Source organism: Astatotilapia calliptera, chromosome 11 (assembly GCF_900246225.1).
Source record: "Astatotilapia calliptera chromosome 11, fAstCal1.2, whole genome shotgun sequence".
NCBI lineage: Eukaryota > Metazoa > Chordata > Actinopteri > Cichliformes > Cichlidae > Astatotilapia > Astatotilapia calliptera.
In genome coordinates this window covers 17,904,816-18,008,399 of record NC_039312.1, presented here as the reverse complement: position 1 = coordinate 18,008,399, position 103,584 = coordinate 17,904,816, and the positions used below count along the sequence as shown (strand labels likewise).

The 103,584-nt window shown below is 39.3% G+C and overlaps 5 protein-coding genes across 12 annotated transcripts; 2 read left to right on the top strand and 3 right to left on the bottom strand.

Moving 5' to 3' along the window:
* Positions 1–3,859: 3,859 nt before the first annotated feature.
* On the bottom strand, positions 3,860–5,856 carry hoxa13b (homeobox A13b). Its single transcript, XM_026184879.1, has 2 exons — positions 5,191–5,856; positions 3,860–4,959 (listed from the first exon to the last, which is right to left on the bottom strand). The coding sequence occupies exons 1-2, from the start codon at positions 5,822–5,824 to the stop codon at positions 4,721–4,723; spliced, it is 873 nt and encodes a 290-aa protein (XP_026040664.1). The 5' UTR covers positions 5,825–5,856; the 3' UTR covers positions 3,860–4,720.
* A 3,260-nt stretch (positions 5,857–9,116) lies between these two features.
* On the bottom strand, positions 9,117–16,865 carry hibadhb (3-hydroxyisobutyrate dehydrogenase b). The gene is made up of 8 exons (XM_026185563.1): positions 16,738–16,865; positions 15,694–15,854; positions 15,462–15,571; positions 15,244–15,365; positions 10,463–10,596; positions 10,260–10,336; positions 10,019–10,175; positions 9,117–9,727 (listed from the first exon to the last, which is right to left on the bottom strand). The coding sequence occupies exons 1-8, from the start codon at positions 16,805–16,807 to the stop codon at positions 9,569–9,571; spliced, it is 990 nt and encodes a 329-aa protein (XP_026041348.1). The 5' UTR covers positions 16,808–16,865; the 3' UTR covers positions 9,117–9,568.
* A 767-nt stretch (positions 16,866–17,632) lies between these two features.
* tax1bp1b (Tax1 (human T-cell leukemia virus type I) binding protein 1b) lies at positions 17,633–35,325 on the top strand. Its single transcript, XM_026185979.1, has 18 exons — positions 17,633–17,743; positions 22,757–22,952; positions 26,396–26,498; positions 26,921–27,111; positions 27,284–27,442; positions 28,214–28,362; positions 28,496–28,586; positions 29,080–29,265; positions 29,461–29,712; positions 30,361–30,531; positions 31,123–31,195; positions 31,426–31,544; positions 31,827–31,952; positions 32,505–32,591; positions 33,399–33,597; positions 33,690–33,841; positions 33,952–34,037; positions 34,278–35,325. The coding sequence occupies exons 2-18, from the start codon at positions 22,776–22,778 to the stop codon at positions 34,474–34,476; spliced, it is 2,520 nt and encodes an 839-aa protein (XP_026041764.1). The 5' UTR covers positions 17,633–17,743; positions 22,757–22,775; the 3' UTR covers positions 34,477–35,325.
* Positions 35,326–35,354: 29 nt separating this feature from the next.
* Positions 35,355–54,176, bottom strand: jazf1b (JAZF zinc finger 1b). The gene is made up of 5 exons (XM_026185989.1): positions 53,956–54,176; positions 41,509–41,581; positions 40,663–40,859; positions 39,072–39,241; positions 35,355–37,896 (listed from the first exon to the last, which is right to left on the bottom strand). The coding sequence occupies exons 1-5, from the start codon at positions 54,068–54,070 to the stop codon at positions 37,720–37,722; spliced, it is 732 nt and encodes a 243-aa protein (XP_026041774.1). The 5' UTR covers positions 54,071–54,176; the 3' UTR covers positions 35,355–37,719.
* On the top strand, positions 54,158–101,448 carry creb5b (cAMP responsive element binding protein 5b). Of its 8 annotated transcripts, XM_026185985.1 has the most exons (12): positions 54,158–54,214; positions 55,674–55,778; positions 65,648–65,725; positions 66,049–66,142; positions 67,966–68,087; positions 69,426–69,583; positions 84,180–84,306; positions 85,580–85,690; positions 97,266–97,595; positions 98,846–99,073; positions 99,287–99,395; positions 100,315–101,448. In XM_026185985.1, the coding sequence occupies exons 3-12, from the start codon at positions 65,672–65,674 to the stop codon at positions 100,467–100,469; spliced, it is 1,488 nt and encodes a 495-aa protein (XP_026041770.1). In that variant the 5' UTR covers positions 54,158–54,214; positions 55,674–55,778; positions 65,648–65,671; the 3' UTR covers positions 100,470–101,448. The 8 variants fall into 8 exon arrangements, with proteins under 8 accessions (XP_026041770.1, XP_026041769.1, XP_026041768.1 ...); XM_026185984.1 differs by lacking the exons at positions 54,158–54,214; positions 55,674–55,778 and adding an exon at positions 60,402–60,486; XM_026185983.1 differs by lacking the exons at positions 54,158–54,214; positions 55,674–55,778 and adding an exon at positions 60,482–60,538 and having other exon boundaries at positions 98,867–99,073.
* Positions 101,449–103,584: the final 2,136 nt, after the last annotated feature.

Genomic DNA, 103,584 nt, shown 5'->3' with positions numbered 1-103,584 from the left:
CATGCATGCTTGTCTGCGAGAGTAGATTTCTAGGTGTTTCCCATATAAAGAAAATACATATAGGAAGATGGACACTTTATTTTTTCTATAATGACAATTTCATTACAGAAATTACAGAAAATGTTCATTTAGACAACTAAAACGATGTATTATGTCAGCATAACGAGTGGGTTGTAAATTTTAATTAAAATATTTAATGATTGATTGATTTTACGTTGCTCAGATAATCATAAGAAAGCGAAAGTTGGCTCAGATGCAAAGTGTAAAAGGATTTTTTTTAAGGAATGCAGATATTCAATGTAACAAAAACCGAAAATGTATTAAAAACACACATTTAGACTGGCAGCTAGGACGATGATGGGTGCTTTTAAAAAGAAAACGTTTCCTCGATTGCCGAGAACTTTCGGTCGACATATGTTTTGTTTAACTCCTGGACTTTTCCTGCTCCCTAATTAGATTTCAAAAGAGGGAATTATCTAAAGTGTAAGTAAAGTAACATTTTACCTGCATATTATGGTTGATTCATGACGCATTTGTGATTATATTACAGGTATTTTAACAGTAGATGGATAATGACATTTTGTGTGTATCTCAAGCAACATGTCAGAAATTAAAATATTATGTACCGAGCATTGCAAGTTTAAAAACAAATCCAAAAAAGTGTTTCGATTTATTTTTTTCGGAGTGGGTCTCTTTTGTTTACACGTGAAACGCAGCACTCACCTTCAAAGACAAATGTTCAAGTGGAAACAAACAACGAAATTGTTTTATTTTCCAGCACTTCTTAATATGTACGAGGATTAAATGAATACAGCATACAGACTGCTCACTTTGCAACAGCTCTGCGTCTATGAGCCTGGACCATGCACGATGACTCGGGAGGAAAAAATGGGAATGATTTGGAGGACAGAAAGATTTTCAAGATAGCCAAATATTACTAGAAACGTGTATCTCTGTCTTCTTTAAGTAGTTAAAACTATATCGGTAACCCCTAAGGAGTTGTCATGCGCTCGTTTTAAAGTAGGCTAATTCATAATGTGGCTTTGACCAGCAAAGAGTTCGTACGATATTTATTTCAGTTTAATGAAAATCTGAATGTTTGCTGTAATGAAATTTAAAAATGGACAGAAAACTGGACTCTGGGTGCATCTGTCGGAGCAAATAAAATAGAATATAGGTTGTTTGTTTTTTGGTTTTTAAAAAAAGTCTAATTAAATGCCTTAATAAAACTTTCTGGATTCGAAAATTCAGCCTCGTGTTCATCTTTTAGTTTAGCAAATGAAGACAGCAGTTGGGCTAAAATCAATCCCACGTGGATGATTAGATAAGTGTGGATTTCAGCCCCTATTATCCTGACAGACAAATGCATGCGAGCAGTGGATTTGATCCAGTGTTGAGTGTGTTTAGGCATGACTCCGTATCTCTGATCAAGAAAAGCAAAAATATCCAAAGCTGGAAAAAGGCAGCTCCTTTCGAACATTCATGTTTGCTCGTGGGTGCCAGGAATCTGCCTTCAGCTGCAACAAATAAAGATCTTTGCTCTTGTCTGAAGTTCATTGCACAACCTTCAACGCCAACATCCAGCTATGTAAATACACAAGAACATAGAAGAGTGCTAACGTCCAGCATTAAACCCAGAGTCATTTTGTGCAGCATGATGAGTTAAGCTTCACTTTTCGTCTTTTCCCCCGTCTTCTTATTTTTAGCCAGTTAGGCTGTAGGCCACACATTCGTTAGGCTATCTTGTAAATGTTCTTGGCTCCAGTTTCCTCCTTGTCAAGCGCTATAATTTACATTTAAAGATAAAGTTTAAAGATTCAAATCAAACTAAACAGCAGGCCTGTTTTCACTCTTTTACTGATTAATCCAGCAGCAACCTTCAGGTCTGCACAATACAGGACGTTTTGGAGTGAGGTGCATTTACCTGTGTGGCTGTTAGGGGGAGCAATGGCACAACCCAACAAGAAGAAGCCTCGCACTTGTAGACAATTCACACATGGGGAAGATTTTGAATCCATCTCATGGTGGGAGAATATTTAAAACAACCTCATTTATTGCAAAGAAGCCAGCCAGCAAAATGCGTAAAATGCAATTTCTAGATTTCGAAATAATGAGCGGTGTTAGAAAGTATCCTGACGAAACTCTGAAATAGACAATAAAGTCAGTGTTGTTTGTTACCCTGGACGGCACAATGTGACTGAGAAGAGAGGGTGACACTCACCAGAGGGTGCTGCCTGGTTAGCGTTAAAAATGCTCCTTTTTATGGCACAGGTCCATCCTTCAAATATAACCGGACAGAAAAAAAGAGCAACCGGCCTCACAGGCCTTCAGCACGGTTAAGTTAATAGCATGACTTATATTACTTCAGTCACGCAGTCTTATTTTACACAACACTTTTTTTTTATTCCTCCAGTTATTAGATGAGTTTTTTAACCTGCAATTTGCTGCTGCAGAATTTTAATTGATCTCGTTTGGAAATGAGATATTTTGAGGTAATTGTGATATTGGATTACTGAGGCCCAATACTTTGAGCGAGAGGTGAAGAGAGGTTAACGAACTGATTGGTTACGCGCTCTTACTTTATGAATTCGACATAGAAACATTTCTGGGTTGCAGTCAGCGTGTGTGTAATGCTGCCGATTATTAAATCTGATGATGATTAATAAATAAGCAGCCTATTAAAACAGTTTCAGGCCATTTTTTTTTTTTCAAAGACGGGATTTCTCATTATTGTTTAATGACGACTCAACAAATGTATTTTTTACTTCAAAAAACAAACAAAAAAAATCTTATTAAAATATAATTTGAAGTAAAAAGGGTTGATTGGATTGTTTCTTTTATAACATAGATAAAAAGAATTTTTTTTAAAATAATATAGAAAATATGCCCAGGAATATTATTTGGCGATATGAAGAATTGAATGAAAAATGTATTTAAAATGTATTTAAACTCAAAGTTTAAATACATTATATATATATATATATATATATATATATATATATATATATATATATATATATATATATATATATATATATATATATATATATATATATATATATATATGTAGGTATTCATACCAAGCTCTTTCGTTGGATGTTTTAATAACAATGGGAATACGAAGTGTGTGTGTGTGTGTGTGTGTGTGTGTGTGTGTGTGTGTGTGTGTGTGTGTGTGTGTGTGTGTGTGTGTGTGTGTGTGTGTGTGATTATAATTATTAACATCCCTATTTCACTTTGCCACGACTTCATATTTGTCAGATGTGTCTTTAAAAATGTACTTACATAATACTACGATATTTGAACGATATGCTAAAGCTATTGATTAAATGCTATTGCTAATGAGATAAACAATTGTGTTGAACTCTTACCTTAGCTGATCAATCAGGCACACGACACACTTTAATAATAGACTTGTTTGTCAGGTTTAAAACAACGAGGATTCTGCCTTTTTCTCATTCTTACTCTCTCTCTCTCTCTCTCTCTCTCTCTCTCTCTCTCTCACACACACACACACACACACACACACACACACACACACACACTTACTCATTACTTGTGTGAAGACAGACATGAAGACAAATGTCTGCAGTCGATGAGCAGACGCGCTGCGCTGTGCTGACGGAACATCGCCACTAGATGGCGACATAAAATCTTTTAATGGTAAAGGCTCCAGTCCAACGACAAGACTCTCCATAAAGGCCTGTTGGCCTACATACAGGAAATATACTGCACTGATTGTTGAAAATGATATTCTACCAGGAGAAGGATTTTGGAAAGCCATCTTCTTCTTCTTTTTTTATTCCAACCGGACAGAAATAAAAACGAGCAATCAAAGACACAATTACACTCTCAAACATTTATTATTAAAATAAAAAAAGTTGTCTATTGCTGTCAAAATGGGAGGATAGATGTCACAGTCATAGTATTTACATGTTTAAATATGCCTATATTTTCTTGAAAGCCAGGAAATTAATGTAGGTTATCAGCTCGTTGGCAGGAGAATTCCTTTGAACAAAAGAAGAAAAACTTTGAAAAAAAGAGAGAATTGCGGATAAACTGGAGGCCAGTACTGAAGTACACAAGCCAGTCTCGAGTTTGACATTTACCTAACTACTGGTTGATACTAAAGGATAAAGTTTATTTCAATAAGTTCAGTAAGTAGATGGTTTTTTAACCTTGTTTTTTTTCGAGCCGCCAAGAACGTGTGTGAAGAATTGAATCCTGTAATTAATATGTGAATTTGACCGTGATCACCTGAGCCTGGCCTGTTTATATGCAGTGACATTTTTATTTAGCATTACACTGTCTATAAATGTTTTCACTGTTAGTGATTCAGCTTTGATTTCAGTGTTGTATTAAGTAGAAGAAAGGCCCGTGAGCGGACAGCGTGTATCTTCTTCTTCTCTTCTTTTAGTTTTTTTTCAAAGCAGAATGTCTTTGGTTAATAATATTAAAGCATCCCACGCACAATTGCCTTGGTCAACGTGTTCCAAAATCATTTCCGATCTTCTGTCAACAGGCCGTATAGGCTGGTTCCAATTAAAACAGGAGAAGGAAATGTGCAGGACAAAACAGAGCCTATGGCGACAACAAAAGCGTTCATAAAGTAATAAATTATAGCACAGGTATTTTTTTCTTTTTTCTTTTCTTTCTTTTTGTTTTGCTTTCTTTTTTCGGATTAAAGGGCATCTATGTCCACCTTTCACCATCCTCGGAGCTAACTGGAGCTCTTGAATTTATTGACGATTTTTTTCTCCTTTACGCGCCTGTTTTGAAACCAGATTGTCACTTGTCTCTCTGTCAGGTTTGTCTGCGCAGATATCCTTCTCCTTTTGTCTTTGGTGATGAATTTATTGGTGGCATATTCTCTTTCCAGTTCCTTGAGCTGCACCTTGGTGTATGGCACACGCTTCTTTCTCCCACGACGCACAGAGTTGTCTCCACCAGAGATAGTTTCTGGGAAATAAAGCACATCAGTTCGTTAATTTGCTGGATTGATGAAAAAAAATGCATCAACAAATATATTTTTAAAAAGTCCAAACGCAAAATGAAGTGGGGAAAAAAACAACCTGATATATATAAGCCCTGCAAGCACGTGTTTTTGCAAGTTTAATTACACACGCCGGCAAAGACTGCATATTTCTGTATGAATAAATAAAAAAAAAGAAGAAAAAAAAACTTAAATACCTTGTAAAGTGGATTTCCACAGAGGATTTGACTGTGGTTGCTCCTTGGTGCAGTAAACTTGACCACTCCAACCGTTGGTGATGGCCCATGGCTGGTAAGGCTCCATGGGCAACAGAGACTCGTGTCTTGGCTCAGATGGGGCGCTCAGCGCAGGTACGACAGGGACGTCCAAGTAGCTGGGTTGGTAAGGGCCAGAGGAATACCCCTGATAAAAAGCAAATTCTTTCGCTCTAGAAGAGAACTCCTCACCAGAGACCGATGAGTCTATGTACTTATCGCCATAACCAGAAGGCTGTGCGCACGCTTTAACACTGCCGTGTGACATCCTACAAGGGTAATAACTGCTGCCAAAATATCCATAGGGCAAAGATGCATTGGGCGAGCTCTGAGTCGCAGAACAGGGGCTGCACTGTTTGCCAGGTTCCCCCATGCCAGACACTGGCACCTCACTCGCAGTGTAGGTGGTGCTGGGCGCCAGTGAGGTTGGATGCGCTAACAGATTCCTGCACTGATTTGCAGCAAAATTGCCTCCGGTAAATCCTTCCATGTTCTTGCTTCTTTCATCCAAACCGTTCTCGTACAGAAACATCACCGGGTCAATCCAGTGCGAGTGGAGGAGTAATGAGGCGGTCATAGCATTCCCTACATTGAGACGACCAACTCTTTTTCAAAATCCCCTCGACTGAGCCCAAACAGGGACTCGGGCAGAGTAACGATACCAACACGCCTGAGTACGTAAAGATCGTAAGGTTATTGGCCAGGGCCAAGCACGTGATATGCAAAGGAGACGATAAACGTCTTGACACGAGATAATGCAGATCAGGCTCTGAGTTTGAGAAGACACCGCACGTCAGTGCATCCAGTATTTGCCAACAAGACCCGCAGGCATTTATTTTCTATCGGAAACGATTTTTGGAGTCTCACACCGAATGAACCTCGTGTGGAGGCAGTCATATTTTATTACTGTGTAACGCACTGTTTGAAATAAGCAGTAAGTGATTATTGATTTTTTTTCTCTCCCCTGCGAAGTTGTATGCACACGCGCCCGTACAATGAAACATGTTTTAACTTGACTGATAAAGAAAATAATACTTCCACACTCCCAGTGTTTGGTGGGGTTTAAACCAGTTTTGCAAACATTACATGTTTTGAATGCGCTTTAAGTAAAACGTGCAGATTTTTACTAAATCTAGGATGACAGACTCCCCCCCCCCCCCCCCCCCACACACACACACACATACACAAACAACAAAGCTGTAAGCACATCTCTTAAGGATATATTTTAATGCATTTTATGAAATAAATCAAAAATCAAACCGTTCTCACGTTTAGCAAACACAAATTTGGGGTCCACAAAATACAACAAACATTGCGCATTTGGTTGCACTCTACCTCATGCGAGTGAGACGCAGCCGGAGGGCCAAGGTCAAGTTGAAGTTGCAGTGTTGCCAAAATGACACTTAAAGCACAAAGACAAAGAAGCGCTAAATTCCGCGGACTGCTTGGGCGGCACCGGTTTCCACGAGGAGTAACTTGAATTTGCACCATTCCCTTCCTATGATAAGACTTTGCAATTAAGTAAGAATAAAATCTCTAATAATAAGAAGAATAATGAAGGACTTTCTGGGAAATATGCTAAACCTATATCTTTGTAGGGTCACGTGGGTTACTATTTTCCTGAGTCAGAGCTTTTAAAAAACTCGGAGAAGTAGGGCAGATATTACCATAAACAGATGCTATATTCTCATCGGTCTGCAGTGCAACCAGCAACAAATCCAATGTTTACATTTTAGCCCGTGTGGAAGTCTGTGCAAGTGAGTCTGCCACTGAAAAGGTGAATACGGACGGGAGGGAATTTACATACTATTTTCATTTAAAATTTATGTGGTTATTTTAAGTTTGAAACCACAAACGCAGAGGAATGTATACCCAACTAAATTTGAGCACCTTTTAAAAAAATATATGTTTATATATATATGTGTGTGTTTTTAATAGCGTTTTCCCACCTTTTGAGGCCGTAAATCTTTATGGCCCAAGTTCATAGCTAATAGGCAAGAGTGAGTAGTAGTCTAGGCTGGATTTCAGGGGAAAAAAACTCATAATACTTATTGTTTTTATCGCTTTTTGTTTTTTTTATTGCATTGTCACGATAAACTACCCTGAATCTGCTTTTTGTTAAACATTATGCTACTTCGCATTTTTTTTCCCATCTAAAAAAAACTCCGCATTTCAAAAGCGGCTGAGCTACAATAAATGAGAGCTGGCTCGAAAGGAATCTGAGCCAAGTTGTTCACACATTAAAAAGCGGATGCCTTTCTAAAATGAATATAACAGCTAGTAGAAATCAGTTTTTGAGCAGTTTACTCAACTGAAAGTCGATCACGGACTGAAAATTAGGGAAAATCAGTAAAGATGATTTCAGTGTGTTCATACACACAGACACACACGCAAGATTCAGCATTAAACTACTTTGCGTAATTTTGTCTGAAAATTCAGTGATTAACAGGAAACTGTGATTGCAGATTCTAAATACTGGACTAATTATCACAAACACAACAGAAAGAAGACAAAGAACCTAGAAATGTATAAATTAAATATAGAAGAAGACTCTGAAGTTAGGCGGATAACACAGACAGATTTACTGATGCTTATAATTCTGTTTGTATAGGGCTTGTTTTTCACTTCCTAATATAGCTATATATATATATATATATAAATATAAACATAAAAAACAATATAGATAGATAAACATATTAATTGTTAATTTTATTACATTTTTAAATTAAAAACAGAAAAGATAAGCCACCATTTATTACATTTGGAACTTAAAAAATACCGAGGATGTGTTTTTTTTTTTAACACGATCAACATTAGAATATATCAACTTTTTGCAAACAATGAAAGAAGTTTTAGGCAGAGCCTGAAAGAACCTCGTTTGGCTGACACGATCCATGATCAAATACACATATTATTTATTTATTTTGAGAGAGAGAGAGAGAGAGAGAGAGAGAGAGAGAGAGAGAGAAGAAACCAAACCCACGGCTGGATGTATAATTTATTTTAAAAAATAAAGATGCCATAACTTGAGCTTCGGCGTGTCATGCGCGCTGATGTTTGTGTGTTACTGTCTGCGGAGACCAAAGTGCTGCTCTGTTTGCAGTACCTATCAAGTAGATGACAACACAGCTCTTAGCCTACAGTGCTTAATGGACTTTTTATGGGTTTGTCTTGTGATCGCATGACCTATGGCACCTTGTCCTCTCAGTGGTTCTTGGCAAACTAGATCAGAAACATGCCGTCCTCCTGTCTGGCGTAAGTGGGGATATAAGAGAGGGGTAGATTCCCAAACTAATGAGGCGGACAACCTGGTGCAGCAGTTTACCACGGCTTTGTTTCTTAGCCTGACGAGTCAAAGCGCAAAAAATATGAAAATCTTAGAGAGCGGGGAAGAATAAGTTGTTCTACAAGTTTTGCCCCTGCATGTGTTTCTCTATCACGCCGCATCCCATCACTGCATCCCCTCTGCAGCAAAGTTTCCCGTGGCAGCTGTTTGTTCAGCATTTTACCGTGACTTCTAATTCAGAAGACACACGATACGAAGTAACATTTGGGAGCTATTTAACTTACTAGTGCTCTGAAGCATGGGGTGAAAATTACGCAGTGCGAGACCAAATAGGAGCTGCACAATGTATTTAAATCTTAAATTGCCATCTCTTTCGCGAGAATTAGCATCCTTCTTTCCGAGTGTGTGAATTTTGACTGCATTTAATTGCGAGTTTGCGGACTGCGCACATTGGGTTATTTGAGGTGCTTCCTGGGGACAACGTATTGCCATTGTACAAGGTCACACTGAAAGCGCAAGAGTAAAAAAAAAAAGTATTAAAACTGAAGTCAATTTGAAGCTAAAATCCAAATAAATAAATCCGTTAAAGACGCCAACATTGTTCTTTATTTTGTTTTTTTAAACAGGATACCACATGACACCCAAGCATCAACTCCCCTATGAACAAAAAACAAAACAGCAACATAAAGAAACCATTGCAAACAATAGATAAATACGCAGAGAACAAACTGCATTTGTAGTTGTTCAACCCTAAGAAGAATTTCTGCTAAAAGTTTAGATACATAGATGATAATTCAACATCTTGTAAATAAAAAATGAAATGAGTGTTTTTACTATAAAAAGGCTAGATCACACAGGATACATGATTTCCTGACAGGAATGAAGTTCTCATTTGATTTGTCACACTTTGGAGCTCTGAGACCTTCAAGAAAGAAAAAAAAAAAAGCCCTTGTGGTGAAATGCACCCTAACTACGCTATGTTAGTCCTGTGCAGAGCTGGGCATGGAAAGGCTGTGGACGGCGTGGAGGCTGACATTACTGGCCCTCCTCCTCACGCAAAAATTGGAACACTGAGGAGAAATCTTTATTGCCGTAACCACGTGCGCACATCATACGATACACCTGATGGGCTAAGGAGCCGAGAGGGACAGGCGTCTTTGTGTTGGTTGCTGTGTTCTGAGCGAGGCCCAAGTCCTGAAAGATAAAAAAAAAGCCCCACATACATTAGAAACACAATCAAAGCGGAAAATGTCATTCTGAAACCACAAGTTAGAAGACCACAGTGTTGTATTAATGAGTTGCTGTCATTAAAGTAAGGCACAGAAATAAATACACCATAAACAAATACTTTATGAATGACAAAACACTTATTTAAAAATAATGGTGCTGCTGGCAATAAGCCGTCGACATCACTGAGAGGAAATGTTATGACTATAAAATAAAATTCCTCCCTCATATGTGTGACCGTGAGGTTTACAAACTAACCTTAGCCATTAGCTGAGTGCCAAAGCCTCCCTGGTAGTTATTCCCAGAGGGGACTCCTTCCATGACTCCTGGTACAGGGTTGTAGGTGTCACTAGACCAACACCGGCCTGAACTCATGTTCAGGATTTGGGCCAAAAGTTTGGGATCAAGACCAAGTCTGGGATTTGAAACCAATGTTAGAATTTAACCACATGATGTTATTTGTCATCCATTTTCTGTAATGCTAAGTAAGCGTTTTCACCTGATTCCCAAGTTCATTGTCTCAGAAGTCCCGATCATTCCAATAGCTAAAAGCATGTTGTTGCAAATTTTAGCAGCCTACAACAAAATGGTAATTCGTTAGGTGACATCTACATTTCTCATTTTGTGAAATGGTTACGAATGAACCTGTGGACACATGATCAGTGTTTCTCAGAATCACAAAGGCCAGACAACGGCTCACACCTGTCCAGTTCCAACTTGACCGCAATAGATCACATTAGCTCCCATGCAGCTCAGGAGTTCTTTAGCAGCAGTAAATTCCTCCTCTGCTCCTCCAACCATGAAAGTCAGTTTACCCGAGCTGGCGGCACCCACACCTGGGAAAGGGAAACCATGGTTACATACAACATCTGGTATACAGTGCTACATTTTTTTAAAAGTGTCATTTGTTTGATAAAAATTTAAAAAGAAGGCAAATTATCTAAGTAGTAACTAATTTTAAAAATATACTATCCATAACCACGCAGCCTTATTAGCAGCTACCGTTCTATGCTTTACACATTCAGCATAGTGTAGAAGAACAGATTTCATTAGTACATCCAGGGCTAGTGGAATATTTTTAGTTTAATATGACATTTATAAAAAACAAAAAAAGAGAAAAGATCTTGTTGCATTTTTTTTATTAGTGTTCTGCACTCCCAGTTTCCTGCCTTCTTTAAAATAAAGGTGCTGTGATTCAAATGCAAACAAAAGAGACCCACTACGAAGAAAAAAGTAAATAAAAGGTGATATTCTGTCAACTCAAATCTTGTAGGTCATGGAAATGACAAAAATGAGACTGTATGCGAGGTTAAACACACAAAAAATAAAATAAACGTATAAAAATATAGATATAAAATATAATTAAAATCCCTCCAAAAAAGACTTGAATGAAAAATTAAGATGATCGACAACAAATGGAAGAGCTAAAAGCAAATAAGTTGTAGATAAATGTATTTTCTCCCACTGTTGGTCAGGATTTGCCCTAATATAAAACCAGCTGTTGCTGGATTCTTTTGTGCATTAAGCATGCATTCAGGTTCATATGGGGTTAAAACCTTGGCAAATATAATAACCAGGTGCAAGCCACTGGGTGCCAAGAAATTAACCAACAGTGTCTTATAATTAATCTTAAAGTTTACAGGAACCCAGCAGAGGAGAAGGGCCAGGATGGGCGGAATATGTGACTCCCTAATCCTTCTGCGCAGTCTGCCTGAAGCCTTTTGTATTAATGGGAATCTAGAAAGACACTGTGCTGGGAGTTACAACAGGCAAGCTGAGAAGCACGAAAAGCATGGGTAATGCCTTTGAAACTCATCCTGAAACAAGGTACATTTAAAAAAAAAAAAAAAAAAAAACAACCTGTGTGTTATGTTGTAAACCAAAAGCTTTAACAACTACGCTGGCATATCAATGTAGTGCCTCTGTGTTGTTCAAAGGAACAGCATGGACACTTGGCCGAGGCATTTAACAATATAACAAGTAGCTGTGATGAAAGAGATAACCACGACTTCTGATTAACTTCATAGACACGCAGGAAGCAGTTAACAACATTCACAGCTGTGTCATCTGCACAACACTGAAAACTGCCTGGATTACAGTAAAGTATAGACGGAAAATTTATTTGATATTGAAGAGTAGTGACATAACGGGGACAAGTATATGGATTTTATTTTTTTTTTATTTTTTTTTTAAACTGCTGGTAATATTGGATATAATTGATCATTTAAATATTACCAAAATGTACTCAAAGGCACATCTAAAAAGATGAAAATCTGAGCAAATCTATCTTATAAATTGAAACTAGACACAAATGTATTTATTTTATAAGAACATTCAGAGAGTCTAGATTTAGGTTAAAACTGCTTCTTTCGAATAAGATGTGGGATTTGTTGACATCATTTAGGTTTTGGGAGCGTGTGTGTGTTGCATTCGGAATGTGTGTGTAATCCATTTCTTACACCCTGTGTGTTGTACACTAACTAACTAGCCAACAGTTTGCAAGGCTGGGATGATGATCAATTCCAAAGCTAATGTTTTTTGCCAAATGTAATTCAGACTTGTCTAGAGGAATTCTGCCATCCAATTCCATGTCATAGACATTCAAAATGAAGCCTTCCTTGTGATATGAACAGTTTTGGACATTGATTTTCCTTTTCAGCATCCCTCTCTTATTTCTGACTGTGGCCTTTGGTACAGTAAAGATTTCAGTCTGGTTTCTCAATTGGTCCTAACATTTATTCACCCAAAGAAACAACTTTTAAAACACATGTTGACTCAATTATGTTCTCTCCGTGTGTGCTTTTAAGTTTAAGCTTACACCACACTGCCACTGTACTCCTTTTGATTTCTGCCTGACAGAAAGAGAGATGTTCACTTCATTTCGGGGCTAAAGCCTGGTGACTGACGTGCTGTCAGAGCATGACATACGGTTCAGATTGCATTACTTAAACTGCCGCCACCACACAAAGAAGTTTGAGCCAGAAAGCAGGACAACTTTAATCCATGTGCACTACAATGGGGTGGACGCATATAAATCATTAGTAATCTTTAGAGCCAGTCCATAAAAAAAAAAAAAAAAGGACCAACTTCAACTCAAAGAAAGTGGCTGTCTTGACAGCGATTAGGTCAAGTTCAAAGAAGCTGTGCTTCTTTGTGGATCTCAAGAAAGCCAGAGGATGAGCACACACACACACACACACACACACACACACACACACACACACACACACACACACACACACACACACACACACACACACACACACACACACACACACACACACACACACACACACACACACACACAGCTATAAAGCATCTTTGAAGGCAAAGCCATTTCTCCTCCTTTAGCACGATGGTGGTATTTCTTATTAACAAACACTAAAACAAATCAGCACGAGTGACACTGAACTTGCTGTGATAGAAAGACGTATTTGGATGTCTTTATCTATTCAAAGTTAATCTGGATGTATTGGTAAAGACAGTGTTCATTAGAGTTGCCATTTTAATCATCTAAAATTCAAATTTTCAAAAGCTAATCACATTTTGTGGTGCTACAGGTTTGACATACATAAATCTCACAGAGTTAACGTGGATCCATTTCCATGTTTAGATTCTTGTGCTATGCTAAAGTTACTTAGCAAGAAGCCAGCAATTCCACAAATACCATAAAGCTGAACCAAAATGCTTCTATCCAGGGAAACAAAAATCTATTCAAATCACTTAAAAAATTTTTTTATTCATCTTGGTGTAGATTCTCAGTTTATGAAAAAAGCTATTTATATTGTCTCTTTAGGACCACCCAACTTTTAAACCAGCTTTGTACTGATTAACTGCCCCTTGCAAACAGAAGGTTTGAACAGAAGGGGTGGGGGTGGGGGAATGAATCCCCTGTCACTGACATAGAAACTGAATACTGGAGTAGTCAGAAGTCTCAGCTTTTGGCTTGGAGGAGTTACTTGCATATCCAGTGCTGTGCTCGACAACTTCCTGACTTTTTTGTTTTTGTTTTTTTACATTGATCTGAAACATGTCAGTGTGGCAAACAAAATTTAATATTAGACAAAGATAAGCTTAGTAACTACAAAATGCAGTTTTTAAAATTATTCATTTATTAAGGGGAAAGAATGGTTTTAAGTCCAGACTTTGTTAGGTCACATCACAACCTTCCTCTTTATTTTTTTGAGCCATTAAGAGGTGGACTTGGTGGACTGTTGTGTTTTGGATCAACGTCCTGCAGCACAATCCAAGTACATTTGAGCTTAAGGCCACAAACTAAAGGCCAACCATTCTTCTTCGGGATTTTCTGGTAGAGAGCAGACTTTAACATTCCATCAATTATGGCAAACCGTTCAGGTCCTGAAGCAGCAAAGGAGCTCCACACCATCATACTACCACCACCATGTTTGACTGGCATGATGTTATTTTTATGAAATGTGTTAGTTTTACTCCAGATGTAATGGGACACAAACCCTCCAGAAAGGTTAGTTTTTGTTTTATCAATCCACAGAATAATTTCCCCAAAAGTCTTGATGATCATCAAGATATTTTTTGGCAAATGTGAGATGAGCCTTTGTGTTCTTCTTGGTCAGCAGTGTTTTCCCCTTGGTACTCGCCGATGAATGATATTTTTGTTCAGTCTCTTTCTTATCGTTGAATCATGAACTCTGACTTCTCCAGTTCTTTAGATAATGTTCTGGGTTCTTTTAGTGACCTCCTGGATGACCTCCTGGAGTCATTTTGGTAGGCCGGCCACTCCTGGCAAGGTTCCCTACTGTTCCACGATGTTTCCATTTGTGGATAACGGCTCACACCATGTTTCACTGGAGTCCCAAAGCATTACAATTGGCTTTGTAACCCTTTGCAGACTTATTGATGTCATTAACTCTGTTTCTCAGCTGTCCTTGAGTTTTTTTAGATCATACCACTGGTAAGTTTAAATAGCTTTGTTCCCCCTTAATAAAGAAATCATTATTTAAAAAATACAAATAACTGCATTTTGTATTTAATTATTTTAATCCAGTTATCTTTATCTAATATTTAAGTTTGTTTGATGATCTGCAGCATGAAACCACTATGGAAAAAAAAAAAAAGAACAACCAGGAAGGGCAAATACCTTTTCATAGCATTTGACCTTGTCCATGGTTGTTAACCATCTACCATTGTTAGCCTACATGAAAGAAAAGCTGCAATGCATCAGTCTCTCATTGCTATCAGAAGAATGTCCTCAGGAGTATTAAGATATAAGGACAGGTTATTAATACCCTTAAATTACTTTGTCCTACACAGTAATTTAATGGGAAGCCAGCAATTTCACAAATACTATAAAGCTGAACCAAAATACGGTACATCTATCCAGGGAAACAAAAATCTATTCAAATCAAATAAAAATTGTTTATCAAATAATCAAACTACTTAACTGTAATATGTTTGAAAAACACAGGTGAAAATAATAAAACTAATAAATAAAATATTAAACTTACCTCCTGATACAGGTGCGTCCATAAAAACGGCCCCCATCTTCTCAGCATCAGCAGCCATTTCTTTTGACACAGCTGGGTCAATAGTGCTGGAGTCAATGAGTAGGGAGCCTTTCTTTACCTTTCTGTTGATAAAGGTTCAATAAGTTTAGATAAATCTGAGATAAGAGATAAGGGAGCATGACATGCAGCACATATTCAAAGAGAAGCAAAAATAGTACTTAAGAATGCCATTGGGTCCAGTGTAAACGTCGATGACATTGGGACTAGAGGGGAGCATTGTTATAATACGATCAGCCTTCTCTGCTACCTCAGCCGGATTATCCACAATCTGAGGAATAAAGACCCCAAAAACAAACAGGCACATACACAAAACAAAAAAAAAGTGTTACAAGATGTACAATCATTTTATTTTTTTAACACAAAGATGCGCGAACATTCAGCTTAGACTACCTGAGCACCCAGCTCTTGCACTTCCTTGCAGGACTCTGGGAACACATCGGTAGCAATGACTGGGTATCCATGCTTCAGCAAGTTCTTCGCCATTGGGTTTCCCATATTTCCCAGACCAACAAACCCCACCTGTGTCTTTGAGGCCATAGACCTTGTGGATACTGGAAAACAACCACCAAATTGAAGATTATAAGACACATTGTCCCCGTTATTTATGCGGAGAAGTAATTTAATTTTAATAATTACCTGAATTTCAAATTACAGAATTAATTAATTTTATTTAAATATATATTTAGATTGAAATCTTCCCTAAAACACAAAATATATTCAGTCCATAGTGCATTTGTCCTGCAGTATCAAAGTACCACCATTTTTAATGTTTACTTAATTAAAGGGCATCATTCGTAACACAAACTTATTTCAATGTTAAAAGTTACGTGTTGAATAAATACCATTGTTGTGCCTTGGTATTAACATTAAAAACAGATACAACACATGCCTGTCTGGGGGAATTTTAATCACTGCGTTTTGTTTATTCATATTCTGAATAATATCTATGCTATCCAAAAGACAGCATTTTTTTTCAAATATTTACATTTCTCCCCCCTCATCAGTTTCTCTAAACAACTGTAAGATGTTATAAAGATGCAGACCATGTCTATGTCTACAGTGTGTAGTGGTAATATTGCATAATGTGCCTTGGATAAAAAGGCAAGACACGGTAAGACGTGAGACCAAACGATGACAATTTTTGTCCTGGACCGTTTTGAAATAATGAGTAGTGTGTAGCTCTGGTAGACAACTCGCCGTCAAGGAGGGTGTAATCTTTAACAAAAAAATATCCTTAAGCAGTTAATCGTCAACAGAATGCCCTGCAGCAGCTAAACTCAGTCCAGCGAAATTTCTACTCAAACTTCTCTCTCTACATTTCAAGAAAAAATGCCGTTTTCACACCACGAAGATCCTTCAAAGAATAACTTTGGGTTGCAAAGTACGCGAGGCGCCCTACGCAGTGCGCACACGGTCTCAGTTTACTGTACTTACCAAACACAAAGTCAACATGCTTGCAACACCTTCCTACTAGATACCGAGACCCCCTCAACACAGCAGCCATACTTCTTTCCTCTTGACCTTACGTGTGACGTAATAGTACGTGCAATGATGACGGCTGAGCCCTCCAATCAATTTAGAGATCTGCACAGTACCGCCTACCGGTTTCTGCCACTGAGCTACAGGGGAGGGTCAAGACTAAAAAAAAAAAACGTCCATTCTCTTCCGCTTATGCTTAAAACATAAATAAATAATAAATAAAAATAACAGAATGCCCAACAGTTCACATCACATACTATATTACATCTTGTATTTTATTTATTCTATTTCTTATAAATTAAATTCTATTCACGGTGCCTGTGGGAAGTAACCTATGTATTCTGATTGAAAAGAAACTAACATTCTATATACACACATATACTCTCTCTTTATGAATATATATCTAGAAGTGTGCCCGATTACGCACATGTGTTTTCTTAAATAATTTCCCCCAGGGATCAATAAAGTATTCTGATTCTGATTCTGATTCTGATTTCTTGCAGATGACCAAAGCCACAGCTCCACGGTGTTGGAAGAATTATTCAGGTCCTGTAAATAATTATGCCAGTAAATAACTAATATTAGTATTTTTTTGTTGAAGAAAAATTGCCATTTTACTCCTAAATATTTTATTATATAACTACATTGCTGGTGCTGTTTTTAAAATACATAGTAATCATTTGTTTGATACTTTGTTTTGATCTTGGGAGAAACATAAACGAATCCCACTAAAGTAAGGTGTGTCATGTGAATCTACACATTGCTACAACGTTATCATCGATGTATTCTTTGTAACAAAGTTATTAATTATAATGTCACAATTTCTCCTCTTAGTGGCCCTTTACGGAAATGACGTAATGTTATTATTCCAGGAAGGGGGCACGGGGAAAGCACTGAACTGCGTCAACAATTGTTTCTGTGATACGTTGGGATTTCAGCTGCTGCCCAACATGACAACTAGGTATGTTCATGGTTTATTTGATAATTTAGATGAAGTATACGACTCTTGGTATTTCAATCTGATCTGCGTTTGTTTTTAGAGGTTTTCTCGCGACACATCGTCGCGAGCTGTTTACGTTAGCTTTAACCTTGTCCCCAATAGCACTGCTCTCTCCGCTGTTTTGTCGTGTTTAATCTAACGCCATGTATTAAGAGAGTTAAAATGGATATTCTACCGAGTGGTTAGCGTTTTTTTAGTTTAGTTCCATTGTTTTGTGGTTATTAGTCTCCTAAGAAGTATGTTGCTAGCATTAGCCAGTTAGCTGTATAGCTAACTTAGCCAGATGTGGTCAATGTTTTCAAGTTAGGCCTCGCCACGGATTCAGCCATTTCCATTTGCGATTTTTTTTTAATTTGATGTTATACTTAGGGTTGATAACTTTTTCGATTGATGTGGATTATGGCTGTGTTGGCTGAATTTCCGATCATCGACTGGGGAAATGTTTTGAGTCAAAGGCCTAATTACGTCGAAGAAAAATATTTTGGCTAAGGCCCAAATGGAAAATCCCTCCCCCTTCTTACTCACGTGGCCGGGTTTTTTATGTTGTTTAACTTGGTGGTAGTAGGCCAATAAGCTTTGTTTTTCTCTAGTTTTTCTTATGAGTTGGCACTGTGTCACCTCGCGTGCTAGGATATATCGTCATTAAGAGGCACAATTTAAAATTCAGTGGTAACCCCTCGCGTATTAAAAGAGTAGATCGCGTATGAATTGAAAGAATGTATTCAGTATCTAAAATGTGGCTAAGTATAAATTACAACGGAGCCATGCTTCATCCAGGCTTATAAAGTAGATTCCCTGTTACTTTACACTTACAAGAAGAATACCCGATCTCCCGGATTGTTTGCAATAAAAAACCCAACAAGTGTTTTTGTTTGTTTGTTTGTATTAGATCGTTTATTACAAACTGTATTAATTTGAAAAATTACTTTCGTGTGCAGGTAAAGTGATCAGAGGTATATACAAAGTACAAATTAAAAGACTGCTGGGTAATGTGTTTTCTAGCTTTGGAGAGCTTTCTTTGCTTTGCTTTCAAGAAAATAAATGTTTAACTAAATCTCAAGGATACTATCATATTCTAATAGGCTTTTGTATGCCTGTCTTTGTTATCAGAGTAACTTTGTTTCAGCTTTCAATATTTACTCTACTGTGTCAGGGCTTTTTCTTGAGATTAACATCCTGAGATCAACTGAAATGTATAATCAGCTCAGGACACACTCCAAGGGCTTTAAAGCTGACCCTAAACCGTGTGTATAGTTATGGGTTGGTTTCTAGGGGTGCAACGATACACAAAATTCACGGTTCGGTTCGATACTTTGGTGTCACGGTTCGATATTTTTTCGATACAAAAAAAATGTTCATGCCTTTTTAATTTGTCATTTATTAAAATTATAAATATATATTTTAACTCAAAAGTACAGTTTTTAAATTTAATGTTGCTGAAACAACAAAGTAATAAAAATAAATAAATATGTCTGATTGAGGAATCACTCATCTTTGGAAAAGAGAGTTTATTACAGAGAAATGGCTCTTTCCAAAATAAAAGCTATACTATACGCTTCTTCTGGGGCATACTCTCAGCAGCATATTAAACATATCAGGTCCCCATAAGGAGAATCATGTGCTAACGGCTGTCTAAATGACTCTGGTAAAGTTTGTAGCATGCGTGCTTGTTGTTTTTGTCTGCTTCCACTTGTCTTTGTACTAGGATGCTGTCGGAGTAAATGTGCAGTCATATTCGTTGTGTTCCCACTAGTGCTGTCAGCGTTAATCTCGTTGAAATGACGTTAAAGCCACAACACGGCAAATCTCTGTTAACGAGCTACCGCGGATCGCCCTGTGCGTGGGGCTGGACGGCCAACACATTAATGAGCTAACTGCGGTAACACACTAGTTCCCACTAATGTAATTGAGCATTGCGTGGCACATCCAACATACTGTTTTACTTTAGTCCATTACGCGCTTACCTTCAGGGTCATACGTCACATGAAAACCAAAATAGTTCCAAACGCCAGATCTGAATTAGGGTGGGGGGTAGAGCTGGGCGATAGAACAAAAACGATATGTATCGCGATATAACTTTTTCTCGATAGAAAAATTAAACTATCGCGATAGACCTCGCCGCTCTTGTCCTCTTAAAAAAAAAAAAAAAAAAAGAACAGCCAATCCAAATTAAGTAGCGCAGAGCCGAACCAATCACAGCCGCAGCGTCACGTCACGTGACTTGTTACGTACAGCACAAGTGCCAAGCCGCACATGTGTATTTGTTTGGAAAGCAGCCAGCCACCGTACTGCCCGGGTAATGGAGGAAATGAGTGTGCCGACTAGAGAAATCAACTGAGCGTGACCGAAGGTTACCGAAGAGAAAACAGATGATGGTTCCAATGCCGGAGAGATTGTCGAACGGAAGAGCCATAGAAGTTCCGTAGTGTGAAGGTATTTCGGCTATTTCAAGTCTGACAAAAAACAGAGTAGCGTGCACTGTAAATTGTGCCGAAAGCAAGTCTGGAAATACAATAAACTGGTGCATGCGCTACGTCCACACGTACCCGGGTATTTTTGAAAACGCAGATTTTTCTATGCGTTTGCACCTTTTGTCCACACGTAAACGGCGTTTTTGGTCACTGAAAACGAAGATTTTTAAAAACTCAGTTTTTGCATTTACGTGTGGACTAGAAAAACGGAGAAAACGCAGCGTCAAAGGTGTGCGCATTTTTTGACGTCACACTGTGCGCCACGTTATTGTTTCGGTGAAATGAATTTCTACAATACTGTTACTGTCAATTCTACTCTCTGCAGTGTTTAAATGCTTACATATACACACAGTTACTGTCCCTCCACACATACGACTCGGTTCTGCTTCTATGCCCCAGCTTTGTTTACTTTTTCCCACCGAGGCTTCTAGACTTCTGATTGGCCAACATTTCTGCACGGTTAGGAATCTAGCGCCACCTGCTGCTTTGGCATGTTCATAGCAGCGTTTTCCTTCATTTCTCCCTTTATGTGTGGACGGGATTATTTTTTAAAACGAAAACGGAAAATCTCCGTTTTCAAAAATACCCGTGTACGTGTGGACGTAGCCTCGGTCTCTGACTGGAAGCGCTAATTCGTCATTCGGCTTTTGTCAGACTAAAGTAACTGTTAAAACTGTTTGAAAAGCTAAGCTATACAACAAGGAGAGATTGAGAATTTCCTTTTAGTTCTCAGTTTATTTGATATTGACAAAAGTTAGTCAGTTTTGTCTGTTCTTCTGTAAAACAAACTAAGATTTATTTTTAGAATTAATATTTTGTTTCTAAGGGGAATTGACAATTTAGTCTGTTTTGTTTGTTCTATTTTGAAACTTAAACGCTTTAGCGGCTGCCTTTTGTGTAGTTTGCAATATTTGCCTTTATTTATCTGAAAAAGTCTCATGTTCCTTAAGTACATCTACCCTGTTGAACTTATTATGGGAAATAAATATTTAAATGAAAACAAGCTGCTGATTATTTCACATTTTACTTGTGAGCAACGGCACATTTAAATCTTACAAATATAGTTATTTGGCTTATATCGTGATAGTTGGGGGCAGGGATAGCTCAGTAGGTAGAGTGGTGGCCCCATGATCGGAAGGTCGGGGGTTCAACTCTACTGAACGGCTACTCTGAGGTACCCCTGAGCAAGGTACCGTCCCTAAACACTGCTCCCCGGGCGTTGCACTGGTGGCTGCCCACTGCTTCACTGGGTGAATGGGTTAAATGCAGAGGAACTATTTCCCTATGGGGACTAACACGCACACTTTACACTGATTACTTTACACTGATAGATATCGTTATCGCCTGAAATGAAAAAAACATATCGTGATATGAAAAAATCTTATATCGTCCAGCTCTAGTGGGGGGTTCAATTTGCCATGTTGTAAGGAGAGCTTAACTTCTGTCTCGCTAGCTTGCCCTGCACTCAGTGAATCTGCATTCGACTACTCCGCCTAGGCTGCACTGTCGAGCGCAGATCCACTGAGCGCTCAACACAGACAGCATCGTCAGAAGAAAAGTTGATAAAATAAATTTAAAATTTTGTATTGTTTGATACATATGCGTACCGAACCAAAAGCACTGTATGAACGGTTCAATATCGATACGAGTATCATTGCACCCCTAGTGGTTTCCTGTTGTAATTCTTTTTAATTTTTTTCCTGACATGTTCTGGAACTAAAATGTCACGACTTGAATAAAATTTGGTTGTCATGAACCGTGGCTGAGTTTACTGCTGGCAAATTACAAGCTTGCCAGCCATTTAAATCAAATTCTTAATGACAGTGTTGAAGTTATTCTTTTTTTTTGACTTAACACTTTCACAAGGACTTCCCAATGCTTTGATTTCATGGAGGTTTGAAAATAGGAATCCATACCGCTTACCAAAATGAAATGGGACTTGAAGTTCAAGATAGATTTGTCCATCCACTTGCTAACATATCTTAAGGGCTCATTGAGAAATGTCTGCAGATAATAAGGATTGTATTTGCTGTGTCAAACTAACTCTAGCTTGCCTGAAAGCTAAACTGGTTAAAAACCACCATTTACGTTGGAATACTTTTTATATTAATGTAAACTAAACAGTTCATTGAATAAATATTTAGGGGTAGTAGTGTCTGAGGAGGTAGAACAGGTCATCTACTAATCAGGGGTTTAGTTGGTCGATGTCTGACTGCTGTAGTCTGCAAGTATTTGGACAAAACCCCGGGTTATTCCTAATATGTTTAATGGAGTGTGAATGTGTGTGAATATTAGACAGTATGCTCAAGTAGAGTGGAAAAGCGCTATATAAAAAAAACAGTCTATTTATCATAAATTACATTCTATGGCCAAAATTTAGGAATCGAATGATTAAACCTTCATTGAAGTTGACTAGTTTGTCTTTTCACTACTCCAGTCATTTGTTGTACTTGTTTCTGTGGGCATTTCATATATATTTGATTGCTTTTGTCTTCCTTTGTAGCCACTGCTGAGTGGATTTTATGGCACTGCTCCTGGATAGGACATTGTTAAGCAACAACATGGACACGTCAAATTTTGCCCACGTCATCTTCCAGAATGTGGGGAAGAGCTACCTGCCCCATGCTGCGTTGGAGTGTCACTATACCCTGACACAGTTCATCAAACCGCATCCAAAGGACTGGGTTGGCATTTTCAAGGTGAATGAGCGGAATAATAAAGCACGATATATAATTATGATCAATGAGGACTATGAATCCATGATGGTACTAACAGAAGTAGTCCAATGTGTATTTTCATAACTAGACCACTAGAGCACTTTATGTGTGATATAATGGAAAGTAAAAATACTGTCTGATAATTTAATTTGTATTATGAACAGCCTGCAGTTTACATCTAGACTGTCTGTTGTATAAACTATTTTATCTATGGAATAAAAGAGAGATTTCAAGTTTATCCACTTGAAACTTGACAGAGGAAGTGGAGCATTTTAACCTCCACCATGTGCTTGGGTGTCCCATATGGGCCTTGTTATAGAAGTGCATTAAATCCAACCCAGTAGCTTTACATTAGCCTCATCTGCATTGAATCGTGACTTTAGGCTTATTATTAAGACCAGCATGCTTTTTATCTACTGAAGTTGAGATGGAAGCTAAGATTAAATACATCACATTAACGAACCCAGCCTTATGGCTCTTTCTCTCTCAATCTGCTTGTGCTGATTTTGTTAGTTGTCTTCTGAATTAAACAATGGCTAAATAATGAGTTAAAGCTAAATCCACAGCCAAATTAGTTGTAACAGTGTATTTCCTCAGATGTTATAGCTGAAGCATATACGAAGCGACAGAACTGATAAATTATACTTTAACAGTGCCACAGGTGCACACAGTTGCATGTAAAGTTTTAAAACATGTGTTAACAGTGGCTTCCTTTCCTAATAGAAGTATTAAAACCCCCAAATTCTCTTGAAATAATTTGCAAATATAACTGCTTATCTTGTAGTTAAAAAGTATGTTACCTTTCTTTTACAATTTGGACAGGTTATAATGTAACAATATTGTAATGCTGACTACAGTGTCACTCATTAATAGGTAATTGCAGGATTGTTATATAGGATTCAACTAGACTGTCTGTGACTCATAAACTCACAGATCGTTTACTCGCATTGAGACTGCAAAACGTGTGTTACTTTAGTGGAAAGGAAAAGATGACTGAAGATGAAAACTTCAGTTTTATATGTATGTATGTATGTATGTATGTATGTATGTATGTACGTACGTACATACATACATACATACATACATACATACATACATACATACATATATATGTTATTTGCAGCATGCACTCATTCTAATGTCATGCTATAGTTCAAGTAATACAGCCCAAGAAATAGGTTCAATTGTTAATTTCTTTGCAATATTGATTCAAGCTCCTAAGTTTACTGTCCTTGTTATGTCAACTATTGATGTGTGCACTTTGCTTTACATGTGATATTATTGTGGGTATATGCAGAGACACTTTCCCTAACCTCACTGATAAATTAGGTCATGCCTTCATATTGAAGTTGGATCGTGTATTATCTGGAGGCTGTTTACATACCAAATTGGGTACTGGATTGTGATACCTCATCACATTGTGTTTAGCCTGAAGGTAGGCACCAACTGGCAGCATAAATCTTAAAACTACAAATTTCTTGAGCTTCCAAACAATAGAGCGTCAGCAGAAAAGGCTGAGTGCAGGATTTTAAATTGTATAAATCATTGACACTGTTGACAGACGTAATGCTTGGTGCTAAAGCTCTATCATTTACCTATCCAGGCAAATGATAGAGCTTTACACACATTCGCGTGAGCTCCAAAGAGTAGTTATAGCTGCTTTTGGCACAGGCTCGTTCTTCCTTTCAATGTTCCCACTAAATAACTCGGTAACCTGGCTTATTTAAGATTCAGGATTCAAGATTTTTTTATTCGTCACATGCATAGTTATACAAGTATTATATTTATATATTATACAAGGCTTATGATTTATTAAGAGGAAATAGAAAAGCACAGCAACCTTCAAACTAGTTTGGTCAAATTAATACTAATCATATTAATAATTAGATAAAGTAATTAAGGTCTTGATGGTAAATGGATTAAGGAAATGTTTGTTTTAGTATGGGTCCCTGTCGGTTTGATGTTGTTGTTCCATAACTGCAAGTATGGAGCTGGTGCTAGCTGTTTTCGGCTTTATGAAGGAATGTTGAGGCAGGTTGTCAGCATTGGCCCAGGAGAAAGCTAACCCAACGTTATAATTAACCTGTCTGACCACAACCTGTCTGTGTGATTCATGAATAACTCTTGAATTTATATAGGCTAATTGGCAGATAGATGTTACAGTACTTCCTGGGGGAATACTGTCACTCACTTCTGTCAGCATTCTTGCTGAAGTGCTGATGAAAAATCGTGTTAAAGCTGAAGAGCATGTTGCATAGGTAGACGTTCAGACTTCTTTTAGGTTTTGGAAAGTTTACTCTTACAGTGTTATCTGTGTTTTTGTCTTAGTCACTGATCTGAAACCAGTGTTTTGGTGTTGTTATGGTAGCCTTACACTTTCTCTGCCTTTTGTCTAATATCTATGAGGAAAAACAGGAATTTACAACATTGCAAAGTCCTCTGTTGTAATTTCCCTACAGAGGTTTCACCCACCACCACCACCTCTGCAGCTCTAATGAGTGGACTGGTGAGGGCTAGCCTTCAGTAATGACACTCACTAACTAGGTGCATGTTTTAATTGCTTCCTGTTTTTTACTGCTGGAGGCTGGAACTGCACTGGGGGTTTTGGAGCACCAGGGCCTTCTATCTCTGGCTCTGATGAACACTCACAGTATTGTGGCTGCAGGCTGTTTGCACACAGGTGAGAAAATAAACTGCCCAGACGTTGCAAAAAGGCTTCCTACATGCAGCTTTCTAGAAACACAGTGTATCTGCAGTGCAATTTGCTTGTATGATTTTTCTTTTCGTTGCCTTTTTTTAAGAGCAGAGTTTTGAAAGTCACACCACAACTTAACCAACTTAGGTGTAATGGTGTAATGGGGTTTAACTGGGCTTGTTGTAGATGCATGCTTGCGCCTGGGAGTGCACACCAAAAACCAGCAAGCTCAATGTGACACTGATTTTGTTTGACAGTTTTATGGCACCAGTCTGAAGTTATGGATGTATTTTCTGCACTTCCCCCTCATCAGTCATCAGTTAACAACACATAAAATACGTATAATTAAATTTTGGTTTTCATTTTCAAGTTGCCTATGTATAAAATTTTCACCTATTTCCACTTTCCTGTTTGAAGTGAGTTGTAGCTACATTTCCACAGCTAGGCTTTTTCATGATAAGGGCCAGACCACATGCACATGGTTAGCAGGAGTGGTTTCCAGATGATAACTTTTGTAAATGAAAAAATATTACAGTAGGCATGTCCTTACACTATCATCCGAAGATAGATTTAAAGCCCTGTGATTACTGCAATAAACTAGTTTGAGATATTTTGGAAGTGACAGCGTGCGGATTTGGGAAAGTTCCCCTGTTAATCCATCCATTGCTATTATGCTGCACTGATGTGGTGAGGGTGTCTTGTTGAATGAATTCCCCACAATGTCTCACAGGTTGGTTGGAGCACAGCGAGGGACTATTACACATTCTTGTGGTCGCCTCTCCCTGAGAACTATGTGGAAGGCACTGCAGTGAACAGAACAGTGGTCTTTCAGGGTAAGAGCATACATACTTTTCAGTAACTTTGACACCTTTTAATAACTGAATATCATGTGGGTTGGTGAGTGAATTGTTAAGTGTGCAGTTGTGGACAGGATGGATAGAGGAGAAACTTTTCCCAGACATCTCCATTCTGGTGTTAATGACATTTGAGTTAATGTTCTGTTTTTGTCTTTTATACCACCCTTCATAAACCGGCACAATTAAAGTGATTTGCCAGACCAGGACTTAACACTTACGTAGTATTTGTGCTCTTTTTGTGCCTTTTTTTTTCTCTCAGTTTATTGTAACTTTGGGTTAAGTGTTCAGGTTAAGATTCGCTAATAACTGAGATATGTTTAGACTTGTGGAGGAATATGATTCGTGTTGCTCTGTTGTCTAACATTGAGCTCACTGACTGAGTGATTTACTTCCCCCAGGGTACTATGTTCCCAATGATGATGGCGAGTTCTACCAGTTTTGTTATGTGACACACAAAGGGGAGATCCGAGGGGCCAGCACACCATTTCAGTTCCGTGCCAGCAGCCCCACAGAGGATGAGCTGCTGACTGTGGAAGATGAATGCAACTCTGACATCCTGGTGGTCACCACGAAAGCTGGCATTCTCGAGGTACAATTTGCCTGAGCAGCAGCGCTCAGTACGCATCGATTTTCATTGGGTTTTATTTTGCTTCAATATCAATTTCTAGCGTGCACAGTTGAAAATTATGATTTCAGTCGTATGTTACCAGTAAATTAAGCTTTTAAAAATACTGAAAAGTGTTTTTGTTTTTTCTTGGCAGCAAAAGGTGGAAGAAGTGCAACGGGAGAAAGATGAGTTGCTTAAAAACATGGCCCTCCTGCAGCAGGAAAAGGAGGAACTGGAGGCTGAGAAAGAGAGCCTGCAGAAGGCGTGTGAGCAAGAGAAGGAGAACTGTGCTCAGCTGAGAAGAGAGAACCAAGTAAGCTGAGAAATGCAGTATTTGTAGCAGTTTTAAAACTTGTAAATAACACAAAATGCCTTTTTCAGGCCATGCTATATATTTTAATAGTCATTAAAATAAGCAGCACATGTGGAAATCAGTGATTTATAGTATTAATGCACTGGCTCTTGCATGGACCTTTTTACATTTGGCCCAGCAGTCTCTTAGCACCCCCTAGTGAAGGGGTCCTAACATGCAGATGTATCCAAACACATGATGTACTGAAAAAATAAATCACACACTGATGGATATGGATGTCTGTATTATCAAAGTTGTAATTCTGCTTTTTATAGTATAACATTAGGTCTTAAAAGCATTGTCAGTCATAATTCACTTTGCCATTTTCTGCCATAAATCTGCTGGTTTTAAAACGGCTTTCAGATGAAAACATGATTACAGATTTTGTGGCTGTTAATTTTATGACTAGACTTTTATATGATTTTTTTATGGTGTGTGAATATAAAGATTCCAAAATTCTGCCTATAAACAAATTGTAAAATATTCATTTCATTTTTTCTTGAACATTTAAAACTCTCTATCAAGCCATCACGTTCATTTTGAATTAGACTTGTATTTCAAAGACAATAAAATTTTAATGTTTTGCACACATTTTTCCTCAAGCTTTGAGTCAGAGATGGAAAGTTGTATGTTAGGAAGTTAGGTACTGCAAGAAGTGTTGTATTTTTTTTATGAATTATGAGGCTTTCTTTTTATTTCAGCTGAACTTTACTTCTGTCTTATGTCTCACAGGAAGTGCAGCATTCTTCCCAGGCCCTGCTGGAAGAGAAAGAGGAGGTAAAGAGGAGACTGGATGAGGCCACAGCCAGAATCATACAGTTGGAGGAAGATCTGATTGGAGTGACACAGAAAAGCATTCAAAAGGAAACAGAGCTAGACAGGTGAATTCTCAGTAAAAGGATTGTGGCAGATTCACTAGATTTTCTAGATTTGTTTGTTTAGATGTACAGAGAGTTATTAATGCGAACATATGCACTATTTAGTTATATATTGTTTTTGTTTCTGTTTCTCCAGTCTTAAGGACAGACTTAAGAAACTTACAGCAGAGAAGGAGGTTCTTGAATCTCATCTTAAGAATGAAAAAGATGAGAAGGAACTCTACAAGGTAATGCTCTATTTTTGTTGATATCAATACTAAATCCTCAAACTTACCAATATGATCTTTAAATAAAGATTCAATGTTTTGTTTTTTAGGCACACGATTGCACAGTATTTTATTGTAAACGGTACATGCCTTGTTCCGTTTTCTGGCGCAATTGGTGTTTCTGTGTCTTTGTTGTGGTATGTACTGCACAGGAACTGGGAGTGCCACATATTGTTGTGCTCCCACAGAAAACCTCTACCTAATTTAACTTGCACCATCACACTGCGTCTGTTTCAAAAGGACGACTTTATGGGCCTATCTCAATCTCTGTTTTGTAATTGAGGTCATGCAACATTTATTTTAATATGGTCTTTGATTGTGATCGGTGTTGTATAAATGAGGTAAAAAACCCCACTCTGTTTGTGTTTTATAACTTCTCGTGTGTGTGTGTGTGTGCGTGTGCGTGTGCGTGTGTGTGTGCGTGTGTGTGTGTGTGTGTGTGCGCGCGCGCCAGATTCACCTGAAAAACCGGGAGCTGGAGAACACTAAGTTGAGTGCGGAGCTGCAGATGTTGAAGTCTGTGGACGTAAACAAGGAAAACGCCATTGCCCAGTTTAAAGAGGAGGTGGGGCGCCTCCAGGCTTGCCTCACTGAGAAGGACAAACAGTACAAAGAGATCCTGGCCAAAGTTTCCACCTTGGTAAGAAAAAAAAAAAGATTTTTGTTTTGAGGTCAGAAGTAGATAATAAACCGTATTTAATATAATTCATTATTATATCATATGAAATTTAAAGATTTCCAGTAGAAAGAATAGGAAGAGGAGAACTGAGATGTAATAACTGATCTTTAAAGAGAAATGAGAGTCAGTCGCCTTAAACGTGTTTACTTCTTGCAGGGAGATGTGAAAGCCCTGAAGGAGCAGCTGCGGCAGAAGGAAGAACAGCTCCAGGCTAACCAGCAGCAGTCCTCTTTGCTGGCTGCCGAGCTGAGAGACGCCTCCAGTGCACGCGATCGTACAATGTCTGAACTGTACCGCATTAAACTTGAGGCTGACAACCTCCGCCAAGCCAAGGCTGAAACTCAGGCCCAGTGCGTCCGCCTGGAATGCCTGGTGGAGCAGATGAAGGCAGAGGCCACGCAGGAAGCAGTAAGAGTGAAACTCAAATAGCCAGACAGCCTTTCGTGTTTAAAAGAGCTTCATTTGAAGTTAAGCGTATTTAATATCATGGTAAACAGGCAGATCAAGAACAAGGATTAATGTCTGGTAACATCTAAAATAACACATTAAATAATAAATATGCAAAAGTTCAACATTTTTCAAAATTATACATCAACTTTCATCAAAAGTTGATGTAAGAGGGTGAAGACTTTGTGTCATATATTTAGATCACAATAGCGTTTAATATTTTGTCACCATAAAGAAATAAAAGATAATAAATCATATCGTATATAATTGTCCAGTTGTGTATAGGTATGCTGTTTGGTTGAGCACTGTGTGAGAAAGTTAACGATATGAAAATAATGGAAACAGAAAACGTTTCTCCCACACAGTTTTTTTGTTTGTTTTGTTTTGGGTTTTTTTAAACTGCTTCTGCATTTGAAAGATGTTGTAATTCTTCTCATACTTGCTGTTTTTATTGACCACCAGTCTCATGCTAAAGAATCACTTCAATATAAACAGTGATAGTGATTATAGTTAATGACTCACAGGAAGTTATATCGCTGCACTGTCACAGTGGACCTTGCAGTTGGCCGGAGTTCTGATCTGTTCTGCTGTAATGTTTTACATCAACAGGCCAAAGCAGAGGACGAAGCTGCTGCAGACCCAGCTGTTGTAGCAGAGCTGCAGAGAGAGGTGGAGGATCTAAAGTTGCGGCTGCACATGGCTGCAGAACACTACAAGGAAAAATATAAGGAATGTCAGCGACTGCAAAAACAAGTGCTGAAACTCTCTGAACAGCAAGGGGTAGGTCCCCACGGATACCAGCCAACATACTGTATTCATGTCCCAACAAGTGAAAGAACAGAATTTCCATTTGTATCTTTGTAACACTACGCCTGCCTCACTTGTACTAGTTAATGCCTTCAGTCATTTTGCCAGTCTTGACTGGAAAGAAGTGCAAGCTGAAAATGAAAATTAACACATCAGACAAATTCATTTTCATTATCATTCAGTCCAGTCTGACTGTATAAAAGAAAGTTTATTTTAATTTCACTGTAGATACATCAAAAATGGAAACTGGAAAATTCAATCTTGGTATAATTGTTCCCAGTTTTTATCTTTTGTTATTTTGGATTTTTACAAATTCTTATAAGTAAAAGTAGCTCAAGCCTGTGTTAATCCTTTCATTCATTCATATATATATATATATATATATATATATATATATATATATATATATATATAAAAACACACAACACAATATTTTATACAGATAAGATGTATTTTCATCTATAAATGTCATTGTAAAATACATTGTAAATATGTTTGTGAATTGTTTTTTTTTCTGCATTTGTTGTTGTTATTATGTCTTCACTACATTTTTCTCGTCTTTAGGAGCTGAAGAGAAGCTCTGCCCAAGAAATGATGGCAGTTCTTCCATCGGGGAGTCCAGACACTTCTGTGCCAGGTACCCAAGTCAAATTATGAAGTGAAAAATTATCTTTAGAAAACAGGAGTTGTGTAGTTCCTTAGACAGTTATCTTTTATTTCTCATTAGCTTTATTTTGAACTCTTGGTTTCTCTAAATTATGTTCCTTAGCAGTTTGGTGATACGTATGTAAATTTTTTATTTTGCAGAGGGTTTTTTTTTTTTTTTTTGTTGAAGAATAATAAACTAATAAAAACATAACTCTATAGGAAGTCCAGGTTCTGCTGATCCAATGTTGGAAGCCATCATCCAGGAGAAGCTCAAAGGCATCAGCAGAGAGGCGTCGGACAGGAACGACAAATACAGAAAATGCAAGCAGATGCTGATGGTAAGAAACATTTTTTTTGTTTATTTTGTTGCTGTATTTTGTCCCAAAATAAGATGTTCAAACGTGTGAGAGACTTTTGTAGTTCAATGGTATGAATAAAAGAAACATTGCACGCTGAAGTACGTGGAAAAATCTCAGCTGGTGCAGACCAATCTTTTATTTACTTTGACTGTTTATAGGTCCTGCACCTCTGATACCTTGTGAGCAGTGTTTTTGTCATTTATTTTTCTCCTCTGTGTATATTGTGGTGTGATGAAAACTGAATCATGTGTTGCCCTTTAGGAGGAGAAGGAGCGTAGCTGCATGTTTGCTGATGAGCTGGCCAAGATGGAAGTGAAATTTAAAGAGCAACTGAAGACCAACGAGAACCTGAAGCTGCAGCTGGCAGCAGAGGAAGATCGTTATAAGGTTAGTGTAGGCAGAGTGCAGACACTTAGCACAGCCCAAGCTGTCAGCTGCCAGTGATGCTCTCCTTCAAAGCAGACCTGATTTGGACTCTTCTGTGTTTTTACCGCTGTGTATGGCTGGTATAGCTCAAGGATCTAGCCTTTGATGCTATCTCTCCCCTTGAACACAGTTTCTCTGACAGTGTTGTTTATGAGCGGGACGATCTGTAAGACGACATTTTACTGCTGTTTATGTCAGGCTCTGGAGACAAGCAAGTCTTGGCTCACAGGACTCATCTCTGGTTGCTTGGCTAATGCTGTGCTTGGCTCAGGTCAGGCGGATATTTGCTTAGTGTCTCACAGGGATTCAAGCAGGTTGTTTTGCTCTGAGCAGTATTGTGCATAAATCAGTCCTCAGCAAAGAGAAGCCTTTTATGGCTGTGATCAATTAACGTCACGCACTATGGTCTGACTGTATTTCACTTACACATTTTTTAATCAGCAGCACATCAAGAGTTTAAGTATATAAAGTGTTTCTTCATTCTTCTGCTTTTGTGCCTTTTACTTTCTACAGAGCCAGGTAGCTGAGAAGGGACGGGAGCTAAAGGAGCTTAAGGACACACTTGTGGTTGTTATGAAGGAGAAGGAAAAACTGGAGGGGGTTAGTGACAGCTTTCATTTTCTCTTTTATAGACTCCTTCCATTTTAAAAATTGCCTGAAATGTGCCATTCCCCTGCCATTTTCCCCTCTCCCAATCTGGTCTGTGTTTAATATGCCTCTAATTGTAGATGCAGAGTAAATGACTTCTTATTTTCCATTCCATTACTTTAGGCCACAGCAAGGTCCTCACTGACCTAAAATGTTGCTTTGAGGTAATGCTGCTAAAGTTAAGAGGAGGAGAATGACCCAATTTGAGGTTTAGACTGTAAATTAACTTGGCGTCTCTTACTGACATAAAAACACAGAATCCTGTTCCCTTTGAAAGTGAGAAAATTCTTTTTAATGAAGGTGTTAATTAAACTGCTTTTGTGAGCACAACAAAAAGCCCCCTCCCCCCAAAAAAAGTCACAGCTCTGTGTTGGGATGGTGCGGCTTTGCCTTTTTAGCTGGAGAGCCACACTGAGATAGAATCAGATATGTGGCCGCGATGCCCTAAAGGTTAGAAAAGCAGCTTCTCTGTCTGGAAGGCTGCGGGTTTCATGACGAGACCAGCAGGATAGAATCTGAGTGGAACAAGTGAAAAAGCAGTGCGTTAGGCTCCAGTGGAGCTGCTCCATGGTCAGCAGCAGGTTAGTGTGTGGTTGTACTGGGCTGTGAATGCAATCAGGTTTTTTTCTGGAAATTAAGATTATATCTTAAAGACATGTTAAAACAAAGTGTTCTCACTATATGCACATGATGGGACTGAATTTTGTCAGTGGTTTTTGCTGTTGTGAAGAAATTGTTTCAATTCCCCTTTTGCGTCAGGAGCTCCAGAAGGGCAGCAGCAGGAAGGGAGATCAGGGGACCAGTGAGAAAACCAGTCTGGAGAACCTCCAGTCCAGTGTGCCTTTATTCCTGCAGTACCCTGTCCCGTATGCACAGGATACCCCTACCCCTCTGTTGGTTTCTCAGAGCCCCAGCAAGCTGCATTTTGGGAACCCTTACTCCATCTCGGACTCAAAAGGTTTGTTTTCTTTTCAGAAGTCTTCACTAAACATTGCAGAGATGAGTGACTTTTTATTTACAGTAGCCGTGTCTCTGAAAATCCTCCTGCAGATGATGCGGATGAGTTCTCAGATGACCAGCCACTTAGGCTGCCCCCTGTAGGCCCGCCATCCTGGGACAGCAATGTGGTGTGTATCCAGCCTACCCGCAACCACAGCCGGCCAGAAGGCCATGAGGAGTCAGAGGAAAAGCAAAACAATAATGTAATATTCTCTCTCCCATGTGCAGTATGCAGTACTTCTAATTTGTATCATGTGCGTTTGATTATTTTAATGCCATTTTGCGTCTCCCCCTGTCTCTGCTGCTCTCTCAGGGTAATACCAGCGAACAGCCCACAGTAACTGAAACTCACAGCACATTTGTGAATGATGGACAAAATGCCTTCTGCTTTGATCCCAGGTAACACACCTTGATAATAACCAAACTCTCCAAGTGTGTTAAACTTGTGTATTGACGTGTGTAAAAACGTCTGCAGCACCCCCCCCACCCCATTAGATGAAGCGCAGGCCACCCACGTTGCATCAGACGGATGCTCTTTATTAGCCGTGCTCCTGTTTTGCCCACGTCTTTGCTTGACTGCTTATTAACGTGAGCTTTCTCTCCCCTCTTTCTCTTCTGCCATCCACTTCCCACGCGCAGCATGGACATGAAACGATGTCCCCTCTGTGAGGTCATCTTCCCACCCAACTATGACCAGAGTAAGTTTGAGGAGCACGTGGAGAGCCACTGGAAAATCTGCCCCATGTGCAGCGAGCAGTTCCCGCTGGACTGCGACCAGAAAGTGTTTGAGAATCACGTGCTTACTCACTTCGACAGCCACCCGCTAAACTTCGACTAGATAAACAGAAAATCAGCACATCCAGTCTGCTTACTTCCTGTCAACCACTCACAACACTTTTCTTTTTTTTTCCTCTTCTTTTTTTTTTTTTTTTTTTTTTTTGCATGTAATGGTGTGAAGATCCTCTCTTTAGGACTATACTGAATTTTGCTTCTTTTTTTCTTTTTTTTTTACTTCACCTTAGAAATACTTGGAGCTGATTTAACATTTAAAAATGAAAATGATTCAGTGACATGGCAGGGCTACCAAATTTGTTTTCACACCATTTTCTTTCTTTTAAGGTGGAAGGTTTCATTTAATTTGGATTTTAAGGATACTTTTGGGGGATAAGACTGTTGTACGCATATATACGGACTTTAAACGGACAGATCTTTTAGTCCACACGATGTAATGAATCAGGGAAAGAGATAAGTGTTTACCAAACTTACATTTCAAACATGCAGCCAAATCTGCCCCCTTACACTGTACACGTCATTTAGTCAGACAGCAACCTTGGTGCACTATATGCAGTCAGGGAGAACTCTTCAGTGATTATATCCATACATGATTATACAGTATATGCTCAGATCATCTATTTTAGAATAATTAAAGCCAACAATATTGTGACAGCCTTGATAATTTATGTACGACTTTTAGGTTTCCTTTTCTTTGGGTTTGAATTATTTAATTGTGTCTGAATCTTTAAGAACTTTCATATCATCAGCTAATCGCTGCATGCCGAGCTTCTGTTGACCTTCCTTTTGTTCTTTTCTTTTACAGTAATAACTTATTTCATTCATAGAAATGTTTCATTAGTTTAGTGAGTTCCATGTATCTAAAATGAATTAATAAAATCTGTCTAAAACTGAATTGTGTCCAAAGAGTTAATAATGCAAACGTCAGAAGAGCAGAGAAACCTTTATTGTAAAGTAACAAACGTTTACATGAAGCAGCTTCAAGAAGAAATACAGTACGTCACCACCTCTGGTTTTACCGTTTCAGATATATACTTCCATACTTTTTTTTTTTAAACTTCAGAAATATATGAAAATATAATTTAATGCACTTGACACTAGACAATACATTCACTGTACACTATATCAAAGAGTTGTCTCCATACTGGCAGTTCAGTTTTGCCATGATTCCTATTTGGACTTTAGTTCCTTAACACAAACACCAAGCTGTGAAAATAACCTAGTGGCTCAGATTCGAGAATTTCACGCTCGGTTTTCAATTACTTTAATTATTAAGTCTTTACAAATGGCTAACACATTTTTATGGCACAAACTAAGAGCTGCATGTGTTCCCTCGCAGCCTAAGAGCAGGACTATGAGAATGCAAATGTGCTGAATATACTGACACTAGTTCCTCTTTTCCCATTATCCATGACAGACAGCTAGTTTTGTGAGACCTGAGACCTGTACTATGAAACAGGATTTGGGCTTATCCAGGAAAAATCTGCTAAACCTGGGTTATCAACTCAATAAGGAGGTTCACTTCTTAGCAACGTACATCGCCATGTTGACTTATCACATACACCTAACCTGTATTTGAGATAATAATCCAACAGGTACGAAATCTAACCAATCAGTTCTGTGGAAAATGGCGTTCCCATTCTTGGAAGATTTGAGGTTTTTCTTGATCACGTCAAGAAATGCAAATTCATAGAAGCACTTTTCTTATATTCCGGTTATTCTTTTAAAGAAACAATATATAATCCTAAAAGGGGAACCCATTTGTACTTTGCATATAGGCTAAGCCTTTTTTTATTTATGGTAAACTATTAGATTGTCCTGTGTGTTAAGTATAAAGCTGATACTGATAAGTTTTCCAACTTGCAGGGTCAGCATTCTTGTTAGTTTTCTTTCATAGCTTCAATAAAAGTGCTTTTTCAGTCATTTTCAAAAAAGTACTTAAAGCTCAAACACATCCATACAGCACTGATATACTATAGTGCTTTTTGTTACTACACATACTCACAGCTGTGCTGCTTTTCAGTTTGTATCATGTCTTTAATTTTAGAAAAATATAAAAAGCTTCCTTTTTAATATCAATCTGTTGCCACAAGACCTGTCCATGTTTCTGATTGGTCAGATGCTACCAACGCCATCCCACAGCTACTAAGCTGAAAGCCACCTCTGCCTGATTACCTTATCTGGGTTCACTTATGGCATAGATATTGTGGGTATGGTGAACCTGCTTCATAACTCAGGCCTCAGGCAGTCAGTGAATAGTAAACAGAGTGGGCTGACTGCCTGTGTTCAGCAGCTTTGAAAATAAAGTTATACAAAGACTTTTTGGAATGGTTTACATTTCAAGGCAACTGCTGTTATTACAGAAATCTTACAATACTGAAAAGATGAAATGATTGATGTACATCTTTCCTTGGAGCAATGTAGAACGTGCAACTCTACACTCACTGTATATACACTAGAAACAAGATGTTGGTAAAAATGCTAATTTATTTGGCAACTTTTATAAAAGTGCTTCAATCCCTTACTGTAAATAAGCATGGAAAACTGCTTACGTCTTCAGGGAAGCTGTCAGGAACATGAGGAACAATGACAGCTTAAATACTATCAGAACACTTGGGCAGGATTATGATGCTGAAATGTTAGCAAAGAAAAAAAAAAATCACCTGAGAACATTCTTTTGGTGCTCACACACATGTTTAAAGTAAAACTTATCAAAAATGTTTTGAATTCTTGTGATATGAAAGGAACAGTAACTACAATAAGTCCAACAAATGATCAGTAACATTAAGCCTATTAGAGATTGCCAAATAATGCTTTTATGCTGGATTTCATGCTATAAAACATTATATAAAACACTGAATTTGTCTCAGTCACATTTTATCGTAAAAAAAGAAACTCTTCAATGTGACAAATGCATGGTATGATTGCTTCCTTTCTCAACAATTATCCCAATCTTTTCTCTCCTTCCCTTTAAACCAGAATGCCCAGCAGTACATGTAAGGCTACTTGTGACCTGGGCTAACACATGCCTTCACCATCTGTCAAATGCTAAATAAATAAATGATAGTTTAAATGTGCAAAATGCAAAAATGTGAACAAAATAAAGATTCAACATTCTGAATAAAAGATATGAAAGAACAATAATATGTTTATACCATGCAATAGTGTGTAGTGTAGTAAAATACAACGAGAGGGGAAGAAAAGGGGGAGACAGCTGCTGCTGGTGATAGTGGTCTGTTGATGGTTGCTGACATAGCCTGAAGGCAAGTGCTGGTACCTCACTCAGGCTCTACTGCTGCAACTTGCGGATCATGTCAGTAGAGATGGGTGGGTGGAAGTTGATTGTGTGGTGGCGGAGACCCTGAGATGTTTTGTAGCTCTTCCCACAACGACACTTAAAGGGTTTGCGCACCCTTATCTGAGTTCGGTGGCCGTTCTTGGCATGATACTTAATTCCGTTTACATTCTGTAATGGAACAAGGAAATGAAAGAGCCACCACTTTAGACATGCACCATCCAAAGACACAACAAAATAACCTTGAAGCTATTGTAATTTAACCAGTCAGAGGACCAGGATTCTCTCTCTGCGAATGGAAGATGTGTAGAGTTAGTTCACATCTGCATTGACTCTCAAGGACTCTGGGTTAGTTGATGTATTTTAAAATATTAAAATTAATATTATAGAGTTGTCCTTGTTAGTGGAAAGACTGTTATTTAGTGCAGATATACATATTCCTTTTTTTCAAAAGGTGATTAGTTTATTTATAGTAGTCTGTGACTTATGGAGGAAACTGGTTGTTAGAAGGTCAGATTTCAGAACATCGCTGCAGAAATTAGCTGGCTTGGCTCTAAACCTTTGTTTCCTTTTATCCAAAGGTCTGAAGGCTGAGGAACAGATTGTTTCCCAGAACTGTGGCCTCCATCACAGTCCTTCCTGCCCCGCAAAAATCACAAATTCTGAAAATTATACGCACCTACAGATATAGTTATATACCCATCTTCATTCTTAGAGACCGGTATTTTAAAATCATGGTCATACCAAAATGAAAAAGGCAAGGGATATTATGATTGATCTAAAATATAGTGTATATAGTGTAGGGTTAGGGTAGGGTAGTCTATAGTGTAGCATTAAAGGAATTCACAGACTTGGGTATATCTATGATATTTACCAGTCAACATCTGAATGTAGGACAAGATGTTTTCTTGTTTCAAATCTATCTTGTTTTACTGCTAAACAGATGCCTAAGGCTGCCTGCTACCTCAGACTAAGTCATCGCCTATAACCCTGTCATTCACGTCAGCAATGCAATTTTCTCAGGCTGCACATAATTTATTCCAACCACATACACCAGATGTGGATGGAAAATGCTATAAAAACTCCACATCTCTGAAGTGGACTAGATGTATGCATTTCTGTTGTTGTAATGCTCAACTAAGAACCAATTTTCCATTGTCAACAGCAGGGAATCGGCTGGATTTATTTTGAAAGTAAATAAAATCACATCTCTCACACTTAATACAATGCAAATATGTCTGGTTTTCATTTGGTCTCTCTGGTCATGATAAAGATATTTCACACCGTTTTATTATGTTTACAACAGGCATCCTAATAAGATTTAAGAGACCACGAATGAAACTTACCTTATATCTCTTTTTACATCCTGGAACTGGGCATGCAAAAGGCTTTTCATCTCCTCCGTTCATGTACATGGAACTGAGGATGGACTCGGAGCTGATGGCGCTTTCTGTGGTCCATGACTCATCACTGTCAGACTCCTCAAACTCTACATCCTCTTCGTCACACTCACTTCCTGTTAGAGGGTGAAAGATTTAAAGTCAAATAGCAAACGCCTGAGGGCATCTTCACCAGGATTATATTACACAAACCTGCTTCCAAGAAGCTTTGTTTTATGCATATTTTCTATGACGATGAAACCCTGGCCTCTGAGCTTTCAGCCTGACCAACGTGGACCCTTCACAGCATGTGTTCAAGGATAGCATTCCCACAATCTTGACTTCATTTGTTGCAAGTTTTTGGAAAGACTGAAATATGCAAATTGTGGGAAAGAATTTAGGCATTTCATTGAGGTCTTAGGTCAACACGCTGCTATTGTTTTATTAATTCATTAAAGATGCCATTCCAGAAAAATGCATACTTCACAAAAAGAAGACAGAAGTATGTGGGAAAACGCTGCAAAAAAATAAAAGGGGGGTCCTGTTATTTATAAAGCTAAATAAAGAAACCTAATTAGCTGGACTTTAAGGGCTGTCCCTGATTTTTTACAGCCTTACAGCGAGCTTCTTTATGGATGTCAAGTCAGGCCCAGCAAGCTCCAGAACTTTCTCACTGTTCCCCCCCCCCCCCAAAAAAAATAAATAAAAAAATAAAAAATCCATCATGATCTATTATGATGTTTGTCCTTTTAATTTTTAATGGTATTTAAAAAACATGTAATAATTCAATCATATAATTAATCTAAAGAATAGATTATGCATTTATGAGGGCATGGGAAGAAAAGATGAACACAGACACCATGTGGTCACTTTTCATGTCAACACCAGACACATGAAAGATTTTTTTATATAGTGACAGCCGAGGCAATAAAACACTGCAGCTATAGTGCCTGAACAGGCAAATACAAACTAAACAGACTCAAAGTGGCTGCTGGCTTGTAATTAAGCTCAATGAGGAAGACTGCTGCAGAGGCCACACTAGAGACTGGAATTACCAGCACCAACTCAGCCCGAGTCAGGGAACATTTCTCCCAGGGAATTGATCAAAGTCAGCAAAACTCTCTGATCGTGGGACTTCCCGATCCTGAAAGGACTTCTTTTAGTAGAATAGTTCTTTCAGCAGGATGTAGCAAAAAGACAAAGCCCACAGACTGTGTGAGGTTTGTTCTTGGTAGTGTTGCATGTGGATAACTTAATTCAACAAAAACAAAAACTGTCAATCACAGAAAAATATTTTTTGTTATTCAACCTGTGTTTTTTAGCTGATTTACTTACAGGATAATTCATTTAGATGATACTAAAAACAGAAACTTTGGCTTTAACATGGATATTAAACAGAGAGATACATATAATAAATATTAGGTGTTAACAGTAAACTATTAGATTTCCTTATAATAAAGACTCAGCACAAGGATCAACACCAGGAATGACAAACTTTAGTAACCAACCATCATCCTGGAAACCTAATTAGATGAACTAGTGTGTTGATTATGGTTACCTGTAGGTGTGCTGCTACGGAAAGAAGAAGAAGGGGTGATGGGTGGGGTGACTGGAGGGGTGAGGTTTCCACTGGTGTGGCGGGGTGGTGTGGAAACATTGCTGCGTGACAGATTGCCTGTAAGAGACAGAGACAACTTGGGCTGCACCTTCTTCTTCAGGGCCTCGTGTTCTCGCCTTGCAGCATCTGTCATGAACCTGGCGTTGTGAGGTATAAAACTTGTAAGGGTTTGCAAACTTTTTGGATGGAAAAAAAAAAGAGCATCATCTCATTCAGACTACAATCTAGTGTACTGTAGGTTTGGTACTGCTTAAGAAAAAAAAAAAATCAGTGGCTGCATTTCCCTTTGGGCTTTATGATTGACAGTAAAGTCGTCAGCAAATGTGCACCATAAAACCAAAATGTTAATATAGACACTGTTAAAGCAAATGTGGAATTAACAAATTAGGTGATAGCCACATCAAGGTGTGTTTGTGTGAGCAGGGAGACAGAGGCAGACCTTCTTGTACAATGGTTTGCTGCATAAGGCTCTTAAAACGACTGCACAAGCAGCATATCAAAGACAACCAGGATGAATGCAGTGCAATAAAACACCCAACTGCCAAATACTGTAGCAATTCATTTAAGCAATCCACCAGATGACGTTTTTTAGATTGTTGGTAGAACCTCAAAGGAGTACAGCACAAACTTTTCTAGTTAAATCTTTTCAGGCAAACCACTAATAATATTCATCTTGTGATTTTGTCAGATTTTAGTAAATTAAAGTCACTTTACTGAAAAGTGAGTTACTGCATTACTAAGTTAACCTTCAGTGGGGTTATTTCAAAAGGAAACTTGTTTCTTTACCTGTTGATATAGCTAAGAGCAACATATGTTGGCTGCTGCTGCTCCTGCTTCTCCAGGAGACATGGGTCTGTATCTGGGAAGACAAGATAGACATAAAGGCAGAAATTTAGCCACAAAATATACCAGTGAACAATGGCACAATTCTTCAATTTTACATTAAAGTTTGTCATATTTTCATGCCAAAGTTATTTTATTTTTTGTTATCCATTTATTACCCTAAGACAACTGTTGAACTGAATTTAATTACTTATACAATTTGGTCCTTAATTACTTTTCAGGGTCCCTACACTCCAAACAGTTTCATATAACAAAAAAAAGAAAAAAGAAAAAAAAAGAATGAAAATAAAATATGTATAACTAATAGATAATATATCTGGTTATATAATAACTATTATATGAAATTACATAAAGCAAGTTGCCATATAATAACTTCAGAAGTATTACAGCAAACAAACTACATTCAAATATTCATACCTATACCCAATGCATAAACTAAATACAATAGAAAACGTTTTAAGCTATACAGTCAAAAACTAAAGACATCTTTAAGCTGTTTTAAATGTAATCCATTACATCATTTTACAGAACAGCTGCTGTATGATCATGGTGACAAAAACATAGGTAGGTATTCCAGAGAGAAGACCGCATCAGAGCACTACATTATCTCTCGTCAGAATACAAGAAGAACGAATCACCAATTACATGCGAGGCTAGCATCATCAAGCTTCATATGAGCTTTTGTGATTCATACGACCAACCCGGTACAGCTCTAAAGTAATAAACATTTCACATTTTAAAACAAAAATGAATTTGTGTCAATGCACCATAAGGCAGAATGGTGTTTTTGACCTAAATAAGGATAGCCAGTTCTCCCTCCAATGCAGTCTTGGTGTCACAGGGAGGATGAAGCACACAAAAGTATGCATTATCCACCTAGAACTAGCCTCTCAACCAAAAACAAACAAACAAACCCAAAACAAAACAAAAAACCCCAACAACCTCAAAACTATCTCAATTATTTTCAGTGATATGCCAGGCTGTGTTGGATGCACTGTTGTGTTCCATGTTTGTGGCAAAGTACTTTTTCTACCCAGACAGGCAGGCACAGAGGAAAGGTGCGGCTATGTGGGAACTTATGCTGACTTTAGTGATTTTTAAAGGGGTGTTTTTAGAAGCCAGCTTTATTGTGCATGTTGACACAGTGGAAATATAATCAGGAAGAGTTTTGGCAACAAAAATGAAAAGGAAAAAATAGAGCAGCTAGTAAATATGGAGGGCTTTAGATTTAGAGAAGTATCCTTTTCAAAACTTTGGCACCAGATAACGTTAACATGACAAACGGCTCTGTAAGTCATCTGTAATCTACTCTGTGTCATACTAACACATATATGAATAAATTAAGGGTCTTGCAAAAGGTTAGTCAGTGTGCACCTTGGCAGTGCGCTTTGATCAAGAGTTCCAGGTATTCATTTGTGTGGAAGAATTCGATAGGATGTGTTGTCAAGAAAAGGATGTGGGCTCAGCTCTGAAAATATTTTGTAGAACTACTCAAAAGCAAGGTATTGTGCAATGCACATCATTATTGTTTTAAAGGTGATGTAATGATTATCAAGAAAACTGATGCTGGAGAAGATCCATAAGCTGATGTTAGCTTCTAAACCAGCTTCTCGTGTCCTTTGAAAGACATCTACAAAGTTCATGTCATATCTGCTTAACGCTAGAAAAAAACAAAACAATGTCTAGACTGTCAATTCAGTTTTATCTATACAGCACCAAATCACAACAACAATCAAGGTGCTCTATATTGTAAGGTAAAGATCCTACAATATTAGAAAGAAACCCGAACAATCGCACAACCCCAGGAGTAAGCACTTGGAAACAGCGGGAAGGAAAAACCTCAGACAGAACCAAATTTAGACATGAAAACCCAGAGCAAAAAGAGACAAGACAAGAATGGGAGAAAGAACCAGAGTTTAATAGTTACTGGTAATTAAATGCAGTGATGTATAAATAAACAGGGAGTTAAAACAGTGAAGAAAAAAAACAAACCACTCATACATGTATCACTGGAAGCCCCCAAGCAGCCCGAATCCATTGGATCATAGCCAAGGGATGGCTTAGGGTCACCTGATCCACCACCCAACTATATGCTTTATCAAAAAGCAAAGTTTTAAGCCTAATCTGAAAATTAATGAGGCTGTTTATCTCCCAAATCACAACTGGGATATGGCTACATAGTAAAGGGGCCTAATAATAAATTACAACAGTGTAGCCTAGAAGTGTTACATTCATGAATAAATGAAGCATCAGTAATATTGCACAAATGAATGGAGGCTGTCCTACATTTTTGTTTAATGTAATCATTAAATATTTCTCACAGTACTGGAGGTCAAAGCAATCCCATTTAAAGTAAATATCTGGTTACACACCAAATTTCGAAGATTTGTAGGACCAGGTACACAAACTTAAGCTTTTTCTGAATTTAAAAGCAGGAAATTAGAGCTAATCCAGGCCTTTATGTCATTAAAGCTATAGTTTAACTAAATTTGTATCATCTGGCTTCATAGATAATTAAAGCTAGGTATCACCTGCATAGCGATGAAAATATATGCAGTGTTTTCTAATAGTATTGTCTAAGGAAAGCATGGACAATGTAAAAAGTATTGGTCCCAGCAAAGAACCCTGTGGAACTCCATGACTAACCTGTGTGAGGACTCCCTATTACCCTGCACAAATTAAAATCTGTCAGATATAATTTAAACCACTGCATTGTTGTTTTTTTAAATAACAATTTTGTGTTCTAATCTCTGTAGTAAGATTTTGTGGTCAACAGGATCAAACACTGCACCTCAAATATAACCAGACAATAACAGAGATGAACCCACTGTCAGAGGCAGTAAGAAGATCATTTGTAACATTCACTATTTCCATTTCTGTGCTATGACGCACTCTAAATCCTGACTTAAAATCTTCAAAAAGAAAAAAAACAACATTTCTTTGCAAGTAATCATTTGACTACTTCTTCAAAAATTTTAGAAATAAAAAGAGAAGGTAAGAAATTGGCCTATATAGCTAAGACAGCTGAATCAAAAAAAAGGGCTTTTAAGTAAAGGTTTATTTATTCATCATATTTAAAACTGGAGCATTAATTAATGGTATACGTTTTTGAGTAGAATTGAGGGGTCTAAAGGCATTTCGATGGTTTAGAGGAACACATTATTGAAGTTAACTCAGAAAACTCAGAAAAACAAAAAATTGAAGACAAAGACTAAATAAATGTTAGCAGTTTTGAAAGTGGCTATACTTAATGGCACATCTGTGGGGCGGCTGTGAATATTTTTTCTCTAATGGTTAAAATTTTGTTCTGTTCTACAACACTGTTTTATATAAAATATAGAACAAGACTGCTCAGGAGCCTTCTGTTTTAAATTTCCATTGCAGTTTTTAAAAAAGCTGCTCTGCAGACGCCACATTGCTTACACATGACCACACTTGACACATACTGTGTTTTCCCATGCTGTGCTCCAGACATTCATCTTGCTCAGTGGTGCTAAATGTACAACAATAGCCAATCTCCACACCCTGAGGTGAAGCAGGGCTGACTTCAAACACTCTTCCCACTGCTGTCCATGTGGGCAAAGAGAAGATGCCCCATAAAACAACAGTTTCTACCACTTACCAACTAAACCTCCATGTCCAACTCTGTGAAAGACTGCTAACCCCATGTGGTTAAAACTATTACTCATTTTGCCTATGTGCTTATTTGTACACTTACACTTAAACACTTACACCTAAGGCCATTTCCAACACTGAATTTTAAATTATGGTTTTGTAAGGCACAAATACTAAAGTGCTGCTTTAACAAGCTATGTGTATTGAGTAACAAAAAAAATAATGCTAATCATACTGATAATTGCCAAATTCTATTTGATATAATATAAAAAAAAATACTAAGGCATTGATATGAAACACATGGTAAAGATGCAATTAAAGTTCTTGGTTAAAGGAGTAAGCAACACCTTTTTCATGCTGTAATAAAAATCTTGAGTCATGCTCATTTATTGCTTCCACTGCCTTGGGATTTTACTCCTGTTTGCATCTTTCTTTGTTTAGTGATTTCCCCGAGTTCGAATACAATTCTCCTGGACAGAAAGACCTAGAGGGTCAAAGAAGAACTTGTTAGGTTTAGGGGCTCTCTTTCCCTTTTAGGTGACTATTTATTTTGTCTTCTAAATATACCTGCTATTTATAAAACTGCAAGGCTAGAGTTGAATACCACACATCACCACTTTTCAGTAGTGGATGCTGGTACCACATGTTTGCAGACTGGTCATATTCTAACTTTTGTTCAAACACACTGATTAGAAGTTCCACCTAATACATCAGACTTTTGATGTATAAGAGAAATATAGGTTAAGCTAAATGTAGAAAAAAATCCAAATGAGAGAGATTTAAATTATGCAGACACAATTGCTCATAAAGACATGGACACCTCACACAACGCTCTAAATTTTTTATCAGTGAAACCCAAACCACATTTAAGCAATATAAATATAAAAAAATATAATCAACAAGGCATCAGTCAGTCAGTCTTAATTTAAAGTCACCATAGGCGTCAGAAGGCAAAGAGCTTTGTACAGTTACCGGTAGTTTGTACAGCCAAATATCTAGTAAATTGTGGCAGAGTGTTATGATAGATAGAGCAGGTCAAATCTCAGCACCTAAGGCAGAAGGTTTCTTTCAAGGCCTCAGTCGTAAGCAAGTGTTTCATTAACAGTGGATTTATCCCCAGTGAGAAGGATAGCACACCTCTCTTTACTCTCCAGCCAAAGTCATGGAAACATAGAGTAGGAAAGACACATTCATTACGACACTATTCCCATGCCAAAAGCACAGGACTGTGCATATACTACTGTAGGGACTTTTCTGAGCTGTGGGTAATGGCATGTGTCTGTGAGAGAGTGCACAAGAAATCCCTACTAAAATCCCTAATGAGTTTCAAGCAAAGGAATGGCGGTCTGCTCATGCAGCAGTGGATCGGTCTGTCCCTGCACGCTGTAAATCACACACACCTCAGGTAGGACCAGAGAGGAGGCCAGCAGGGGCCAGCTCCCCACAGCCTCCGCTATTCTTTTGGGGCCACCAGCAGTCAAGCACCAGGACGAAGGCGCCTCAAATAGAGATGGGAACCCCTCTAATCAGACTACACAGGTGGTCCACTTTGGTGGCCAGTTATTAGAAGCCTTCTGGGAAACAAAAAAAAAAGGGGATTTATTCACCATCGCTACTTCTAGAGGCAAAGAAGCACAAGCTCCTTCATGGTCAAGTGGGAAAGAAAGACAAATCATACTTAAAACATTTAATATGTAATTTGATTTCTGATTTCCACTGACATTTTATCAAAATATGTATTAGTTTAAACCACTTTCTGCTCTGCAATCCAAAACTTCCCACACAAGTTGTGGTTTTCAGCAAATTCCCTTTTCCCCCCACAAACAACACACAGTTCACAAAGAAAAGTTTTCATTTAGCAACATGCAAGAAAAAAAATCTGGATACAATGACAAACGCTGTTAATTTTTGTAGTAATGTTATTTAAAAAAAAAACAAAAAAACAAAAAACAAAAAACAAACATTTATTGGACCTAAACTCTTTTCCAAAAGAGCACTGAACTTTCATCTAGGAGTTTGTCTTGGCAGTTTTTTTAAGCATTTCTTAAGACTTTAAAGTATTTCAATTAAGAGGTCTAGCCTTGACATGATGATGCACAATCATTTACATTTTGGTATAAACCACTTAATTAATTTATGTGACACTTGTGTATGAGAGTGAATCCTGACTGAATTAGTGGTTTCAGTGTATCTCTGGACCACTAAGACATTCTGTGAAAGGAAACCTAGAGACTATCACACAACAAACCTTCCTGGGGCAAGGGGAAGTGACGCCTGCTATTCTCCCCTAACACCCTTCACGACAAGCGCGCGCGCGCGCGCACACACACACACACACACACACACACACACACACACACACACACACACACACACACACACACACACACACACACACACACACACACACACACACACACACACACCTCTCATTTCCACCAGTGTCTAGCTCTCCACCCTCATGGCCAAATGCACTGCAGGGTAGAGCAGAGTGGTGAGCATTATGGTGACATGTTTATGGTGGCTCTGAGCAGCAGGGAACATTACCAGGAGTGGTGGCACAGGTAATTCATTACAATGTGACCTCGAAGGAGGAAATGAAACAGAGTCAATCTCCATGTGTACAAGCTGCCTTTGTGGCTTACTGAAAAAACATGGCAGGGTTAAAATAATCCATTATCGATGTGTTTAATTCAGACAGAACCTCATGTGCTTTCACAAAGATGCGTTTTCACAAACACATACCAAAACATACAATAATTATTTCTTATGGCCATTTACTAATTTTGATCCATCTGGAGAATACATTCTTAATGAATTAATTATTTCCCTGGTGTATCAAATAATAAAAAATATGAGTTTCTTAATGTTTTCTGACAAACAGTCCCAATCCCAAAAATACTGAGCTTACAGTAAAACACGGCAAAGCAACAAATCGTTAAAAATAACTAATATTTTTAGTTTTTTTTAAAAAAAAAATGACTTCAGATTGATTTTCTGTTACTCTAATAATAAATAAACCATTCCAGCACGGTGTGCCAGGAATAATTATTTTTAAATTTGAGTCTGAATTTAACTTTGCAGCTGTTTTGTTTATAAACTTGTGTATTCGGAAGGCTAAAGAAGTCCTGTGCATAGCAAAGCAATGTGCGACAAGTAACCAGGAAACAACTTTAGGTCAAACTTGGGTGTTACAGATAAAATCACTAAAATAATAGACTCCAGCAAAAATATCACGTTGACTACGCATGTTGTGTAATGTCAACATAGGCTGTACATTATCTCCTGTGTGAAACCTTTTTATGAAGTATGTTGCAGTCACCGCACAGGAACAGAAGCAGCAGTGTCGGGGGTTGGGGAAATGTAATTAGGCTCACCAGGTGCACAGATCAGGGAACTAGTTGCTGTTTCCCAAATTTATTACTTCCGCACAGATTATGAGGGTGCAGAGCAAAATCTACCAAACGTGCCTCCAGTGAGGACTGGCAACAAGCAGACTCATTGTTATCGTGTATGGACACTACAGGCCATCTACCCAGCAACACATACGCACACACTAAAAGGTTTAAATAACACGATCGCCATTTTCTTTTGGTCTACAGTGGCCTGGTTGCTCAGTGAGAAAGTAAACATTTCAGCGAATAGGTGGGTACAGTTTTTATACCACACAAGAATATCAAGTTCACAGGAGCTCTTTCAGGCTTAAGCCAGCATGCATTACAGTCAGAATTCAAACTTTCCTCGTCCTGATTAGCATGTGCCGATTTTGCTCACAAAGGCCCAAGAGGACAGCCTGACTCTCATTATTAACTTAAAACTCAAAATATAGTTTAATTCACAATGGGGTTAAAAAAAATAAAAAAATAACCCCACTACCTTGAGTTTATACTTCATCTGTGCTGATAATCTATATTTTCATTGCAGCTAACAAAAAAGCAATAAGTTTCAATATTCTCTTGATAAATGACCCTAGCTAGACTCTTCGATCAGGCTAGAATGTGAAAAATATGTAGAGTTGTTAAAATGAACTGACTAACTTCTGGCCTATAATACCCATCTAAAAAGACAGCAACCAACAGCAAAGGAGCGCCATCTTTTGTTCACACACCCAACCAGCAGGCTGGCTAGCAGTGGACAAGAATGTGTTCTTGTTTTCCAGGCGCCTAATTATAATGGAGAATGTTCTTTAAGCAGCAGGCCACCAGATGAGGAGGAAGACATGCCAAATCAAGCACTCGCTCTGTAATTATGCTTCACAGGCACTTGGCACAACGCGCAAGATTTCTCACTTCTCAGAGTGAGCACAGGCCAGCAGACAAAGGAGGGGGGCAGCAAAGTTTTTCCACTTTGAGCCAACTAATTGCTTCATTATTCCCCAATAAGTCATTTGGAAGACTTTTTTTTCTAAGGCTAACACCTTGGACACATGCACAGCACATAGTCAGAGAGCGGAGGATATTAAAGCCAGTCAGGCAACAAACAAGAACAACAGAGACAGCTGAGCCCTGTCAGCTTCAATAGCAAGAGTCTGAAATATTACATTAGGGAACAGATGTAGTTCCCCACAGTTTGACGATCACACGTTCAAATCGTGAGGATTGGAATTCACTTTCTTGACTAGCCTTTGTTAAAAAGACATAAATGCCTTAGCACTTATCAAAAAAAATGCAGTATTCATAACATTTTAATATAAAAACGTGACAAGCAAGGATTAGATCGAAATGAAAAACCACAGGGCACTCTTCATAGGGTGGAATTTCTATGCTTTGTCCTCCTTTTTGATTTTAATGGGGACCATAGTTTACAAAATGAGTGTCATATTGTATTAGATAAGATGTGAAACTAGTGACTGAGATCAAAAACTAATTAGGAAAATGTTTACTTAGGGCAGGGGTCCCCAATCTCAGTCCACGAGGGCCGGTGTCCCTGCAGGTTTTAGATCTCACCCTGGGTCAACACACCTGAATCACATGATTAGCTCATTGCCAGGCCTCTGGAGAACTTCAAGACATGTTGAGAAGGTAATTTATCCATTTAAATCAGCTGTGATGGATCAAGGACACATCTAAAACCTGCAGGGACACCGGCCCTCGTGGACTGAGATTGGGGACCCCTGACTTAGGGTATACGCATGGAGGCCATAGGCATGGAGGCCATAGGCATGGAGGCCATAGGCATGGAGGCCATGAACTACTGCATTTGGTTCACTTTTTGGATCCAGTAGCTACAGAATTTACAGTTGAGGTCAGAAATCTGGATACGCTCATCAAGACTGATGCTTAATAACTTCTCGTTAGTGATTGTGATTGACAACTGGCAGTTTCTCTTTAACAATGTAAAAATGATTAGTTTGACACCACTCACTGATTAAGCAATAATCTGAGCAATGGGAAAGTCCATTGAACTCAGCGTTGTAGGGTTACACAAGTCGGGAAGGTCTCTTGGAGCCATTTCTAAACAACTGCCCATCATAATTTCAAACAACTTCATACAGAGTTGCAAAGTTACAGACATTCTGTACTTCAGTAGAAGTACAAACACTACTGTTAAAAAATACTCCAGTAAAAGTTGAAGTACTGATTCAATTTCTTTACTCAGGTAAAAGTCAAAAAGTAGAGACTCAAAATAAGAAAGCAAAAAAATAATTCTTTGGAGGATGTTTCTGGTTTTGTGCAAAGATAACCGAATTTTTTAAATTGTAATTATGCTCAGCTTGAACCTGAAGAAAAAGAAGGGACGTAAAAAAAATAAATCTGATTTCTGTTGCCTACATTGTAGAGGGTAACACAATAATTTCTATTGAAAGCTCCAGTAGATTTTCTTAGTGTACATGCTGTGATCAGCTGACCTGCTGCCCACTATGGATTTACACAACTGAATTTAACAAGAAGTCAGCAGATGTTTCACAGCTGACACTACACTGTTTATGCTGTCTTTATATTAGTCAGTATAAAGTCGATATAAGGGTAGAATTCAGCGAATGAATCTAAGCATCATCAGCTGAACTTCAAATTCATCTCTGCTTCACTTGATGTTGATGGTCTAGCTCAGTTTGTTTAGCAGCAAATTTCACAATATGAAAAAAAACATAATGTCAGATGTACAGACCCAATATCTGATTTAAAAACATTAGGACTTTTCCAGTTTATCAAATCCCACTGAGCAGTCCTTACCTTTAAATCTAACCTCTCTTCTTTCTCTCATGTCCTGTCTTTCTTATCTTTCTCCATCTCTGAGTGAAGTTAGCTCTCTTCCTTTTCTCTCCCTGTGAAATACAGAAGCTGGACCTTTAGCTAGCAACACACTGTGAGACAAACTGCACAAAAACAGTTTGTGTGTTTGCTGATGTTTGCTGAGCTGATAGAAATGACCTGACAGTTAAAAAAAAGTAACTCCCTTTATGCTCGCTCCCCTTCTGTAGCACTAGCTAGATGCCGAAGTACCTCAACTTATGGACACCTGCAGTAATTCGATGTTGTGGCAAAAAACAAACAAAGAAACCACTGTCCCATGTTTAACCTTTGACTATGGCACATGTCATCTCTTTTTATGTCACATCCTCTGATGATTAATAAATGCAGGCTCGCAGTGACAAAACAATAACTCCCCCCAAATGTGTTAAAGCAAAAGTAACAAGCCTGTTATGAAAATGTAAGAAGAAAGTGCAGATATTTGTTTAAAAATTGTGGGGAGTAAAAGTAAAATGTTTTCAGAAAAAAACTACTCAAGCAAAGTAGAGATACCTGAAAATTATACTTAAGTACACTAACAAAGTACTTTACTTGAGGTATGTTTTCATGATGTGTTTATAGGAGTAAAGGGTGAGGCTTTCAAACCTAAGAAAACTGTCAAGCATGGTGATGGTAGCATCATGTTTTGGGGCTGTTTCGCTGCCAGGTATGTTGCACAAAGTCAATGGAATAATGAAGCAAGAAGAGTACCTTCAAGTTTTTCACCTTCACCTCCACCACACATCAACAGCTAGACGGGTGAAACTTGGACAAAACTGGGTTTTCCAACATGACAGTGATCCCAAACACACATCAAAACATGGTTTTGAAATGGAAAAAGGAGGCTAACATTAAACTTCTGGAAAGTCCCAACCTCAACCCAACTGAATATTTGGAGACTGTGCTTAGCTGGGTCCCAATCAATGTAACTGAACTCTATAAATTCTGCCAGGAAGAGTGGCCAAATATTCAACCAGAATTATGCCAAAAGCTTGTTGATGGCAACTAAAAGCATCTGGTTGAGGTGTAACTTGCTAAGTGAAATTTAACCAAATATTAGTCAAGTGTATGGATATATTTGAACCTGTGTGGATTTGAGAAAATCCAACATAAATTCAAACTTGTGCACCCAATTCTTATTTTGTAAAATTATTAGATATGCAGACTGCACAAGCGTTCCACCCTGAAAAAGAACAGATTAAAGAAATCACTCAGAACTCATGTTCATGATGAGTGTATGTAAACTTTAGACCATAGCTGCATATTCAGTCTATAGTTGTTTCCCTTTTATTCTAAAAGAGGGATTTTTTTTCACTTCATTTGCATATAGAGGTTCATTTAAATTGGTTTACAATCTTTACCTACTTAAATTCAAATGCATTACACTGCACTAACTTAAGATAACTAATGAAGTATCCCTCTGCAGAAAAAAATGTAATCAGTTAATTTCAATTCATTAACAAAAGCAACTTATATTAAGATTAACTATGTGCCAGCCGAACTCATTTAGATAAACTCCCCGAGAGGCTATAAAACAGCAATCAGAAAAAAAAAAAATGATGAACAGGCTAATAAAATAAATATTTCCACAGCCCCATCTATAATTGCTTCCCAATCTCCACCCACAGGCAGTGGCTATTATTGTCTTTCCCAGCATGAACTAGAGGAGGCGCCATTAAATGATAATCTTTTGGGGTGGGAGGCAGCATCTGTGTTGCTAGCCTGCAGTAGACAAACACCCATGTGGAATAGCATAGGTTTAGATTTGGACATTGTAGAATAACACCGGTTTTCTAACTTTTTCTTGCACTTGTCGTATTAAGCCAAATTATGGAAATTTACCAAGCAATACAGTTCTCAGTTTCCAGCCAATTTCCCCAAATTTTAGATTTGGGGCATTGTATATCTACAAAACAAAGAATACAACTTGTAAAAACAAACAAACAAACAAGCAAACAAAAAAACCCACACACATTAAATAATAGATAACTCCAAGGTGCTTTGAACTAAGACAGATAATAAAAACGCTGGTAGTTTGGATAATATCTGAATTGTTGAACAATATTGGTTAGATAATATATTTCCACGAGTGTGTGTGTGTGTTTTTCATACTATTGTTCTCTTTTGAAGGGCCAATACCCAGACGTAGTATTTTTTTTCCTATGTCAGCTGGCGAAATGATATGCAATGTATATTTTTATATAGCCCAGTTAACTACGTTGTCAGGCGGACTGAAACAAGCTGCTGACTCTAAGTCAGCTACGCGCGCGGGCCTGGCGCTGCATTAACTAATTGCACGCGCGACCCGGGCGCATATAGTAACTTCAAGTTTGTGTTTCTTCGATGTTGCAGCAGTAAAATAACACAGTGACACAGCTTTGAAAGAGAAAAGAAGAGGGGTAACATCAACTGCCGCCACACCTAGCAACAGGGTTGTCAGGACGCAGGAAGTAACTTGCTAGGTTGCTAATTAGCCACGTATGCTAAGCTGCAAACCGGGGCCATGGCCATTGCAGGCTGGGGCTCGGTACTTATCAGTTCTTACCGATGTGGTTATCCTCGATGTGGACGATGAGCTCGGACAGCGAGTCGAAGTGAAGTCCGCAGCCCCCGAACCTGCAAGCGTTGGAAAAGAAGGAAGCAGCGGCGATGCCTGTCATGGTCGCTGCAGCATTAGAAATGAGGGCAAGCGGCGGGGAAACAGCGGGGCGGACAGCGGTGGAAACAGCTGGAGCTCGCACTGGCAGCAGGCTGACTTCTCTCAGCTGCGTCAAACCAGCTGGAGACACTTAATGACACCGGAAGTGAGGCTGTTTGACTTTCATTAAAAAAGCCAAACAATTTTTCTAAATTGCCTCTAGTTATACAGTTCGTATCTGAAGTGAGTCCTTATGGCACGCCTGCAGTGAAGGGATGGCAATATATTAGATGAAAATTAAACTTTTGGCAAACTAGGATATATTGTTAGAGTTTAGGGTCGTACAGGATATTAAATGAGAATTGAAATAGACCTCATCTTGAAGTTTATAAACATTTTCGTATTCCTTTTAAAAGACGTAATCATTTTTTTAAAATATAATTTTGATTATTTTAAATAAAAATACACAATGTTGTTGCCATTGTTATGCCAAGAGCCTAAATATACATTTCGAAACGTCATCTTTTGGTCTGTCTAGCTACATTAATCACTTATTTAAAAAATTAAAAGTTTGTTTATAATTACGTGAACTGTTGGTCAAATTTGAATTATCAAGTAAAACAGCAGATGAGTAAACGTTAAATGACAATTATCTAATAACAAAAGTGCGATTTTACACACACACACACACACACACACACACACACACACACACACACACACACACACACACACACACACACACACACACACACACAAACAAACAAACTGCATTCCTAGAAACTGTGTAGTACGGTAGTTGGCTATATAGTTCTTGTAATGCTTTATAGGAAGTTGCTTTTTGAACAGTTTGCCTAATTTAACGCATGGAGTTTGCACACTTGGCTTGACTAATTAATAGACATCGTCACTGCAAATATTTTTCCTTATATTGACTTATTTGTATACCTTTTCTTTCAGTTTTCAAATTACCTTTAATTAAGTGCCAGGTAGGATGTGCGTCACTTCAACAAACTAAGTGTCTGCCTTCACCGGAATCGTATTCTAGAACTGACTGATGCTTGTTACATTTGCAATTATGTGCATATATTTTGTAGTAAATGTGGGTAATTAATAAGTCGTGCTGTGAATTCCACTTTGGAGCAACAAGTAGCTTAAGAGCATCTAATGGCCACAGAGCGGCAGTATTGGCCAGTGAATAAAGGTAAGTCATGTTCAGTGGATTAAAGGTCTCCCAGGACTATCTCTAACTCAGCCAACAGTATAGTCCTACAAGAGGTTTCATCCTTCCTAAGGATTTTATTTTTATATGTTTTTTTTCCTACTATCAACAGCACTTCACATGCCTTGTTCTGCAAAGTGATTTTATTTTCTGAGGTAGTCTGAGGTAGAGACAGGCTGGAATTAAGTGCATGCTGCCATTTTTCATCGTTCATTAATGCATAAAATCAATTTGAAAATGTGCACAGGTTCTGAATAACTACAGCATGTGTACGCTACATTTAATTAAATTACTTGTCAGAGTAACAGATCTGAAACATTTTGTGCCTTGTCATTAATCTAATCTGGAGCTGGTTTTCTTCCCCCCCCCCCCCCCCCCCCCCCCCCCATCTGACTGTTTTCAGGAGAACAGAGTGACTGATGCAACAACTTGTAAGAGAGAAACACGGGTCTCTACAATGTATATGTGACAATATGCAACAAATGTTCCTTTTTAAAGAGGCAAAAAAGTGAGTGGAAGAATTCTTTAGTTACTTTTTTTGCATCCATGGACTGTGTGGTATCTTTGAGTCTGTGCCTGATGAATGTGTAATGGGTCATAACTGGGCTCATCCAAATTTCAGACCAGTGATGGTAAAACTTTTTTCTTTTCCAGTTATGCATGAGAACACTGTGGGATATTACTATGAAAGCATTACATCACTCACAGCTTCTTGTTTGAGGAAACTGATGGGTTTCTTTTAAAAATCCTGGCATGGCTTATCCTCTGTTATTTATTGAAGTTTTTGCTTGATGGGTAAGGCTTCACCTAATCATTACTCTTAAGTTTAGAGATGAGGTAATAGATATGTTTGGGATTCTTTGGGCTTAGGATGTACTGAATAGACTGTTCAACCTCACTGTGGAAACACATGCAGGCAAAGTCACGTTTAATAGCTGCTCGTAAGTGACCAAACCCTTCTGTTCTCTGGGAACTGCCCAGCAAGTTTGAGTCAACCAATAAGATAATTTCCTCACTCCTACACTCTACAGTAAAGAAAGGGCACCTCAGTCCTTCTGGCTTCATTTTTGCATGGAGTGGAGACTTATTTCAAACAGCTGAAAGTGAAAACAGCTCCCTAGGGACTTTATTTCTAACTCAAATCATCAGTGTGTTTATTTAAGTGATTTGTAATAGGACCGCGGGTCCCGCAAGCCAATATAAATCATATAGGGATGACTAACACAATGGAAATACCACTCACAACATATTATCCATGCAGTGTTGTAATGTAATCTAAAGGTGTTATGATAGTGTTATTGTTAGCCTCGCCATATAACATTTAAAAATTGTTATTGTTAAAAATGTTATTAATAATCCCCTTTAAGTAACACAGAAGACAAGTTCATATATCATTAGACTGATAAACTTTCTCGCAAGTGCTGTGCAAAAAGATTATCCTACACAATTACAAATCTCCATAGCTTTCACTCAGGCACCACCATTTATCGTCCACCTAATGTAAATGTTATAGGGTCAAGTGTTTGAGCGAGAAAAAGCCACTAAGGTTATCTACTGAGGACCCTCCAGAGTATATATTTTGTTGGACAAGACTCCCAGGGCCATTAGAAAGCTCAGCAGAGATAGTTGACATACCAAGACAGAAATTACTGAGTCTTGACAGTTTCAAACCACTAGCTTCATTTCAGTATTTCAATGATTAATCTGAATGCTGAAATTTGAGTAACTCAGATGTTGCAGTGCACAAAAGTAAATTTACTGGTTAAACAACTGCCTGTAGAGTAAAGGGTTTTCTATCCTTATTTTGAAGTTTAATTGCAAAACATCCCCATAAACCAGTATTGAATTTTTTATTACTGTATTGTTGTTTTGCAATGCAGTGAATTACTGAACATTCTCATTTTTCAAGTAACACAAATATATCTACTTTTTTTCTTTTACAACCCACAGACCTTGACATTGTCAGAGTGTCAACACTGTGATATTCAGTATGTCCTGAGGTTTCCCTCACCACATAGTAGTTCCTGATCTTTAACCACTGAACAGCAAACACTTGGAATGATATTCCCACCAGTTCAGAAGCAATGTCTTTCAATATTTATAGTCAGCTAGGCTGGTATATTTTCCTGGCTTTGTAAAGATATGATTATGTTTTCAAATCAGACAAATTAGTAACTCTACATTATTTATTTATTTATTTTTGACATTCAGACTATATACCAATTTATTCTGTTAAGTAATTTAAAAAAATAGAACATTTCTGAAGAAAGTTTGAATCTGTCAACATAACTACTGCTGTGGAAAGCCCAGACTATCTTCTTTCAGATGCCAGTAAAATTGACTTGGCTGCTTAGGTCTTATCTTACATCTTTCCCTCTGCCACAACAGTCATGACTTGCTTGGTCTTAAATATGTGATAAGAGTTCGATGGTGAAGCCTCTGATTGAAACGTAGCGATTTTAAAACAAACACACCACTATGGATGATCTCATCTACAGACTAAAGTGACTGCTTTGATATATTGTTGGTTAAAATCAGAGTTTTAGAAGTTTTTTTTAACCCAAAATGTAAGGTGAGGATGCACCAGTAGTGCGTGAAAACAAGAAAACACCAGTTGACAAAGACCTACAATCATTTGTTAGTTTTATATTTCTATTTTCTATTTTGCTTTTTCTACCCCAAATTTTGGAGAAGTATTTGCTTATATGAGCGGTAACAGATAACTAAATATCTTAGATTTCTGTTGTTGCACAGTTACTAAGAGCTTTATACTAATATCTCTTTGGGCGTAGTCATCTCTGTTTGAGGTATGAAGAGCAGCATTAATCTGGACATCTATTTCCTATAGCTGACTGCTTTGCAAAGTGGAATATTCATTAAAGTGCTTTATATTTTGTTTCAAATATTTTTATTGAGAGCAAGTATCATGATTGTAGTTTTTACAAATTGACATAACATAACTTATGCTCCTTTTTTTTCTAAACTAACAAGGCAAATAATTAAACAACACCAACAAAAAACAAAAAAAACAAAAAAACAAAACAAAAAAAAAAACCCGCAGTCACCCATAAGGGGTCCCAATACCCCGGCTGTCGGCAAAAGGGAAGAGAAACAAGTAAACAAAGTTTTATATTTTCCCAAGGTATATAAGTAAAGGGTGCCAGATTAATTCAAACTCTTTTACATTGTCATTCATACTATATCTTATTTTTTCAAGGTGAAGAGTGTTTATAAGTTCAGTAAGCCACATTTTTAATACAGGAGTCTCATTGCCTTTCCAAAGCTGCAGGATCAATTTCTTTGCAATAATCAAAGCATATGCCATAAACCTTTTTTGAGAGTGTTGTACAAAGTGCTTTATATTTTGATGAAAATTGAAAACCTATGAGACGCTTTTGTTATTAGCCTCCTTCACCTTTTGCACCTGCTACAACAAAGCATCATCACTGGTCCTTATCTTCCCAAGGTGATCTTAGCTAGAAGCATTGCACAAAGGCATAATAATAAAAGGTTTAGTATAATATAGATCAAGTCCACTTTAGTGTGGGTCACTGACCCAAACTGTATCGGCTCTTTCCAACCTTAATAGTCTGCTCCTCTGGGAGCATAATGTTTGGATTGGTTGGGAAATATATTGGCAATAAAGAGACAAAAGGATGTCATAAATGTTGATTAAAGCTCTGGTTAAAAGACAAAGGCGGAGAGGCTCTGAGTTATGAGGGCTTTTCAGACTGCGTTATTGTTTCAGTGACAGAGCTCTTAGTGTGTCTAGTGGAGTGGCGAGTGGTAAACATTTCTCAATGTGTGAGGAGTCATTAATCCCTGGAACCGAGGATGGCTTCACTACCAGTGTCTGTGGCCCAAGAAATCACAGCCAGTTGGCACCAGCAGGTCGTGCAGAGCTCCAACATAAATGCTTTGTATACTTCAGAGCTGTTTAAATCTCTTCTATGTGCTGTAGCTAAGGCACACTTTAGAAAAGGCAACAGGCAACACTCTGTGTTTTGCACATTCAGTTCATTTGCCAGTCAAGCTGTTGATGATGCATTGAGTCCTGCCAGGTTATAGTCTCACTGTGAAACATAAGCAAAAAATGAAGCCAGTTTGACGAAAACACGTTTCTAAGGCCCTGACAGTAACGTCAGGGAGTAATACAGTATGCAGATTGTCACTGAGGCTGAATCGTAATTCTGGCAAAAAGTAACTTTCCTGTTTCTGGAGTCATTAGACTTGGTCATGTATGTTTATTATAATTTATTTTGAAGAGATTCCCAGTTTCATAATTACTTTAGGTTCTTTAGGTTTGTAGGTAGAGTTTTCCCAAATTCTACTTGAATTTTTGAATTAGCAAATCCGAGGACTACAAGTCTGAGAAAATTTGTATTCTTGCATGAAAAACACTTCACTCATCATGTCACACAAGCGCACACAAGGTACATTGTAAAGGTCAGTTTCTGCTTGGTTCCTTTTAAAGGGGGACTTGTGTTGTGTTTCCTTGTTTTCTCGCATGTACATAAATAGATAATACTGCCATAATCAAAGCTCCTGTGAGAGGAAACAGCCCTAATATAGTCATCCCAGTCATCTAGCCTGATGTTCAAGCCTTCTGTTTGCAAGGGGGAGTCAATCAATAGAAAGCTGGCGTAAAGGAAGTGTAGCTTTTAAAAGAGGAGTTAAAACGTCTTGGTTCAGCAGTGGATTTGCTGTGAGGCTGTGGCTAATGTTCAAAGCTACTGAGTCCAAGAATAAAGATATGGAGCTGGAAATCAGCAAATAGTAGAATTATTTTTATTTACTTGTAGGGAGCTTCCTATTATAAAGTTTCAGTTTTGTTGGTTAAAGTTTGCAGGGTCTTGATTATACTTCACGCGTGGGACTGTTTAGCAGGTTTTCCCGTTTATCGCTCTCGCACTTGACAGATAGAAGCTGCAGCACCGCACGTTTATTTGCACTCATTGCTCTGTACTGGCGCTCCAGCTTTGGACCACACCCACCAAGGGCCAGCGGTGTTCATACATGCCCCTGGGCGTGCATTTGCAAACTCCGCCCCCGCTGGCTCCACCCACCAGCGGACCACAATGATTTAGAAGTTCAGGAATCCCACGTGACGTCACCCAGGGTGACGTTATGCTCTCTAAATAGATCGTATTGTAATCTTTTCTCAGTCCAACGTGGTTTCTTCTGAGAGACTGCTTCACATTTTCTGCACTTGTTTGGTAAGTTGAAAGCCTTGCCACCATGCAGAGGACCGTGCACGCGCCTCTGCAGGTTTGTCATCTTTTTATTTTTATTCTTTTAAAAAGCGATTCTTCTCACTTGTCCTTCTCCCTTTTTCATGCAACAGCTTGTTTTCTCGTTCGCTTCAGCAGTCTTTCTAAAGATGTGATTTTGTTTTATTTCTTTCACCTCCTGGTGTCTGCAGCTTTGTGTCGTGCGAGTTTTGTTTGAGTGAGTGCATTGTCATGTCACTTCGCGCTCCGTGTGTTTGGCCTGTCTCTTACACTGTTGTTGAAGTTGAATCGCGGAGTCAAGTGCCGCTGCAGCTCGGTCTGTCAAGTAGCGGCTAAGGCAAGTCTGCAGAAAATTATCTGAAAGGACAACGGGCAATTGCAACGGGCGCTTTTCGTTGCACTTCACACCAATTTGGCACGTCTTCTAAGTTTTCATTTAGCTCTAAATCTCCGAAGCTGGACCCCTGCATCATTGTCATGCCTGTCCCATCCAGGGATACGCAGAGCAGGCTAATCTTCGGGACTCGTGCGTGCTGCGGTTCACCAATGACTGTCTGGAATATAATGGGCCGGTGGTTACGCTGTTACCCCAGGGTATCCTTGTTTACGTTAAATTTATGTTCCTCTTTTTCTCTTGAACAGCAATGTTCATCAAGATTACGTCATTCTGCAGGCCAGTCGATATTTGATTAAGCGCTAAGATGTTGAGGGTTACTTTGAGTAAGGTTGTGCTGACGGTGCGCACTTTGTGACGGAACGGCTTTTTTAAAAAAAGAGAAAGATGCTTTAATTATTTGATTGCTCTCCGGCCGCTATCATTATGTTTATGTGACAGCACTATCAATAACACATGTTTCTCGTACACGATTCCACTTATTGTGCCCGAGTTTTTATTCGGTGTCGTAATAACGCCTGTTAAAGTGTTATTTATGCCTGTTGCGACTTTTTTCAGCATTTAATGTAGACTGGGATGGAGTTTCTTTGTATGAAAGCTTTTGCAATAATTTGTCTCCATAAAAATATGTAGCCTATCAGATTGAGTAAAGTTAACTTGCTGGACAAATTTTTTTTTTATTTTTAAAGCAAAAATACATAATCCAAAAATAGTTCATAATAATTATTAGGATTTACATAAACTTAGACCAAGTATCATAAGCTATAGTTAATGCATTTAAATTCACTTGTTTATTCTATAATAGTGTTATTTACTAACCTTCATGGATATATGGTTTTTACATGTTAAGCTGGATTGCAGCAGTAAACTGTTAGTTGCATTTCTTGTGCTTGAGGTACCCCTGGTAATGTCTCTACTAATATAGAAGGTGTGAAAAGGTAGCAAACATAAAGGCAGTCTCAAGTCTGAGCAACAAGTACACCACAGAAGTTAGAGCATTTTATTTTAATACTAGAGCTTTCTTTTCGCCTTTACCTGCAAAGTTCTGCAAAGTGAACGCTAAGAATAATACAGTTAGAATAATGTGAGCAGTGCTAATCCCATGCTAGACCTCTGAGGGTTAATTTTTTGATTTATGAGTTTATGTTGAGTCAGAGACCAGTAATTGAAAGCTTTTGAAGTTTATATTTCAGTCAAACCAGTCTTCTAGTCATGCATTGAGTTTAAGAGCAGAAGTTCAGTGCAGACATTGTCAGAGAGGTCCCGTGTACGTTGTCTCAGGGTTCGCCGTAATCCTTCCTTCAATTTGTACTCTCAAAAGCCCAGGTTATGGCACTGGAGCTGGAGAGTTGAATTGCTGTGCATGTTTGTGCTTGCTTTAACCCCATATGCCTTTGCACCCCAACCCTTCTTTTCCTCACCATATTGTTTAAATTCTAATATGCGTTCTACCTGGAGAGTTCTTCCCAAGTTCCTCTTGAAATCGAATGCCGGACCCTAATCCTTCCCCTCACTCACATCAGGATGCAGTTAATGTAAAGTGTAACCAAATTTCCTCTGCTAAATGAAAACATCTATATTAAATGAGAGCCAAGTGCCCTGTCCAAGGAAAGGGCGTTGAATGCTGATAATTTGAAGTGTGAAAACTATTGGATAATTCGCAGAGGCATTCGCAGAATTAATGGCTGGAAGTTTTATGTATCATATGGTTTGAATTTCCTAGTAAATGTGAGGGAATGATCGAGTCCCGTTTTAGAAACAGGAACAGGAAGGTAAACGTTTCTGTTTTTTACAGTTATGGAAACAATTTTTCTCTTATTTTTTTAATGCCTTGCTTTAAAGTTTTTATGTTTCAAGAACTGTTTCAAATTCATACTGGCAATCAAGAAGGGAGCTAGTAAACAACAGTTCCAACAAGAGTTGAAACACAACAGCTGATTCATGCTGTTTCATGAACATTTGGGGCCTTTATTTAATACACGAGTGAGTAGCGCCATATCTACAGACACTGTTTTTGTCATCTAGCGCTTAGTTTTATTTAATGATCAGCAGTGTTGGTCGTGTTTGTTGTGTCAAAATAGACCAGGTGAGTTTTTAGGGGCCCTGTTTTAGAGAACTGAACTGGTGATAGAAAGAGAGACCAGGTCTCATTGCTCTCTGACAGTGAGACCCTTTCCAGACCCTGTTCAAGCGGGCTTGGTCATGAAGTACAACTTGTTAGGAAAACAGGACTGCTTAGCATAACACAATATTTGACTGTTTTGACTGCGCTTAAGGAAATAGCCTGTACCTATGAAAAAGACACATGCACATAGTGTATGAAAGTATTCATGCCTGACACTTGACATGCCGCACTGACTTATTACAGACTTATTACAGAATTACAGATGTGGTGCGGTTCTTGTGAACTGGTAGGAGGGAGAGGTGATAATAATGCAAGCGATAAAAGGAAATGTTTAATGTGCCATTAAATAAAAATGATGTGGTCCAGTATCAGTGTTGTAAATACTGCAGATGTTTTAGTTGTACTGAGAGGACACATGATAAACCACAGACCTATTTGATGATCATCAAACTCTTAGTGTCTTATTAAACCCCCTTCTCTGATTACATTTAAGTTGGGCAATAAAAAGCAGATAAAACTAAGCACAAAAAGTTTTGTGTCTCATTTTACGTCATAATGCCAATTTTTCTTTATTTAACTGCAATTCTAAGTTATTGTAACATAGAAGAAATAGGTTTCTGTGAAACTATCATGCAGCCAAGACTCATAAGGCTCATAAGGCCAAGAATCATTAAATAATTAAATACAAAATCCATTTCTTATATGGCTAGACACCCCAAGCGCTTTGTGGGCTTTGCATTGAAACCACACATCAGCCAAGTGTGGTTTCCATGTGTGGGGTGTGAAATAGGGATGCAAGAATGGTTAAGAAATTTTATGTTAAAATAACAACTTGGAAAGTACCAATGCAGCATATATGGGTTTTTTTTATCGGTATGTAATAATTTGTGCCGGGAGACAATGAAAACTACATTAAAATCTTTCAGTTCTCCACAACTTGGTAAATGGCAGCCAGCAAGGCTGATATAAGCCAGTACTGATGTTCCTTATATATAATGGTGCATCCCTGTTTTGCATGTTTTGCATGTTCATGTCCACCTTCACCCTAAAAGACAAATAATCGTACTTACTTAACATCTGGTACGACATCCGTCTTGGCATTTGTGTTATTGAAATGTGATGACTGCTCAGAGGCTCTTTGTTAGTGTTTATTAGAAGAATAGTTTATACTTTTGCACTGTAACAATAATAAGATCTCGAAATACTAAATAAGCTACGAACCAAGTATGATGTCGCAAAAAAAAGTACAAGGATTGCACAAATAATATTTTTTGCTCAGTAGTTTGCAGACTGTGACGAAAACCGTTTTTCTCTTTTACACAAGTGAGATACATTTCTGTGTTTAATGTTGTCTAAACACAAAGATCTTAACAAAAATTGTTTCAGTAAAAATGCAAATGCAAGCAAAAATTTAGCTCAGAATCTGACCAAACTTCAAGTATACTGTGTGTGTTGCCTTGGTAAGCTTACAAGTGGTTGGCATCCTGAATATCACTTTTAAAAAAAGTCAAACGTCAAAATAAAATGTAGTAATAATAATAAAAAGATATATTCCTTCCTATTCCTGCCTAAAATAATTTAAAAAAATTATTGGCAGGAACAATAAAGTAAGATGCTGTAAACCTGTGCAATATAAATGTTTGAATGTGTGCGCTCCATCATGTGGATATCATATTTCACATAGGTGTTGTTTAATGCGTTTGATGTTGATCGATATATTTTAAAATCCAACTGTTGTTTCCGTAATTTATTTGAAATGTATGAAAAAAATACAGTTGAAAATTTTGACTTCTTTAACTGGTTTTGCCTGAGTGGGTTTTTCAAAGTTAAAAGAGGAAAAGGATAAAATTTGAAATAATTTGTAGAGGTTTATTTTTAGTGTTTTTATCTTTTACCATCACTTGTCCCATTTTGCTTTGAATTCTTAAAGTTAAAATGATATGGGTGCACTGAGAAGTTCCTAAAGTGCACGTTAAAAAACCTGAGGCCCGCTTATTTTTAAGCTTTAAAACTAACACCAACTAAAGTTCCTTTTCTTCTTTCTATCAAATAAGCTGCACTTTCTGACTGTGCACGGCTGCACAGCCGCTGCTTCCTTTTCTTGTTCTCACTAAAAGATGCATAACCAGCGAATCAATTCATTAAGAAACCGATGACTGTATGGCTGAAACTTAAATGTGGAGCTATTTTTTCCAGATGTAAGTGCCTTTTATTTAAAGTCAATTTTGTCTTACTACATAGCTGCCTTAATAAAAAATATATAAGTACTGAGAAGCAATGTCTATATAGATACATTTGTTCATTTTGTTTATTACCAGCTTTAAAGTGTGTTACAATCTATGTGGTAATGTGCAATAAAAATGTGGATATAAAGAAAATCCATCTATCGAAATATTTAAAAGTTTTCCCAGTGGTTGAGTTTTGCTGAAGTTATTGGACCCAGTGTTTCCACAACCTCAGCCTTGATGTCATTTTAGTGGAGCCCAGATTACTGTAGCGTGAGAAAACTAGTGCAGGTGCAGTAGCAGTTTCATGTCTAGCATGACACGAGCGTATTTTCCCTCGTCTAAGGAAAGCAAAATTATTCAGCTCTCCTCACTGCTTTCTTCTTTTGTCTTTTTCTGTAGTTTTATGAGAAGTTGGCCAGAGTGATGAACTCGGACCAGGAAAGGCCGTTCGTGTGCAACGCTCCTGGCTGTTCTCAGGTGAGACTGTCGTGATAAAACTCAATGCGTACATGTGCATGTGTATATGTATGTCTGCCTGTGATATCAATACACCAAAGAGGGATTCGGAGTAGATTTATCTCTCGCGCATGAGGGAGAAGCGCAATACCATGGAAGTGCTTGAAACACAAACTGTGATCGGGTCTAGTGTTAAAATACCTAAAGAAAAAAAAGTTTCTTTTAGGATGTAGTCAAGAATGACTACAATAACAGTGAATGTTATTTTAGGGTAGTGCTTCATTTCCTATCAGTTACTCATACTTGTCTCTTTACATATGTACAATTCTTTTTTTTTTCAACAGCGATTCCCCACAGAGGACCATCTAATGATACATCGACACAAACATGAGATGACCCTTAAGTTCCCCTCCATAAAGAACGACAACATGTTATCAGGTGAGTTATGCTCCTTCAATACAGACTACCTCACTATTTGAGCAGGGTTTGAAAGAAACTTGGAGTTTGTTTGCAGCTGTGTCTTTGTGACTCATGCACAGACACACTCGTCTATCATCAGTATGCTTTACAGTGCCTCCAGAAGTTGTTTGCAATAATGTAAATCATATGAGGCATGCTACCCTACAGCTTAGTGTCATTCACAATGAACACTTCAGTAACATATAAAGAAGCTGCCTGACAAAAACTGGACAAATGAGCATTTTATGTGTGAGCTTGTCTTTCCTGTTACTTCATGTGATTTGCGCTTTTCTGTCACTCGGTGCGTCATCATTCTATATATCACGTCGAAAGAAAGGAAGTTTTACAGGGTGCAAAAGCCCAGTTGAGCCGCTGATCTGGACATTAATCTAGAGTTTCAAAAGTCCAGTAAGAGTCAAACCAATAGTAGCAGCCAATCCAATAGTGTAGATCTCTACTCCTTATAACATTCCTAATGCATCAGCCATCGTCTAGTAAAAATTGCTACAGCCAGACTATTCAAGTAGTTTCTTCTTTATTGTTTACACTCGGTAGTCAGTAGGATCAGATTTTCTAAGCCAGGCGTCTTTATCGCTTTTCGCCTGAGTTACAACTATGACTACTTTCTTACTGATACACTGAACTCAGGATAAAATAATCAGTGGTTATGCAGCACACAAAGTCACACCTCAGACACACAATGTCACATGCAAAATTGTCTACGCTTAACTTTTAGTACTATAATTCATGACCTAAAGTTGACCTGCTCTATTTGCTTTGCATTGACTCGACTAAAAACTGACATTACTCGGTTTCTTAATAGAGCTTGAGTAATATCGTCAGTCTCTGCAGATCGAAACGGCGCTGTATATTTGCAGAGTAAAACTGTGTTTTGAGTACACACGTCATGACGAAAGTTTGAGTCAATCCTCAGTCTAGCCAGAATGGATAAACACGCCATGGAGTATGCTTTTAGCCTTTGAAACAACTGTGATCCCAAAATCACCTTCAACAGTCTGAAACCCGATCTGCGTGCACCCCCCACAATGTCAAGCTGAATACCACAGCTTGACTGAGCTCGACAAATGAGACCCCACTCTGTAGGTGGGATCTGTACTTTGTCAGCAAAAAACTGGGCTGTCAAAAGTAGTGTCTCTCATCGGCTAAATACAAGTAATGCTTACTTAAAAACACAATGTGCAACAACAGTGTACGTTCATTATTCTTTTTGGATTGGTCTCCATTAGCTTGCTTAAAGTGCATGCTGGTAAAAACTTTGGCTCACATAATTGGACATCATTTTTTTAGAGTAAGGAACAATGAGGCAGAAAATACAAAAAATACAAGACATAAAAATCGGAGAGTACAAGAAGAGTCACAGAATCAAATTAAAAGTTAGCAGTAAAACTATCCAAATTATCAGAATAAAACATGCTGCGCTGTCAAAACAGATTTAAATGCTTTCTCTTGTCTCATTTAACTTCTTGCAGACATGGTTCCTGTTTTAAATACTGTTGTGCGCATATTTGCATTTTGGTTCATTTTGCCTGCGTAAGTTTTTACATTGTATATATGTTTCAGGTATGCAAATGAGAATTAGGCATACATCTTTTACAAAAGCATCACACAATATCACAAAATGGAAAAGGAAAAAGACAAATATGAAATCAACTTTTTCACGAAAACACTACGCTTGCGGATATATTTTGCCATTTGGAACCCCTTAAAACTCTTTTGCCTCTAACTTTTAAAGGTCCACATTCTACTTTTAAACCTGAAAAACATTTTTTCTTCGTTTACAGACCAGACACCTACGCCAACACGTTTTTTAAAGAACTGTGAGGAGGTGGGCTTGTTCAGTGACCTGGACTGCTCAATTGAGCAGGAATTTTGCAAAGCCCAGGAAGAAGAGGACAGTAAACAGGTACTGGAACAAAAAGGAAAAAAAACTCAGACTAAAAAAAACAAAACAAAAAACAGATGAGACCAAAGCCACAGAGGTTAGGTGGTTAAGAGCTCTTATCTGGAGTGATCACATGAGTAATGTCGCTAACAGCGGCTCACACTGCATGAGCTGATAACACATTTTTTTTATAGACTGGAAACACATAGACCTCATGCAACCACATTCTGCCCATTTGTTCAAAAATGGATAGCCACAAGTGTTTATTCACCGCTAATATTTCTGCTATATTTCTCTCTTTTATCCAAACTATATGTTCCCTGTCTAGTTCTCGTGATGCCACTAGTGCCACGCTGCTTTAACCTCATCTGACTTGTCAACAGTGACAGACAGGGCTAGCAGGTGGAGATTTGTCACCCATCACAGATGAGGACAAAAGATATCAGGTTCTCCACCTGCAGCTTCAAACAGATCTTCATCGCTTAGAGAAGGAGTCCTATTTCTCCCAGACAGACAGACCCCTGAGACATCTTTTTCAGCAGTAATCAGGAAAAAATACTGACCAGACAGTCTTGTATGTGAGCAGAGTCACAAACACTGACGTTTGACAAAGAACATGATCATTTATGCATTATACATCTGCCCTGAAGCACCTTGACCTGAAACATGGGTAATAGTCAAATCACCACAAGACAGACTGCTTATCTAAGGTCTGGGAGTGTGTGCAGTCCCTGCTGCAGCTAAGCTGTTGTCTCTGTGGTTTGGCTCTGGAGATCGTGCGTGCTCAGGTCAGCCATGTCTAGGCTGCCCAGCCTGTGTGGTTTATGATGGGAGGCTTTGCCAAGTCAGCAGGAGGCGAGTCAGAGCAAGACTTGCAGGGAGTGTAAAGCACAACAAGATAAGAGTTAAAAATTTGAAACTTTAAGAAAACACCAAGAAGACAGTATGAAATAGTCTTATTTCCATATCCTGCAATATACTATCATAATGGTGAAGATTAAGTAATTGTACTGCAATGCAAAATACTTTATGGCACTGTAAGTGTGTGAGAGATACGTGAGTGTGAGTATTCTATCACTTGCAGCTATTTTAGTATGAATATTCATAATGTGACAGTTAAAAACTGTTGGTAAAATAAAAATAAAGGAAATATGGTCATCAATAAACTCTCAGCTCAGCACAGAAAAGCTTGTAGATGATACCTTACTTAGTTCCTCATTACCCATTCCCACCCACTGAATGTGTGAAGTCCAAGGCCAAATGGTTGAAATGCTTGTGTTGTTTTGCACTTGAAAATGCTCTTTATAGAGTCCTAAACCTCTATACTGTGCTCACTCGCCTCCTCTCTTCTCTTTACAGAACATTTCACTGCATGGCCAAGCAGGCCAAGGCCAGCACCAGCAGTCCCACTCACGAATGGGCAATCATGATACCAGCATAGTGATCCAGCAGGCCCTGCCCTCTCCTCAGTCCAGCTCTGTCATAACTCAGGCTCCATCAACAAATAGACAGATAGGGTAAGCAGACCGCAGTGGCCGAAAGATGTCGTGAAACATCAGCAGCGTAAATACAAGTAACAGGTACAAACAGGTTTTATGAAACTTGCTACTGAGAGAGGCATTTTCTCTTTTCTGTATGACATGAAACAGCAGTTGTTGAGCACTGCTGAGAATTGATGACAGACTGAAAACCGCCTGACAAGCGCAGTGATCTTTGGGGATTCTCTCACCTCAAGTGTGCCCCTGTTATACTGACAGCCTCAGTCTCATCCTGGTCCCTCTGTTTCTGTGCCAGCTGTCATCCCCCCCATTGTCTCTGAGGCAATGTCAGTGTTTCATTACATTTGGAGCAGTGTGTGTGGGACTTGCCATTCGTGTTTTGCTGTTCATTCACTGTTGTCCCATAGCAGAGCATGCCAAAGAGGGTCCCAGAGGATAAGATGAAGTCATTGTTGAAGCCTAAGCCGTGACCGCTTTTACACAGGTTTAGCATTTCATGTTCTAAAATAGTTCTTTTCACAGTATGGGAATGGCAGCTGCCTTAGAGCTCTACTTCTCTGGAACCTTTGCAGATAGAGAAACCATATTAACTAGAAAAATTTGCATTTCCTGCGAAAATGCAGTGTGGATGCTTAAAGCTGAAGCTGTATGCAAAAAGTAGCTGAAAAAGCTGAAAAGTTGCAGAAATTGTAAAAACTTTGCAGAAGCAAAAGAAGTTTGCTAAAATGGAATAACTTAGCAGAACTGCAATATCTTAGAGGAAACATAATACTTGGCAGAAATACAATAGCATAGCAGAATTTAGCAGAAATATTGTAACTTACCAGAAACATGATAACTTCTCAAAAATACAAGAATTTAGGAGAAATAGTATAAGATAACAGAAAGAATATATTTAGCCAAAAATACTTAAACATTACAGAAACACTATGATTTAGAAAAATAGTACAACAGAGCAGAAATATTGTGATTTACCAGAGACACTGTGATGAACTATGAATATTGTAATTTTAAATTGAGACTATGTTTTAGCACAAATATTATAATTTGGCAGAAATACTATAATTTAGCAGAAATACTATATTAAGCACAAATCCTATAAAAAGCAGAAATGGTATGATTAAGCACAAATACTACATTTAGTAGAAATACTTTGTTTTAGCACAAATCCCATAAAAAGCAGAAATACTGTACTATGATTTAGTAGAAAAACTATAATTAATCAGAAATACTAAATTTAGCAGAAATACTATATTAAGCACAAATACTATGAAAAGCAGAAATAGTATATTAAGCACAAATCTTATAAAATAGCAGAAATAGTATGATTAAGCATAAATACTACATTTAGCAGAAATACTATATTAAGCACAAATCCTATAAAAGCAGAAATAGTATATTAAGCACAAATCTTATAAAATAGCAGAAATAGTATGATTTAGCACAATAGTAATAAGTTAAACAGAAAAATTGGAAAAGCAAAATGGACAGCTGAAAAAATGCTGAACATGCTGAGGGTCCCTCAAATATACTTGTTAAATGACAAAAATCTGCAAAAAAATTTATTACAGCCACATAATCACAAATATGTACACATGAGCAAACACACATGCACAGAGAGACCCACACACAAGATCCAATTCAGTCAACCAGTCTAAATATATTGAATTTAAATCTTAGAATGAGATCATCCCATTAAAAGCCTCTCTCTCTCTCTCTCTCTCTCTCTCTCTCTCTCTCTCTCTCTGTCACACACACACACACACACACACACACACACACACACACACACACACACACACACACACACACACACACACAGGGAGAGAGAAGTAAGTTTCTAGGTCAGCCTGGGAGCTGGTGAATTTGAATCCACCAATCAGAGAGGCTGTGCACTTTTCCCCACCAAAACAGGTGCATCCTTTTTACACACGCAGCACAGAGAGACACAGGATCATTGCAGTCTATTTCTCATAATGACGACTCCCCTCAAACAAATGACCATAATTTCCTAACCGTAGGAGCTAGAACGGTCATTCTTACACCGTTTTGTTCAGAAGAGATGGGGGAATCTTCAAGTGTTGACAATTTATCATTAAAATATGAATTTTTAGAGATATATGACATGGATGACTTGTTGACTTAGAAGCCACGAATTCCCCAATATGCAAATTTGAATGCCTGAGACCACATATGTGATTGGCTGGCTGGGAAGCCGTGCAGGCCCTGATTTGTGGATTTGAATTCTTCAGCCCTCAGATATGATTGGCTGGCTTAGAAGCCACGAAGGCCCCAATATGCAAATTTGAATGCCTCAGGACACTTATTTGATTGGCTGGGAAACTGTGCAGGCCCTGATTTGAAAATTTGAATGTCTCAGTCCTCACAGAGGATTGGCTGCCTGGGGACCTGGCAGAAATATATAGAAATACTATGATTAAGCATAAATACTACATTTAGTAGAAATACTATGTTTTAGCACAAATATTATAAAAAGAAGAAAAACTATAATTTAGCAGAAATACTATATTAAGCACAAATCCTATAAAAAGCAGAAATACTATAATTTAGAACAATAGTATAAAAAGCAGAATACTATAATTAGCACAAAATACTATGTTAAGCACAAATCCTATAAAAAGCAGAAATACTATAATTTAGCAGAAATACTATGTTAGGCACAAATCCTATAAAAAGCAGAAATACTTTAATTTAGCAGAAATACTATATTAGGCATAAATCCTATGAAAAGCAGAAATACTATGATTTAGCAGAATAGTAATAACTTATTGAAACACAAATGCACAGGGGGACACACAAACACAGGCTCTAATCCAGTCAACCAGTCTAACTATATTCAATTTAAATCCTACAATGACATGCTGCCAAATAAGGGCAGGGTCCTCTCTCTCCCACTAAACACACACACACACACACACACACACACACACACACACACACACACACACACACAGACAGACACAGAGGGAGAGAGCTGCCGAATTTAAATCCACCAATCAGAGTGGCTGTTTACGTTTTCCCGCCAAAACAGGTGCATCTTTTTACACACGCAGCAGCACAGAGAGGCACAGGATTATTGCAGCCTATTTCTCATAGTGAGGACTCCCCTCAAACAAATGACCATAATTTCCTAACCGTAGGGGCTAGAGCGGTCATTCTTACACTGTTTTGTTCAGAAGAGATGGGGGAATCTTCCAGTGTTAACAATTTATCATTAAAATGTGAATTTTTAGAGATATATGACATGGATGACTTGTTGACTTAGAAGCCACGAATTCCCCAATATGCAAATATGAATGCCTGAGACCACATATATGATTGGCTGGCTGGGAAGCCGTGCAGGCCCTGATTTGTGGATTTGAATTCCTCAGCCCTCAGATATGATTGGCTGGCTTAGAAGCCATGAAGGCCCCAATATGCAAATTTGAATGCCTCAGGACACATATATGATTGGCTGGGAAGCCGTGCAGGCCCTGATTTGAAAATTTGAATTTCTCAGTCCTCCCAGAGGATTGGCTGCCTGGGGACCTGGCAGAAATATATAGAAATACTATGATTAAGCATAAATACTACATTTAGTAGAAATACTATGTTTTAGCACAAATACTATAAAAAGCAGAAATACTATAATTTAGCAGAAATACTATATTAAGCACAAATCCTATAAAAAGCAGAAATAGGATGATTAAGCATAAACACTACATTTAGTAGAAATACTATGTTTGAGCAAAAATCCTATAAAAAGCAGAAATACTATATTAGGCACAAATCCCATAAAAAGCAGAAATAGTATGATTAAGCATAAATACTACATTTAGTAGAAATACTATGTTTTAGCACAAATAGTATAAAAAGCAGAAATATTGTAATTTAGCAGAAATACTATATTAGGCACAAATCTTATAAAATAGCAGAAATAGTATTATTTAGCACAATAGTAATAAGTTAAACAGAAAAATTGGAAAAGCAAAATGGACAGCTGAAAAAATGCTGAACATGCTGAGGGTCCCTCAAATATACTTGTTAAATGAAAAAATCAGCAAAAAAATGCACAGGGAGAGAGAAGTAAGTTTCTAGGTCAGCCTGGGAGCTGCTGAATTTGAATCCACCAATCAGAGAGCCTGTGTACTTTTTCCCGCCAAAACATGTGCCTCTTTTTACACACGCAGCACAGAGAGGCACAGGATTATTGCAGCCTATTTCTCATAGTGAGGACTCCCCTCAAACAAATGACCATAATTTCCAAACCGTAGGGGCTAGAGGGGTCATTCTTACACCGTTTTGTTCAGAAGAGATGGGGGAATCTTCCAGTGTTTACAATTTATCATTAAAATATGAATTATTAAAGATATTTGACTTGTAATGCACCATAACTGAGTAGAGCGAAGCAAAAACTGCCTTGACTTGCCCTCAAACAACGCTTTCTAACTCGAAATCTATTTGGAGTATCGATATCATTCTTTCACCGTAAGAGACAGCAGGCTTTGGTGAACAATCATGGAAATTTTCAGGTCTCTGTGGAAATCCAACAAAAAGTTATGACGAGAGAAAAAAGTGGTTCATTTCCACAGTTTGAAATCTGAAGAAATCTGAGCGACGGACGAATTTCCTACCCTCAAACAAGTCCAACTCATTTCAGAACGTTAATAGTTGAGAAAGAAATTCTTGAATTGTGAGCGTCAGGAGTGTCTGAAGATATACCGGGACAAGCCTCATGTCTTAACTTTGCTTCGTTAAGGAGATATGACGATTCGAATATGCCTCTCATTACAGAAATGCAGCGGTGATTTTGAACAAACTCTCCATTGACTTTATATGGAGAGTTTTGAGACCTTGTGTTGGTCTGAGGAGATTTGCCAAAATTCTATAAATCCCACAACAATGATAGTGACATTTTCTGAAAGCCAGCAAAAATACCTACATTTTGATGTATAATTTGTGGAAGTTGAGTGAAAATTGAGCAAGTAGCAAGAAGTTGTTCGGACATGAAGTGAAAATTGCAAAACCTTTAGTGACACACTGGAAGCCAAGAGCATAGCAACCATAACAACGCATGTATTTTGTGAAAAATCATAATTTTGAAACTCAAAACTTTAAGGGGCATAAAAGTAAAACGGTAAAAGATTTGAAAAAGCTGCTTTATACCTGAATAGCCCAATAATTTGAGAACATTTTAAAGTTTGAATGGTTGTTCTAGGTGAAAGTATGAGGAAGTAGTTAAGTTTCAAAAACAAGCAAAATTTAGCAGAATTTTGGAAGTTTCCCATTCATTTCAATGGGACAAATTAAAGGAAAAAAGCTTAATATTTTAAAAAGTATAATAGCAAAAAATAGCAAAAGTCATAGCAGGAATTAGCAAAAATAGCAGAATAGTTTAAAATTTGAACGGTGAAAATCGGCTGAAAATTGTGGAAGTAGTTAGCGGACGAAAAACGAGCAACTTGAAGAATAATAAAGTATAAAGAGAAACAGGAACTCAATAGTGTGGATGCTTAAAGCATCCACACAATTACAATGTGTGTGGGTTGCTTCTTTGTGCTTATTACTTGTATATGCACACTGTACGTAATGATTGGGGTATTGCATTGGGTATTGATTGCATAAATTTTGCCAACTCTTGCAGGGCTGTCATCTCTTTGAGTGAAACGTCTTTCCCTCTGCTGCAGTTCTGTCTTAATACGTCAGTGACATAACGGTTATAGGAAACGCACACAAACATTTATGCACCTTTTTTCCCACATGAGGACTCTCCACTGACCTCATTCATTCCTTGTGCTTTAACTTCAGCCACCTTCAAATCTGTGCCAGGGCTTTGTTACTGTAAACCAGGCCTGTGGCAAACTTGTTAGACATTGAGATGGCTCAGAGTTAGGCCAGCCCTGTGTTGAGGCTGTCTTGTGTAGATTTACAGCTTCGGGAGCTAGTGAATATTGGATGGGAGGCCCATCACTAAGTCTGACTGACACCCCATCAGGCTCTTTGTTGAGGACAGGGATGGAATTTCAACCCCTTGGAGGAGCAGCAATCACTGCCAGTAACAGAGACGTTGTCAGGCCTGCTTCACCTGACTTTACCTGTCATTGTAAACTCTTTACCTGACTCACCACTTCACTTCGCAGCCCTTTCTGACCACAGAGCCCTTACCGGTTTGTTGAGAGAGCTGTGTTATTGTTTATTGTCGTAAAATCGCATCACTCAAAATTCAGAGACGGTATGCCATGTGGTGGTGGTTGCCAGCCACAGAACTGCACCAAGTTGCCAGCTGCAGTGATCTGTCACACATGATCTGAGGCAACCTCTGAGCAGCAATTGTATGGTCTAAAGTTGCAGATGCGTCACTTGTTTACGAGGATGGCGGAATCCTGAAACATGAATAGGATGGGAATATTCACACAAGAGAAAACTGATCTGGAAATGTTCACATCAGCAGGAAAATGGGCTGAGGAAACCCCTCCACTGAAAAGCAGAACTTCCACAGGAAGCCATTAGGGCTCACCAAAGCCTCTGTGCACAGGGTCTCTCCACAGGAACTTCCTACATAGAGACCATGCTGGACACTTCACAGACTGGTGTACTCAGTCCAACACAGTCCAGATATTAGCCTGTTAATTCATGAGAATTGTAGGCTTCAATATGTTTTGATTTACTGTGCTTTTGTGAACAAGGTCATCATGTAAAACTAGAAGCACAGTTAGGTTCCCGCTATGTAAATCTTTGTGTTTAATTTGAACCATAATAACCTAAGAGACTATTAAAAAATGGTTATCCTTGTCACGACTGGTAAAGGTTGTGTATCTGATCATTGCAGGTCTATAAATCTTTTAGTATCAACACACTTTATGGGGCTCTGTGGTAAATATGTCTCTAAATGAGACAAAATCACCAAACAAAATCAGTTTAATCTCACTTCCATCTGCTTCTTCATTTTGTTCCTCTGCTCTGCTGAGTGCACAGCATGAGCATCCAATGAATTAGGATAACAAGTCATTTTCATTGCTCCACAATGTTTACTAAAGAGCTTTGAGGCTTGGAATCAATTAGGATTGGCTTTCCTCAAGTCCATTTACTTTAGGATTGAGCTGGGCCTGCAGCTGTGAAACCTGAGGACCTCTCTCGCTCTCGCTTTTTCTCTCCTTCCCTCAGCTCTGAGTCCTTAAAGGAGGTCTTGGGGGAGCTGCACTGACACAAACCAGTGTTAAAACCAGGCATAAGAAACAGCCAGCAGATCTTAATGTCACGGCTATCATTATCATGCAAAGTGAAGCGGTGTCCAACTGTTCTGAATGCTCTCTGCTTTTCAGTTACAAACATCTGGTGCTGAGTTATGTCAGAGTTAAATGTGTTGGACATTACTAGTCAACCATGTGAGATACAACATTCTGTGAAAACCTCAGCCTTTTCACTTGTAAGTGGAGCTTGCTGGGTGGATGGGTGTGGGCACAAGGCATTAAAAATGACATTCTTCTATTTTGGCTGCACAAAGGAATTCAGCCTGATTGTTTCCATTACATAGCACAATCAACCTGAATGCATCTGGGCTACGTGAATACAGTACAGATGTGGCAGATTTCATCATCAGTTGCCGATAATTTGATAGTTAAGTACTGCTTTCAACTATTATTTTTTTTTGTTAAATGTACAGTACAGATGTCTAAACCTACTAAAGTGTTAAAGACAATATTTGAACTTATGAGATGCAGCCCTCAAAACCACTAACTGCTGATGTCAGGCAGTGTTGGTTTTTCACCATTTAACCAAAAGGTTTTTCAATTTACCTTCAATAATGAAAATAGAACTTTGTCTCATTTTGTTTTTGTACAAATGTGACAATAACCACATTAACTTTAAAGCAGCTCTTTCTATGCGGAGAGTCTATTCGCTTTTCTAGATTGTGGATTTATCTTTAAACCTATACATCTATCATTTGCGGTGTCCCACCCTGGGCGTACTGTGTGCAACTTGTAAGTTTGGCTGTCACATTGTGCACAGGTTTGAAGGAAGTCAATTTGTGGTTGTGTTTCCCATGCTGCTTTAAATGCACAATATTTTTCACACCTTCAGCACCCTTCTACTTGTGGTCCTTGTCTTTGCCTTTAAGGGAAGTAGCAGAAATAGATGTTGGTCTTTATGCCTTCTTAACAGCAAGGTTTCATGCAAAGTGTAGAGTGATATTAACTTCCTGTGTTTTTGCAAAGAGATTTGCTAGTGTGCTGATTGATCATGAAGAACCACTGGGTAGAAGATTTGCTTTTAATAGATTGAATTGTAGCAGTTCAATTTATTAAAATGTATAAGTGTCTGTGACAAAGTACATTTGCATTTCTATTTGATTGCAAAAGCTTGCGATCATCCTGTTAATCCACGATCATTGTCAGATATTATAGCTAGTGAGCACTTATTGAGAACAGATGTTCACGTCTAAACACAATGTGTACATGCTCTTTTACATACAGTGTAATCTGATACTCACTACTTCATCAATTGTTTAAAATAGCACCGCTGACCTACTATACTGAATTAATATTGATACAGTGGTGCCGATAGGTGGTTCATGATACACACTGCATATCGTATAGATTGCATAATAACTCTTTCCATGCCTGTAATAACCCAGTGGTGCTGCCTTCTAAGTGCACTGCACTGGTGCATGAGCATAGAGAGAAAGGATGTTATGGGCTGTTTATGGATAAAGTTTGACCTCATGAACTTTACAATTTAAACAAGATGTCTTTTATTATTGTTTATGATTAGATTGCATTCACAAAGTTGTGATAAGGAGGGAGGTCCGTCCTGCGTATACGAGTGTGTGACCTCTACAGAAAGCTTAAGTTGCCCCCGTGCTCGAACTTGTTAGTTCTCCGCAAAAAAAAGTGGCTATTGGCTCCGAATAAATTGTAGAGCTAATCCAAATAGAAAGGAAGGAGGTAGACAGAAGAGAAAACTGGTAAGCACGGTACAGACGAATAAAGCTCAAACTATGTAATCAATTAAAAAAATAGTGAAAAGACAAAAAGAAAGAGAGAGAAAGCAGGATGTACATCTGACCTGAATTAAGATGAGCTCATTGTGTACTGCACTGGGTTTAATAGTGCGTTTTTAGAGGAACGCCCAGACTCTGTTCCCTCTCATTCCAGCGGGTCTGTGTCATCCCTGCCCTGGGGCCACCACACATGCAGGCTCCTGCACAAGCAACTCACACACAGGGATGTGCCTCAGAGCTCTGGGGAGCACAGGGATCACAATGTAGGGAAGTGTGGAAAAGAGGGATCAGAGGTGGACAGAGTAGGGGAAGAATGGGATCAGAGGTGGATGGAGGAGCGGAAGAAGGTATTAGGAGGTATAGATGGCGGAGAGGAAATGACAGATCCTGGGGGTAAAGGAGAGAGAGTGAAGAGTGGCATCAGATGGTGAGGACATGGATTTTGCTGGATGGTGTGTACAGAATTAGAGGAAAAGATAGAAGCATGAAGAACATGGCATCAGAACAACGTGGGTGTGGGAAAAATGTATGGAGATTCTGAAAGAGAAGGGAAGATGGAAAGCTGAATGAGAGATGAGACTGACAGAAGACAGGAATCAGGTGGCAGGGTGACAGGAGCCTAGGTTGGCTTTACAGCAGAGACATAAACATGTTAATAAATAGTGAAGTTTTAGTAGATGAAAAGGGAAAAAGATGAAGTATCTCTGAAAGTGAAAGGGTCTGTTTATGCCAAATGTTACAGCACCAGTCAGGTGCTGCTGACAGATCCCAGGGTAGCTTGTAACAAGATGACTCATTAGCTGCTGAAGAGTTTTTCCGATTCACCGCCGATATGAATGCACTGACATGCTTTCGTTAAAATGAAAGCCAACCCATCTTTGCTTTCCTCAGCCAAGAGCATCTGATGATTCAAAACAGTATCATATTTGGTGAATAAATACCGCAACACTTACACTAATTTGCTCCAGAGTGTCACTCCCCACCATTCCTAAACTGTGCTTTGGCATGCCTTAACTCAGCTTGAGGCACCCTAATGTGAGGACACCCCAGCCCAGATCCATTCCAGTGAAGCACCCTCCCAGCATCCATCCCTTCTCTAGAGCGCTAATAAAAGTCAGCCTGTGTCGTAACCCATTATAGCTGATTTATTTGATCAGATTCGTATTATTTCCTCAGTCCAAACCCCATGGCACTCTCCTCCCACCAGTGATTAAAGGCAGTAAATCAGGGGCAGGTCCTGTGTAGTGTTTACTCAGAGAGCCAGGCAGCTGCAAGCTGTTTGAGGCCCTTGTTTCTCCCGGTATTTACCTCCGTTCCCATGGTGACTGCACCACCATCTCCCAAACGTCTGGAACTTGGCCCTAGGCTGTTTTGGTTACGTTCAAAAGTTTTTAGCTGCTGTGTCTACCCAGAGCTTGCAGTGACTTCACCCAGCGAGGAGTGAGTACAGTGATGCTGGACTGAGTTGAGGAGGGAAAGAGAGGGAAAAGTGAGAGGAGGATGGGAGGGAGGGACAAAATCTGGGGGTAGGCAGGCACAGGGTGGGGGGAGGGCGAAAAACCAAGAGCATTACATCATTGCTGGAGCCGAGTCAGAAAGGGAAGGATATGAGTCAGTGGACTCTCTCTCTCTCTCTCTCTCTCTGTTGGATGGCAGCCAACCCCCTTGTGTATAAGTCCCCAGTACTTGAGTTGGAGTTGGGACTGTTGGGATTGGGACAGTAAAGCACAGTGTGTCTACAAAATTTGTAGATTACACACAGTAGATCAGGGGGACGTGGGTTTAGGCGTGGACACCATGAGGGGTCCGTGGTGGAAAGAAATATCATAATGATGTGGACAATTAGAAATAAGAGAGCACAAGAAAAAGTAAAAAAGGCATAAAGAGGGATGAAAGTCTACTAATGATGTCATGGTGGAGTGAAGATGGGTGGGTTTGGGCGGCGGCGGTTCTTGGGCGGGGATTGTGGAGGAGAGCTGGGCTGAGAGCGAAGCACTCAGTAATGTGAGAGCGCAGGGTCAGAACTGCAGAGTGTCTACCTGCTCTCCCCTGGGGCCCACAGCCCAGGCTATTATCAGTCCCCTCAGTGGAGCCGAGCCTGTCATTATTCACTTACACACACACACACACACACACACACACACACACACACACACACACACACACACAGACACATGCATATGTTCACACGCAGCTTAATGAAAAAGTCACACACTCACATATGCACTTATTCACATATAAACACTTTGAGCAGGAGGATGTAAATACACAAAGCAGGAGGGAGCATGAAATATAGAAAGTTTCTTGTTTAACTCTTTATACTGTATTTGATTAGTGCCTTACTGACGGTGTACGATGGTGCTATATTAAAATGCATTATTTTGTAGAGTATAGTATTTATCAGAGTGAAAAAAAGAATAAATGGTTTAGTCTGTAAAACGCACAGGAAAAGGAAAGAGTGACACAATACTACATATTAAGAGTTCATCAGAAGCAGGAAATCTTTCATTTTAAGTTGCTGGAAAAAGCTAGAAAAACAAGTTCAGCCCTTTTTCAGAACTGTTGCTGAGGCGCTTTACAGTGTGGTTCTGACACTGTAATGCATAAGAAAAGTTGCCATTGTGTTCACTTCAACAAGTAAGTTATATTTGTTTCTTCTAGATTTTTGGATTCACCGTTAGTGACTTTTTGCCAGCTGTCTGAAATGTCTTTATTTATCAGCAGAGTCAGCACAAAGCTCGGGTTAATCCCTTGAGGAAGTGCTGTCAGATGTTAGTGTTGTTTTTTTCTTCCCAGTGGACAAGCAGGTTGTGTTTTGGTGAATGTGGTCGTGATGGACAGAGCGTTCGTCTAACAGACAGGTGCAGAAGTTACGGTCTTCAAAAGGAGCCTTTATTCTCTGTGTCACAGAGCCTGTGTGTCTGCGTGTTTTTTTTAATGTTGTTGTTTATTATGTGGCTGCCAGGATTAAGGATGAAGTATGACTGAAATAGGGCTAATTAATAAAAAAATAAACGTATAAAGCTTATCCTTCTTACAAAATACTGTTTGTTTAAATTAGTAGAATAGCACACATGATACATGTGGGAAACGAAAGCAAATACTGTGACAGTTTTAGAACAAAAATACTTTAAATGAGCCAGTTTTGTTTAGCTAATTGACACATCATAATGAGATACAGACGTGCTTCAAGTTAGCATTCGTTTTTACTTCAGTGTGTTGCAAAAATCTGTTGAGAAAACTTCAGTCTGCGTCTGAATGAAAAATCGAGTCATCACGTAGTTATGAAAAAATGATGTAGTCTTCATCTACATAATCAACAGCATGTACCAGCATGCGACTGTTCATCCTTCTGAATGCTGGCAAAGTCTAAACACTGAGGGAAACTGTTGATGCAGCTACACTGCATACCTCATTGTACTTTCATGAGTTTTCCCATGTGGAAATGTTTGAATTCGCTGTGTTGCTCAGATGTCATACGCGCTGTTAAATGAGTGTGATTGTGATAAATTGGGATGTTATACTGGCATGACACATCGTCAGGATGGTAATAGTCCTGTGTGTGTGTGCAGCAATCTAAAATGTCTGGAGCATAAATGCACATATTTAGGTCTGGAAAAATACAGGTATTTATTCAGGTGGTGGAACGTTTGCCCTGTTACCCCCCCTCCATTAGGCCATCACTCCTTCACCACTCACTATTACCGTAATCCAGGCTGTGATGTGGTGAACTGATTATGTTAACCCGTTGAACACAGCTAACCTAAATGCTTCTTGTTTGCTTGGAGGAAATGGAGCTTAAATAGCTGGTGAGTGGCAGCGCTGATTGTGGCGATACAGATAACTGGAGATTTATTGATTCTTCTGATGCAAGTTGTTGAAGAATCGTGCGGTGAATGCTGCTTTTAGATGTGAGGACTGAATAATTGCTGCATTCATGTGGGTGTTGCAGCACCTTGCAGCTGGGAATTGTTGTTCTTAGAAGCAGGGATTTGGTGACAGTTGTATAAATGATGTCACCGAGCGCAGATGTATTGGTCTGGGTATTTGTATGGCCAAGGCCTTGAGCCAGTGACTGAGACAGGACTGCTGTCAATAGTTTAAGCTTAGCCTGGGCCCTCTGTACATGTGATTTATTGATGTGGCCGTGAGTGTGGATAAGCCCGTTGGTCCGCCCGCTCTTGTGGTCACTGAAAGAGATTTTCCCCACAGGGCTTCCATTGCTTTAGCAGTTTCTAAATATGATTCTCATCATGCTCATCTCATGTGGTTGTTATGACAAATATTAGTCATTTATCATCACCAAAATCATTATTCATCCATTGTTTTTGGATATACTTTACAAAAGTAAAGTATATCCAAAAACTCATGAGATGATTGAAGTGCAGCATGCGCACAGGCTCACTAATGTTTTTTTTGGGGGGGGTGGTTCTGTTCTGAGTTTGTGGCTGTAGAAAGAAGAGCAAACTAAAAAAGAACGAGCTTGCGGAAAGCATTTTCTCTCAAAATGTTAAATTTACTTTAAAGTGTACGAATAGATTTCCTTAGCCGCCCCACTTTGTAGAATTACGATAATACAATAGGTTTTTTTTTTAGCGTGCGCGCTTTCAGCTCAGGGCTTTCCGAGAACATGGGGCAGCAGCCAACTTGCATGTTTGGAAAGTGATTACACTTTTAACCAGAAATACGAAAAATGAAAGCAATTCATTGCATTCAGAGACTCTGAATCTTTTGATATAAGCACCAACATTTCTCTCAGTATCTATGACAGAATCAGCCCCTTTAGTCTAAAAGGAAACACTTGATGAAGTTTTTTCTTTATTATTGTCAACGGAGCCACAGACCCTTAGTTTTTATAAGCACATCAGTGCGTCACATCAGGTGACAGCAAAATACCTAATCCTCTAAACTGCGATTGACAGAAGTCCCCTATATTTTTTATATTATTATCATGTTATGAAGTAATGTAATATATAATGTAATATATAGTAATATTCGTGCTCTGTTTTTGATGTTCCTGTTTTCAGAGTGAATGAGCTTCAAACCAGAGAGCTAGAATTGAGTATAAAAGTTAGACATGATCACCAACTATATCAGTGGGTAATCAAATTCCCTTTAGCAACTGTAGTTTTTAAACATACAGTTTTTAAACTCACAAAGGTGACTTAAGCTAAGCTTGTCGTGCATTTTTTCACTTGCCTTCTTTCATGCCTTTGTATATTATAGTAATAATTTATTTCAGCACTTAATTTGTAGGAAATATAAAAACAGTGAGTCATTTATATCACACTATAATGTATAATACAATTATTCATACTCTGAAAGTACAGAAAGATAAAATTAACTGAGAATTAAACTTTTTTGTGTGTGTAAAAAAAAAAGAAGAAATTAGTAAATGTCCATTAATATACTAAAAAGGGATGTTACACTATATTATCACTTCTTTCTTTAATATATGCTTATACATTAATTTTGTGCTTATTAGGACACGTTAAAAACTAGCGCTAAATTTCATGCTCGATTTGGTGCTGGTGTATGAAACAACAAAGAATAATATTCTTAGATTGTGTGTAGCAGGACAAACCCTTAAGTTCCTTGTCTGTGTCCTTTTAGGCCCGTCCCCGGCTCGCTGTCCTCACTACTGCACCTACGAAACAGACAGAGGCAGCCTCTGCCAGCCTCCATGCCTGGAACTCTGCCAGACCCGACCATGCCCGGCTCCTCTGCTGTGTTGATGCCTGTGAGTACCACAACAGATTACAGAGCATATTCACTTACAGCGGCGCTCACGCATGCAGAAGTAGACTCGTTTACTCCTGTGATGACAGTGCACTGTACATTCAGACTGAACATAAGCTGTGTTGGTGTTGCTGTGCAGTTTCGACTCTTCCTGCAGAAATGAATGGTTTTTTCCTGTGAGTTCAAAATGTAAATTTTCACTACAATTAAGCCAACTAAATTCAGAACAATCACATTGTGTAACAGGAAATGATAACAACATAGCAAAAGGCCCTCGTATCAGGATTGCAATGATACAACATATGTTCCGTTTGTAACATAAGACGGCTCAGTTTTATGGTGTGGAAAAATCCTTCCCATGTTTATTAAATTAAGGGCTAAGCGATTTTTGGGAAGATTGACGGTTCAGGAAAGGGGTGCACGTTTGGGTGATATTTTTACACAAAACACACTTACTGCAATTAAGATTGTGTGTCAGGTTCTAGACCCAAATCTCTGTGGACCAGGGGAAGGGGAGGGCAAGGAAAAGGTCCAGCCAGGGGTGGGGGTGAGAGGGCCCATGCCTCATGGAGAGCACCGCAAACTTCACCAAAACTTCAGCAGCTAAGAGGCCGCAACACCTTACACGCACACATGCATGTAGATGTTCAAGCAAACATATCTTCTTTCCTGTTTGCACCACACGGTGAACACGGGTCACCTTTCACCACATGTCATGTGAATTCTTCACATTCAGGTCTCAGCTATGACACATAACGACCAGACTAGAATCAATCAGAGACAGGTAGTGAGCGCATACACACAAAGACAGATGGTTAGAAATTTGTAGAGCTAACTAACCTATGTCCTTATTGAAACATCCTGCAACTAGACGACTTTGATGTTAGTCTGACAGATACTCACCAAACTGCTGTTAGAAACTCTCTCACACACACACACACACCCCAGTTGCCCAGCTTCCTGTGTTAAGTCCCTGCATGCTGGCTTCCTGTTTTGGGTCAGCTCCAGTTATCATCACACAGAGCTGTGCACAGGGCAGCCTGTCATGTGAAATCAGGCTCTCATGCGTTCTCATCTCATGCTCCATAACCTCAAAGGATAGGTCTCACACTTAAAATGCTTAAAGGTTTTTGGTGCATACCTGTGAGAAAGCAGTGATTGCATCTCTGAAAAATCACCACTCTTAGCATAAATAGTACAGCATGATTGATATGTGTTTAAATAAAGCCCTGTTTACACTTGCGTGATTGTTATTGTATTGTTGTAATCTTCAGATGGAGAGACAAATGTCCATGGGCTCCAATATGATGGGCATGCAAAGCCCCGCCCACAGCAGCTCCTGCTCCTCCACTCACATTCCCTCCATGCACTCAGAGGCCAAACTGGTGAGTATATGCAAGCATTCACATGCATACATACACTTTTATGCCTGCACACACACACAAACACACACACACACACAAGCTGAAAAGTGTTGCAACCTTCTTTTCCACTGGGCTCTGCCAGCAAGGCTGCACTCTTAGGCCTGTGTGGATTTCATCATTTGGTGTGTAATCAAAGCTGTGTCTGAACCTGCCAGTGCAGCACCGGAGACTCTGGCTGGAATAAAGGGCCCTTTATGTGGTTGTGGCTCGGCTGCCCACCAACTGCCTGATGTATATCTTAATGTACAGAACATGTTCTGTAGGTCCTGCAACTTGTTAGCACTAGTTTAACACAGCAGGGAAAAAAATCAAATGACCTCATCCTTTCACAAAGCATTTAGTTGTAGAAGTTGGAATAATATGTAGGCACAGGTTTTGAGAGTCAAAGAAGGACTGGCAGAAGAAAAAGCTCAAAAAGAAAAGATTCTTTGCACTGTTCTTGATTTTGAATGCCAGTACTGCTGCAACACTGGTTCATGACAGCGCACCTCTGATTAATGAAAAATAGCTAAAAAGTTACATTTAAGGTGACATGAATTGATTAATGCTGTAGCAACGTGACCAACTGCCAACCTTTGTTTTAAAAATAAATAACTGGAGTGTCATGACATGGATATCGAGAAAAAAGAAATTATAAACCATAATGAAAAGAGTTGGCTGCTCTTTGTGTTTGGAAAGGTTCATAGATAGCTGGGTTTACTGGAGAGAAACATCCTGGAGAGGCAAAGACACACACATAGACAGAGAGAGAGGGAGAGAGAGAGGGGTAGCAGAGGTCATTAGAAGAGTTATTGGTCTGATAGAGGAGAGCGGGAGCAGTCCCAGGGCATTTAATTCTCCCTCTTCCTCCCGTTCTCTCAAGATTGATCGCCTTTGTAGTCTTTTGAATCTCTTCAACTGTTCCTATGGTAACACACTAGGGTAACACAATATTAGTGTATTAGGCTTATCTCTCCCCTGGCCATCATCCAGACATGTCTTACTCTTTTTTTTTCTCCTCCTATCTGTGTAATTGAATTGTAAATGCTCTGTTAGGCCTCCTATAAACATATGCAGTCACTAAATGGCTGCAGGCCCCCTAACCATGCAACTTTCTGGTTAGTTGGCCATTCGGGCACGAGGCACAGCAACCCAATGTGTATCAATTGAGATTCTGCTCCCTGATGTCTGAACACAACTGATGGAATTTTGTGATTGTGGACAGAAAGTGAGAGACTAATTGTGTTATCCGGGTGCGATCTCCAGCGTGGGTTTCATAAGCATAGACGGGGTCTCTAATGTCTCCAATATCCTCGCCCGGGCCTGGTCGATAAATACGGCCTCGCTATCGGATAACTGGGCCATGATCAGGCCCATGTGTCCCCTGCGACGATCTCAATCCGGCTCTAATCGCATTACCCTGACCATGTTGACTTTCCGCCAATGGGAAATCTTCGCACTGTAACCCCACACCTCGGAGGAACGGATCTGGATGCACTCTTTGTGCTCAACGTTTACATTGTGAGAGCAGAAGAGGGGATTGAGTGGGACTTTGATAGACATGAAGGAAACGGACAGACAGGCAGAATAGGCAATAGAATTAAAAGGCGAGAAGCAATATTGATATACTGCAAGATCAAACAATGAATAAGAAGGGAGAAAATAGAAGACTTCTTAGGGAAAAGTAGAACCAGTTTCCTTTGTCTTTTCATGTTTGTGCATGCATGTATGGCCATATGGGTGAGCTTGCTGCTGTTTGATATTTTGTGGTAACTGGAGGCATCGGTAGCAGGATTATCCCTCCCCTGTCAGAGAAAGCATGCCCTGAGCCTGGGCTAATGAAGGCTAATTGATTTTGTGGTGGGCCAGAGCAGTAGGGAGGCCTGTCTCTGGTGTAAATAGTTAATGAGCCAAAGGACTGCTGTGGCCCCTTGGGGACTCATATCTTGCTCTAAGCTCTCTGTTTGTGCTCTCTGGGCTAAAGACTGTATCTGCATCAGTGCCCATCTTTGTTCTTCTGATTTTCTACTTAAGTGCCATCATTTAAGTGGTATAGCAAAGCTTGATGGTGGAATAATTGATATGTTTTTTTTTCTTAATGCTTTTAGTTTGTTGCCTGGGAGGGTTGCTGGGATTGGAATGTTTTATTAGTTTTAGCTCAAGTGTTTTTTTCCCCCTTCTTGTTGTGAGGGACTGGGTGCTCTTGGTGCCGGGTGTGGTTGAATTCTGCTCTGTTGTGGTCTGGGGAATTGAATAGTGAGTGTTGTGTGCTGGAGCTTGTGGGATAGTTGACCCTCGCAGCGTGGAGGAAACGCAGTACAGAGGAGGCCAAGTTCCACAGCATGCTGGCCAAAGCATTACATCACCACTCCTTACGAGTGCACGCACACACACATATATGCACCGCGTGTGGACCAGCACTGTGTCATCTTGCTTGTACAAATAGCTGCAAAATCATGCACACACGTGCACCCACACATGCATGTACAGGCAGCCAAGACTACTTGAAAAACGACTGACAGATGAGATGCACACACAGAATACATGCATGCCTATAAAGGAAAACTGTAAAACATTTCTGAATACTTGTACTGTTTTCTACTCCCCACACCTACACCCCCAACCCACCCCAACCCTCACACACCACAGACCCCCTATGCTTAAATTTTGATATTTTTGTTCATGCAATGAAAGATAATTGCTATCATTTTTCATCTGTAACAAGAAAAACCCAAACAAGCCCTTATCAAATTTCCCCTAAAAACAAACTCGAGTCTATGAATGCCCGCTGTGGCGCATGGCTCATGTCAGTGGCACTGTTTTCAGCATGGTGCACTTTGGCATTGTTTTATTGTGTCTTTTAACTGAGTCCCATGCTTTCCACACATCCTGACTGCTTGCTAATTTCAGAAAGAGGGGCCTTGAAAGGGCTTTGTGCTGGTGTATGAAAATGTGTTATTTATTATCTCCCAATTATCTATTGTTTATATTGTTACTAAGGACAATAAATTTGTCACTAAGCATCGGGCTAGGTGCTGAGATTTTTATGTGGTAAACAATACTATATGTTCTTTCACTGCAGCCTGCTTGGCTGTGGAGCTGGCACTAGATTGGTGGATGACATAATTCCTGGCATGCTCTAAATATGCTCCTTTTTACTTGAAGGGGGGGAGGGGGGGCAAGCAGTGCTTCTCTTAAAGGAACATTTCATAGCACACAGGAGGGCCAATAATCAAAGTATTCCACGTGCACTGATGTTGAGTTTTCATTTCACTTGCACAAACCTTGCTGTTAGTTCTTCAGGGTAACTCTTTCGTACATGTTCACTGTTTAGCGAAACGCTTGATCTTTAATCCTGATAATCCAAATACTAGTTGCAATTCAGTAACTGCACTGCACTGCACCTATTTTGCTCACAAATTCCAAAAAAGTGAGGCAGCTGCAGATGTTACAGTTTTCATCTCTGCCATGTCATGATTGATGAAATGATTACCTTAGTATAAAATCATTTGTAAGCAGTTAAACCATTAGCATAAACTGTAACCCTGTTATGTGTTCCATTCATTTTCTTTCACCATAGTAGGGGAGCACCTCTGGCAAATTCTCTTGTTGTGAGGAGGAGGAGGAGCAGTACACACAATGAGAGTCTAACTACAGGTTTTGTAAGCAACATCTGTATGAATGGTGGCATTGTCGGGGTATGATGTCACTGAGCAGAGACGCTGAGCTAAGAGCACAGCTGAATCTGCAGACTGCTTGCGTTAACTCTAGCTTGTATGTACATTGTGTGTGTTTGTATGCATGGTCATGATTGTGTGTGTAAATGCCTCTTTTTTCACTGCACTGGCACCCCGTCTGGTACTCATTGTCCTTGGAGCCAAAACACATCTGTGGACAAAGTGGGCTAAAACAAACCATGAAGTCAGAGTTTGCATATGGTTTGTGATACAGATCAGTTATATGCATATGTGTGGTTAGTTAAGTAAACGTGGAAGATGTGCAGTCAACTAGTGACAGGGTACAAAGGACACATAGAGAGAAGGTTAAATATTTTGGATGCAGCAGAAGTTTATATGACTAGTGGTGGTGGTGGTGGTGGTGGTGGGGGGGGGGGGGGTTCTACAGAGATGAGTCCTTTTAGCAGCGTAGAGTGTGACGCAAGAGCTGCTGGATCAGTGCAACTGCCACATAAACCAGAAAGGAACTTCTGCTTCAGTGCGACTAAAATTGTACTTGTGAGATAGATAGATGAATCATCAAAAACCTCACGACACCACAATTTATCACCTTTTTCAACTATAAAATATGCCTGCCAACATCTGTTTACAGAAAATCCAGAAGAAAACATGTTAGATAAAAGTTATAAATTGATTTCCATTCCACTGAATAAACCCAGCCAGAATTTTGGTTCCCAGGATTCTCTGTTGGATGTACTTTCAGCTGAGCCGATTTAACAAAAGTTTGCTCGGCCAACATTATCTCAGATTGGTGGTGAATTAGATGAGCCCTCTTGTTAACAGTATTTTGATAGTGTTTTAATGTCCCTGTAAAATCGCCATGGAAAATATTGGGATACTACGCTATGAGTGAGAACTCAACAAAACAACTCTATGTTTATATATATGTGTGTGCGTGCGTGTGATTGTGTTATTGTAAGATTATATTTAGAAAACTCATATTCACATTTGAATAGTGAGTGAGCGTGGCAGGAGGAATGAGTAATGTGTTAGTTGATGAGATTTCCTTCCCATTCTGTACCATCGGTTAGTTAGAAAACGATTTAAAGGACAAGTTCATGAAATTTACGTTTCATGTCTATTAGTTTATCGGTCTTTTAAGGACTTTACACAGTGGTGTCTGTGAGTGTATTAATTTTATTTATTTTTTTATTAAATAGCACTTTTTAAAATCAGAGAGCTTGACTATAAGAATAGAGACAAATTACAGCAGAAGCACGTGCACAGTTACAACAAAACAAAACTTTGAAATAAAAGATTTTACCTGATAATTCAAGCACAAATCCACTTTGTAAATACGAAGGGTCTTGAGCTTTGATATAGAACACAACCCCCAAAATTTGCTGACCTGATTCTTAGGGAACAGATCCACAGTTTGGGATCCTTTCTGTTTTCAAGGTACAGCCGTACTGACGCATATTCATCTTACAACGTGCATGCATCCATACTTTTACCACTTTATAACCATTAACAGATACTTTTGGAAATGCAGCTGATCAAGTTTTAGGTTAAAAACTCTCATTACAAAACAGTGACAGAGAGTTTGTTTTCTGATTGTCATTAAAATGGAAAAAACCCCACATTATAGTTCTGCTCATATACCTTTGCGTCGGTACACATTTGTCATCACCATAGTTTTCTCTGATGATGGATAGCGCTCAAAGCATCACTTGCTTTGAGACAACAGCTGATCTATGATTTCTGCTGCCATGGCTGTTTTATACTAATGTGTTATATTTCGCTTCACTTCCACTTCATTGTGGGGCCAATCAAAATAAATGCATTAAAAAAATAAAAATCTATTTTTATACTTTTTTCATTTCTGTTTGTCTGTTTTTGTGTTGTTGTGTTTTCTAGAAATAGCTGACCTTTTGCTTCATTTTTACCCCAGCGCTCATGTGACCAGTGTATGTGAATGGTGATATATGTGTAACTGTAAATGGAAAGTATTGTTGAAAATGTGCTAAAGTGCTTGCCTGGGCAAAGGATTGGTGCGAAAGCTTGTGCAAGGTACTACTAGTATGATTGAGGGGCTGTAGGGGGCCTAGCAGGAGTAAAACATGTTCCTGGCTCATAATACACTCTGAAGCAAGATCAGCAAGCTTTATGGAAGAGGAGGAAGCTTCTGAGTAGTTTTGTGTGTGTGTGTGATTGTGCGCTTCTATGTTGGGTTGAGTTTTCGTGACAAGAGTGGCGTTGGTGGCACAGAGTGTCGCATCTGTTTGTCTTTGGATGACTGCTTGTTTTTTTTAGGTGTGCTGATGGGTGGTGTATGTGAAGGCCATTTGGTTATGGTTCAGGGCCTATGAATGGGAAGGGACACAAGCAGAGCCAAGCTTGGGTAAACCAGCTGCCATCAACACTGCGTGATCCAGACCGGACTGGTCCAGCCACCATTAGCACTCCTGGAGCCTGAGCAAAAAAAACAAGACACTCACACCAAAATAACTTTAACAATGCTGAGGAGGTGATCTGAATCAGACAAGTTCGTGCTTCATGTTTTCAACAATTACTTCTTGGAAATTTTGGCATGTCGAAACACAAGTGGCTTCTCACACCTGTGGGTGTATTGACAGTGCGGGTAAAGAGGGGCTATTTATTATCAGAGAACAAGAACCAAAACTCAAACCATTAATAAAAAAAAAGCTATTGTGAAAGATTTGTAACGGCCAAAATACACTAACATTAGAGATCTGATATTTTAAACATCTTTCAAACTACATTTGATTCCACTTACGTTTATCGACACAATGACTCGTGATGCCTCTTTTAATCCCACAACTTAAGAGTATGTAAGTGTTTAGCATTGTATTCATGCTCTGTCTGTCTCTCTCACTCAGGGGCATTGTCTGTATTCAAGATTGTGACAGTGGGTGTAGTGATAACCATGTAGGCTGCACTCGAGCAGGGCTTTACAAGAGAGGGAACAGTGGGGATATGCAGACTGGAGTCAGAGGCCCATCCATTAACTTGACAGGCTGCAGAAGCTGCCAAGAGTATGAGCGCATGCTTTGGAGCACACTTCTCAGTGGGCGTGTGTCTTGCTGCACCCATACTGCCACGGTTCCTCCGAGCACCACCGGAACGTCTGGCCCTGGCTGAACAGTCAGTCTATGTCCATCTCCATGTCTGTGTCTGGAACCACAGGGAAGCTCTGATCAGCTTGGCCCAGAACCTGAGAGAGGAGAGAGGGGGCGATATTACAGCCCAGCACTCCCATCAGACTGTCTGCCTCACTGTTCCCTGAGGAAATCAGTTTAACAGTCCCCAGCTCTTGGCAAGCAGAGGGAGAGGGGGTGGAGGAAAAGGCAAGAGGTGTGTGTGTGTGTGTGTGTGTGTGTGTGTGTGTGTGTGTGTGTGTGTGTGTGTGTGTGTGTGTGTGTGTGTGTGTGTGTGAGAGAGAGAGAGAGAGAGAGAGAGAGAGAGAGAAACAGAAAGAGGAGAGAGAGAGAGGGGGTGGTAGATGTTACTGCCTCTCTGGGTGAGAGGGAAATCTAATAAAATTGAACTAATGGGGGTATGGGCTTTTTAGGGGACAGAGAGTGGGTTTGTAGACAGGCACTGGTGGGTAGTGCTGGCGGTGGAGATGAGGAGGATGGAACAGGATCCGTGGAGTGCTTGGCGAAGCAGCAGAGCCAAACTCCTGCTTTCAGCTGCAGATGGTGAACCCGGGTCGGGTTTAGAGTGCAAGGTAGGGGGGCCGAGGCATATATAAAATACTCCCGGAAAGTTACAGCTTTGATATATTATGCAATTAGAAATGCTGTGTGCTTACTCACGATCACTGTGCTTGCCTGATGTTAACAAAGAAGCTGACAGTGAGAGACAGAAGCTTTAATGTTTCTCTGCGGACCCTTAAATGTGAAGCGAAAGAGCACCATTTGAATCTTTGATCTTTTTGCAGTTGAACTGTGACTCCACAGACTGATCAAATCTTTCAAACCTACTGTGAGGCGCCAGAGGGCCACAGGTCCCCTGATAGTACAATGCTCCACTTTTAAGGGGAATAAAAGTGCTCACCCTGACCTTGCTAGGTTTGATTTACCCATCCTTAGGCAGGCGTGGTCTCTTCCCTTTGTACCTGCTTCATGATCATGGTTTCTCCTCCCAGGGTTAATAGACATGAAGTCATCTGGTGAGCAGAAACCTGAGTGTGTTCTCAGGATGTGCCCAGAGCACTCACAGGGACATCACTCAAAGCCCCTGTGTCAGAGAGGACACAGCCATTAATAAATATCATTAATGGATGATCACCTGGTATCCCTGAAACCACATAAATGAGAGAGGCCTAAAAAAAGGAGAGGGAGTGGAGAGGTCAGGGGGCAAAGGTCTGAGAGGAGATAGCTCCCCTCTGGGCAAAAGATGGCTGAATCAGGGATGGTGGAAAATCAATAGCACTGCTACTTTCAGTATACTGTCAGAATGCGTGTATTTATGCTGCTACTATATAAAAATTATTGTGAAGGAAGCTGACCACTTTCTAATGGTGTCACGGAGACTTCATTTTCCTGTTGCAACTTGGCAGCAGGGCAGACGGTGGTAGAACAGGATGCATACCGTCCCATCTTTGAGCGCTCTGCACAGCCGCAAGCTAACACCTGCACTGATTTAATGACTGTTTTCTGTGGCAGCCATGTTGCTGCAGGAGAAATGTATATGTTTGTGTGTGTGTCATTAGAGTAAAATGCACATGGTGGTTAAGTTCTTGTGCTTAGCACAGTCTGGGGAAATACAACCATGTGTTAAAGAGTCATTAAGGGGCTGATGAAGGTGTTTGAGAATCACAGCCTGCTCATCATCACTCTGCTAACGTCCCTTAGTTGCGTCACTGTGGTTCTGGATACAAAGACTTAAGTTTTGGCTGAGCTGGGTTTAACTGAGCTGTGTCTCGACTTCAGATGCAGGAGAGGTAGACACTTGTACAGAGCTAGCTTCAGGAATAGGGTTATATCACGGTAAGGGTTTTCTCTTTTAACTGTGTCCTTTTCTTTAAACCTATCAGTTTAAGGTGGTGCATTTATATATTCATACTGCCTATTTAAAGAGCTGGATTTTCCATTATTCATCATGTAAGTGGGAAGGTCCTGCCAGCTAATCCAGTCAAAGAGAGTGGTTTAATTTCTATGCGTGTACTAAAAATTTAAGTTGTATGTTGTCAAGATGTTTCTGTAGTTCTTTGATTGATTTTGTTATGTGTAATAGCTATGCTGTCTCTGTTGAACTGTATTATATTAACTTGTGTTGCATTACATTCAGTTACTTTTGTACTTTGTTGTGTATATAACCATCGCCACTAAGGCTTGTGCATCGGCCCCTTGGCTCTTTGACCTGCAGTCCCTCTGTACTTTGACACTCGCAGGCCGCTTTGAATGCAGGCTAATTGAATTAATATACAGATAGTGCCAGCTGGACAGCTCGCTGAGACGCTGACAAATGACTAAATGCTGTTTCAGGCTAATGGTGTGTGGGGAAGAGACACTGGAATCCATCTAATCTCTTCCCACCTCTAGTCTTTGTCTCTCTTAATACTCCCCTTCACCATTTATGCTCTCTGTCTTCCACCTGGCGTCCTCCCTTTCTAGAAGGGAGTTTCAGTGACACCAAAAGAGCATCTTACCGGCCATCAGCTTACTAAACGTCTTATAGAGACTACAAAGGTAGACATGCTGCCAGCAAACTCCTCTGGCTTTTATTCATTTAGGTGATTCCCTGCTTGAGTGGCAGGAGCTTGCCAGACCTTGATTGGTTTTCTCTTGCACAAAAGGCGTGGGTCTCACCTCTCTGGTTCATACTGATCGACTGCAGGCTGCAGGGAAGGTGCTCAGTGAGAGCTGTCAAACTCAGAATTCATCCTGTGATGTACAGAAGATGTCCTTGTCAACACTGGTGACTATGATTGATCTGTAAGCACTTTAAATCCCTTTTCTGTTTCAGCTGCATGTCAATTAGCTGTCGTGTTTTAAGATGTTATTTCCAGATAGCTACCCTTTGCAGATTGTAACTATTTGTAGTGTTTGTAGTTTATATTGCCAGTGTGTGAATGGGTGAATGACTGAATGTAGTGTAAAGTGCTTTGGGGTCCTATGGACTAGAAAAGCGCTATACAAATGCAGGCCATTTACCATTTTACCATTTATAGTGTGTTAAAGAAAGTCAGAGACTTCTCAGTGCATCAGTAAGACTCAGTGTGACTATGATGCCGCTGACAGCTGCAGGCTTGAAGACACTCGCTGTGTGTAGACTGTGGTATTTTAACCCATGTCTCTCTGGTCACAAAAAGGAAGGGTTGTGGCCCCTGAGAACAATTCTTAGAGGTTTTGGTGAAGGCCGTTAGTGGGGTTAGGGTGTGATTATATTGGTTTACGATGTGTTATCTATGACATTAGAAGTGTAGAAGTTTAAAATAACATTCATAGTGAGGTACAACAGATAAAATCTCGCGCTTCCAGAAAAGTACCTGCTTCAAAGTGTCAGGCATACCTTTCTGTGACAAACAGAAACTATAGTCAACTAAAACTGGCTCGACAAGGTCATAAATTCACTGTGCCGGTTTCATGTGCAATTCTCTGCATCCCACACTGTCCGTAGAAAAGACAACTAACTCCAAACGCGCACGCACACACACACACACACACACACACACACACACACACACACACACACACACACACACACACACACACACACACACACATATAATGTGTAAATATGGTAAAACACAGTCACTTTTTTTGTTCCCAATCTTCTAAAATGATTTATTGGACTGTGCTGCCTTACTACTTGTAAAAAGCTTTCCACTCATAGACAGTGTGAGCGGGAAGTGAAGGGATGGTGTTGTGCTCTGCTTATGTCCTAGCATTGTGATCCAGACCAGCTGGATGCCATTCCCTATGGGAATCATGAATGTGAAGGTTGTTAAAAGATATGGAGCCTTGGACTTACTGACAGCAGCTGGGAGAAGGGGGAAGGGAGCAGAGAGGAAAAAGAGAATACTGGGAAAGGGAAAAGAAAACGTTGTGGAATTCACAACAGTAGCCTTAGACACAATGTCTTTCTTTTCATTTTTGCTGCTAACTTTTTACTAAACATGTCTCAGGAGATCAACTGTAAAAGGAATAATTAATTTCCATGTATTTTAGTGTTAGTGTTTTAGTGTAAAAAGGTTCTTCATTAAATAAGGTTTTGCAACCTGTTAAAAGCTATTAAACTGTAAATATGTCATGCATTTTTTATTTATGTCTAGGTTTGTGCTGGGTTTTTGCGCTTGCGGTCGTCTTTATGCGGTGCCCAGAAAAACACACTCTAGTGGAGAGGTGTATTTGGTAAACATGAGGAACACAAGTGCACTTTTAGTGTGCTTCTCTCTGGTTCTCATCTCAGACTGCTCAGAGACACCGTCTCAGTCAGTGCTAAGTAGACCACACAGTTAAAGCAACAAACCTGTTGCTGGGTCAACAGTAAGGGAGCGTTCTGAGGTCTCACACCTTACCGGCGATCTCATCTCACCAGCAGAAATGCACAAACAAACACACGTGCTCCATAAGAGAGAGAGAGAGGGGCTGTTGTGAATATGAAGAGCAGGTGGGATGCAGTCATGAAAGGTAAAGAGCAAGAATGACAGGACTGAAGGAGAGATGAAGGACAGCCTAAGTGGCTTTGACTTGTCCTGCTGACATGTGGATTTATGAAGCCATTTGTCACGTCGTAGTCTGCGCTTAATCATCACACTGATGGAGGCGAATATGTACAAACATAATGACGAAATACTCCCAGAGATTTATATTAAATGTTGTCTTTGGTGTCCACTTTGTCTCCTTTAGAGGCTAAAGGCTGCACTTTCACACCACCCCGGTGCCATCGCAAACGGCAACATGAACTCCATGGGCCACATGATGGAGATGATGTCATCACGGCAGGACCAAGGCGCTCACCATCACATGCACTCGCACTCGCACCCGCACCAGCACCTGCAAGCCCCTCCGCACGCATACCAGCACCACGGACACCACCACCACAACCAGGGCCACGCTCAGGGTGGACACCATCACCCGCAGGGACACAATCCCCATCACAACTCCCACAACCCCCATCTTCATCCTGGGCACCCACATCAGACATCACCGCACCCTCCGATGCACTCTGCTTCACAGGTAAGCAAATCGTCTCCCCGAGAGAGCTGAGAAGCTTTTAGGCAGCCCAAAGGCAAAGCCACAAGTTCAATAACACATTAACTACACTGCATATTAAAATCACTCACACAGCTAGAAGTCAGCGTGTATGCAGCATGACTAAAACAAGCCAGTCCTTTGGAAGGCTTTTGAGTAGTTTTGAAGTCAGCTATTAGTGGTTTAGTATAGAAGCATGGCTAAAATGATGCTTAGAATTCACAGCGAGTGAGTGGATGAACGCATTTTCCCTTGCTGCATCCTTAATAGCGAGTTTCCTGGCACCCGGCGCAAAAGTATTTTTTCCTTTTTGTTTGGTCAGCTACAGGTCAGTGTTGGATGCCTGCCATGGAGAGAAGGGGTCACGAAGAGTTCAGAAACGGTTACAAAAGGATGTTCAGGACTGTCTTTTGAAAACTTTGCTCCACTGCACCAACCACTTGCAATTATGTAGTCACGGCATGCTTCAAGCGCAGAAGAAGTTTTACAAACCAGAGGAACAGATAGCCTTGGCTTATAGTTCTGGGACGTCTTATCTGTGAATATACCTGTTTCAGTATTAACTGACAGTATTGCTCACGGCATTAAAAAAAGAGGCATTTTGTCCTTGCGTTCTTTGAAGCCTTTTTGCAGCACAGAGTGCCACATCATGAAGTGCATTTCACTATATGTTTTAAATGTACCATTAAAGCTTTAAAACAACATTGTCTGTGTGTGCAGCCGCCATTAAAGTGGCGTGCATTTTCCATGCTTCTCATAAAAATGTAATGTTTTGAAGACTGAAAACACTTGACCTAGCCAAGTATATGTCAAGATTTGTCAGTGCATAGAAATGGGCCTTTTGACTGCGTCTGGTGGTGTTAGTCTGAGTGGAAGTGGGCGTTGGAAAACTGCCTCCTGACACCTCTTTAACAAGGTGGGCAAGCTAGTGAATCAGCCCAGTCAGTTAGTCAGTCATTCACTCCTGACACCCACAGCCCAGCTTCTTAAGGCACGCGGTACAAGCAGATGTTGTTTTTGGGGAAGTTGCCAGACATAAAATACCTGCAGGAAGTAATGTATATATTGTTGTTTAGAGGCAGGAGGCTCTGAGGCAGCATAGCGGCTGCAGCAGACAGCTGACTGGCTGCTTTCCAGCTGTGTCAGGATGCTTACATATGTGGTCGGATCGTGGCAGGCAGGCGCTGCCCCATCGGGGACATCAGTAATGTTAATGCCATTTTCCCGTGATTCAGATGTCACCTGCAACCCAGCAGATGCAGCCCACGCAGACGTTGCAGTCTCCGCCACCCAGTGGTGGACGGCGCAGACGAGTAGTGGACGAGGACCCGGATGAACGTCGGCGAAAGTTTCTGGAGCGAAACAGAGCAGCTGCAACAAGATGCAGACAGAAGCGAAAAGTTTGGGTGATGTCATTAGAGAAGAAGGCAGAGGAGCTCACACAGACCAACATGCAGCTTCAGGTAAAAACCAAAAAAATCAAAAAACACCTTTAGAGCCTCTAAATCTATGTACAGTAACAACTGCAACTCAGGGCCATCACCATGGATTTTGATTTGTTTATATTGGGTAATATGACCTGGGTATTTTACTGTTTGTTTTTAGGTAGTTAAGGATGGAGAGTTGCCAAGAAATGTTGATTCGCTGAAATCTGAAAATATTTTTCTTTTTCTCAGAATGAAGTCACAATGCTAAAGAACGAGGTGACACAGCTCAAGCAGCTTCTCCTCACACACAAGGACTGTCCCATCACCACTATGCAGAAAGAGTCCCAAGGTTACCTCAGTGAGTAGCTTAAACATAAACACACTCACACACCTTTAACTGTGTGCCTTAGCTCTGCGGTGGAAAGGAATAAACCCTACAGACACAAGTCTGATGGACACACAGTAACTGGCAAGGCTTTTCGTTCCAGTGTGCTGGTATCCAGCTCCCACGCTCGCTGCAGGACTCTTCCTTTGACATATGGGTGTTGCACACTCTGGTAGCTGGCTGTCTGAATCCCTTTTGAGACTTATTTTTTCCATCTCACAGCAGCTCTGTGCACAGAAGCAGCCGAGCCTCAACGTGAGAAAGACATCACAGTCTGCACGTTGACATCACAGCCCTAATGGATGCCTGGGATCTCACTGATTTTTGGACTGTGCTTCAGCTCAGCCGTACATGACATCAGAGCCCCACCCTTTGATACGGATTCGAGTGACATTTCCATGTAATTAGGATAAGTCACCTCCCTGTGCAGCTTTAGGAAAATAAGGCTCACGTCCCCCCTTGGCTGAATGGCTCTTTTGTACAAGAGAAAGCCAACTCCCAGCCTGGGCTGGAATGACTTTCATCGATGAGTCTAACTGGTGTAAAGATGTCACCTACAATGTGTCCAAAATCCATCAGGCGTATTTACGGAGTGGAATGATTCACGTTTCCATTTTTGTGTTATCCATTATCGTCTATTTTGAGATGGAGGATGAGACATTTGGTGTAACCTTAGGTTGTCACATGTTTGAAATAAATGCTCTTCTGCTAATAAAGATTTTTTTTGTAATATAATGAGAGATCCTGTGTTTATTTTGCTAGATTTTACCATTATGCATACTTTATGTATCCCTGTGTGCAGCTCCTCGGTTCTATCTTTTGTACTTGCACTCACACATGCGTGCTTTACGCATCACTTCTATCTTCAGTGATGTCTCTGCTTTCTCCTCAGGTCCAGAGAGCAGTCCTGCAGGCAGTCCAGCTCCAGTGTGCTCCCAGCAGCAGGTCATCCAGCACAACACCATCACCACCTCCACTACGACTGTAGGGGGCAGCAGTGTGCACGGGCAGACCAACCACTGCACAGACATTAACCCCATCCACTAGGGACAAAGGAGACCGTAACCTCGGCTGCAGCCACGAATCCCCCCCCCCCCCCCCCCACCCCCACCACCACCACCACCCATGCTTTTTGAGGGTCGCCAGCTGCACGTGCTGCTCCTCATTCTCCATCAAGAAAAACCTCAAAGGCCTGTGAGGCTGTTCTTTATACAGTAGCTACAGTATCTATTTTTATAGACCAATCCTATTAACGCATAAAACTTTTATGTTTTTTGGCGCGTTTTTTTAATTCTGCTTTTTTTGTGCTTAGTGGAAAGACATTTTTGTTAATCTCATGCACCATTTCAGTGACTTTTTCTGTTTTGTAATGGTACAAAATTGATCACGATGCTCATGAAACCAGAGGACAGAGACGCGTGCCTCAGACTGTCATCTCTTAAAAAACAAAAATACAGGTCTTACATCTCTATGTGCCCAGTGGACTGAATAAAGAGTGACCGTAAGCTGCGTAAGCTTGCAGCAATGTGGAAGACACTGAAAAATCTGAAAAACTGAGGGGGACGTCGCTGCGTTTTATTTGTTGTTTAAAGTCAGACTTTGAACACGGATGTCTTGAAGACAGGAATATGCAAGCAGGTGAAATGACCCTTTTTCTTTTTTTCCAAGAAACATATATGACTGTTAACAATCTTCCCTGTCGGCAGTATTCTTTAAAAACAAGCAAACAAACAAAAAAAGCTTTATAATATACGGCGTGACAGTGAAAATACTATATGCTCAGATGGAAGCAATACATCACATTGTTGATCATCTTTTTTCTACTGTACGCCCACATTAATGATCAGAATGGCCAAGGACATTTGATGCTGTTGCAGCGACAGAACTGTACACTGTGATACCAGTGAGGCAGCTCAGCAGCGGAGATCAGCGTCCTCCGCTCTCCAGGACCAACTGAAGCTTTTTAATCGTTGAGGCCTCTTGTTGTGTGTGTGTGTGTGTGTGTGTGTGTGTGTGTGTGTGTGTGTGTGTGGGTGTGTTGTGCATTCAGACCAAAATGAAATAACATTTGATTGAGTGTGTGCACAGTCTGGCATGTGAATATTGTTATACATATATTTGTGTTTTGTCCCTCTTTCCTGCTGCAGAACAAAGTTCGACTTGTATTAAGAAAGAAAAGTATGTGAGAAAATATATATCTGTTTATCTTTTTTTTTCTCTTTTTCTTTTCCACCACCACAACTTGCAATTCCTGAAGAAGAGCAGCTCGTGTTTGTGCTTTCCAAGATATCACAATGTGCCTGAATCTTCCTTAAAAAGCTTTTCTGGCTTATTATATTTAATAGCTTCGTTTTAATCACCATAATTATCTCTGCTTTTTCTTTTGTTTTTCTATGAATTTTTGTTATGGGCTTTCTTACAGATGTCTGTTACACCTAAGGCCAAATCTCCTGAGTTTCTTACAGGCGACCTTTTCTACATCCATCTCCTTTAGGCTGCAGCGCCTCTTTATTTCCACTTCCATATGACCAGGAATGTCAGTTCATGAGCATGATGACCACAATGCACTGTGTTTTTACAGTAGGACGGATGAAATACTTTCCACGCACAGGTGGAGCGATCGCAGAGCTGTCTATGCACTTTGTCCTCTGTTATGACGGAGGGTAGAATAGCCATATTAAGGTCAGAGGTAATTCTCAGTGATCCCCCCCCCCCCCCCCCAAAAAGCCCTCCTCCCTGTCTTCACACACCAGCGACAACCTGTAACTATGTTTGGCTTTATAGAGAAAATATGCCTGGCTTGTTTCACATGCCCATAAAAAGAATAATGGAACCTGGAGCTTGCACTGCCAGGCATGATTAAGGACCTGATAGCGTTGAATTTGTTCTTTCCCGTTTAATTGAAAAATATCTTTCCCCATAACGGACCACATGGTGGTTTTTGTGAAGGCATTTGATGTATTCATGTTGTTTCTTACCCTTAAAATCTGTGCGTGCTGTTTAGTGTGTGTGTGTGAGATGATTATTGAGTGACGAGTCTTAGAAAATCCTTTGTAAAAGGGCTTTGTTGCACCGACCCTCTGAACTGAAGCTTGCCTTAATTTTGGCTGTTTGTAAAACCCTGTTTAGATCAGACCATTCCAAATTAACCTCATGCATGTGAAAATATGTTTATGACCTCATCGCGCTTTCAACTGGAATTATTAGGAGTTTTCATTTCTGATAGTGGATCCATGTTCATAATAAAAATGCATTTGTTACTATATAGGTATACAAAAAAAAGGAGCTATGGAAGTACAGCGTGAGTGTGTCTGTGTGTGAGAGAGAACAATTCCTACATATTAATGATGTTGTAATTGTATTATTTTAAGTCTAAAAGTATAAATATTGTACATAATATTAATTTCTATAATCCTGTACATGTAATGCAACCACCTTTCTTTTAGAAGGGAGAATAAACGTGTGGTACGTTTGTAAATAATGTTTGCACTTGTTGCCTTTTGCTGTACGTCGAGGCTCACCCCAGCGCTTAAGTACATTGTTGATATGTAACAAACGGATGGGATCCATTCCTGCCTGCATATCCTTGTACATTTTTTTGTTTGTTTCTTTTGGTCCGTAATTACATTGTCTCCATTTTATTTTGCATTTGTACAGATGTTAAAGTATCACTGCAGTTACATTATGGTATGAAAATAAAGCACTTGTTCTGTAACATTCATTCGCGCGACATGATGTCATTGTTTCTGAAACCCAGGAAAGTAATATTTCAATCAAAGGATCAACAGCATTTGCTGATGCTTGTCCTTGAAAAATGACTGCTCATTAAATAGTAAGATGCTTTAAAGGTTTAGAATGCTCATTAATTATTGAACTGTCTAGACAGCTTGATAGATGCCCGATGAAATAACATGGCAGTTAACTTCAGTACACAAACATCTTTGTTGAATCCTGTCAAAATGCCAAATCACTGCCGATGCAGAGAGACAATTAAATCTTAGCCACAACAATGAAACAAATAAGCAATAAAAATAAACATTGTTGTGTAAGAAATTCATTTCCGGCTGCTACTGTGGACACATGCGGAGGGACCTCTTTAAGTAATGAAGAGGACTTTTTCAGGACCTTACTTCGGATGATCAAGAGCTCCAGTGATTTCATT

Excerpts from the sequence above, each read along its gene's own strand:
- hoxa13b (XM_026184879.1), bottom strand. The coding sequence starts at position 5,824 with ATGACCGCCTCATTACTCCTCCACTCGCACTGGATTGACCCGGTGATG. Across the intron at positions 4,960-5,190 it reads GTGGAAATCCACTTTACAAG|AAACTATCTCTGGTGGAGAC; the intron begins GTATTTAAGTTT and ends TTTATTTCCCAG.
- hibadhb (XM_026185563.1), bottom strand. The coding sequence starts at position 16,807 with ATGGCTGCTGTGTTGAGGGGGTCTCGGTATCTAGTAGGAAGGTGTTGC. Across the intron at positions 15,572-15,693 it reads TGCAAGAGCTGGGTGCTCAG|ATTGTGGATAATCCGGCTGA; the intron begins GTAGTCTAAGCT and ends TTTATTCCTCAG. Across the intron at positions 9,728-10,018 it reads GCACTCAGCTAATGGCTAAG|GACTTGGGCCTCGCTCAGAA; the intron begins GTTAGTTTGTAA and ends TTTATCTTTCAG.
- tax1bp1b (XM_026185979.1), top strand. The coding sequence starts at position 22,776 with ATGGCACTGCTCCTGGATAGGACATTGTTAAGCAACAACATGGACACG. Across the intron at positions 28,587-29,079 it reads ATGAGAAGGAACTCTACAAG|ATTCACCTGAAAAACCGGGA; the intron begins GTAATGCTCTAT and ends CGCGCGCGCCAG. Across the intron at positions 31,196-31,425 it reads TCCAGACACTTCTGTGCCAG|GAAGTCCAGGTTCTGCTGAT; the intron begins GTACCCAAGTCA and ends ATAACTCTATAG.
- jazf1b (XM_026185989.1), bottom strand. The coding sequence starts at position 54,070 with ATGACAGGCATCGCCGCTGCTTCCTTCTTTTCCAACGCTTGCAGGTTC. Across the intron at positions 40,860-41,508 it reads GCTCTTAGCTATATCAACAG|GTTCATGACAGATGCTGCAA; the intron begins GTAAAGAAACAA and ends TCACAACGCCAG. Across the intron at positions 39,242-40,662 it reads CCGTAGCAGCACACCTACAG|GAAGTGAGTGTGACGAAGAG; the intron begins GTAACCATAATC and ends ACCCTCTAACAG.
- creb5b (XM_026185980.1), top strand. The coding sequence starts at position 60,509 with ATGCAGAGGACCGTGCACGCGCCTCTGCAG. Across the intron at positions 85,691-97,265 it reads TGCACTCAGAGGCCAAACTG|AGGCTAAAGGCTGCACTTTC; the intron begins GTGAGTATATGC and ends TGTCTCCTTTAG. Across the intron at positions 99,074-99,286 it reads AGACCAACATGCAGCTTCAG|AATGAAGTCACAATGCTAAA; the intron begins GTAAAAACCAAA and ends TCTTTTTCTCAG.